The following is a 144,179-nucleotide window of genomic DNA, read 5'->3' on the forward strand; positions in this document are numbered from 1 at the left end:
TTCTTTTTCTTTTGACATCAGATTTATTGGTGGATTGTAAATTGCTGTAAGACATGATTTAGATACAAATGGAGTGGTAATCGAGCTCAATTTCTTTTGTTGACTGTGTCTTCACTATAATCGTTAGTCTGGAGATTCTGTACAATCTTTGGTTAGCTGTTTAACCTTTTTTTTATTTTCTTATTTTTATTTTAATACCTTACACCCATTAGCGGGTTGCAGGTGCTGTCACCTCTATATTACTTATCATTCAAGACTATTTTATGGATAGCTCTTGTAGAAGCTAAGCGGATTTTTTTTGCAGGATATTGCAATCCGCAATCTTGATTACATATTTACAGTCTCAGGCCATGCAGTTGCAAATACTTCACTTGACGTATTGGTTATGCTCGAGAAAGTGTGGGATATGAAGTCATCTGAACCCTGGAGTTATCGTCGGCTTCCAACTCCTACTGCCCCCTTCCCTGCCATAGTAGATAGTGAAGAAGATAATGATGATATTGAGTCTCTTAGGACGCGTGACCATTGTACAAACAGGCCAATGTGGAGACAAGAGAGAGACCAGAGATTAGATAACTTTCTACAGTCTGATGAAGTGAAAGACGGGGTTTTGAAACAGGTACGAGTTTTGAGGAAAAAGTTGCAGCAGATTGAGATGCTTGAAGATAAGCAATTCAAGGGGCAGACTCTTGATGACCAGCAAATCGCTAAGCTTCAGACAAGGTCAGAATTGGAGAAGTCACTTGCTGAGCTTGGTGTCCCAGTAGAAACGCTCCAATCAACAGTATCATCCTCTGTTCTTGCTGATGGAAAAGGGAGTAAAAAAGTGGACGTACCTAAGAAGCAAAGGAGAAAGAGCAAACAAAAGGCTGTACCAGTGGAGGTGGCGTCCAGTAAATGTGAAAGTGCAGAATCCAGTCCCAGAATGGGTGCCTTGGGTGTTCAAATTCCTGAAGTCCAGTACGAGGTGAGGTTTTTAGCCATTTCTATTTGTTCAATTCTTGGTGATCTGAAGACAGTAAACTAGATTCCATGCCTATTTGTACTGATTTAAACATATCATCCATTCGTTAAGGTTTTTCGTTTTAAGGTGATAGAGAGTAATGATCTACGAGGAGAGTGAGAAGTGAGAAATATCTTTTGATAGCTTAAGGTGATCAGGTTGATTAGTGTCAGATTATTGGTTACAGGAGTGCCTGGTTTGTTTCTGTACCTCTTAATTTTATATTGAGTAGTGTGTTGATGAAAATGTCAGAGCTGCTATATGGCTACTTTTAGGAGTCTTCTTAGCCCTATTAGGGGTTTCTATGCCAGTAGTAAATATAGAGAACTTCTAGTACCTTTCATTTCTATTTTGTTTTGTAAAATGTTGGCCTGAGATGAATTTAAATGGGGAACATTGTCAGTGACGATTCACATAGCCAACCCCTACTGGTTTCGAACTGAGGTGTAGTAGTTGTTGTTGCTGCTATATGGCTACTTTCTAAATACTTCACATGTATTACCACTAGTTTAAGGATGTATTTTTACAAGTCTTTGTGGTTTCCTCTAACAAGTCATTTCAGCAAAACCCCACTGCTGTTTATACATGGAAGCTGCTTGGATCATCGAACTACCGCATACTGATTTTCTTTATGATGTTGACTGGGGAAATGGTTTTGTTTCTTAATAGTTTCTCTTCCAATTGTAGGATGACCACAAAGGTTTGGAAGGAGCTGCAGCCAATCAAGATGCAAAAGATTCTCCCATTGTCATCAAGAGAGACCTTGGAAACAGCCTGAATAGTAAAGGTTCGTCAGCTGTAGCATCAAAGAAGAAAAATAGGAAAGGTGGACTTTCCATGTTTCTAAGTGGTGCTCTTGATGATGTTCCCAAAGCTGTAGTTCCACCACCAGTTGTGCAAAAAAGTGAAGGCCCTGCTTGGGGTGGTGCTAAGGTTACGAAAACCTCTGCATCCCTTCGAGAAATACAGGATGAGCAAAGCAAAGTAATAGATACAAAGCCCTTGAAGCCCAGGGACCTGGTAGAAGATCCCTCTGGTGATAGTAGTGGTGGTAAATTACGGTTGAGTTCATTTTTACAGTCGAATCCGATACCCATGTCACGTACAGCACCTGTCTCTGATGTGGAAAAGAACACCCCTCCTTGGGCTGCCTCCGGTACGCCTCCTCTTTTACGTCCATCTCTCAGGGACATCCAACTGCAGCAGGTTGGTTATTCTCTACCCTGCCTTGCCTCCTTGTGCCAAATCTAGACTGTCATGGGTTCACAAAAAGAAAATTTGCCCTTCTGAACATTCATTTTGTTTGTTTGCGTGCTTGGTCCATTGTGCTGTCTGTTTATCTATACAGTTAACAAAGGCCCAACAGTTTAGAGTAACTACTCTCAGCTGGAAATTGTTCGTGTTCCTAATAGGAATGCTAAAATCCTTGTCCTAAGTTTTGTGTCCACTTTTGTCTCTACAATACCTTCTATCGCTCCACCTTTTAGCCTATAATCTCTCGATGTTTGTTCAGAATTTCACTTGATTTGAGGTTTAGAACCCATGTTTAAGTTAACTATTAAAAGATTTCATAGGAATATGCACATGCAGTCACACTTTCTTGCTAATTATAAGTTTAAGCTTGCTGGTCAATGTATACAGTACACTGCATTTGATTTCAGAATCCTCCAATCCGGCATGTCTTTTGTTCCTGACACAAGACTATATTGACTTTTATCTGCTGAATATTTTGCTGTAGGTAAAGCAACCGTTGGCCCTCTCTCATAGCCCAAAGACGAGAACTACTGGCTTCTCAGTGATGACGGGTCAAGGCTCACCATCAGAATCTAGTTGTCCGAGTCGCTGGTTCAAACCAGAAGTTGAAACACCTTCGTCTATCCGTTCAATACAGATAGAGGAGAGGGCTATCAAGGACCTAAAACGGTTTTATAGCAATGTTAGGGTAGTTAAAAACCAGTCCTAATACTGTTTGGCATTCTTCATGTAATGCCTAATCAGAACAAGTTTCTAAGAATGCCAAGACAGTTTGGCATTCTATCTATAATTCCTACTCTGCTCTCTTTGTTCCGCTCGGCTAAGCTTTGCCCGTAAATAGGTGTACATTATGCCCTAAGTTGTTAGTGTTTGGAAGATTAGGTTTCTTGTTATTTCTCTTCTTTTGGGTTAATTGGAACTCTAGCTGATTTTGGTTGGCTGGTGTTCTGTTCACCCCATTTTGAATAAGGAGCCAATAAAGGGCAGTGTAAATATATGTATTTGTCCATGTCTTTATCTTGGATAAGTAGAAAAAGTTATTGGTCAATTATCATTTTTTTTTTGTCCCAATTATTTTGGGTATGGGGTCTAGGGGTAGGGGAAGAACTTGACAGGATGAATGTCGCACCTCTTGGATGAGATGTACCAGGTTTACTGGTCTAGCTGATTTTATTGCCTTTTTCTTGTTGGGTTAAAACAAGCTGCCTTTACTTCACAGTTGAGTTATTTTATGGAGACATGTTGGACAGTGTACATTTCAAATGGTAGACGCCTAAAACTTGCACTGTTGATTCCAGAATTCACGTGCTTCAAATGCTCAGTTCAATTTCAGAATTACGTTTGAAGTGGTCGATTGTAATATGCGATACTATGACTTTTTGCCTGCTTCAAGTTTATGAGGGAGTAACACAAGTAATTCACTTAAAAGTAACAGGCCTGGCCGGAGTCACACACGGCTTAGAGTGGAACGTCTATGCCAAATTTCTTTGGTCCGTAGTGGACTGGATAATCTATTTTCCTAATTACATATTCAATAAAAACCTTATTGAACACACCCTCTGCCATGCTGAAAAATCCTTATTAATTAAGAAAAATTGCTTTTCTACTAGCTCTGAAAGTTTGAGAAGATATCGAATCTTTATATTTTGGCTTGACGTGGATACAATAATTCCTACTAGATGTAAAGATCTGATGATAATAGCTGATGCAAGCTGCTTTCCGAATTGATGGCATAAGCAGTAGCACATTGGTATACTAACTATTTTATGTAGGTATCTTTCAGACTTCTCAATTTCATTCTTGAAATGTCGAAGAAAACCACAATTTGATCCCAATTTGATCTGGGAATTGAATGCCGTATATATACTACAAGTCTAAGCACAGACGCGGATCTAGAATTTTAAGTTTATGGGTTCCTATAACAATCTCAAGTTAATCTACATGATAACTGGACCAACGAACTGGGTTCCAAACTAAATATTCTTATACTTTTAATGATTTTTTTTAGTACAAATACTAGGTCTATGCAAATATTACTGGGTTCACAGGAACCCGTAATGTTTGCTCTAGATCCGCCTGTCTTGGGATACAGGTGCTGCGGTATACCCTATCTCAATGAATTCATAATTTTAAAAAATAATATATATATATATATATATATATATATATATATATATATATATATATATATATATATATATATATATTGTATTTGAGTTACACAATAAAAGTTTTAAAAAGTGTAAGTTTCGAAAAATATGATTGTTGACCCCATTTAATAAACTCAATTCTCTATTCCACATAAATCCTTAATCATTTCATTTCACTCATAAAAGACAATCTTGTTTTGTTCTCACAAACAAAATACAATTGTTCTATTATTTTTAAACAACAAGAAGTACCATATGAATTATTTCTAACAAATTAGAAAGAATAAATCACTATCTCAAAAGTATTATTCAGCCATTTCTACGCGTTGGAGTGAACTTTCTTTCTCTATCCAATTACATAACTATGCATCCGAATATTTCATAAAAATGAAAGTAAGCGTATAAGAATACAATGAAATTACTGATAATTAGTAAATTCTAAGAGGAGTATGTTAATCTATGAACAAAACTATTTTATGTTTAAAAATCCTTAAATTCATAGCCTTACAAGTTACTCCTCTGAACTTGGCCATTTTGATAGTTGTTACCTCTTCGATGTTGATGTGACAAAGAACATTGATACATTCTTTTATGCGCGTAGGAGTGAAGAAAAATAAAAAAAATTAACTTCGGAATGAGATATTTTTCAATCGTTAGTTGTCACATTTTATTTGTTAAAATTATATATTTTCTTCTTGATTCATCTTTAGTATACAATACATACTTACCCAAGTTTATATTTTTAATTTCTTTTAGATATACTACCTATTTGATCCAATTGTGTATTTTTCTTTCGGGCCAAATTTTGTATTAAAAGATTAGCTGAAACTCCATTATTTTACCAAATAAAAAAGTTTTAGCTAAAATCATGGAGTACCAACTATTAATTTCTTGTTATTTTCCCTTAGATGGAAATGACTATTTATTTTAATTATATATTTTTATTTTCGGGTTAAATCAATAAAACAAACTTTGCTAAAGCTTCATTATTTATTTTGCCTTATAAAAAAGGTTAGCCAAAATAATGGAGTCGCCATTATGTAGTTTTTTTATTGCTCTTTCGATACAATGACTATTTATTTCAATAATGTAGTTTTTTCTGGGCAAATCTATAAATGTACTTGCTTAGAGCTCTATTATTTTTAGTCAAATAATTTTTTTTAACCAAAATAATTAAATTCAAACTATGTATTTAGTTTATATCTTTTTAGATGCAATAATTATTATTTCAACCATATGTCTTATTTTTGAGGTCAACTTTTAAACTAATACTTCATTATTTTTAGCCAAATAAAAAAATATAGCGTAAATAATGGAGCTCTATAACTTATTGACAAATTTGACTAGAAAAAGATGACCTAAAAATTAATGAATTTATAATACAGATCTTTTATTTTTTAAAATGCCACGTCGACAAAAAAAAAAACCACGATGCTGGCGAGTATATGCCACTTCTCTGAGATGCGATCGTCCCGGGGTAATAGCTATCAAATACCCTATGCAAAGGGATAACTAAGACTACAAATATTAGAATTGCAATTAATAATTTGTGCTAAACTTAGGGGGTCATTTTTAATATTACGCCTTTGTTCTTAACTCTCACGGATATAATGCTTTATCTTTTTGTGTGTCTTATACCCAGCTTCCATATTGATTGGGACTTTTAAAAGTCTGATTTGGTTCCCAAAAAAAAATAAAATTAGAAAATAAAATTTATCTTAAGAAATTCATACAAATATGCTAAAAGAATAAGATATTGTAGTCTCGAACAACAAATTTGTTATTTGCTATCATTATGTAGCTCAAACCCAATATTGCCAGCTAACCTATAGCAGGACAAACCTGGACAAATCAAAAATTGAAATTTCACTAAACCTTACAAATATAGATATTGTCATAATATAAAAGTATTAGAAACGCAATAAAAAAATGTAAACTATTGGTATTTCCAATGTTTTTCTTCTTCTGGGAGATAAGTGAGTCTTTCTCTTGATTACCAAGTTAAATGAACATGATATCGTCGCACATTAATAAAATTATGCAAATATTTTAGTTGATCTCAATACTGAAAGGTAATGTGCTGGAAAAGCTATTCGAATCCTAACCGGACTAATCAGAAGATTCTTTTTTAATCTTACTTTACGGATTGATCAAATTATAATAATTTTGTACAATTTAAATAACGAAATAATTTATACAAATAAATCCTACTCAGTTTTAGATTTCTAAATATTATGAATTCATACATAGTTCAATAAGAAAAGATTTAATAACAAAAACTTACTAATTTCAAAATGGGAAAATTTCACATAAGAACCCTACTTTTCAATTTTATAGCCCACATTTCAATTTACAACCAATTAGCCCAAAAATAATAGGCTAAGATTCAACATCCAACTCCAATAGGTTCTCGAAATTACTATTTAATTTTTAAAAAAGATTGCTCAAGCTTTTAAGTTAATTTTCGAACAGTAACTGTAACTCAAATATTAGTTCAACAAACCAAATCCATTTGGGTGGTAAAAATTAGATTTTTAACAAGTTTAAATATGTGGGTTTAAATTCCGAATTTGATTTTGTGAGAAATTTGGAGTGGGTGTCATTTAGACTTGTTAGAAATAGTATAAGGAGGTTGTATATAAAATTTGAAGTCATTTAATGGAGATTTGGTCTGATTTTGAACAAGAATTGCAACTGAAAATCGTGGAAGAAGTTCGTCTACGAACGCCTATATAAAGGTGTATAAAAGTGTATAATAGTGTATAAGATGTGTTTATACACTCATATACACTATTATACAAGATTATACATACTTATACAAAAAACTGACTTCGTCTTCTTCCTTGCGTCTTTTCTGAAATTTAACTCAAATCTTGCTCAAATCTACTCCAAATCACTTCAAATTTAAATTTTGAACTCATTTTGATATTTTCAATCAGTTGGAACAACACCCAATCCAAACAACTAACAAACTCAAAAAATTCTATTTTCGAAAGCAAAGCTTTGAATGGCCTTCAATGGTGGACTTCTACTCTTCAATTTTCTTACATTGCAACATGTTGACATGTTGTGTGGATTGATTGTTGTTGTGCGGAGTATAAGGGTGACATTTCAATGTTGTTGATTGTATGGAGCAATACGGGTGGCTATTGTAATATTGTCAAAGCGGAGTGACACATGTGGCTATTATGATATTATTAGGGCGGAGTGACACGGGTGGCTATTGTGACTTTGTCGGGGCAGAGTGATACGTGTGGCTATTATGATATTGTCAGGGCGGAGTGACATGTTGGTTATTGTGTTATTGTCAGGGCGGAGCGATACGGGTAGCTATTGTGTTATTGTCAGGGCGGAGTGATATGGGTGACTATTGTGACTTTATCGAGGCGGAGTGATACGAGTGGCTATTGTTGTTGTGATAAAAATGTGGGCACAAGGTGCTATTTGTGTGAGTTTCTCTGTGATGACTTGTTAAAACCAAGCCTTTACTTGTATTGAACTGTTATCACTTATTTTGATGAAGTTATTGTTATCGATTTTCTGCTATGCTTTTGTTGCTAGTCTTTGATCTATTGCACTGATTATTTTGACTAGTGAGTATCACATGACTTGAGCCTCGTCACTACTTCACCGAGGTTAGTCTTGATACTTACTGGGTACCAACCGTAGTGTACTCATACTACATTTCTGCACATTTTTGTGCAGATCCAAGTGTTGGAGGTAGCAGACCCAAGCAGTGAGAGCTTCTTTGATCGCGATGATTCAAGGTAGAGTTGCTTTGATTGTCACAGCCCCTTAGAGTCCTTTCTTATATTTATACTGTCAATTCACTATGCGAACGGTATTGCATTTTGAGATATTTCTATGTATTCAGTTAGAGTTCGTGACTCGGTACTACCTAGTTCTGGGGATATGTTTGTGGTTATCGCCGGTTTGGCTTGTATTACCTTTATTTCCGTAGTTATGATAAACTCTGTTTCATTATACCATGTCTTTATTGATTTAACTGTTGTAAATGATCGGCCTACTAGTTATAGAGACTAGGTGCCATCACGACCCCTATGGTGCGATTTGGGTCGTGACAAGCATCCTCAATGTAGGTATATGCAAACTATTACACAGTTATGTGATTAATATGCAATTAGTCCTAGTCCCACATGAAATATGAGTATGATAATATTTTGTATATTTTGCGTTCTCTCCTTTTTCCTTGGTGTTGTGCAAAATCCAACACCACTACAACGCTCCCGGGGCAGAGGCGACCAATTCCCAGAAAACCTTGCCGGCAAAACCTAGCCACGCGCCTCAACGCGCCAGCCTGAATATTTGACGCTGGCGACGCGTCAGATCCACCCGCCGACGCCTGACCCTTTTTATGGTCGTTTTTTCCCACAATATTTCTTCAGGATAGCTTGTTCCCCCTTCAATTCCGAGCCTACCCATCCAATTTAAACTAAATTCCGACCACTTTTCTATTTTTTTGCCGATTGTATTTCCAGATTTTGATGATTTTCAGATTCCGGCATTTTCTCTTCACTTTTCTGGTGAGATTATTGATGTTCGTACTTGTCTTTGGTACAACCATGTCTCTCAGATTTAATGTATTTGGTTCTAAAAATACGGGTTCTGAAAATTCAAGCTTCATGATTACTTCATAGCCCTTAATGGGAAGTTCAAACTATTTAGCTTAGGTTTCTTCTTTTGGATTGCGGTGCAAGGGACAAGGTGTTTAAGATCACTAAACCAAAAAGACTAACGAGGGAGATGAAAAGGCCAAATCACTTTGGGAAAAGATCAATGCTCAATTATATAGTATCTTGTGGTGCTCTATTGATCCCAAGCTGATGCCCTTGTTTCGTTCCAGACATGTCATTTAGTTTGAAGAAAATGCTCGCACTTTTTACAGTAATAACATATCTCGTTTCTATGATGTGATATCGCAAATGACAAATTTGAAGAACCAAGAATTGACTTGGGACAAGTACAAGCAGTCATGGAGGAATTTGAGAAGTTGATATCAGTTTCTGCTAGTATTGAAAAGCAACAAGAGCAATGATAGAAGTTGTTTCTAGTTCTTACACTTGCTGGACATCCTAATGACCTTGATTCACGTGAACAAATTTTGGCTAGTCCGGCTGTCCCTACAGTTGATGAATTATTCTCTCTGTTGAAATGTGTGACTATCTCATCTAAAAGAGCTTAAGCTGTTAGAGAGAACACATTTTTATTTACTTAATTATGTCTTCAACACGCCCCTTCACGTGCGCGCTTGATTTTTTTTATGAGCCAAGCACGGGAAAAATTATTTTTGATATTAGGTGATGGTGAGACTCGAACTCAGGACCTCTGCCTGCTCTAATACCATGTTGAAATGTGTGACCATCTCATCTAAGAGCTTAAGCTGTTAGAGAGAACACACTTTTATTTACTTAATTATGTCTTCAACATTACTTCGTCTTGCTGCAGCACATAGTGTCATCACAGACAATTGACTATTCTGTTCTCACATCCCAAATAGTGGAAAATCGGGCATCTCAAACTATTGAGAATAGACGAGGAGGAGGTCGTTTTGGAAGATCTCGACCCAAATGTTCTTATTGTAATAAACTTGGACACACTCGTGAAGTGTGTTATTCTTAACATGGTCGACCACCCAGAAATGCTCATGTTGCTCACACCAAGACTACAGTTAACCAATGATTTACTTTATTTGAAGGGGAATATAATGAGTTCCTTCAATATCAAGCAAGTAAGTAGAAATCTCCACAAATAGCCTCGGTTGCTGAGATACTTCTGTTGTTGGTAATTCTTTTGCTTGTGTTTCCAATCTAGTACTCTTGGATCGTGGGTCATAGATTCAAGCGCTTCTGATCATATCTCTGGTAATAAATCACTTTTGTCGAATATTATGTATTCACAGTCTCTTCTCGCGGTTACTTTAGCCAATAGGTTCCAGACTAATGCAAAAGGAGTTGGACAAGTTAATCCCGGGATCTTCTGTCACTCTAGATTTCGTTCTTTATGTCCCTGGTTGTCCTTTTAGCCTGACATCTGTTAGTCATTTGATTAGTGCCCTCCATTGTGGTATATATTTTATTAATGATTCTTTTATTATGTAGAACCGCAGTACGGGATAGATGATTGGCACAACGCATGAATTACAAGGCCTTTACTATCTTAATTCACTCAATCAATCTATAACATGTCCAGTTATAGATCCTCCAGACCTAGTTCACAGACGTTTAGGACATCCGAGTTTATCCAAGCTTTAGAAAATGGTGCCTAGTTTGTCTAGTTTGTCTACATTAGATTGTGAGTCGTGTCAGGTTGAAAAACATACCCGAACCACGTTTCTACATAGCATTGAGAGTTATGCAGAGTCTAATTTCTCTTTAGTTCATTCTGATATATAGGGCCCTAGTAGAGTCAGTTCAACCTTGGAATTTCGTTATTTTGTTAGTTTCATTGATGATTATTCAAGATGTACTTGGCTTTTCTTAATGAAAGATCATTCTGAGTTAATTTCTATATTCCATAGTTTTTGAGCTGAAATAAAAATTAATTTAGAGTTTCTATTCGTATTTTTCGCAGTGATAATACCTAAGAATATTTATCCTCTCAGTCTCATCAGTTTATGACTTCTCAAAGAATTATTCATCAGTCATCATGTCATCATACCCCTCATCAGAATGGGGTTGCAGAGAGAATGAATATGCATCTCATTGAGACTGCTCGTACACTTCTCATTGAGTCTCATGTTCCGTTACGTTTTTTGGGTGATGCAATTCTCACAGCTTTTTATTTGATTAATCGAATGCCTTCATCTCCCATCCAGGATTAGATTTCACATTCAGTATTATTTCCCCAGTCACCCTTATACTCTCTTCTCCCTCGTATTTTTGGGCGCATATGTTTTGTTCATAACTTAGCCCCTGGGAAAGATAAGTTAGCTCATCGTAATCTCAAGTGTCTTCCTTAGTTATTCTCGTGTTCAAAAGGAATATCTTTGCTACTCACCTGATCTTCGTAGGTACCTCATGTCAGCTGATATTACATTTTTTGAGTCTAGACCTACTTTACCGCTTCTGGCCAAAGGTCTTACCTATACCGACTTTTGAGGAGATTACTATAGCTACGCCTACAGTCTCAGCCATAGAAGTCTTACCCATACCAATCATTGAAGAATCTAGTGTTGCTCCTCCTAGATTCCCGGCCACAAGAACACCACTCTTGACTTATCATCGTTGTTAGCGCCCACCATCGGTCCCAACTGATTCACGTCCTGCACCTGACCCCTGCTCCTACTGCGGACTTGTTTCCTCCTAGTCCACCGATTGCACTTTGGAAAGGTATACGGTCCACACTTAATCCTAATCCCCATTATGCCGGTTTAAGTTATCATTGTCTGTCATCACCCCATTACGCGTATGTATCATTTTTGTCCTATGTTTCCATCCCTAAGTCTACAAGTGAAGAACTGTCTCATCCAGGATGACGACAAGCTATGATATACGAGATGTCTGCCTTACATACATTGGTTACTTGGGAGCTTGTTCCTCTTCTTTAAGGTAAATCTATTATTGGTTGTCGCTGGGTGTATGTAGTTAAAGTTAGTCCAGATGGCCAAGTTGATTGACTTAAGGCTCGTTTTCTTGCCAAAGGGTATAGTCAAATATTTGGGCTCGATTACAATGATACTTTCTCTCCCGTGGCTAATATAACATTAGTCCACATTTTTCTATCCATGGTTGTTCACCATTAGCCTCTCTATTAGTTGGACATTAAAAATGCTTTTCTTCACGGTGACCTTGAGGATGAAATTTATATGAAGCAACTACCTGATTTTGTTGCTCAATGGGAGTGTAGTGGCCTTGTATGTTGGTTGCGCCAGTCACTCTATGGTTTAAAGCAGTCTCCTTGAACATGGCATAAGTTCAACACAATTATTTAGGAGTTTGGCATGAATCATAGTGAAACAAATAACTCCGTGTTTTATCAGCATTATGTTGAGGATATTGTTATTACCAACAATGATCAGGATGGTATTACTATGTTGAAGCAACATCTCTTTAAACACTTTTAGACCAAGGATCTGGGTAGATTAAAGTATTTTCTAGGTATTGATATTGCTCAATCTAGCTCAGGTATTGTGATCTCACAATGGAAGTATGCCTCAGACATTCTTGAGGAGACATGAATGACAGGCTGTAGACCCGTTGACACTCCTATGGATCCGAATTCTAAACTTTTGTCAGGACAGAGTGAGTCGCTTAGCGATCCTGCAAAATATAGGAGGCTGGTTGGTAAATTAAATTACCTCACAATGACTAGATCTGACATTTCCTTTCACGTTAGTGTTGTGAGTCAGTTTATGGATTCTCCTTGTGATAGTCATTAAGATGCAGTTGTCCGCAATCTTCAGTATATAAAATAAGCTCCAGACAAAGGATTATTGTTTGAGGATCGATGACATTAGCAAATCGTTGGATACTCAGATCCTGATTGGGCATGATGACCTTCTAATAGACGTTCTACATCTAGATATTGCGTTTTAGTATGAGGTAATTTGATATCTTGGAAGAGCAAGAAACATAATGTAGTTGCTCGATCTAGTGCAGAAGCAGAATATCAAGCAATGGCTATGACAACATGTGAGCTAGTTTGGATCAAACAGTTGCCCAAGGAGTTGAAATTTGTGATAATTAAGCTGGCGTTCATATTGCATCAAATCAGGTATTCCATGAGAGACCTAAACACATTGAGATTGACTATCACTTCGTTAGAGAAAAGATACTCTCAGGAGATATTGCTACAAAGTTTATGAAGTCGAATGATCAGCTTGCAGATATTTTCACCAAGTCTCTCACTAGTCCTCATATTAGTTACATATGTAACAAGCTCGGCACATATGATTTGTATGCATCGACTTGAAAGGGAGTGTTAGATAGTTATGTAATTAATATGTAATTAGTCCTAGTCCCACATGGAATAGGAGTAGGATATGTATTGTTTATAGTTATAAATATGGCTCATTGTATTATAATTAATTAATCAATAATAATATTTCCTGTGCTAATTCTCACATGAACTGCGTTTGATGTTATGTTCCTATGAAGGTTCTATATTTTTGAGACCAATAGAGATTTGAATAGTATGAATTTGGGTGTGACGTCTTAAAGTTCAATATTGCCTACAATTCAATGTAGATTCTGGGGATGGTGTCCATGGAGAATTTGTATGTCCATGAACTAAATATTACCCTCTTATTAAATGTAGAATCAACAAATAATTTAGTTTTGCAAAGGTAATAATTACAATTTTGTATAAGGTAAATTAAAGTTAATAATTTAGTGTCATAAATATTAGGATTTTCTACGGAGTTCAAATAAGGAAGATTTAATAACCAAAATTTTAGTTGATTTGAAAGTCTTAAATATTAGGAAATTAAGTGAATGACATTTTTGTCCAATATGAAATTTATTTTTAAAGGGTAAAAAAGGCAAACGACATTTTGCTAAGAACTTTTAATATAGATATAGATAGATATAGATATAGAAAGATATAGAAAATTGGGAAAAACCTGAAGATATCTAGCTAGATTTCATCAAGATTCTGATGTTCTGATCCCTCTTCCAAACAATCTCCAAAATGAGGAACTCTGTCATGTCTTAACCTGTTCATCACGGCGAGACCTGAACCAAAACAGAAGGCAAATTTCATCATGCTAAACTTTGATTTAGTTTTGGTCTTTTCGGAGCCACCAGTTAATGAGAATAAACACCAAATGCAGTTGGAGCAGTAATCAAGTATGATGTCTAATGTTCTTATGTTATGTACTTTCGACCTGTCTCCAAATGGAGGGACGAAGACTTGTGATTAATGGAATACTAAATGAGTGGTTACTAAAGAAGATTGGAAACATGAAATTTGAAATAAAAGATTTGTGGAATATTACATAACCAGTTGCACTCAGGTAATACCATAGGGGAATAGGCATATCATCAGTCAATCTTGAAACTACATTGCTAACGTGGACAGAATTAGCCTAGCTGCACATTGATTTTTTTGGAAAAGCATATGAGGGTGCACAACAAAGACGAGCAGTAACTTCAATTGAGGGTGTGGAATCATGATCTTGCATTTCTCTATCACTCCAATTGACGGTGTGCAATCATGATCTTGCATTTCTGTATCACTCCAATTGAGGGTATGGTATGCATGCCCAGCAAGATTAGCGGTAACCACGATCTTGCATTTGCTTTTCGTTTTCCAAGTGTCAAAATTCTTTTGTAATAGAAGGTTGTATCTCAGAAATAGAAAACCTCATCTCAAGTCACACATGGTTTCTTACAATTACTGGCTAGGGGCTCATTATGTTTTTGCAAAATGTGAGGAACCTACTAAGTTAGGAGCAATATGGTGAAAAAGGGGAAAATAAGAAGTGTTGAAGCAAAAGAAAACTCGTACCTTCAATAACACTAAGGAAAGATGACCACCATCTTTCTCTAGGCACCTTAGAGCAACTTAGTTTCTCTTCAATAACTTCATCATGGTTGCCCTCCAAAACATCCTTCAGAGTTACAACCGCGTCCTTTGCTGCACGCAGAATGTTGTTTTGATCTTGACATTCCGTCACTTGAAAATCGTTCAGTGAAGCTGAAATATTTGTAGCAAGAGCATACTGTGCAGCAGCATTCCACTGGGAAGATACCTTCCATCTTCTCTTCCTATTTATAGGCATGACTTCTTCTTTCATGAACTTGTGCTCTTTCTCCTCATTAAGTACTAAGTTACGTAAATACTGGGCATTTGCGGCCCCTGTGCTCTGAACGATCCTAGAGAAAACACTTCTTTCACTAAGCAGGAGGTTCTGTGGAGTATCATACTCAACAACCTAATATAAGCAAGTAGCAAACTTTTGACAGGAGGAAAAAAAGAAAGGGAAATAAGGAAAAAACAAGAACAGTGAAAGAACAAAAATTGTAAGCACATACCTGTCCAGCATCAAGCACTAGGATACGATTAGTATCAATTATGGTATTTAGACGGTGAGCAATAATGAGCATTGTGCATGCTTTGAATTCTTCTCGTATGGTTTTCTGAATAAGAGCATCAGTTCTAACATCAACAGCTGCTGTGGCTTCATCAAGAACAAGGATCTTTGACCTTCGCAGTATTGCTCGAGAAAGACTTAAAAGTTGTCTCTGTCCAACACTGAAATTTTCGCCACCTTCTGAAACCTTGATATAGCCCAAAACAACATTATGTTAGACCATAGCAACATTTTTTCAGGGGAAAAGGGTAAAAAATATCCCTCTACTATGCAAAAAGGATCATATATGTCCTCTGTTATACTTTCGACCCATTGTTACCCCCAACGTTATAAAATTGGTGCAAAAATACCCCTCATCCGTTAAGTCTCTCCTTCATGGCCAACACCATCCAATGTGGCCCGACATTTCAGTGATATAAACACAATGTGGCATGCCACATCACTGACTCAATCCTATTTTAACCCCCTCACCCATTTCTTCCACCACTACCTCCCCTTCACCCAACCACTCACAACACTAATCAATTTTTTTCCCCCCACAATAATTTTTATTGGAGATAGAGAAGTATAAGAATGTATCAAACTGTGTAAGATTACGAAACTAAAGATATAATGCATGAGCGTACAGGAAATAAAATCTCATTGTTCTCGAAAACAAAGATAATGCCTCAAGACATGATTGGTTTTGGATAGAATGCTTTTGCTCCAAGTATTCAGAAAAAAGGAAGCCCCGATGTTATAATCATTGTTTCTAGTTTCTTCTTTGTCAATTGGTGAAAGATATAACTTTTGTTTATTGATTTCTCTGAGGCCATCTTCAAACTTAACCATTTACGCAGGTTATGAAACAGAGCAAAATTAAGGAAGAACAAGGTTACTAATGTATCAAATCTTGAGTACACCAAGTTTCTTCACTTCAATTTTACAAATACAAGAAGAGAACATTCCAATTAATTGAACCACAGTAGTATTTCCTTTGCTTGACTGCTGGATCATAGCTTTTCTAGTTCTACAATCAAAAAAGGTTAAAACTTGGACCAACATTTGTGCAAACCCACTGTCAAAATGAGCAAAATCAGATTTTTGTTCTGAAGACTTTAGCAACAAACTACCAAATTTTCACAAACCATAGAGTAGAATTACAAATAAAAATCAAGAACTATTAGTTTATAAGAACTAAAAAGAAGAACAAAAATTATCATGGAAAGAGGAGGAAGAATTAGACATCCATTGGCAACGGACCTCAGGCAGAGGTGATGTGGACGGTGGTGGTTAGGTGAAGGGGAGGTAGTGGTGGAAGAAGTGGGTAAGGGGGTTAAAATAAGATTGGGTCAGTGATGTGGCATGCCACATGGCATTTACATCACTGAAATGTTAGGCCACGTCAGATGGTGTTGGCCATGGAGGAGGGACTTAACGGATGAGGGGTATTTTTGCACCAATTTTATAACGTTGGGGGTAATAATGGACCGAAAGTATAACGGAGGACATAGATGATCCTTTTTGTATAGTAGAGGGGTATTTTTGACCTTTTTCCCTTTTTTCAGTCACTCCTTCCATCTTAATATGTTATACCTTTTTTCACTCTGAAGCATCTTAAAAGTTTTGACATAGTCGTAGAAATTCTATCCACATTCAATAATTCAAATGCATTAAACTGAAATATAATCTACAGCGTGATGTTTTTCTACCAAACAAACTTGACCCAAACTTGCCTAGTTACCATAACATTTTCTTCTACAACTACATATGTAACACGTAAGTCAAATAAATTTCTTTATTCCCGTCTAACCAGATGGTGTCGTATATAATTGGATTAATGCACTTCCATAAACACGATCATTTTTCTACTAAATTTCTGACGAACAAAACTATGTGTTATTCCACCAGCTGAGCATATGATATGAGTTTGTTTGGATAAAATTATCCTTGTGAGAAACCAAATGCAGAGCAATCATCAGGTACCAGCATATTAAACTACCGGGGAAGAATTAACCAATTCATTTGCACCGTCATGATACAAATATGTTTTCATCGGTCATGAAGAAGTTCAATATTTTGCTTTTCTGTCATTTGATTTGCAAAGAGTCACATTAAGCATTCTGAACAACAACAACAGCTATGCCTCAGTTTCAAACAAGTTGAGACGACTAAATGAATTCTCAGTGACCATGTTTCACCATTTAAAATCATCTCAGGCCAAACCGTTTCTCCAACATTAAGCGTTCTGAATAAGACAAATATTAGAACAATATACATTGATAAATAACATATAGAAACAAATACATACACGATAGTTCTACAAGTATACCTTACATATGTTCGTGCACGTCTCTGAATGTGTGTTTTTCATTCTTTTCAATCCAATTTGTGTTACTCTAAGTCACTACCTAATGTTGAATTATGGTATTTTAAGATCAACAAAATTCTTAGGTGGTGCCAAAAAAAGGGAAAAAGGAAAAAAATTCTTAGGTCGTCAAACTGGTCTTGAACATGAACGAATGATCATCTTGTCAGACATAAATCACAAATTACCATAACTTTCTGGCAAATGGTCCAAGACTTCTTTATCATCCTAAATTGCATTTCTGTCCGAACAACCTTTTTGAGAACAGAATGACCGTTGCTCCGCAATTCAAAGTTCTCCCATAGGCTAACCTCCCTCATAATTCTCGAAAGCAGCAATTCCTAGACCTACCGATACTTAAAACACTAACGACTTTAACTTGAAGCAGATTGAAAGGAGAAGAGCTCACCTCAGCATCCAGACCAAAAGCATTCCTCCTTATGACATCCTTCAAGTGTGCCCGCTCTAATGCCTCCCATAGGTCAGCATCATTGTGTTCGCTAAAAGGATCAAGGTTAAACCGTACAGTACCTAACGAAAATGAAAAACTGATAATGAGAACAACATGCATACCAGTAAATACATTTTATAGGGCTAATTTGTAATCCTGCAACAATAACTTCAGCAGGTATTTGAGTATTATACACACTTGGTCTGTGAACAAAATTTGGTATTATAGTTGCAGATTATAGCAAGGGTAAGCAAGATCAGGACCCATCTATGTTTACTTTTTCATGGTAGCTAAAGAAATGGGAATGAATGTAGAAGGAACGGAAAGAAGAGAAGAAAGAAAAGAAATGAAAGGAAACCTAAACTTGGAAACTAGAAAATTCAAAGGCTTACCTAGTCCCGGATACAATATCACCCCTACCCCCCAGGATAGATTAATTCCCCAAAACCAGATAAAGGATCACTATCTGAATAATACTTTGTGCTACCAAATGCAGGATAAACCCAGATAAAATTATATGGTTAGGTGGGGGAAGACTTCATTTCATATGTGAATTTGTGCCTCAAAGCTTGGTTTTCAGGGAGAAGATTGCAACACACAAAAGTTTCACTTAACAAGGTATAGGTATCTGCATAAACCTATCCATATATGTATTAATTACCACAGCATGTGAATTTGTATGAAAAAGAACATCGGGTACACATTCATCAGCACAGCTAGCATAAACGCATATGATTGCTCATAAAATAATTCCAAATCGATTGACTAGACAAATTCAAAATTGATGTATGCATGCATCAATTAAAAGGGCTTATTAGATTCTTTTCAACTCGTGCCAATCGTGCGGTCCGGAAGAGTGAAGTAGTACCAGAAACAACTGAAGAGAGTTATGTACCAGAGAAAAGAACTGGTGATTGGGGTATGATACTAAGAGCACTTCGAAGATCTGTCAGTCCGATAGTAGCAACATCACAACCATCGATCAATATTCTCCCTCTTTCAAGTTCCACAATTCGAAATAAGGCATTAAGCATGCTCGATTTTCCAGCACCAGTTCTTCCAACAATGCCAACTTTCTGACCTGAGGAAATTGTAAATGACAAACCATGCAAGACTGGAGGAAGTCCAGGTCTGTAACGTAGGACAACATCTTCAAATTTGATGAACCCTGATGATGGCCAGCCTGGAGGAGGCCGGCTGCTAATGACATTTTGAGCCTCTGATGGCAAATCTATATATGTGCCAACACGCTCAACAGCATTAAAACTATTTTCAGCTCTACTTGCTTGTCTCAGAGTATTGCTGAGTAAAGTAGTAATATTTAAAGAATAACTTAGGAGCAGACCCATAGCACCAGCAACCGCAACCTTGTCGTCTGCTCTCCCATTCTGTATAACGGCAAATGTTGCAGTCAACCAGATCATTATGCCTCCTAGTGTTTCAAGCCTTATGGTCAGCCAGCGGTTTGTACTTGTGTTGGCAAGAGTGAATCTGACATTGTTGTCCATAGACTTCCCATTAGTGGCAGCTAACTGGTCATGTGCTTTATATGCACGGATGGTTGATAAACCATTTATAGCTTCTCCAAACTGTGCATACACAGGGGACCTGGTAATGGAATCTAGACGTTTCACTTCACGGGATGTATTCTGTGAAACATATATAATAGCATTGTATCATCTGATCCTCATTATATAATATTGTAAAACCAACAGTTGATAGATTATCATGGATGGTGCATATGATTGCGATGAATCTGGCTCTAATACCACGATAAGAAATGGAACTTGGGCCTAACTCAAACCTAAGAGTTTGCTCATGAGGTGAGGATTGCCCAAGACCATATAAGGAGCCTAAATGTGGGAAACTCAACAAAACATTACTCAAACAGGATGCCAGATATTTAAAAACTTAAGGAACTCATAGGAAGTGTTGCTTCTCTAAATGGTGGAACTTTCAGCCCTCGTTGGGTTTCTGAAAGTTCCAGAAAGTAAAACCAAAATGGAGGTCAAGACAAGCAGAGAAAACTATATGCAGAGGGAGAGAGAAAAATAAAGGGCAACTAAACATATGGAGTTTAGCAAACCTGATAATACAAATAGGCTGTATAAAATAGGACTAGAAGTGGCATTATGGCCCACAGAGATATTGTGCTGACGACTCCAATGAGAACAAAGGTTGAGAGAAGCTGCCACAGTTGGCTGAGACATGTATTAGCAATATTTGCAACATTGCGATCAATATCACCAAGATCCTTTGCAAATCTGTTGATTATGCGTCCAGATGGATTAGTGTGGAAGAATACCATTGGTGCTCGAAGTATAGAATGTAGCATGGAATCATGAAGCCTTTTAGCTGCATTTAGGCTTGAGATAATCAACCAGAAGGAATTGGCCAGTGTTACTATCACCTACACAAAGTGAATCCAGAATGAGCCTCGTTTAATTTTACATTCATGGACTTGGAGTTAAACACTCCTCTGAAGAAACATAATGAAATATTTACAAAAAATTTCTGTTATTTTCATCTTTAGTCTTCTTTTTTAACAGATACAGCTAATGTACTGTAGCTAATGGAGGAGCTCCCTGATACACAAATATATTGTTGGGCTTCATGCTTATTGAAAAAAATTCTGTAGCAGGAAAATTTCTCCTTTAGATAGGGCTAGGTGGCCATCTTTAGATGTTAAGGAATAGAGGGAAAAGAAAGTAGATGCAGCACAGCAACTTGAATAATTAAGGATGATCACCAATGATTGCAATTAATAAAGGTGGAAGTGCACTCACACCTGACTGAATGACAGAAAAGCATAGACCAAAATATAGAATCCAGATCCATTGCTCTTTGAGGAGCTTGCTTTTGTCCAGACACTTAGCCAGGTGCTACTCAGAGCTCGAAGGATTTCAGTCAATGTGTAGCAAGCAAACAGTATCAGGACAACCCACAAGCCTCCCAAAGCATCTTTATACCTGAAAAGGAAAATTGAAGAAACGCACATTTGAAACCATAAGCTAAGGGCTTCTATTAAACAAACATAGTTAAATAAGAATCTTTTCTTGAGCCTATGATGATGAATGAATCATCGAAGAGTTTATCCGTTACTCTTATATCATCTAAACAAGTGCAATATAAACTTTACACGGGTGACTTGGTGAAAACTTCCTTAAATCCATTATAAACATAGTCATGTTCGACTCTTTGTTCTAAGTAGAATGGTATTGTTCGAATTTTAGGTTACATATGGTTGCTATTTGAAAAAAAAGAAAAGGAATGTTGATATTTGTAAAAGAGAAAAGGAAAACGAACTGGTTTGCCAATGTTTGGCTCTAATGCCGCAAGAAAATATCTATGCATCCAACTCAAAATTTTAAGGCAATGTCTGGAGTAGCACAGTATTTGTATAAATCATTTTATGAACTTTTATTTAATCAATGTGGAACTATTGTCCTTGGCAGAGCATGAGGTTCCAATAAGGATGCAATTTGATTGTTCTTGTTAGTTTACAGATATGTACATAATGTAGTCTTGTCCCACATTGGAATAGGAGTAATATGTCCTTGTAGAGTATAGCTATAAATAAGGACCTCTTGTATTGTATTGAGTATCTAATATCAATAATATATTTTCTCCCGTGCTTTCTCACATGGTATCAGAGCAATCGTAAGAGATTTATCGCTGTGCATAAATTCCAGCGACTCCGGGAAGAGAAATCAGTCACCGGAAGTCTTTTTCCGGCAACTTTTTTTTTCAAGGCTGTTTGCGTCTTCTTTGTCTCCGTCAGTGTTGCGTAAAATCCAACATTACCACAAGAGTCGTCATTTTCCGGCGACCAAACCCCAGTGAAAATCTCCGGCAGCAGCCTCCTCACGCGTACCCACGCGCCACCAGAAGCTCACGCGCTGGCGCGTACGACCACTTCCGACCATTTTTTGAAAAAAATCCTTCAAAACAGTTGGGTCGCCTGGTAATTCCGATCATACCCTTATTGTTTTCGTTTCATTCCAACCACTTTGAGTTTTTTCCGGCAGCTGCAGTAAGATTCCGACGACTACAATATTCCCTTATTTTGTTTAAGTGTTTCCTTACTCCGTTTAAGTGGATTACAGTTGATTCTTTCTCTTATTTGGTAATAATTTGCAACGATGTCTTTGGGATTTGATGTTTTTGGGTCTAGAAACATGAGTTCTGGAAGCTCTAGTGTTATGATTACCTCGGAACCTTTAATGGGAAGTTCAAACTACTTAGCTTGGGCTTCATCTGTCGAGTTGTGGTGTAAAGGTCAAGGTGTTCAAGATCATCTAATCAAACAGTCTAGCGAAGGAGATGAAAAGGCGATAGCACTTTGGGCAAAGATCGATGCTCAGTTATGTAGCATCTTGTGGCGATCTATTGATTCCAAGTTGATGCCCTTGTTTCGTCCATTCCAGACATGTTATTTGGTTTGGGCAAAGGCTCGTACCTTATACACTAATGACATATCTCGCTTCTATGATATGATATCGTGGATGACAAACTTAAAGAAGCAGGAATTAGATATGTCTACTTACTTGGGTCAAGTACAGGCAGTCATGGAAGAATTTGAGAAGTTGATGTCAGTTTCTGCTAGTGTTGAAAAACAACAAGAGCAGCAACAGAAGATGTTTCTAGTTCTTACCCTCGCTGGACTTCCTAATGATCTTGATTCAGTACGCGACCAGATTTTGGCTAGTCCGACTGTCCCCACAGTTGATGAATTATTCTCTCGATTACTCCGCCATGTGTGCACCAAGTCACCCAGTGATCTCATCACAGTTACTTGATTCCTCTGTTCTTGCATCCCAGACAGTGGATGTTCGGGCATCTCAAACTATGGAGAATAGACGAGGAGGAGGTCGTTTTGGAAGATCTAGACCCAAGTGTTCTTATTGTCACAAACTTGGACACACTCGTGAAATGTGCTATTCCTTACCTGGTCGTCCACCCAAAAATGTTTACATTGCTCAGACCGAGACTACAGGTAACTAGGGATTTTCTTTATCTAAGAAGAATATAATAAGCTCCTTCAGTATTGAGCAAGTAAGCAAACATCTCCACAAGTAGCTTCGGTTGCTTAGACTGATACTTCTATTGCTGGTAATTCTTTTGCTTGTGTTTCCCAGTCTAGTACTCTTGGACCATGGGTCATGGACTCAGGCGCTTCTGATCACATATCTGGTAATATATCACTTTTGTCGAATATTGTATATTTACAATCTCTTCCCACTGTTACTTTAGCCAATGGATGTCAAACTAAGGCAAAAGGAGTTAGATAAGCTAATCCCTTGTCTTCTATCACCCTAGATTCCGTTCTTTATGTCCCTGGCTGTCCTTTTAGTCTTGCATCTGTTAGTCGTTTGACTCGTGCCCTCCATTGTGGTATATATTTTATTGACGATTCTTTTATTATGCAGGACCGCAGTACGGGACAGACAATTGGTACATGACGTGAATCAGAAGGCCTTTACTACCTTAACTCACTCAGTCCTTCCACAACATGTCTAGTTACAGATCCTCCAGACCTAATCCACAGACGTTTAGGACATCCGAGTTTATCCAAACTTCAGAAGATGGTGCCTAGTTTATCTAGTTTGTCTACATTAGATTGTGAGTCGTGTCAGCTTGGGAAATATACCCGAGCCTCCTTTCCGCGTAGTGTTGAGAGTAATGCAGAGTTTGTTTTCTCCTTAATTCGTTATGATATATGGGGTCCTAGTAGAGTCAGCTCAACCTTGGGATTTCGTTATTTTGTTAGTTTATTGATGATTATTCAAGATGTACTTGGTTTTTCTTAATGAAAGATTGTTCTGAGATATTTTCTATATTCCAGAGTTTCTGTGCTGAAATCAAAAACCAATTTGGTGTTTCTATTCGCATTGTTCGCAGTGATAATGCCTTAGAATATTTATCTTCTCAGTTTCAGCAGTTTATAACTTCTCAAGGAATTATTCATCAGACATCTTGTCCTTATACCCCTCAGCAAAATGGGGTTGCAGAGAGAAAGAATAGGCACCTTATTGAGACTTCTCGCACACTTCTAATTGAATCTCGTGTTTCGTTGCGCTTTAGGGGCGATGCAGTTCTCACAGCTTGTTATTTGATTAATCGGATGCCTTCATCTCCCATCAAGGATCAGATTTCGCATTCAGTATTGTTTCCCCAGTCACCCTTATACTCTCTTCCACCTCGTATTTTCGGGAGCACGTGTTTTGTTCATAACTTAGCCCCTAGGAAAGATAAGTTAGCTCCTCATGCTCTCAAGTGTGTCTTCCTTGGTTATTCTCGTGTTCAGAAGGGATATCGATGTTATTCCCCTGATCTTCGTAGGTACATTATGTCAGCTGACGTCACATTTTTTGAGTCTAAACCTTTCTTTACCTCTGCTGACCACCATGATATATCTGAGGTCTTACCTATACCGACCTTTGAGGAGTTTACTATAGCTCCTCCTCCACCTTCGACCACAGAGGTTTCATCCATACCAACCGTTGAGGAGTCTAGTGTTGTTCCCCCTAGTTCCCCAGCCACAGGAACACCACTCTTGACTTATCATCGTCGTCCACGCCCTACATCAGGCCCAACTGGTTCTCGTCCTGCACCTGACCCTGCTCCTACTTCGGACTTGTCTCTTCCTAGTACACTGATTGCACTTCGGAAAGGTATACGGACCACACTTAATCCTAATCCCCATTATGTCGGTTTAAGTTATTATCGTGTGTCATCTCCCCATTATGCTTTTATATCTTCTTTGTCCTCGGTTTCCATCCCTAAGTCTACAGGTGAAGCGTTGTCTCATCCAGGATGGCGACAGGCTATGAGTGACGAGATGTCTGCTTTACATACAAGTGGTACTTGGGAGCTTGTTCCTCTTCCCTCAGGTAAATCTACTGTTGGTTGTCGTTGGGTTTATGCAGTCAAAGTTGGTCCCGATGGACAGATTGATCGACTTAAGGCCCGTCTTGTTGCCAAAGGATATACTCAGATATTTGGGCTCGATTACAGTGATACCTTCTCTCCCGTGGCTAAAGTCGCATCAGTCCGCCTTTTTCTATCCATGGTTGTTGTTCGTCATTGGCCTCTCTATTAGCTGGACATTAAGAATGCCTTTCTTCACGGTGATCTTGAGGATGAGATTTATATTGAGCAACCACTTGGTTTTGTTGCTCATGGGGAGTCTCGTGACCTTGTATGTCGCTTGCGTCGGTCACTTTATGGTCTAAAGTAGTCTCCTCGAGCCTGGTTTGGTAAGTTCATCACGGTTATCCAGATGTTTGCCATGACTCGTAGTAAAGCTGATCACTCTGTGTTTTATCGGCAATCTGCTTCAAGTCTCTGTATTTATCTAGTAGTCTATGTTGATGATATTGTTATTACTGGCAATGATCAGGATGGTATTACCAATCTCAAGCAGCATCTCTTCCAGCACTTCCAAACTAAGGATCTAGGCAGATTGAAGTACTTTCTAGGTATTGAGGTTGCTCAGTCTAGCTCAAGTATTGTTATTTCTCAAAGAAAATATGCTTTAGACATTCTTGAGGAGACAGGGATGATAGGTTGCAGACTTGTTGACACTCCGATGGATCCGAATTCTAAACTTCTGCCAGGACAGGGGGAGCCGCTTAGCGATCCTGCAAGCTATATGTGGCTGGTTGGTAAATTAAATTATCTCATAGTGACTAGACATGACATTTCTTATCCTGTGAGTGTTGTAAATCAGTTTATGAATTCTCCCTGTGATAGTCATTGGGATGCAGTTGTCCGTTAAATTATCTCATAGTTACTGTTTGAGGATCGAGGTCATGAGCAGATCGTTGGATACTCAGATGCTGATTGGGCAGGATCACCTTCTGATAGACGTTCTACGTCTGGATATTGTGTTTTAGTAGGAGAAAATTTGGTGTCTTGGAAGAGCAAGAAACAGAATGTAGTTGCTCGGTCTAGTGCAGAAGCAGAATATCGAACAATGGCTATGGCAACATGTGAGCTAGTCTGGACCAAACAACTACTCAAGGAGTTGAAATTTGGTGAAATCAGTCTGATGGAACTTGTGTGTGATAATCAAGTTGCCTTTCATATAGCATCAAATCCGGTGTTCCATGAGAGAACTAAACACATTGAGATTGATTGTCACTTCGTCAGAGAAAAGATACTTTCAGGAGAGATTGCTACAAAGTTTGTGAGGTCGAATGATCAGCTTGCAGATATTTTCACCAAGTCTCTCACTGGTTCTCGTATTGGTTATATATGTAACAAGCTCGGTACATATGATTTGTATGCACCGGCTTGAGGGGGAGTGGTAGTTTACAGATATGTACATAATGTAGTCTTGTCCCACATTGAAATAGGAGTAATATGTCCTTGTAGAGTATAGCTATAAATAAGGACCTCTTGTATTGTATTGAGTATCTAATATCAATAATATATTTTCTCCCGTGCTTTCTCACAGTTCTGTTAGATATGAATTGCCTAGCCTTAAGGTGGTGTTTGCTTATGCGGAGCACTGACAAAACCAACAAGAAAGTAAACCACTAGAAATGAAATGCAATATTCTTTTCCTAGATGTTAGAAGCGATTGCACCACAAGAAAATAAAATTTTCTCCCCACCAGTATCTACATATCATAGGAGAAGCAAGAGAACAACGTAGGGGATGCGTGAGAAAATTTTGTGCCTAGAATTCTTCTATAGATATGTGAACAAGTATTTTATAAGTGTAGTAAATTTTTCTTGTTAAGTTCTGCAAAAGTTAATAGGACTCTTAACTTGTGGAATGACCAGTATATTCATGCATGAATGACTTGATTAAAAATAACAAGGGTAAATTTCTCGAAGCATATACTTTGAATATTACCTCATCAAGACATTCCAGTTGATAATACCAGTTTCCCGCTCTTCCTGCCTGATAAGAACAGATTTACCAGCTCTCCTTTTGGTTACGGAGGTTTCATTCTTTTGGAGCTCATGCCCTATGTTTAAAGAAGATTGTGAACTCTCATAGTCAAAGTTTGGGTCGTCAGTTTCAACACCATAACTTTCCATTTTCCCAGCATTTTCCATTAGCTTTCGAAAAAGTGCGCCATTTTTGGAGAGATCCTCGAAACTCCCATCCTCTTTCACCATTCCTTCAGAGACCAAAATGATCCGATCCACCTGAGGTAGAAAATGCAGCTGATTTGTCACAAGCACCCTAGTCTTTCCTTGCAATTCTTCCTTTATACATTTCTTAAAAACCTGAAAGACCCCATTGTACAGCAAGTTAGATACAAATTGCGTCTAGCGTATGCTTTCAAACTGCAAAGAGAAGGATGGAATAATTGCAACCAGTGAATTCTACTAAGCAATCAAGTTACTGCAAATTAGTCCTGTATATAGGGGAAAAAAGGATAGTCAATTTGGAAAAATCCATGGGTGTGGAAGAAGAACACCACCCATGGATTTTTCTTTGGCAGGGAAATACTGAAAGAAGAACATTTCACTTGGTCAAGAGGAGCACATTAAAAATAATCAAGAAGGAAGCGGGCCTTGGGATTAGAAACTTAAGGCAGCACAATCACAGTTTACTGATGAAATGCCTATTGAGGTTTCCCTCAGAAGAATAGGCACTTTGGAAAGCAGTTAGTTATCAGTGAAAAATTTGGGTTGCAAGGGTGTTGGACTACTAAAGTTGTGACCATTCCCTATGGGTCTGGTTTGTGGAAAGCATCAGAACTCTATGGCAAAAATGTTCAAGTAACATTGGGTTTAAGGTGGAAGATGGAAGAAGGATCACCTTTTGGGAAAATTGGATTGGACATGGACCATTGAAAGATCAGTTTCCAGATTTATTTAGACTTGCATTACTACCTGATTCCACTTTGGCTACTAACAGAAAACAAGATGGTTGGAATTTCAATTTCAGAAGACATTTGAATGATTGGAATTGGAAAGACTAGCTGAAATTTTTGGGTACATGGGAATCTTTTCATGGATTGGTACAGAATCCGGACAAGCTCATACGGAATGCCCAAAGCAAAGGAATCTTTACAGTAAACTCTTGTTATTCACAGTTGGGTTATGGTAGAATGCAAGATATTTTTTGGCATGCAAACAAATATGGAAAACAAATGCTCTTTACCAGGTGGCTTCTTTCACTTGGTTGGTTGCTCGAAATGTTTGTTTAACACAGAAAATAATAAATATTCAAAGAAGAGGTTTTCAGCTGTGCTCTAAATGCTATCTTTATAGAGACAAGCTAGAGAGTTTAATCACCTATTTCTACACTTCGCATTACTGATCAAGTTTGGCAGTTTTTCTCAATATGGTAGGACTTAAATGGATTATGCTAAGACAGCCATGTGAGTTATTGAAGTGCTGGACTGGAGGAAGGAACTCCAAGCAAAAGAAATGGTGGCAGACTATTCCAGACTATAATCTAAGGAAATTTACGCTAGAACTGGCGCTCAAACAGGCAAAGGATTTGCATATGGTGTTCATTGACCTAGAAAAAGCTTATGATAAAGTCCCGAGAGAGGTGCTTTGGAGATGTTTGGAGGGTAAATGGGTCCCAGTAACCTATATTAGGGTGATTAAGGACATGTATGATGGAGCCAAGACTCAGGTTAGGACAGCGGGGAGGAGACTCCGAACACTTTCCGGTTGTGATGGGGTTGCACCAGGGATCAGCTCTTAGCCCATTTCTATTTTCCATGGCGATTGACGCATTGACGCGACACATTCAAGGAAAGGTGTCATGGTGTATGTTATTTGCTGATGACATTGTTCTTATTGACGAGACGCGGGTTGGTGTTAACGAGAGACTGGAGGTCTGGAGGTAGACCCTTGAGTCTAAGGGTTTCAAGTTGAGCAGGACCAAGATGAAATACTTGGAGTGTAAGTTCAACAACGTTACCCAGGAAGCTGATATGGAGGTGAGGCTTGATACACAAGTCATCCCCAAGAGAGGTAGTTTCAAGTACCTTGGATCTATAATACAAGGTAACGGGGAGATTGATGAGGATGTCACGCACCGTATCAGAGCAGGATGGATGAAGTAGAGGCTCGTTTCTGGTGTCTTGTGTGATAAGAATGTGCCGCTGAGACTTAAAGGCAAGTTCTACGAGATTGTAGTTAGACCGACTATGCTGTATGGAGCAGAGTGCTGGCCTATTAAGAATCCTCATGTTCAAAAGATAAAAGTAGCTGAGATGAGGATGTTAAGGTGGATGTGTGGGCATACCAGGTTGGATAAGATTAGGAATGAAGTTATTCAGGATAAGGTGAGAGTAGTTCCTGTGCAGGATAAGATGCGGGAAGCGAGGTTGAGATGGTTCAGCCATGTTAAGAGGAGATGTATAGAAGCCCCAGTTAGAAGGTGCGAGAGGTTAGCCTCAGTGGGTATTAGGAGGGGTAGAGGTAGGCCTAAGAAGTCTTGGGAAGAGGTTATTAGACGGGACATGGCCCTAGATAGGAGGGTGTGGAGGTCGAAGTGTAGGGTAGAAGGCTAGTAGGTAGTCGAGCGTTTCTCTTTGTTTTACTCAGTTCGCTAGCATTAGTGTTAGTATGATATCCTTCTATTCATTGGCTTTTACTACCTAGAGTTTAACTGCTTTCTCGACTTCGGTCTTTTTTATCTTGTTGTTATTCCTACTTGTTGACACCACGATTTTTTTAGAAAAAAAATTTTCATCCGTTCTCCGGTCGAGGGTCTATCGGAAACAACCTCTTTGCCCTTCCACGGTAGGGGTAAGGCTGCGTACATCTTACCCTCTCCAGACCCCACTTGTGGGAAATTACTGGGCTTGTTGTTGTTGTATATGGTGGACAGAATGAAGGGAGAGAAACGCTAGATGCTTTGAAGACAAAGGAGAACCCATCGAGATGATCAAAATGAACTTTTTACTTTTGCTTTGTTTTTGGTTTAAACAGAGTTATGTTAATGATGTTGAAGCAGTGATAGAACTTATAGAATCCCTTTAAGAATAGAAGGGATGCACTTCTGGTAGTTTGTAAATACTTTTTACAGCACCTTCTTGGTGCTAAATTTATAATACACTTTCCTTGTCTCAATTAAAAAAAAAAAAAAAAAAATCCTTGGGTGGTGGAAAAGAAAAATTGGAAATTGACAGGAAGGTTTTCTCAGATAATGCAGTGACATTCGTTTTGAGTTGAGTAGAGGGTGTAGTCTGGTGAGTCACAAAGATGTACTAGCTAGTAGATAAGATGATGCAGTAATACCAGTGTTGATGATGCATACACAGAATAGTACCTAGTAAGTATCGTATCTTGGTAATGTCAATAACACTATGCTAGGGCAGTGCTAGTAATACTTCAGTAACATCCTTGAGTTGCATGCCCTGTCTAAGCAATTTATAATCTTTCCAAAGCGTTCACTACAAGTGTGTATCATGCCAACAAAAATGGTTTTTTTGTTACGTCTAACATTCAAAACCTTTTATGAACTTCGCAAACTCAGATGGCTATGCACTATGTCATCATTTCCACCCATTTTCTTATTTTCCTCTTTTGCTTCCAAATCCTCATCCTATATCTGTTGATCAATATGGACCAATTAAGTGCTTAGTAATTGGACAAAGCCCAGAGAATGGCATGGTTAATATGCTCAAATGAGAAAAAAATCATTCAGCTAACAGAAGAGGATAATGACAATAACTACATTTATACGGAAACCGTGTGTTGAGATCTCCTTTCCGTTTCCAAAATGGTGTTGCACAGTCATTAATACAAGATAATTACCTGCTGGCCCACATGTGCATCAAGAGCACTTAGGGGATCATCAAAAATATAGACATCGGAATTTTTGTAGACAGCCCTAGCCATTGACACTCTTTGTCTTTGTCCTCCGCTAATATTCACCCCTCTTTCGCCGATTTCTGTAAGGTCTCGACCCTGAATGTTTTAGATATGCGCACATGTCATTTCATCTAGACTTACTACTAATAGAGAATTACACACAACAAAAAGATATATTGACACAAACATACTACCATCAATGTACTTAACTGGAAGTAACTCCAGATCATGGTCCAATGCACTGACATCTATTGCCTTCGAATATCTTGTTGGTTCAAAGTTGGAACCAAATAATATATTTCCACGTACCTGAAAACCAGTAAGGTAAAAGTAACTGCATTCTTTCATATACATACACAAACACGATTTATATCCAAAAAATATATAAAGATTGTTTGAATAGCATGTTCAGGTAAACAGTGTTTTACAGGCATAACAAGGAATTTGGATGAATTGAAGCTCACAGTTGCATTGAAGATCCAAGAAACTTGAGGAACATATGCAATAGTTCCTCTGGTAGTGACACTTGCATTGCCTAAGGGAGGAAGCTCCCCAAGAATTGCTGAAATCAGAGATGTCTTTCCTTCTCCAGTCCCACCCACAATTGCAACTAGCTCACCAACTGGTATATCCAAATTAATATTTGACAAAGTGGGACGCTCAGGCTGTAAAGTAGGATGTTAAAATTGAATGTATAAAAATGGTAAAAAGAAAAATAAAGAACTCCAACTTCATGACAGTTATCAAGGGAACTGAAAATCTCAGTGTGAATGAAAAGGCTCTATTTGAGGAATTCAGATCAATGTGATAAAAGAAATAGACCTTAGGCCTAACTCAATCCCAAAAGCTAGCTCATGAGCTGAGGATTGACCAAGACCATATAAAGAGTCCAATTGCCCAACCCACAAAGGATGTGGGACAACTAACACCCCCGCACGCCTGCTAATTGGAGCGTAGACAACATAATATGGGGGCCCAACATCGGATTAAACAAGAACTGGAACGGGCCTGGCTCTAATACCATGTCGAATGGTGTGACCATCTCATCTAAAAGCTTAGGTTGTCAGAGGGAGCATACTTTTAATTACTTAATTATGTCTTCAACACAATGTTTTCCTAGTAAGTAATCATATTCAAGCTTTCACAAGGCAATAATATTTATCATATTGTAAGGTATCAGCATCTAAATCCAGCTTCATATAGTTCTCTGTACCTCACAAGAGAGCACAGAGTTACTTCAATCTTTCCTCATTTTATGGATATATTTGACCTTCTTATCACTTAGATGCCCTATAAAATTGGCTAAACAAAAAGATTCGCTTGTAAATGCGGAAGGAAAGGCCGAGTGACAATATGTGAAAGAGCACTCGAGATACTGATAGCTGAATTCTGTATTTGCTCACTTTTAGCTTTATTGGTAGGATTGGAACTTGCTTTCACAAAAAATCCGTTCCCTATAATAGTGGAAACAGATTCCCAGGTATTATGCATTTCTTACAGAAACCACTAGCTACTCACAACTTGTTAATGATAGCAACTTTCTTCTTGATGTTGTGGGACTGGACGAGATATGTCACATATTCAGGTAGGGCAATACTGTGGCTGACAAGCTGGCTGGATACGGAAGAAGTTCGATTCCTCTCACTTCAGTAGCAGAAGACGCAGTGTTCTGGGACACACCTCCCCCTCTTGTTTTACATGCTTTCAATAAGGATCAAGCTCTATGTGATCCATTATGCAATCCATTCCCTTGTTTGTAATGACTAAACTCTTTATCTTTCAGTAATGGAGTATCTTCCATTTTCTAAGGAAATTTACATATATATATATATATATATATATATATATATATATATATTATTTTTTATTTTTTTATTTTTTTTATTTGTCAAGCAGCTGTAAAACTATGCCTAGTTGGATTTGGTCACTTTTCAATTTTACAGCTAACAAGCAGCACAAAATTCTTATTTCATCCACTGAATGTTAGCTGGAAATCCAAAACTAGAAAATTCATGCAAGGAATACTTAATTGACTAATTACATCCTCAGTCTTATTCAGTGCAAGTCTAGAAAATTGCAATGAGGTGGAAGATGAAATAAAGGACTGGAACCTTTTGCATAGGCAAAGCTCTTCCCACAAGATGCCATTGATTTGTTCATGAGTTTCTGCCTAAGAAAAATGCACAGAGCTCATTTGGTTCATAAAGGGATTTAGGTGAAATTATAAAACCCCAGCAAACAAGATTACCAGTGCGAGAACAGAAAGTTTAGGTGAAATTATAAACCCCTCTTCCAAACAAGACTACCAGCGAGGGAACAAACTGCAAACATATTTCTCTGTCGAAACAAATGACTAAATCTAATTTGGAAGAGTAAGATTGTCCTAGAATCCAATCAAATGAGAAATAATCAAAACAACCGATGTCCGTTCCCTTGTCCATGAACTTGCTTAATCTTGTTTCACACATTTCTTCACATTATTCACACACATTTGAGAATGTTTACGTAAAAGAACTTGTGCTGTGTTTTTTTTTTTTTAAATCTTACTGCATAAATTGTAAAAGGCAATAACTAATGAGAAAATGGATCATAGAAAAATCAAGAATGCCTTCTCTTCTCCCAGCCATCAAGGTTCGGGGACATCTTTCAAATTCACATACTTTTAGTGCTCCGGTATTCTAAATCAAACAATTGAATTATAGATATCAAGCTTTTCAAATTATACTAATAGGATTCTCGCGCGTTTGCTACACTAGAGAGATTCTGCACGGCAAGGATCTTGATAATTTAATGATTTTTAAAAGTTTTATAATAATCATCGACAAGCATACAATTGAAATGCATTTCAAAGAAAGCATTAGAGATATGCTAGCAAGTAGTTTCCAGGTCCTTCTGTGCATTAACACAATATTCTAGATCAGCATAGTCTTGAGCTACAAGAGACACTCTGGTTAGGAAAAATCAAATGATGATAATTAGCTGCTTATAACTAGTGCAATCACAGTTAAGTAATAAGTAAAAGACTACTTGTCCGAAAGCTTAGTGCAGCATTACAGAGAGATAAAGAAGAGGTCGACCTTAAAATCCCATGAAAAGTATCCGTCCCTGATTGAGATGGCAGGAAGACAAGGTTCAAGTGGTGGATTAGGTAAGAGAATTCTCTCTTCAGCAAAGAACAATTCCTCCATTCGTTGCAATGATACGTTTGAATTTACAACCTGTATGTAAAACAGAAGAAATAATATCAAGTGTGTGAATACTTGGAGTGTAAGTTCAGTGATGGGACGCACGAAGCAGAAGTGAAAATTGATACACAAGTCATCCCCAAGAGAGATAGTTTCAAATACCTTGGGTCTGTAATACAAGGCAACAGGGAGATTGACGAGGATGTTACTCACCGAATTGGAGCGGGGTGGATGAAATGGAGGCTTGCATCTGGGGTTTTGTGTGATAAAAATGTGCCACCTAGACTTAAAGGCAAGTTCTACGGAGTGGTCGTTAGGCCGACTATGTTGTATGGGGCTGAGTGTTAGCCCGTCAAGAAGTCCCATGTCCAGAAGATGAAAGTAGCTGAAATGAAAATGTTGAGATGGATGTGTGGACATACCAGAAAAGACAAGCTTAGGAACGAAGTTATTAGGGACATGGTGGGAGTAGCCCCTGTAGAGGACAACTTGCGAGAATCAAGGTTGAGATGGTTCGGACAACTGAAGAGGCGAGATATAGCTGCCCGGTTAGGAGGTGTGAGAGGTTAACCATGGCGGGTCTGAGGAAGGGTAGGGGTAGGCCTAAGAAGTACTGGGATGAGGTGATTAGGAAGGACATTTCACTGCTTCAGCTTACCGAGGACATGACCCTCGATAGGAAGATGTGGAGGATGGGTATTAGGGTGGAAGGTTGACAGATAGTCGTGAGTCTCTCCTAGGCTTGCCTGTATTACTAGTTCTATTGTTGTGTTTTCTTATTCCTGTTTCGTATTCGTACATGCTGTGTTATTCGCTTTCATTACCCTGCTACCTTGTTGTCACAATTGTTTGTAACAGCCAAGCCCGTTAGTGATATTGTCCGCTCTGGGCCTAGGCCCTCACGGGTTTAAAACGCGTCACTAGGGTTATAAGGCTTGTTAACTTATATACCCAGCATCCCTCTTGTGTTTTTGCCGATGTGGGACTCTGTCTAAAGTTTCGGGTGTTACATTGTTTGTGCTTTAGTTTCACTGTTCTTTGAGTCGAAGGTTTAACAGATACAACCTATCTATCTTCATAAGGTAGGGGTAAGGTCTGCGTATGTGAATCGGCCTGCAGACTCTATTTGGAGTGATGATTAGTGTACAAAGGAAAATTGAATATGGCAGAAAGGAGTGTGTTTGAAATGAATAGAGGCGTGAAGATCTGATTATCGTGTCAGGTGCAATATGACTTGAGTTCGGAAGGTAGTGTTGACGTACAGTTGATGTCAATAGGGAAAGTGCAGACTTATACAAATGGTGGGCGAGCATGAACTCAGGAGAATTTACGGATTTAGTGGTCGTTGCACTCAGTGCAGTGTCATTGGAAGATGTCGGTAAGGAATTCCACATGTGGGTTATCTCCTGTGTGCAGCTAGCGGAGGCGTGATGTTGATGAAGCTTTGCGAGGAATATTACTTGCTACCCGGTAGGAGGCCGCGTGTGTGATTTTGGCTGGAGATTCAGAATGTTCATGAAAGGCTTAATAAAAGACTTCGAGAAGTCTGGCAGGTTAACGTGCGAGACCTTGGTAATTGAGAAGGAGAAATCCTTACGGGTTCTAATTTTATATAATTGCAGCTTAAGGCTAAGTGGGGGAGTCTGCTATCAAAGAGTTGATTGCACGGTTATGGGTCGTATTAGTTTCGGTTCGGGGTATACCGATGAATCAGTTATGACTTGCAGAGGTCGAGGTCGAGGTCGAGGTCGAGGATGACTCGGGTAAAGGAATATCTGGACACAAGTTGTATTACACTCTATGGTTATAGGAGGACCATAAAATAATTGAATGGTTATTCACAGAGAATGTAGTGTACATGGAGCGGGAATTTGCTCGGTTGCGTAGAAGTGTGGGTTACTCTTTATTCCCTTGGGTGTTGGTGTGCTAATGGGGCACAGGTCGTTTTGGTCCGTTTGGTCGGTTAATTCGAGAATGGTTACAATGGATTCAAGATTTATAAATATGGCTAGAAAACTGTGAGTTGCATTGAACGGTGTTGAGACTCGTGGCATCTTATATCATTGTGAATTATGCATTTCAGTATCAAGAAGGTGAAGGAAACAGTTTTAGGTTCACATAAAGTCACTTCGGAGTAGGCATTTTTGGTTGTGGAACCTTTGGAATACATAAAAAGGGAATTCGGCGGCTTATAAGCCTTAGGGCGGCGTGATTCTATGCTAGAGTTCGTGGGGTAAGTTTTAGTTAAGGATAGTAGTGTTCTAACAAGGAAAAAGTAGCAATTTGAAGGCAATTTAGAAAGAACTTGGAGAAATAGGACAGCTTGGTAGTAGGTTGGGTTAGCATAGTAATGGGTATGATCGGTTCTTTGGGTACTTATGATGTGGCTAGTATCTACAGGTGTTTCGTGGCAATGCTCTCGAATTTGGCAACCTGTGTGACTTGGTGGAGTTAGAGGAATTCAGTTCAGATAGCTTGGTTATGTGCGAATGGATTTCAAAGTGTTCAGGATGGGTTCTACCATGGTTTGAACCAGATATTTTCTACCGATGTACGGAACGTGTTGTGTGTTATGATTTCCTCCTTGAAAGAAGCAAGAAAGAGGTTTCTGACTAATAAGGTATGTAATTTGCTAGTGACTCAGAGTTGATAATGGAATTCTTATGCTTGTCACACGATGGCATAATAGATGTGGTATGTTGTGCGGGAATAGGATTTACATGTACAAGGTCACAGTTCAGTTTTGAAGGGAAGGACATAAATTCTTAGGCAGCATGAACGGTTTCCGATGACTAGGTAAATAATATTACTATCTGGTATAGCTTGATGAGAGTATACATTTCAGAAGGGGCAGTGTGTTTTGATTTATGGGTACTTTGCTGGTATTGCGGCACTCTCCTGGTTGATCGACTGTTGATATTCAAATTTTTGCAAGGTGGCACTGAAGAATTTTAAGTATTTCTCGTGGGATGATTGTGTATGAGAGAGGTGTTAGGCATTCGGGCGGTGGAGGTGGAATCAAATATGGTGATTCATGTGTTCTATGGAATTGGAGATTGGGAGTTCTCAGGAGTAGATTGTTTCATGGTTGTGGACGGTGAAGTTGTGGCCGGAGCTAGCCAGATGATAGAAGGTATTATGATTCCGTCATTGTGGACTTTCGGAGGTTGTTTATCTATTGGTGGCTGACCATAGTTGATTTAGGGGCCCATTGGTACGCCCAATTAGGATGTGTATTCTACACCAAGCCGGATTGATTGGCTCCATACTGCTATTGTTGAAGGATGTGCCCTTCGGTTGATGTGAAGTTTATTCGTGTTCTGAAATGATCTATGAGTTACTTTTCTATGCTACGAGGAGTTGTGATTCGTGGTTATATGCACATATGGTGCGGTTCTATTGTGGCCTTATAGCGGAATTTGAGCGAGAATAGTATTGGATATTGCTTGGTTGATAACGTATTAGTTATGTTCTTTCGGGTTTTATGTGGCATGGTGTCGTTTGCTTCTCCGTGGTTATGGTAATGTACTTTGGATACTTGATGTCGAATTGCGCATGGTTATTGATTTTAGCAGGGTGGCTTGAGGTGTTTTCATATGGACCAGTATTTGGATAGGGTCGCGTATTGCAGCAGAGTTATGTGGAAATATGATCCCTCGTGTAAGATTCGTGTGTTATGGTTCTGCGGTGTGTGATGGGTTCTTAGCATTGCGTCGGGGTGGTACTCGTCGAGCTTGCGGAACGGTTCTCCTGTTTGGGTCATTGTTACGATTGGGTACATTTGGAATGTTGCTATCTGGTGCACGGATTGCACAGATTGTGGCTTTAGATTGTATTGATGTGTCATGTCATTTGAGTGGTCGTGTTGAATGAGAGGAGGTCATTGGGCCTAGAATGAATGCTATCAGATTTGATTGTGGTATAATTGGGAGGATAATATCGGAAGTCGGCTTTGAAATTGGCTATAGTTCTTGTAGAAGGAACGGGAGCTCCATAACCTGTTGGCCTAATGAATGGTTATGAATTCGGTATGTTTCTTTCATCATCGGCAGTGTATGAAGGTTTTAGAACGAGGTTTTGTCTGATATGATGCTTATTACCAGCACTAGGTTGATTTGAATCGATACTGTGATTTGAAATCATTGCTTCGAGCATCCGAGCTATGCGGTATTTGAATTTGAGAATTTGAGTTATGGGTACGGCTTTTGGTACAGCTTGTTTAGACTTATACGGTATGTAGATGCGAACTTCTGATCTTATAAGAAATTTCGGATGTCGGAAATTTGATTCGAAGGCTTGTGAGCTAGGTTGAATTGAGGAATTTCAGTTATGCTGTGCTATCAGACCTGTATGGGATAGGGTGACGTGGGATCACCCCTGGGTATGTGCATGGGAAAGTTACACAGCCATTTCTTGGCTTTTTGAACAACTCTTGACACGTTCGAGGACGAACGTATGTTTAAGTGGGGGAGGATGTAACGACCCGGCCGGCCGTTTCAGGAGTTATAGCCCCGTTTCCACCATTTCTGTTTCCTTTATGCTCTTAAGCTATATTATGATATACCGGGTTAGTTGGTTCGGGCCCGGAGTAGTTTCGGAGTGAAATGAGACACTTAGTCTCTTATTTAGAACCTTAAGTTGGAAAAGTCAACCGGATGTCGACCTATGTGTAAACGATCTCGGATTTGAATTCTGATGGTTCCGTTAGCTCCGTTAGGTAATTTTGGACTTAGGAGTGCATCCGGAATGTGATTTGGAGGTCCGTGGTAGAATTAGGCTTGAATTGGAAAAATTGAAAATTTGGCGATTTCGGTCGGCAGTGGAAAATTTGATATCGGGGTCGGAATGGAATCCCGGAGATTGGAGTAGGTTCGCAGTGTCATTTGTGATGTGTGTGCAAAATTTGAGGTCATTCGGACGTGGTTTGGTTGGTTTCGGCATCGGTTGCCGAATTTGGAAATTTAGAAGTTCTTAGGCTTGAATCCGAGGGTAATTTGGTGATTTGATGTTGTTTTGAGTGATTCGAAGGTTCGACTAAGTTGGTATGTTAATATATGACTTGTTGGTATTTTTGGTTGAGGTCCCGAGGGCCTCGGGGTGATTCCAGGTGATTAACGGATTTGTTGAAGTTGGAAATTACAGTTGGAGCTGTTGCTTCTGCTATTTCCGCACCTGCAGAAGAAAGGGTCGCAGGTGCGAGGCCGCTGGTGTGCATGGGGAGTGCGCAGGTGCGGGCGACGCTGGGCCAAGGCTGGGAACGCAAGTGCGAAGAATTGGCCGCATCTGCGAGCCCGCAGGTGCGAAGCCTTGAGCGTAGATGCGGAGATGAGGAGTTTGGATTGGTTTCGCAGATGCGCACCTGGGACCGCAGATGCGAGTCCGCAGGTGCGAGGAAGGGGTCCGCAGGTGCGGAAGCTGGGTGATTAAGTGAGTTGCGCAGGTGCGGCTTCTTGGACCGCAGGTGCGGTCGCGCGGGTGCGAGTAAATGGCCGCAGGTGCGAAAAACTTGGGCAGAAACCATAAATAGAACCCTTCGCGATTTTGGTGCATTCTTCACCATTTCTATTCGGTTTTTGGAGCTTTGGGGAGCTTTTGGGAAAGATTTGAAGAGGGAATCAAGGGGATTTCGTTGATGTAAGTTACTTGAGCCCTAATACTTGTATATATGGTGATTTTCCGTTGTTTAGTCATTGTAATTAGTGAAAATGAGGGGTTAGGGCTTGGGATTTTTGGAGAAGTAATTTAAGGATTTGAAGGACCAAACGATGTCGGATTTTGATGAATTTGGTATGGTTAGATTCGTGAGTAAATGAGCTTTCCAGTTTTGTGAATTTTGTCGGATTTCGAGACGTGGGCCCGGGGGCCGGGCTTGAGCCAATTTCGGGTTTTGGTCTAATTTTGTAGCTTTTCTTGTGGAATTCATTCCATTGGCGTATATTGATGGTATTGTACTGATTGTGAATAGATTTGGAGCATTTAGAGGCCGAGTTCAGAGGCAAGAGCATTGCGGGGTAGAAATCTGACCGGTTTGAGGTAAGTAACGATTGTAAATCTGGTCCTGAGGGTATGAAACCCCAGATTTTGTATCATTCTACTATTTTTAGTGACGCACATGCTAGGTGACGGGCGTGTGGGCGTGCACTGTTGGGGATTTGTGACTTGGTCCGCCCCGTAGCAACTGTAAAGTTGCATACTTTGTTGGAACCATATGATACTTATATGTTTTAGAAAGAATTTCTGTAAATTGGGCTGAATGCTATGTTTGGGCCTTGCGCCAAAGCTATTTGGACCCTTAGGGGCTGTTTGTTACCATCCTCTCACTATTTTTGATTGAAAATCTATACTCAGTCATGTTTATACTTATTTACCGCATAACTCAGTTTTATAACTCTATTTTGATGCATATAAATGTTTTGGGCATTACTGAAATGCCCGAGTGACTTGAGAGGTTTATGACTGAGTGAGGCCGAGGGCCTGATTTGTGAGGATGAGTGTGGATCGGGGCTGCCCGCCTGCAGCATATTTATGACTGAGTGAGGCCGAGGGCCTGATTTGTGAGGATGAGTGTGGATCGGGGCAGCCCGCCTGCAGCATATTTATGTTTGATATCGGCCGAGGGCCTGATTGTGAGGATGAGTGTGGATCGGGGCTGCCCGCCTGCAGCATACTTTATTATTATAGCACGTGAGTTGTCTGTGCAGATTATAGCGCTTGGGCTGAAGGAGCCCCTCCGGAGTCTGTACATACCCCCAGTGAGCGCAGGTACCTACTGAGTGCGAGTGCCGAGTGCTGAGTGACTGGGAGGCAAGAGTGATTGTGAGGTATGCCCGAGTGGCAAGAGTGATTGTGAGGTATGCCCGAGTGGCACGAGTGACTATGAGGTTTGCCCGAGGGACTGTTTATGAGTGATGTTTTTGCCCGAGGGGCTGTTTATGATTTCATCATTTTTGCTCACCTTTGCATTGAGCCTTCGTTTGAAAAACTGTTGGAAAAATATCTTTAAATGATTTTTACTGGAACTGGGTTTAAACGAGATGTTTGATTCAAATCCTGATTTTAAAAGCATGTGGTATTTTACTGAGATTTCCTGATATGAACGTTATATGCTTTATTGCTCGTCACTACTGCTCAGTCTTTATTTATTGTTGTTACTTGCTGAGTTGGCGTACTCACGTTACTCCCTGCACCTTGTGTGCAGATTCAGGTGTAGCTGGACACGGTAACGGTTATTGAGTGTTCTGGTTGCAGATTTTCTTGAAGATAGCAAGGTAGTTGTTTGGCGATCGCAGCCCCTGCTCTTCTCTCTCTTATCTTCCTCTAGTTGTATTTAGATATTTTCCGGGCTGAGTTAGCCTTGATATTGTTAGACATATTGTAGTAGATGCTCATGACTAGTGACACCCCGATGTCGGGCTTTTCTTTTTCGCACTTCTGTTTTTCTTTGATTTGAACTCTTTAAATGGAGGTTTTATGTTAAATAACCTTGAAATTATATTTAAAATGAAAATATCAATTTGTTTTGGAAATGAGTCAGCTTGCCTAGTTCCACGATAGGCGCCATCACGACAAGGGTTAGTTTTGGGTCGTGACAGTACACATTACCCTCCCCAGACCCCACTTGTGTGATTACACTAGGTTGTTGTTATTGTGTGATAAAATAAGTTAGAGAAGAGATATTTTGGTTACTTGATGACTTTGATTAATACAAGAGTCACCTATTTTAAGGTGTCGGCCACAATACACACATGATAGTTGTCTAGGCCCCGCGACACCGATTCATTCAATTGTTTGTTATATAAAGAAAGGGGGAAAGAGGGCTCTAGAGAGTCTTGGTAGGATACTTTACCAAATTGTCATATGTTATCCCATAAGTGTGTATTATGACGAGACAGCCCACTATAATCCCTAGATGGTCAGCCACATTCGCATATGATCATTAGCAGTTTTTATCGAAACCTTTCAGATGGAGTTTTCACAGCGACAGGAAAACTTTTCCCAAAGTTAAAGAAGAACTTTTGGAGAATGCTTGAATCGGGGAAGGAATGTACAGAGTGGAGTTAAAATGAAAGAAGACGGACAATATAAAGCACCTAATCTTCAAATAGAACTAAAATATGCAACTTGTTAGCATGCATTTGTTCTTCAAATGTCAGCAACTTGAAATGTCAATTTACACACAACATTTAGACAAGTATGATAAAGCAGTCAAAAATTTGTGATCTTAAGTTAGGAAACCTAGATTGACTAAATTGATGTATTTGAAAAGAGTCATATTAGCGTAAATTGTCTAATGGATGAGCCATCCGGCTTCAAGGATTGAAGCCTTAACAAGGAATGCAATAGGTAGAAAATGATAATACTTTGTGAGGCTTGAAATTGTGTCTATTCAATTATAATATTGTCTTCCACGTCTGCAGAAGTACATAGCAAGTCAGTCAACAGACACTTGCACACATTCTTCAAGAATATTTTCCTCATTGTTTATATGACATTGATATCAAAGAAGCAGTTTAGATGATATAGGAGTTCCATGTAGAAGGCTGCGCTACTGATGTCTATTTACCTATGTGGTGTATTTCTCAATAAAGATGAGTATTGTTGTTCGTAATCTTCTTCACGGTGGGTAATGTTAGCAAATAGACAAAGCACAGAGGGAATAACTTGAAGTGATGTTTAGGCTGATTCACGAGAGAGATGGGAGAATATAGTGCATCCAGAATTAAACAGACGTATGAAGAATACTGTATTAAGGGAAAGAACCCAATGTAGCTATTTTGACAAGAGTGGGTTACTCTAGTGGTAAGCACCCTCCACTTCCAACCAAGAGGTTGTGAGTTCGAGTCACCCCAAGAGCAAGGTGGGGAGTTCTTGGAGGGAGGGAGTCGAGGGTCTATCGGAAACAGCCTCTCTACCCCAGGGTAGGGGTAAGGTCTGCGTACACACTACCCTCCCCAGACCCCACTAATGGTATTATGCTGGGTTGTTGTTGTTGTTGTTATAAGAAAGGTCAAAAACAGTAAGCTAAGAATAAGAACCTGAGTTATTATGTTCGGAAGCATGTTCAACGGGAACCTCAGAATTGCAAAGAGGGAAAGTGATGTAAAAGCTCTGGCAGCTGTCAAATTTCCACCAAGCAAAGTGAAAGCTCCAAATGAAATCACTGTTACGAGAACTGGGATGCTGTTCAGCATGAAATTGTTGAACTGTTGATAAAGGGAAGAAAAAAAAAACAATGAGCAAAAAGTGATCTGATTCTTGCATCTCAAGCAAAATATGCAATGTCATTTGAGTCATGGTTTCCTATCATTACGCAGAAAACATGTCACGCCATCATTATGAAAAACCTAATCCCACTAAGAGATAATTCTGGTTCACTGTTCCTCTACCACGTCCTATTTTTCACATGCTAACCCACTAGTTGATTCCAGTTTTGGTTTGTGCTGATTCTGTGGCCTGTGGATATAGCTCCAGAAGTGTCTAATTAAACTGACCTAGACAAGAAAACTTTATATAAAAATCTTCAAAGTTAGAATTCTTTTAAAGCTTGATCAGGCTTTCTGGAAAAGCTTGGCAATGACTGGATCATATTATTCCAACGAAAACATGAGGTATGTAAGGGACCAAATACTGAGGTGTCACTGTAATAGAAAAAGACTTTGTTGAGACCAAGATTAGTTTATTCTATGCACAAGCGATAGCATACCGCTGCCAATAGTTGTGCTTTCCTGAACCAAGATAGTTCATCATTCCTCATTCCCTGGACTTTAGATTGGAAGCTCTTCTCCCATGCATAACATCTATATCGATCAGCACAAAATCAAATCCATTCTCAAATTTTCTGAAAAAAGAAGGAATACAGATAAAGTGGAAAGAATCATACTTTACTACATCCATTGCAGCAAGTAATTCATTAGTTAGACCAACCCTTTTGTCAGTATGTTGCAATCCTTCTTTAGATAGTTTTCGCATATTGCTTACAATAATCGTCTGCGCCAAAAGGATAAACACATATGTTTTAGAGATTAGGTGAACAAGGAAATTGCATAGCGCTGTAATGCTTGATAACAATTTGAAATGACTAAGATTGAGTAATAAAAATCAAGTTTCTGATCTATAATTTAGTAGTGCTGTGTGAACTTTTTTCATGAAGTAATCAAATTTATTGATTGAAAAGGAAATTCATGCATAAAAGATGTATAAAGAAGAATAGTATCTCATACAAAAAACATGATTTGCAATGAAAAACACCCTATAATTTACACTTATAGGGTGTTCCAAAAATGTAATTAGAAAAAAGTAAAGCTCTACTTCTATGCTCCACTTCCCAGCCTCTACTTTCTCCAAGATAGCATGTCTTTAACAACAAAGTATTACCCAGTCAACTTTGAGCATATGCCACATCATACGCCATAATTGTTGTATTTATTCTACTCTTAGAAGCTCATAATTTGGCTTCCATGTTGTAATATGATTTAACAGATTCTATATTTATGTGTATGACATTTCATTAGACTTGGTGTCATTTTGGGTTGCGAATAGTGTTGTTTATTTTGTGGTTTGCTCGACATGGGGATGCTTGAGTGCTAGTCATGCAGGTTGGATTTTGGGTCATGAAAGTTTTGGTATCTTTAGTTTGTGAATGAAGATGCTTGCAATATTATAAGAGTTGGGATGTTTGGTTGGTTGATAAAGGAATTTTTGGAGTGCTCCCGATACAGAGGACACTCAGCCGGATTCTCATCATGGAAATGCGTAGACTTTCTAGGTGAGCCAAGCTTCACTTAGCGCCGGTCAATGGTTATGGCCCAAAATTGGGTCGTGATACTGCTGCTTGGAGTGTAGCAGCATAAATCATAAAGGTGAGCAATTCACAAAAGTCTGCCATCTCGAAGACTGAAACGTTTGGAGTAGGAGAAGAAATTTAAGCTAATGCAAATTTACAAGTGTGAGAATAAACATGCCAAAAATTGGGGAGCCAGCGGTACTAGATGATTTCCCTCTCATGGCTGAAAAAGTGGTTAAGTATCTCGAAAAAATCAATGTAGTCCATCCGAAAAACGTGTCTCAATTACAACCAACTCCCTCGCCCCTGTCTCTTTCCCTATTGAAAAACCAATCCTCTCCGATATGAACCTGGTGAAATTGAATATTCCTGCTAGATACAGAGTACCAAAAGCCAAATGATAAGACCTCGTGAACCTCAACTATAGCTTTGTTGATACCATGTTAAAGAATTTAAGCATCAAACTCAGAACCTTAAGTAATGAGTGGAGTAACTGAAGACATGTATGAACCCCCTTAGGCGCCCTTGTATACCCAATGTAGGACTTTACATAACTCAATATTACTTTTTATAACACTCATTTTATCACCGTTTAGAGTCTCCTTTATCTAGTTGTATACAAGGTGGCAAGCCATTGGTGACTATGCTTGTAATTTGGAACATTCACTATCCAAAAAGAACAAATAGGCTACAACAAAATAAGCATAGAAATTAAGAGAATTGTCCATCTAATGATATCCCTTTGACGTATTTCCAACAAGATCAGAAAAATATGATCCATTCAGTGGAATCTTGGTTTAGAGAGATGAAGCTGTCCTCTTCTTATCAGTACTACTTTCTTCTAGCACGATCTTTCATCAAATTTTGCCAATGTGCAAACAAAAGACGACTTTTGGTTTCAATATTAAATAATGCAAGAAGGTAGTGGCAAGACTATAGCAGGAAAATAGTATTAATAAGCACCACTGCGAAAAGCCATTTTAAGTAAAGATTAGATAATGAAGCCACTTATTGCCAAAAATAATTCAGACTTGGAGGACGAATAGATCTTTATTTACCTGCATTGGGATCATCAATACTAGCATAAGAGCACCAAGAAGTGAAGCCAGACCTAGTTGCTGGTAAAGTAAAACCATGGCGATGACAATACGAAATGGAGCTGACCATAAAACATGAAGCTGTTGACATACTTGCTGAACAAATTAAGAATCATATTAGCCGTTGTCAACACAAAGTGATAACCACTATCAAAAAGCCACCGATTTTGCTAGTCATATATACAGAATTTGAAATAAGTAGTCATACAATCTTGTCTAAGATCCTACATTAGATAGTGAAAAGCTACAAGTGTTACTGCTGATAAACCATTTGAAGAATGCTTTTACTCAAAAGTTGCAAATTTAGTGTACTGCATCTAAGACACTTGGGTTTCATTATTTGCTAATAAATCATTTGGAGGAGGCATCTCTTCCATATTATAATCCATCATTCCAGATGTTATATAAAGCTTGTGAGAAAGCACGGGAGAAAATATATTATTGATATTAGATACACAATACAATACAAGAGGTCCTTATTTATAGCTATACTCTATATGGACATATTACTCCTATTCCAATGTGGGACAAGACTACATTATGTATGTTAATTTACAGCATGTATATAGTGTAGTATTGTCCCACATTGGTAGAGGAGTAGTATATCCTTGTATAGTATAGCTATAAATAAGGACCTCTTGTGTAGTATTATTCATTCATTCAATATATCAATAACATATTTTCTCCCGTGCCTTCTCACATGGTATCAGAGCAATTGTGAGAGACTTATCGCTGTGCATAAATTCCAGCGATTCCGGGAAAGAGAAATCAGTATTTTTTTAAGGTTGTTTTCTATCTGCTTCATTTCTGTCAGTGTTGTGCAAAATCCAACACTACCACAAGAGTCGTCACTGTCCGGCGACCAAACCCCAGTGAACAACTCCGGCAGAAGCAGCCTCACGCGCCTCCACGCGCCACCAGAAGCTCACGCGCGTGAGCTCATGCGCCGGCGCGTACGACCACTTCCGGCCATTTTTTGAAAATCTTCCTTCAGAACAGTTGGGTCGCCTGGTAATTCCGATCCTACCCCTACTGTTTTCATTTCATTCCGACAACTTTGAGTTTTTTCCGGTAGCTACAGTACTATTCCGGCAGCTACAGTAGATTCCGGCAGCTACAGTATTTCAGTATTCTGTTTCTGTGTTTCCGTACACTGTCTCAGTGGATTACAGTTGATTCTTTCTCCTATTTGGTAATAATTTGTAACAATGTCTTTGGGATTTGATGCTTTTGGGTCTAGAAACATGAGTTCTGGAAACTCTAGTGCTATTATTACCTCGGAACCTTTAATGGGAGGTTCAAACTACTTAGCTTGGGCTTCATCTGTCGAGTTATGGTGTAGAGGTCAAGGTGTTCAAGATCATCTAATCAAACAGTCTAGCGATGGAGATGAAAAGGCAATAGCACTTTGGGCAAAAATCGATGCTCAGTTATGTAGCATCTTGTGGCGATCTATTGATTCCAAGTTGATGCCCTTGTTTCGTCCATTCCAGACATGTTATTTGGTTTGGGCAAAGGCACGCACCTTATACACTAATGACATATCTCGCTTCTATGATGTGATATCACGGATGACAAACTTAAAGAAGCAGGAATTGGATATGTCTACTTACTTGGGTCAAGTACAGGCAGTCATGGAGGAATTTGAGAAGTTGATGCCAGTTTCGGCTAGTGTGGAAAAACAACAAGAGCAGCGACAGAAGATGTTTCTCGTTCTTACCCTCGCTGGACTTCCTAATGATCTTGATTCAGTACGCGACCAGATTTTGGCTAGTCCGTCTGTCCCGACAGTTGATGAATTATTCTCTCGATTACTCCGCCTTGCTGCAGCACCAAGTCCACCAGTGAGCTCATCACAGATACTTGATTCCTCTGTTCTTGCATCCCAGACAATGGATGTTCGGGCATCTCAAACTATGGAGCATAGACGAGGAGGAGGTCGTTTTGGAAGATCTAGACCCAAGTGTTCTTATTGTCACAAACTTGGACACACTCGTGAAATGTGTTATTCCTTACATGGTCGTCCACCCAAAAATGCTTACATTGCTCAGACCGAGACTCCAGGTAACCAAGGATTTTCTTTATCTAAAGAAGAATATAATGAGCTCCTTCAGTATCGAGCAAGTAAGCAGACATCTCCACAAGTAGCCTCAGTTGCTCAGACTGATACTTCTGGTAATTCTTTTGCTTGTGTTTCCCAGTCTAGCACTCTTGGCCCATGGGTCATGGACTCCGGCGCTTCTGATTATATCTCTGGTAATATATCACTTTTGTCAAATATTGTATATTCACAGTCTCTTCCCACTGTTACTTTAGCCAATGGATGTCAAACTAAGGCAAAAGGAGTTGTACAAGCTAATCCCTTGTCTTCTATCACCCTAGATTCCGTTCTTTATGTCCCTGGCTGTCCTTTTAGTCTTGCATCTGTTAGTCGTTTGACTCGTGCCCTCCATTGTGGTATATACTTTATTGACGATTCTTTTATTATGCAGGACCGCAGTACGGGACAGACAATTGGTACAGGACGTGAATCAGAAGGCCTTTACTACCTTAACTCACTCAGTCCTTCCACAACATGTCTAGTTACAGATCCTCCAGATCTAATCCACAGACGTTTAGGACATCCGAGTTTATCCAAACTTCAGAAGATGGTGCCTAGTTTATCTAGTTTGTCTACATTAGATTGTGAGTCGTGTCAACTTGGGAAACATACCCGAGCCTCCTTTTCGCGTAGTGTTGAGAGTCATGCAGAGTCTGTCTTCTCCTTAGTTCATTCTGATATATGGGGTCCTAGTAGAGTCAGTTAATCCTTGGGATTTCGTTACTTTGTCAGTTTCATTGATGATTATTCAAGATGTACTTGGTTTTTCTTAATGAAAGATCGTTCTGAGTTATTTTCTATATTCCAGAGTTTCTGTGCTGAAATCAAAAACCAATTTGGTGTTTCTATTCGCATTTTTCGCAGTGATAATGCCTTAGAATATTTATCTTCTCAATTTCAGCAATTTATGACTTCTCAGGGAATTATTCATCAGACATCTTGTCCTTATACCCCTCAGCAAAATGGGGTTGCTGAGAGAAAGAATAGGCACCTTATTGAGACTGCTCGCACACTTCTAATTGAATCTCGTGTTCCGTTGCGTTTTTGGGGCGATGCAGTTCTCACAGCTTGTTATTTGATTAATCGGATGCCTTCATCTCCCATCAAGAATCAGATTCCGCATTCAGTATTGTTTCCCCAGTCACCCTTATACTCTCTTCCACCTCGTGTTTTTGGGAGCACGTGTTTTGTTCATAACTTAGCCCCTGGGAAAGATAAGTTAGCTCCCCGTGCTCTCAAGTGTGTCTTCCTTGGTTATTCTCGTGTTCAGAAGGGATATCGTTGTTATTCTCCAGATCTTCGTAGGTACCTTATGTCAGCTGACGTCACATTTTTTGAGTCTAAACCTTTCTTTACCTCTGCTGACCACCATGATATATCTGAGGTCTTACCTATACCGACCTTTGAGGAGTTTACTATAGCTCCTCCTCCACTTTCGACCACAGAGTTTTCATCCATACCAACCGTTGAGGAGTCTAGTGTTGTTCCCCTAGTTCCCCGGCCACAGGAACACCACTCTTGACTTATCATCGTCGTTTGCGTCCTCCATCAGGCCCAACTGGTTCTCGTCCTGCACCTGACCCTGCTCCTAGTACACCGATTGCACTTCGGAAAGGTATAAGGACCAAACTTAACCCTAATCCTCATTATGTCGGTTTGAGCTATCATCGTCTGTCATCTCCCCATTATGCTTTTATATCTTCTTTGTCCTCAGTTTCCATCCCTAAGTCTACAGGTGAAGCGTTGTCTCATCCAGGATGGCGCCAGGCTATGAGTGACGAGATGTCTGCTTTACATACAAGTGGTACTTGGGAGCTTGTTCCTCTTCCCTCAGGTAAATCTACTGTTGGTTGTCGTTGGGTTTATGCAGTCAAAGTTGGTCCCGATGGACAGATTGATCGACTTAAGGCCCGTCTTGTTGCCAAAGGATATACTCAGATATTTGGGCTCGATTACAGTGATACCTTCTCTCCCGTGGCTAAAGTGGCTTCAGTCCGCCTTTTTCTATCCATGGCTGCGGTTCGTCATTGGCCCCTCTATCAGCTGGACATTAAAAATGCCTTTCTTCACGGTGATCTTGAGGATGAGGTTTATATGGAGCAACCACCTGGTTTTGTTGCTCAGGGGGAGTCTCGTGGCCTTGTATGTCGCTTGCGTCGGTCACTTTATGGTCTAAAGCAGTCTCCTCGAGCCTGGTTTGGTAAGTTCAGCACGGTTATCCAGGAGTTTGGCATGATTCGTAGTGAAGCTGATCACTCTGTGTTTTATCGGCACTCTGCTTCAAGTCTCTGTATTTATCTGGTAGTCTATGTTGATGATATTGTTATTACTGGCAATGATCAGGATGGTATTACCAACCTGAAACAGCATCTCTTCCAGCACTTCCAAACTAAGGATCTAGGCAGATTGAAGTACTTTCTGGGTATTGAGGTTGCCCAGTCTAGCTCAGGTATTGTTATTTCTCAAAGAAAATATGCTTTAGACATTCTTGAGGAGACGGGGATGATAGGTTGCAGACCTGTTGAGACTCCGATGGATCCGAATTCTAAACTTCTGCCAGGACAGGGGGAGCCATTTAGCGATCCTGCAAGCTATAAGCGGCTGGTTGGTAAATTAAATTATCTCACAGTGACTAGACACGACATTTCTTATCCTGTGAGTGTTGTAAGTCAGTTTATGAATTCTCCCTGTGATAGTCATTCGGATGCAGTTGTCCGCATTATTCGGTATATAAAATCGGCTCCAGGCAAAGGGTTACTGTTTGAGGATCGAGGTCATAAGCAGATCGTTGGATACTCAAGCCGGTGCATACAAATCATATGTACCGAGCTTGTTACATATATAACTAATACGAGGACCAGTGAAAGACTTGGTGAAGATATCTGCAAGTTAATCATTTGACCTCACAAACTTTGTAGCAATCTCTCCTGAAAGTATCTTTTCTCTGACGAAGTGACAATCAATCTCAATGTGTTTAGTTCTCTCATGGAACACCGGATTTGATGCAATATGAAGGGCAGCTTAATTATCGCACACAAGTTCCATCCGACTGATTTCACCAAATTTCAACTCCTTGAGCAATTGTTTGGTCCAGACTAGCTCACATGTTGCCATAGCCATTGCTCGATATTCTGCTTCTGCACTAGACCGAGCAACTACATTCTGTTTCTTGCTCTTCCAGGACACCAAATTTCCGCCTACTAAAACACAATATCCAGACGTAGAACGTCTATCAGAAGGTGATCCTGCCCAATCAGCATCTGAGTATCCAATGATCTGCTCATGACCTCGATCCTCAAAGAGTAACCCTTTGCCTGGAGCCGATTTTATATACCGAATAATGCGGACAACTGCATCCTAATGACTATCACAGGGAGAATTCATAAACTGACTTACAACACTCACAGGATAAGAAATGTCGTGTCTAGTCACTGTGAGATAATTTAATTTACCAACCAGCCGCTTATAGCTTGCAGGATCGCTAAGCGGCTCCCCCTGTCCTGGCAGAAGTTTAGAATTCGGATCCACCGGAGTGTCAACAGGTCTGCAACCTATCATCCCTGTCTCCTCAAGAATGTCTAAAGCATATTTTCTTTGAGAAATAACAATACTTGAGCTAGACTGAGCAACCTCAATACCTAGAAATTACTTCAATCTGCCTAGATCCTTAGTTTGGAAGTGTTGGAAGAGATGCTGCTTCAGATTGGTAATACCATCCTGATCATTGCCAGTAATAACAATATCATCAACATAGACTACTAGATAAATACAGAGACTTGAAGCAGAGTGCCGATAAAACACAGAGTGATCAGCTTTACTACGAGTCATGCCAAACTCCTGGATAATCGTGCTGAACTTACCAAACCAGGCTCGAGGAGACTGCTTTAGACCATAAAGTGACCGACGCAAGCGACATACAAGGTCACGAGACTCCCCATGAGCAAAAAACTCAGGTGGTTGCTCAATATAAACCTCATCCTCAAGATCACCGTGAAGAAAGGCATTCTTAATGTCCAACTGATAGAGAGGCCAATGACGAACAACAACCATGGATAGAAAAATGCGGACTGATGCGACTTTAGCCACGGGAGAGAAGGTATCACTGTAATCGAGCCCAAATATCTAAGTATATCCTTTGGCAACAAGACGGGCCTAAGTCGATCAACCTAGCCATCAGGACCAACCTTGACTGCATAAACCCAACGACAACCAATAGTCGATTTACCTGAGGGAAGAGGAACAAGCTCCCAAGTACCACTTGTATGTAAAGCAGACATCTCGTCACTCATAGCCTGTCGCCATCCTGGATGAGACAACGCTTAACCTGTAGACTTAGGGATGGAAACCGAGGACAAAAAAGATATAAAAGCATAATGGGGAGATGACAGACGATGATAACTTAAACCGACGTAATGGGGATTAGGATTAAGTGTGGTCAGTATACCTTTCCAAAGTGCAATCGGTGTACTAGGAAGAGACAAGTCCGAAGTAGGAGCAGGGTCGGGTGCAGGACGAGAACCAATTGGGCCTGATGTAGGGCGCGGACGACGATGATAAGTCAAGAGTGGTGTTCCTGTGGCTAAGGATCTAGGAGGAACAACACTAGACTCCTCAACGGTTGGTATGGGTGAAACTTCTATGGTAGAAGGTGGAGGAGGAGCTATAGTAAACTCCTCAAAGGTCGGTATAGGTAAGACCTCAGATATATCATGGTGGTCAGCAGAGGTAAAGAAAGGTTTAGACTCAAAAAATGTGACGTCAGCTGACATAAGGTACCTACGAAGATCAGGGGAATAACATCGATATCCCTTCTGAACACGAGAATAACCAAGGAAGACACACTTGAGAGCACGAGGAGCTAACTTATCTTTCCCAGGGGATAAGTTATGAACAAAACACGTGCTCCCAAAAACACGAGGTGGAAGAGAGTATAAGGGTGACTGGGGAAACAATACTGAATGCTGAATCTTATCCTTGATGGGAGATGAAGGCATCCGATTATTCAAATAACAAGTTGTGAGAACTGCATCGCCCCAAAAACGCAACGGAACACGAGATTCAATTAGAAGTGTGCGAGCAGTCTCAATAAGGTGCCTATTCTTTCTCTCTGCAACCCCATTTTGCTGAGCGGTATAAGGACAAGATGTCTGATGAATAATTCCTTGAGAAGTCATAAACTGTTAAAACTGAGAAAGATAAATATTCTAAGGCATTATCACTGCGAAAAATGCGAATAGAAACACCGAATTGGTTTTTGATTTCAGCACAGAAACTCTGGAATATAGAAAATAACTCAGAACGATCTTTCATTAAGAAAAGTCAAGTACATCTTGAATAATCATCAATAAAACTAACAAAATAACGAAATCCCAAAGTTGAACTGACTCTACTAGGACCCCATATATCAGAATGAACTAAGGAGAAAACAGACTCTGCATGACTCTCAACACTACGCGGAAAGGAGACTCGGGTATGTTTCCCAAGCTGACACGACTCACAATCTAATGTAGACAAACTAGGCACCATCTTCTGAAGTTTGGATAAACTCGGATGTCCTAAACGTCTGTGGATTAGGTCTAAAGGATCTGTAACTAGACATGTTGTGGAAGGACTGAGTGAGTTAAGGTAGTAAAGGCCTTCTGATTCACGTCTTGTACCAATTGTCTGTCACGTACTGCGGTCCTGCATAATAAAAGAATCGTCAATAAAATATATATCACAATGGAGGGCACGAGTCAAACGACTAACAGATGCAAGACTAAAAGGACAGTCAGGGACATAAAGATCGGAATCTAGGGTGATAGAAGACAAGGGATTAGCTTGTCCAACTACTTTTGCCTTAGTTTGACATCCATTGGCTAAAGTAACAGTGGGAAGAGACCGTGAATATACAATATTTGACAAAAGTGATATATTACCAGAGATGTGATCAGAAGCGCCTGAGTCCATGACCCATGGTCTAAGAGTATGGTCTAAGAGTACTAGACTGGAAAACACAAGCAAAAGAATTACCAGCAACAGAAGTATCAGTCTGAGCAACCGAGGCTACTTGTGGAGATGTCTGCTTACTTGCTCGATACTGAAGAGCTCATTATATTCTTCTTTAGATAAAGAAAATCCCCGGTTACCTGTAGTCTCGGTCTGAGCAATGTAAGCATTTTTGGGTGGACGACCAGGTAAGGAATAGCACATTTCACGAGTGTGTCCAAGATTGTGACAATAAGAACACTTGGGTCTAGATCTTCCAAAACGACCTCCTCCTCGTCTATTCTCCATAGTTTGAGACGCCCGAACATCCACTGTCTGGGATGCGAGAACAGAGGAATCAAGTATCTGTGATGAGATCACTGGGTGACTTGGTGCTGTAGCAAGGCGGAGTAATCGAGAGAATAATTCATCAACTGTGGGGACAGTCGGACTAGCCAAAATCTGGTCGCGTACTGAATCAAGATCATTAGGAAGTCCAGCGAGGGTAAGAACTAGAAACATCTTCTGTTGCTGCTCTTGTTGTTTTTCAACACTAGCAGAAACTGGCATCAACTTCTCAAATTCCTCCGTGACTGTCTGTACTTGACCCAAGTAAGTAGACATATCTAATTCCTGCTTCTTTAAGTTTGTCATCCACGATATCACATCATAGAAGCGAGATATGTCATTAGTGTATAAGGTACGAGCCTTTGCCCAAACCAAATAACATGTCTGGAATAGACGAAACAAGGGTATCAACTTGAAATCAATAGATCGCCACAAGATGCTACATAAATGAGCATTGATCTTTGCCCAAAGTGCTATCGCCTTTTCATCTCCTTCGCTAGACTGTTTGATTAGATGATCTTGAACACCTTGACCTTTACACCACAACTCGACAGATGAAGCCCAAACTAAGTAGTTTGAACTTCCCATTAAAGGTTCTGAGGTATTCATAACACTAGAGCTTCCAGAACTGATGTTTCTAGACCCAAAAACATCAAATCCCAAAGACATCGTTACAAATTATTACCAAATAAGAGAGAATCAACTGTAATCCACTGAAACAGAGTAAGGAAACACTGAAACATAATAAGGGAATACTGTAGTCGTCGGAATCTTACTGCAGCTGCCGGAAAAAACTCAAAGTGGTTGGAATGAAACGAAAACAGTAAGGGTAGGATCGGAATTACCAGGCGACCCAACTGTTATGAAGGAATGTTTTCAAAAAATGGCCGGAAGTGGTCTAAGACACTTGGGTTTCATTATTTTCTAATAAACCATTTGGAGGAGGCATCTCTTCCATATTATAATCCATCATTCCAGATGTTATATAAAGCTAATCTATCATTTAATGGATTCCTCTCAACACAGTCTAGTGAAACTTGATAGAAGATATTATAGCATCGATCATTGTAAGAGTAAGTTTAAACATTGGAGAGGTGTGAGCATCCAAACATTAAATCATTGACTGGTTGCTGAGACTAATGGACACTTTGACCTGTGTAAGGAACAATAGTAAATTGGCTGTTGAAAAATATATGTGATAGAGAAAACGTAAATCATATATAATACTGAATTGCTATTTGCTAAATGAATTTCAATTCTTGAAACTTGTGAAACTTGCACGGAATGCTTGTACTTTAGAAGTGTTGGACATTTGTGATGTTCCCAAATAGAAAGCCTAACATAAAATGGTATATAGGGAGCACTCGTTCAATTTCAACATAGAAAATTTAGTCGAATATGTAATTGTGAACTTATCTCTGCTGCCAATCATATTTTTCACTGTATGGTCTCACACGTAATTACTAGTAAACGAATCTTACTTTCATGCCTTATCTAAATGTTTCTATCATGTTGCACCACTATACACTTTAAAAGGCAGGGATCAAGACATAAGATATTGTTGCTCCAAGCATACCTGAAGCACATTAGCATCAGTTGTGATCATATTTGTAATTTTGCCAGATGGAAACTGCTTACGGCCCTCAAGTGTTAATCTTACAGATTTGCGGAATATGGCAGCTACCTAAATGCAAAAAAATACACGACTTCCGTTAAGTCAACTTGCAAGACTTCCAAAACAGATTATGATGCCATCCTCTACACAATTAAGATAGATAGCTGAATATTTTATGGGTAGTTTCTTCAAAGTCAGAAACGGCTTCTAATTGTCATAGTGGATGTTCATTCACCATATAAGATGAAAAAGAATAACAGGCGAATAAGGACATCAACTGGTAATTTGTTTGCAGAAAAGGTGAAAGGTGAATGACATATCTTTTGTCTCCACAAAAAGTATGATTTCGAACTAAGAATACTAAAGTTTCGTCTTTTGCTATATTTTTTACTCTACGTTCACCAAAGAGCAAAATTTTGTGTTGTATAGTGTTTAAAGCCATAACCGCAAAGTTGTGGAAACGTGCAAAAACTTTCTATATCTAGAAAAAGTTTAACTTTAAACTTCTCATTTTACTCGATGCGATGATGTACCAACAAATATCTAGCCTTGGTTTAGACCACAACTTTCAAAAGTCTTTCTTTCTTTCAAAACTCCGTGCTCATTCACATAAAATGGATGGAGGGAGCATGTGATCATCAAAACTATTGTACAAAAAAGAAGGAAAAAAAAAATTGGTTTTATCACAATTTACCTTTGAACTAAAGTAAAGAACAAGGTAAAAGCAAACATTATAGGGAATTAATCATGTGAGGCAGTGCGCTTAAGTTGTATCGCATTCATTAAAAGCAGAAGCGACTGGAGGAGAAATCCAAAAATAACAATAGGACATGCACTGTAGTTTTGAGAAAGATCATACCAGAGTCGATCTCATCCTGAAACCAACACGCGTGACATTCTGAAAGTACTGAGCTTCACATAGTACTCCAAATGACTGGACCAAGTAAAAAATACAAGTCAGAAAGTGTGTATGTATAAATATATATATATATATATATGTGTGTGTGTATGTGCGCGCGCGAGCGCACGCGCGTGTGTGTGAGAGAGAGAGAAAGCATCGGAAAAAATATATTATTGATGTCTTAATTATAATACAGTGAGCCCTATTTATAACTATACATAATCTACTCCTATTCAATGTGCGACTCGGACTAATTATATAATTATCTAACGCTCCCCCTCAAGCAGTGCATACAAATCATATGTACCGAGCTTGTTACATATGTAACTAATACGAGGACTAGTGAGGGACTTGGTGAAAATATCTGCAAGCTGATCAATTATAGCAATATCTCCTGGGAGTATCTTTTCTCTGACGAAGTGACAGTCAATCTCAATGTGTTTAGTTCTCTCATGGAACACCGGATTCGATGCAATATGAAAAACAGCTTGATTATCACACACAAGTTCCATCTGGTCGATCTCACCAAATTTCAACTCCTTGAGCAACTGTTTGATTCAAACTAGCTTACATGTTGCCATAGTCATTGCTCGATATTCTGCTTCTGCACTAGACCGAGCAACCACATTCTGTTTCTTGCTCTTCCAAGACACCAAATTACCTTCAACTAAAACACAATATCCAGACATAGAACGTCTATTAGAAGGTGATCCTGTCCAATCAGCATCTGAGTATCCAACGATTTGCCCATGGCCTCGATCCTCAAACAATAATCCTTTGTCTAGATCTGATTTTATATACCGAAGAATGCGACCAACTACATCCCAATGACTATCACATGGAGAATCTATAAACTGACTCATAACACTCACAGGAAAAGAAATATCAGGTCTAGTCACTGTGAGGTAATTTAATTTACCAACCAACTACCTATATCTTGCAGGATCGCTAAGCGGCTCCCCCTGACCTGGCAGAAGTTTAGAATTCGGATCCATAGGAGTGTCAACGGGTCTACAGCCTATCATTCATGTCTCCTCAAGAATGTCTAAGGCATACTTCCGTTGTGAGATCACAAAACCTGAGCTAGACTAAGCGACCTCAATACCCAGAAAGTGTTTTAATCTGCCCAGATCCTTAGTCTGAAAGTGTTGAAAGAGATGCTGCTTCAACTTATTAATACCATCATGATCATTGCCGGTAATAATAATATCGTCAACATAAACCACTAAATAAATACAGAGATTTGAAGCAGAATACCGATAAAACACAGAGTAATCAGTTTCACTATGAGTCATGCCAAACTCCTGAATAACTATGCTGAACTTACCAAACCAGGCTCGAGGAGACTGCTTTAGACCATAGAGGGACCGACACAACCGACATACAAGGCCACTAGACTCCCCCTGAGCAGCAAAACCAGGTGGTTGCTCTATATAAACTTCATCCTCAAGGTTACCGTGAAGAAAAGCATTCTTAATGTCCAACTGATAGAGAGGCCAATGGCGAACAGCAGCCATGGATAGAAAAAGGCGGACTAGTGCTATTTTAGCCACGGGAGAGAAAGTATCACTATAATCGAGACCAAATATCTGAGTATATCCTTTGGCAACAAGAAGAGCCTTAAGTCGATCAACCTGGCCATCTAGACCAACTTTGACTACACACACCCAGCGACAACCAATAGTAGATTTACCTGAAGGAAGAGGAACAAGCTCCCAAGTACCACTCGTATGTAAAACAGACATCTCGTCAATCATAGCAGGTCGTCATCCTGGATGAGATAGTGTTTCGCCTGTAGACTTAGGGATAGAAACAGAGGACAAAGATAATACAAACGCATAATGGGGTGATGGCAGACGATGATAACTTAAACCGACATAATGGGGATTAGAATTAAGTGTGGACCGTATACCTTTCCGAAGTGCAATTGGTGAACCAGGAGGAGGCAAACCCGAAGTAGAAGCTGGTCAGGTGCAGGAAGTGAATCAGCTAGGCCTGATGCTGGCGCGGACAATGACGATAAGTCAAGAGTGGTCTTCTTGTGGCTGGGGACCTAGGAGGAGCAACACTAGATTCCTAAATGGTTGGCATAGGTAAGACTTCTGTGGTTGAGGATGTAGGAAGAGCTATGGGTGGTGGAGCTAGAGCTAAAGTTGGAGCAGTAGGTGATGGAGCCGTGGAGGAAGGTGAAGGGAAATAGTGACTGAATCTCCAAAAGATGGAACTAGTAGCACCTCATAAATATCTAAGTGATCACCTAGGCCTGTGAAGTATGGCTGAGTTTCAAAGAAAGTAACATCAGCAGACATTAGGCACCATTGAAGGTCAAGTGAGTATCATCGATATCCCTTTTGCATTCTCGAGTAACCTAGAATACATACTTAAGAGCACGGGGAGCTAACTTATCTTTTCCTGGAGTAAGGTTATTAATAAAACATGTGCTCCCAAAGACACGAGGTGGAAGAGAGAGCAAGGGTGAGTGAGGAAACAACACAGAGAATGGAACTTGATTCTGGACAGCTGAGGATGCCATACGATTAATAAGATAACAAGATGTGAGAACTGCATCCCCCAAAAAACGCAACGGAATATGAGATTGTATGAGTAAGGTACGAGTAGTCTCAATGAGATGCCTATTCTTCCTTTCTGCTGACCCCTTTTGTTGAGATGTGTATGAACAATATGTTTGATGAATGATCCCATGAGAGTTCAAAAACTGCTGAAATGGAGAAGACAGATACTCTGAGGCATTATCACTATAAAATGTGCGGATAGAAACCCCAAATTGATTTTGGATTTCAGCGTGGAAGGTCTGAAAAATGGAAAACAACTCAGATCGATTTTTCATCAAGAATATCCAAGTGCACCTGGAATAATCATCAATGTAACTGACAAGGTAGCAGAATCCCAAGGTAGAACTGAACCGACTAGGACCCGAAACATCTTAATGGACTAAAGTGAAAGGTAACTCTACCCGAACTGACATGACTCACACTTTAGAGTGGACAAATGAGATAAACCAGGTATTATTTTCTGAAGTTTTGATAAACTAGGATGTCCCAATCGTTAATGCAATAAATCTGGTGAACCAGTAACAGAATAAGCCGTTGATGTAGGTTCATGTGATTTAGCAAGGATAAGGTAATAAAGTCCATTTGATTCACGCCCGGTACCAATGATCCGCCCCGTACTACGTTCCTGTATAAAAACAAGGTCATCAAGAAATAAAACAGAGGCAATTAAGTGATTTGGCTAAGCTGCTAACGGCTAAGAGATTAAAAGGACTATCGTGGACATAAAGAACTGAATTCAAAGACAAGGAAGGAAGCGGACTAGCTTGACCTATTCCAGTTGCCATGGTTTGAGACCCATTGACCGTTGTGACCGTTGGAACAAATTGAGAATGGGAAATAGTATTGATCGGAATTTGGTTTAAATTGGATTGGTAGGCTCTAAATTAAAGGGTGAGCAAGCTGTCCTGAAGAAGCTTTGCGAAAAATGAACGGAAAGTGGCTCACGCACAGCGCATGAGTCGGAACCCTCGCCGGAAAATTCTCTGTTGTTGGTGCTTGGCAGCTTTTCTGCCGGAAAAATTTTCTAGGGTTGATCGCCGGAGGGTGATCTACCTCGTGGTGGTGGTGTTTTTTGTAACAGAAAATGACTTTCACGTGGACAACCCTTAGGTCACCAGAAAAATTGCACAATGACTAAGTTCTTTCTTCCCGGTTACGATGGAATGACGCACCGAGATCTTTTCTCACCAATGCTCTGATACCATGTGAGAAAGCACGGAAAAAAATAATATTATAGATGTGTTAATTACAATACAATGAGCCCTATTTATAACTATACATAATACATATTCTATTCCTATTCAATGTGGGAGTCGGACTAATTACATAACTATCTAACATATATATATATATATATATATGTATATATGCATATATATGTATATATATGTACGTATATGCGGCTGGATTGAATAAAATTATTTAAATAAGACAAGCTAATCGAATGCCCAGAGAATCAAGCTTCTGAACTATCCAGCCGCGAGCAAGAAGAAAACTACGTGCTATTTGAATGAAAGCAACGAATTATAAGCTTTTAATATGATGAAGATTGAATCTTACCACCCCAACAAAAATCAGAAAAGCATATAGGTGGCCGACCCAAGTTGGTTCGCCTCGTTCCAGAGACTGTAAGCAATATCAAGTTAATAATGAAGAGATATAATATTAGTGAACCCAGAAGAGTGCATTACTTCCATGCATAATATGAAAATCAAAACAGCTACGGCATACAAGGTAACAGCTCAAAGAGGAGGAAACACAGAATGGGATTAGTCCTCCTAAAGACTCTCTTTCACAATTTACTACATATTCAATCTTGTTAACATCGCATATGCTTATGGATATATCTAGTGAAGGCACAATAGACTAATCTCTATATTAAGGTAAGATGGATCACAAACACTTCTGCCATTAAACAAAGTGCACTCTCTACCAAATTATGTTCTTTAACTTGTAATTACACCATTGTCCCATTTGACATAATTTGATTGAGCTTCAATTAACTAGTTAATTTGACTTACATATTGTATTAGCAGTGGTTGAAGAAGGTTTGGAAGTAAAGATTGATAAGCCGATGGATGTGACATTGTTAGACTAGTTAGATTCCCTGATTCCCTCAATGAGAATGTATCACAAGTGTAGACTTTGTATTCCTTATTAATTAGTCATTGGCAAATCAATGTTTACAAAATAAAAAGACCTTTCTCATATGTGTTGAGTGTGTACTAACTACGAGAAAATTACAGGTAAGTTTAAATGCATAAAACACTGAATTAGAGGAGATCAAAGTAAACAAAAGCCCAACAACCAAAAGTTACCTTTAAAAGACGATTAAGCAGTAGTGGTCCCACAAACTGGCAAAGATCACTACCAACCTAAGAATTGGCACAAAAAAAAGAATATTCACAAAGAACTTAAAAATCAGAAATGGCAGAAAGTTAAAAGATGACCCAAATAAGTTTCAGTTCCAGACGGGAAAGTGTAAGCCAAAAATATATTGCCATGGTGATAGAAAATTATAGGTAACCACAGAGAAGATTCCAGCATGAATTCTTTTAGATGGAATGATGGATAGGAGCCTGAATATCAGGATGAAGTTGAAAACTAGTAAGAAAGAAAATCAGTTCAGAGATAAAATTTTCTTCCCTATTAGTAAGCAAAAAGGTTACTCAATTTGCACTGCTGAGAATCCAGAATCTATACAAGAGGGAGGGATGAGCAAAAACGATCTCTTCTACACTCAACTTATATAAAATCAGCAAAAGCAAAGTTCTAGCACCCCCAAATTGACCTACAACAAAAATATGCATGACCACACATTTTTCCTTCTGTTTGATCTAAATCGCATGGGTGGAAGATCTGCCTTGTGTCCCATCTTTCTCTCCTCCATTCACCCTTCATGCATCACAAGCTGCAGATACCTGCTTGCCACTGCTTCTCCAGCCCAACAAGCATTACAACCATTTGGTTAGTTCTGCTATCACATTTTATCTTTACCGTTAATATTGTCCATTGTCTCCCTCAATACACAACACTTAATCTTGTCAGTCTTCTTTATAGCTACCCTGTCGTTTTCAACTCTGAAAAGGGTTTATTCTCTAAAAAGTTTCTAACCACACACCTAAGCCAAAAAGAAACAAAGATAAAAGAAAAGGAAACTCCTCCTGCACATTCACACAACAAGAAAAGGGATGTGTGGCTTGTGGAACCGATTTCCACAGATCTCTGCTAGCAGGTTATACATTTCCCTCCATTCCCCTCACTGAACTACAAATATCTTGCTCTGTGCAAATTTCCTCTTCCTCCATTAATCTTTTCGTCTTGCAAGCATCAACGTCCTTGTCCTCTTCCCATTTCAATTTTTGCTGAATAAAACAAGTCCAGCATCCTTACCTCCTTGTAGCATTCTTAAGCCTTCTTTAAACCAGAAAAGTCAATTTCCAAATACTGGCATGTGGATGCACTTAGGCAAAACATGACAGGCGGAGATAAAACTTAATGGCAGAGAGATTCACTTTGTCAAATGGTTTGAACTTTACTAAAAAACAAATTTATAAGGAACATAATCAAAGTGACAATTATCATCGCAGAAGACAAGTCAGCACCTTATATCATATGCAAAGTGATGATATGAAGAAAGACTTGTGAATAGTTAACTACACTAAGAGCAGTTAGAAGAACCCAAAAGACATATTGCCAACATTATTGGAACCTGTAGAAAACTGCAGAAAGCTATAAAACAACTCTTAACATCTAGTAGAAAAACTAAACTTTAAGGAAAAGATAACTAGATTTTATGACAAACTCCAAGGACTAAGCACATTACTTTGAAGAGGCCTCCATACCAGAACCTGTAGAAAATTGCAGAAAGATATAAGAGTAAGACTCATCTGCATAGCGGTGGAAGAAGAAGCACAAATATGGTTGCTTTCTCAATACTTAGGCAAAAGAAGACTGTTGTGAATAGAATGTAGCAAAAATCATACCTGCCTCCAAGACTGCAATTCAAAGCACGAAGAAGCCATGGTTTTTTCCTCTGAGATTCTTCAGCCCAACATTTTTGGAATCTGAAGAGTTGAAATGGATAATGTGTAACAACACTGTCTTACAGCTGATTATGCCAATATTGAGGGAAAAAGATACACCGATTACAAACCTTGCACTCAATGTCTCAGACTGATCCCATGTATCCAACTTCCAGACATCCTTTTCAGTGATTGGTCTGTTACAGCCTTGTTGCAAGAGGGGAGTTATCCATCCAAAAGAAATCCCTACCAGAGTTAAGGAACTCCAATTATCATTTAGCCATTGATAGAAGATAGTTCGATTCCCATAGGACCTACCATTTTTCGGTTATGAAAACTCATAAGAAAATTAGATTCAAGTTCATTAAATACAAAAGGCATAAAGTCATTGTAGTTTGAAAGAATTAACAAGAGATGAATGCAAAATCCGCAAGTGCAAATCAGTGCAATAGTTTTTACCAACTTTCTTATAGTATAACCCAAATGAAACCACTTCAGGATTAACTGGCCAGGGTTAAAACTAAAAGGCAGAACCCACTGACTTGACAGAATGCTTGCATATCTCTCAGGGCAAATACGGTCTGCTCCAACTGTTTCATCATTATTGTAATCAATGGACTCACTCCTTAGTGGAACATAGCCCGAGAAAGGATCCAAATTAGGAAGATGAACAAGAAGCAGAGCCCCAAATAAAATCTGCATCACAGACATTTCAGATTTAGTAATCCAATCTCTAGTGGAACAAAATGTAGGTAATTAAGGTATAATATTTGGTCTTGTACTATTAAGAACTAGTGAAACTACAACATACATCTGTTAGTTGCCTATTCATTTCAGAACAAGAGATAAACTTAAGTACCAGAATGCAGCCTGTATCACAATTTCCTCCAGCTAAATATGGTCAAGATTTTCTTTGTTCCTTTGCATATGTAAATACATTTCATGACTGATCTGTTGAAGACATAATTAAGTAAATAAAAGTATGTTCTCTCTAACAGCTTAAGCTTCTAGATGAGGTGGTTACACACTTCAACATGGTATCAGAGCAGGCTGAGGTCCTGGGTTCGAGTCTCACCGCCGCCCAATATCAAAAAGAATTTCCACGTGCTTGGCTCATCAAAAAGAATCAAGCCTGCACGTGCGGGGGCGTGTTGAAGACATAATTAAGTAAATAGAAGTGTGTTCTCTCTAACAGTTTAAGCTTTTAGATGAGATGGTTACACACCTCAACATGATCGAACTACTTGAATGTAGTTTTACGTAGTCTGATATTCAGGACACTACATATTACAGAAAAGAAATACTTCTAGACTCCATTCAAAATCAATATATCTTTTCGACAAGGTAAATCAATTCTAATCCTGGGCAAATCCCCTTGAAAGATTATATGACTGATTAATTTTGAAAGCTGGAAAAGGTGCAAAAATGCAACCAGTAAAAGCTAATAGATGATAAGGACATCACAAGTACCTGACAGATGACTGAACTGTAATAGATGTACAGTGTAAACCTGCACAATTTAGTAAAAGCTATGAGTACGCCGTGCCGATTTAGATAGCATAAGTTTACATACAGATAAGCATCTTGCAATGCAATCAGATAGGGTTGCTTATTAAGGTATTGAACGAATGAAGACAAGTTGTGAGTCGAGAATCAAAATCCTACTGTACAGAAAACAACAGTCTAGTTCTTGCAATCCATCTCTTTCAAGTTACATGCACTCCTCTTCACTCCTCTTTTGAACAGAATATGTTCAGTTATTCCTGTTCTCATAGAAAAGCTTGCAACTTCACTTCTTTGTTTAGAAAAAATAAGCACCAGACCTTAAAGCCTACATATTCTTTGAAGAGGTAAAAACTTAAATGCGTTTAAGAAGGTACCAGCTTACAAAAGTGAATAACTCTGTCCACCACAGAAGCGGAATACATTACTATAACTGAAGGATCCAAGAAATTGTTGTAAATGAAAAAGTTTACTTGATCTGGCTTTTAGCAATCGTAGTATGCTCTATTTTGGGACAATCAGAGTGTTAACTGCCTCACCAAACACTCCACTTTTCATTCTAAAATGAAATATATCAATAGAAAGTATCATTGGGTCAGAATGCCTGTGGAAGAAAATTGTTTGAGGTTACGAAGATTCACTGATGATAATCCTTCTGATATGCTAGCAAAGGTGGTGACTGCAAATAAGAATCAGTTTGCAGACAACTAGCAGGCGTGAAGCCTGTCTAACACTTCTTATGCTTGAAGACTTATTGATCTCCTTTGACTGGAGGGGAAGTTTGTTGGGCCCACGCCCACTTTTCCAACCAAGTGGCCTAATTGTCATTCTCAAATTTTGTGTGGGTTTGGGTTTGGTCTAAATTCCTTTTTGTTTGGATTTGGTTTCTTCTTAAACTTTTATAAAAGGCTCCTTAGTGGCAAAGAGAGAGATTAGAGCAGCCGTTTTTCAAGAAAAGAGAGGAAAAAAAAATTCTCTTTGCTGCAGAATTTTTATGTGACCTGCCAGCTTGAAATTGTGTTTTCTTATTCGTTCAACGGTAGAACGAGCTAAAATTTTGTGGGATATCCTAACATCCTATATTTCGGATCTGAATGGTGGAGATTGTGTTTAAAGATCTTTAGCTGTAGACTTGAGCCACAAACAGTTGCTTGTTTCTGTGTGATTCTTTCTCATTCTTCACTTATTTTCTTGTTACTCCTGTTGCTATTGTTTCTCCCGATTCGGCACCGGTGTTGTGACCATTTTGGAGGACTTTTGTGAATCTACTATGGTCAAGTGGAGCTTTTGATGGACCGAAGTTTTGTGGGTTTTACTCTTAGCTTTGGAGAGGTTTTTCACGAAATTGGTCTCTCATTCTATCGTTATTCTCTAGAGTTATCTTTTGGCTTTACACTAACTATGAAAACCATCCTGCTCAAGTCTTATTGATTCGTCATAGCCAGCTTGCGTTAGTTTATTTTTCTCACATGTTGGGATGAAATAATCCCTAGCTTCATTCAAAAAGAATTACTGCCTTTGACCAATTTTATGTGACAAACTTTCCTTTTTAGTTTGTCCCAAAAAACGAATGATACATTTCTATATTTAGAAACAATTTAACTTTAAACTTACCTATTTTTCCTTTAATGAGATGATTTATAGTCACAAAAATGTTTGTGCCACAAGTTTCAAAAGTCTTTCTTTCGTTCTTAAACTCCGTGCCAGTTGCACCCAAGGGTATGGCCTAGTGGTCAACGAAGTGGGTTGAGAACCATGAGCTCTCAGGTTCAAATACCAGCGGAGGAAAAGAAAATACTAGGTAATTTCTTCCCATCTGTCCAAGCCTTGGAGGACATAGTTACCTAGTATCTGTTACTGGTGGGAGGTAGTAAGTATCTCGTGGAACTAGTCGAGGTGCACACAAGTCAACGGTTATACAAAAAAAAAAAATTGGGCCAGTCAAACACCATCACATAAATTGGGATGGAGGAAATATATAAGATGTGTAATTGTAGTATTTGGGAACTTTTGGTAGTAGCATTGGACTCATAGTCGTAAAGTTTCCTAATACAGTAGTCTATACTAAGTTTGTGATTCCGGGACACATGATTTATATCTACTCAAATTCACATCGTTTCCTCTACCTTGTTTTCCTATTGAGTTGGCTACAGGACCACAAAATATAATTCCTATCTGGTTCCCATTTATCTTGCTCAATATGTACAAAGTGTTTTTCATTTGTTCTTGCATCTACTACTACCAATTCACCGTGCTAGTTGCAAGTTTTATCCTACTTGACTATTAAACCACTACTCTCCTTGAACGTTGCATACTCTCCTCTACTAGCCCCCACTATGGAAAGTTAAAAGGCTTGATATATTTTAAGACAAAGGCCTTCTATTAATCATATATGACATGTTAGTTTACAGATATGTATAGTGTAGTCTTGTCCCACATTGGAAGAGGAGTAATATCTCCTTGTAGTGTATAGCTATAAATAGGGACCTCTTGTATTGTATTTATCATCCAATATCAATAACATATTTTCTCCCGTGCCTTCTCACATGGTATCAGAGCATTAGTGAGAAAAGATCGTTGTGCGCCATTCCAGCGTTAACCGGGGAGAAAGAACTTAGTCATTGTGCAATTTTTCCGGTGACCTAAGGCTTGTCTAAGTGAAAGTCACTTTCTGTCGGTGTTGTGCTAAAACCAACACCACCACGAGGTAGATCACCCTCCGACGACCAACCCCTGAAATTTTATCCAGCAGAAAAGCCGCCACGCTCCTCCACGCGCCGGCAACAACTTTTCCGACGAGGGTTCCGGCCATTATTTCGCGAAACTTCTTCAGGACAGTGTGCTCTCCTCAAAATTCCGAGCCTTTCCCATCTAATTCAAATCAAATTCCGACCACTTTTATATTTTTCGGGCATGAACAGTGACCTTTCCGGCCATTTTTTGAAAACATTTCTTCAGGACAGCTTGCTCGCAAAAGAATTCCGAGTCTATCCATCCTGGTTACGACAAATTCTGACAGGTTTGGAATTTTCCGGCGAGCTACAGTGTTTCCGGCGTGAACAATGTTTCCGACGCAGAACAGTGTTCTGTTTTCCTGCTGTAAACAGTGTTTTTCAAGCTATTTCTTCAGTTTTCTCACAGGAGTTGCTTATTTTCACTATTTCAAGTTAACCCTACTACTACAAATTGTAGCGACATGGGAACCGATGCTTTGAATAGTCGGATGGTTTCTTTAGCAGATTATATTGAGTTCCTTCAGTATAAAGCATGTAAGCAGACATCTTCTGAGATAGCTTCTGTTGTTCAAACAGGTAATAGCGCGACTTCTTTCTCCAAATCTTCATCCTCTGAGTCTTGGGTCATTGATTCAGGTGCATCAGATCATATTTCTGGCAACAAATCTCTTTTCACTACTATTTCATATTCTCAATCTCTTCCAAAAGTCACAATGGCCAATGGGTCTCAAACCATGGCAACTGCAATAGGTCAAGCAAGTCCACTTCCGTCCTTACCTTTAGATTCAGTCATTTATGTTCCCAATAGTCCTTTTAATCTCATAGATGTTAGTCGCTTAGCCAAATCACTTAAATGCGCTGTTTTATTTCTTGATGACCATGTTTTTATACAGGAACGCAGTACGGGGCGGATCATTGGTACCGGGCGTGAATCAAACAGACTTTATTACCTTATCCTTGCTAAATCACATGGACTCACATCTTGTCTTTCTTCTACAACTTGTCCTGTTACTGATTCACCAGATTTATTACATAAACGGTTGGGACATCCCAGTTTGTCAAAACTTCAGAAAATGGTATCTGGTTTATCTCACTTGTTAGCTCTAAAGTGTGAGTCATGTCAGCTCGGTAAGCATACTCGCTCCCATTTCCCTCGGCGTCTTGATAATCGAGCAGAGTTACCTTTTACTTTAGTCCATTCAGATGTTTGGGGTCCTAGTCGGGTCAGTTCCACCTTGGGATTCCGCTACTTTGTCAGTTTCATTGATGATTATTCCAGGCGCACTTGGATATTTTTGATAAAAAATCGATCTGAGCTGTTTTCTATTTTCCCGACCTTCCACGCTGAAATTCAAAATCAATTTGGGGTTTCTATTCGCACATTTCGTAGTGATAATGCCCGAAAATATTTGTCTTCCCCATTTCAGCGGTTTATGAAATCTCATGGGATTATTCATTAAACATCTTGTCCGTACACATCTTTACAAAATGGGGTAGCTGAAAGAAAGAATAGACATCTTATTGAAACTGCTCGTACCCTACTCATACAATCCCATGCTCCGTTGCGTTTTTGGGGGGATGCAGTTCTTACATCTTGCTATCTTATTAATCGTATGCCATCTTCTGCTATCCAGAACCAAGTTCCATTCTCTGTCATGTTTCCCCACTTACCTTTGTTCTCTCTTCCACTTCGTATCTTTGGAAGCACTTGTTTTGTCCATAACCTTATTCCAGGAACAGATAAGTTAGCTCCTCGTGCTCTTAAGTGCGCATTTCTGAGTTTCTCGAGAACACAAAAGGGGTATCGATGCTACTCTCCTGACCTCTAGCGGTACCTTATGTCCGCTGATGTTACCTTCTTTGAAACCCAATCATACTTCACAGGTTCAGGTCATCACTTAGATATTTCTGAGGTACTACCAGTTTCATCTTTTGGAGATTCAGTCACTCCAACTCCACCACCTACAGCTCCAGTTGTAGCTCCACCACCTATAGCTCCAGTTCCACCACCTATAGCTCCAGTTCCTCCGCATAATCCAGTTCAACCTTCTGCAGCTCCACCACTCTTGACTTATCATCGTCGTCCACATCCAGCATCAGGCCCAGGTGATTCACGCCCCGCATCAGATTCTGCACCTACTGCGGACTTGTCTCCTCTTAATCAACCAATTGCACTCCGCAAACACTTAATCATAATCCTCACTATGTCGGTTTAAGTTATCATCGTCTGTCGCCACCTCATTATGCCTTTATATCTTCTTTGTCCACTGTTTCTATCCCTAAGTCTACAGGTGAGGCATTATCTCATCCAGGATGGCGACATGCTATGATTGACGAGATGTCTGCTTTACATGCGAGTGGCACTTGGGAGCTTGTTCCTCTTCCTGCAGGTAAGTCTATTGTTGGTTGTCGTTGGGTTTATGTAGTCAAAGTCGGCCCGGATGGCCAGGTTGATCGGCTTAAGGCTCGTCTTGTTGCAAAAGGATATACTCAGATTTTTGGGCTTGATTATAGTGATACTCTCTCTCCCGTGGCTAAAGTAGCATCTATTCGTTTCTTTTTGTCCATGGTTGTTATACGTCATTGGCCTCTTTATCAGTTAGCCATTAAGAATGCTTTTCTCCACGGTGATCTTGAGGAAGAAGTTTATATGGAGCAACCACCTGGTTTTGTTGCTCAGGGGAGTTTAATGGTTGTGTGTGCAGATTGCGCAGGTCACTAACAGTCCCCTCGAGCTTGGTTTGGTAAGTTCAGCATAATTATTCAGGAGTTCGGCATGACTCGTAGTGAGGCTGATCACTCTGTGTTTTATCGGCATTCTGCTCCTAATTTGTATATTTATCTAGTGGTTTATGTTGATGATATTGTTATTACTGGTAATGATCAGGATGGTATTACTAATCTGAAGCAACATCTCTTTCAGCACTTCCAGACTAAGGATCTGGGCAGATTGAAGTATTTTCTAGGTATTGAGGTCGCTCAGTCTAGCTCAGGTATTGTTATTTCACAGCGAAAGTATGCCTTAAACATTCTTGAGGAGACTGGAATGATGGGTTGTAGACCTATTGACTCTCCTATGGATGCGAATGCTAAGCTTCTGCCTGGACAGGGGGAGCCTCTTAGAGACCCTACGAGATATAGAAGGTTGGTTGGCAAATTGAATTACCTCACAGTGACTAGACCTGACATTTCTTTTCCGGTGAGTGTTGTAAGTCAGTTTATGGATTCTCCCTATGATAGTCACTGGGATGCAGTTGTTCGCATTCTTCGGTATATAAAGTCAGCTCCAGGCAAAGGATTACTATTTGAGGATCGAGGCCACGCGCAGATTGTTGGGTACACAAATGCTGATTGGGCAGGATCACCTTTTGATAGACGTTCTACGTCTGGATATTGTGTTCTAGTAGGAGGTAATTTGGTCTCGTGGAAGAGCAAGAAACAGAATGTAGTTGCTCGATCTAGCGCCGAAGCCGAATATTGGGCCATGGCTATGGCGACGTGTGAGTTAGTTTGGGTCAAGCAGTTGCTCAAGGAGTTAAAGTTCGGAGAAATCAGCAAGATGGAACTAGTGTGTGATAACCAAGTTGCTCTTCATATTGCATCAAATCCGGTGTTCCATGAGAGGATTAAACTCATTGAGATCGACTATCACTTTGTCAGAGAAAAAATACTTTCAGGAGATATTGTTACAAAGTTTGTAAAGTCGAATGATCAACTAGCAGATATTTTCACTAAGTCTCTTACTGGTTCTCGTATTAGTTACATGTGTAACAAGCTCGGTACATATGATGTGTATGCACCGGCTTGAGGGGAGTGTTAGTTTACAGATATGTATAGTGTAGTCTTGTCCCACATTGGAAGATTGAGTAATATCTCCTTGTAGTGTATAGCTATAAATAGGGACCTCTTGTATTGTATTTATCATCCAATATCAATAACATATTTTCTCTTGTCCCTTCTCACATGACAAAAATCAGCTTCTGAAATTCAGCAAAGCAAATCTGAAAATCACCAAGTTATTATTTACTGATTTGGCGATATGGTAGCTGGATCTTTTATTTTCCAGCATCCTTAAACAACAAAAAGAATAATAAAACCCACCTTTGATCTCCACTTGCTAAGGCTCCAAATCTAATACACCAGGTTTATTTTAGTGTTTTCTTACCATATGAGTTCTCAATGTTTCTTACCGAGCATATAATGCTAAGGATGACACATGTTTCAGCTCTTTCTGTTTTTTTCTTGACGAGAACTATCTGACTAGATGCAAAGTTCTCTTGCATATACAGGAGCTATTTTTCATACATTCATGTCAGAGTAGCTTTTTTTCTTTTTAAAATTCCGTGTGCAATCCTTGTTTTCTCTTTGGAGAAGATAGGTGGAGAATTTTGTTGATTGCTCAAACTCATTTCGAGTGGGTTGCTCTAGTGGACAAGAGTGGGTTGCTCTAGTGGTGAGCACCCTCCACTTCCAACCAAGAGGTTGTGAGTTCGAGTCACCCCAAGAGCAAGGTGGGGAGTTCTTGGAGGGAGGGAGTCGAGGGTCTATCGGAAACAGCCTCTCTACCCCAGGATAGGGGTAAGGTCTGCGTACAAACTACCCTCCCCAGACCCCACTAGTGGGATTATACTGGGTTGTTGTTGTTGTTGTTGTTGTTGCTCAAACTCATTTCGCTTTTGAATTGTACGGATTCCTTCGTATTTTATTTCTTACAGCCACTTCCATTAATCAAATTCTCATAATTAATGGGGAGTATATTAATATCCAACTGCACTTCTTTTTCTCTGACAAATTCATATTTAATTTCTTTTTCCTGAATAGGAAAGCCCTTGCAGCTGTCGTCCAACACTCATGAAATTGACCAGAGCACTTGAACAAATTAATAAGCCCTGAGAAGGGAAGTTACCTCAAAGAGCTAATTTGACAAAAATAATAACATCACACTCACCTTGAGTAGAAACTCCGCATTGAAAGAATGAAGGTGAGGATCACAAGTTCACCTACCAAAACATAGATTACTCCAAATCTGACATACCATCTGAACTCTCTAATGTAGACTTTAGTTTCCACTACATTCATAATAACAATGGAAATCCAAGCAAGTGCCTGAATGCTCAAATAAACCATCTGGAAGAAAAGAGTACATATATCAGTTGGCTAGATATATGAAGAAAGAACTTTCACTAGACTGGTGTACAAGTAAGGTTATCAAAATTGCACAGGTCTGTATAACTAAAGGTAAAGAGCTGATCAGATCTATGAGCATGCAAGCTCTCATGCAACTTTTTTTTCTTCTCCACAGTCAGACCTACTAATCATATTGCAGACTATTAACTATCCGGCTGTTTGATATTTCAAAGAGGCATGAGCACCAATACTTGAATAACCAGCAAAGGATGTTCCAAATATCATTTGTATCAAAATCATCAAAAGAATGTGTATAATATATAACTTTGTTTTGAATTTCTTATATTGTTACATGTATAATCAAATGACAAAATCAGTGTCTACATTTTTGTCCATTATATACAGTGCATTATCCATATGCTGTTTTTGCTTCTCTTACTGTTTATAGCTCCTCCTTGGTGCTTGTACTCCATATCTGATAAAACTACAGTTCCTTTGCATATCTATAAGATATGCTCCGTCAGATCCTATTTAATGACACTTCCATTTGATACATAATGATAGAGTCCATCTGTTCCTTGAATTTATAAAAAGAACTACATCTGTACTTTGCTATATATACTTGGCAGCAGCTTAGTGCTGTCATCAATAAAATTTTAATTACTGATAAGAAATATGACACTTTCTCTTTTGGAACGTTTAAAAACATTTGATATCATTCTATTAAACAATATTGCTCTATATGTTTAGAATTTCAAGGATTCAAATTCATATAATTATTCAAATTTTTAACTTTGACGTGACATTTGGTCTATCAAGCAAATTTTCAACCTTTACTCTAATAGTTTTTCCACTACAGAACACACAAGTTTAATTAACATCTTAAACTCCATAGACTTTCAAACAAAGAAGGCAATTTAAGTGACATGAAGTTTTTCCTTAAAACTGAGAACTTAGAGATTAATCTGTTTCATTTTGGTTACTTAAGGAAAACGCAGTGTTGAGGTTACTTAAGGAACACATTGTGTTGACTGTATGTTGAATATTCAGAAAATAGAGATGTGAGCAAAGAAGCTTGAAAACATGACCTCGTTCAAGATATTGCATAGAAAGAGAATGGCAAAGAAAAGAATAAAAAAAAGATTCTGCTGTAATTTTGCCTCAACTACAGCTGAGGATACAATAGAGGAGGCATGGGCTTCTCAAGGATGGAAACCTCTCCCTCAGAAGACCGTTAAATGACTGGGAGATTGGAAGGGTGGCTAAAATGCTGAAGACTTTGGAGGCTCTGCATACGTCTTGCTTTTCAGATTGGCCATGGAAACTTATCAGGAAAACAAGAGCCTCCTTCAAGGTGACATGTTTCACTTGGCTTGTTGTCAGAAAAGCTTGCTTGACTCATGAAGTATTACAAAAAAGGGGGATTCAGCTGAGCTCCAGTATGTGTTTTTTTTATTAGCTCCAGTATGTTTTTTGTGCCAAGAAAAGGAAGAGAGTAATAACCATCTCTTCCTACATTGCAGGATAACTGATGTATACGATGGCAGTTGTTTCTTGCCTTAGTTGAGACCCAATGGATGATGCCAAGAATCACAAAGGACCTACTATGATGTTGGAACAACATTAAAACAAAGAACACACAGAAGAAATGGTGGAGAATGGCTCCAGTATGCATAAGGTGGACTGTGTGGAAAGAAAGGAATAATAGATGTTTTGAGAATAGAACTAGTTCCATTACCATACAAAGAATTAAGTTGAATTGTTTTTTGTCTTTCTAATTCTCGTGTAAAGAGAACTATGTTTTAGATGCAGAATCACTTTTAGATTATTTGATTCCTTGTAAGACACAGGGTTCCCTGTAATATGTAATTATTTGACTGCCAGTACCATCTTAGTGCTGATGAATATACTGTTACCTTACCTTAAAAAAATAATTCAAATTTTGTATTGCTATAATATTTGTTATTTTAGGATTGATATAATCCACTTGATTTATTTCAACGCCTTCAACACGGGTGCAAGAACACCTAGTAGCCTTCCAGCAGGCAGAAAATTAGGGAAAGCTATTATTTCAAGACTACAATCGTAATATATAAACCCAGTGTGAGATAAATATCAGTCCTCCAGACTATTACTTTAAAAATGTCATTGTTAACAGCTAACTCATTATAGGTGAATATATCTTAGTTCTGTCATAAACTTAAATAATAACCGATTAAGTAGATCAATTTTGTTCTTTCATGTATCTATCTAAATTCTGAAGATTCAGTAGCTAGCAAGTTCTAAAATCCTGAAACATTTTTTTTTTAAGATGAGGCTGAACAGGTTTACGAACTTACCTCAGGACAATGACTATGGAGCATCATCTGAAGAAGTAGATGATTTGGCTACCTGTGGTGAATAGTTGTAAAGTACCAACTACCACACTGCCCGTAACTGCAGCCCCTTAAAGGCCTTATATGGCTACGCTACCCCACATGTCTCATTTGGGCTTTTACCTCTCATTCTTGTCCATTTAGTAGATGAATTACTCAGGCACAGGAACTAGAGACCGTAAAAACCTACATTTCAGAAGGAACTTTTCTTTCCAAATTTTGCAACCAAAAAAAAGACAAAAAGATGCAGCTGGATTCTAGATTGAACAAAGCAAGAGAAGATTTGCAAAGTAAAGACTTAAGCCTTCCATTGAGCAAGCTATAGTATTAGGAGATGTAGACAACTTAAAGTTGTCAAGCAAATCTAAGAGGATAGCAAGATCAGATGCCTCTCTAAACATTAAGGTTATGCAAAAGATGGAACATTTCAAGAAAATGATATGCCTTCTGAGATACAAAATGAAGAGATTGGACAAATCATGTAAATAACACATACGCAGCAAAGAGAGGAATGTCACCTATCTACCTATCGTCCATAAACCCAACATGGCTACCCTAGAGGATATAAAAAAAAACAGGATAGTGAAATTGCGAGATGAACTTCCTAAGACTGACAATACATATGCCTGTGTATGCGGTTAAAAAAGCAATTCAGAACTGAGTAAATCATGGTGACTTTATTGACACTCTCCAGTGTGTAATGAATATGGAAAATTCAGCTACCTCTCAGAGTTGTCTGGTAAACAAAGTGAACTACCGAACAAACCATATGGGAATTAGAGAACCTCTAGTTTTCTAGCACTGTTAGCCTGCTTTAAAAAACAAATGACTTACCACTTTGGAATGGAAAGGGCCCAATTAGAGCAGCATAAACAGAGGACTCATATCCTGTAACCCAACTAGTTTGGGATTGGCACAAAGTGAATTGATTGATTGTTCATGTAGTTTTGATTCCCATTATTAGTCCTTTGGGGTGATTCTTATCTATAAAGAATTCACTAGGACTAGTACCTTAAAGTAAATTTTTTACCAACTTAAGGCAGTTAAATTACATAGCACGCAATAAGTCACCTACCAAATACCTAAGAAATTGAAAGAGGAAGATGATTTAATTTCTTTGAAAGGAAATTTGTGCATAGTTATACATGCCAACTGCAGGTTTTTCTAATTCTGATAGGTACACGCAATTGCAGATATGCATAAACAAGTCGGTAAGAGAAGGAAAACAAGCATGAGTTTTGCATGAACAAAAGGAAAATCGCGATGTCAGAAGGGCATGAGAAAAATATGAAAACCCATAAACCACACTAAGAAGTAGATATAACCTCATAAGGAGCAAGGCCAGTTTCTGCATCCAGATTGAAGATTGAGATGCCCATAAAAAATCTGAGCAAGGTTTCAGCAGCACAACAACTTCCCAGGAGGATCAATATGTAATTGTAGTATTTCGACCTCAACTGGAATCTCCGAATTTTGTGGTCCATCCTGACCAGCCATAACCGATACGCACACAACACAAAGAGAACCAAATAAGATATGCAATCAGCTGTTTCAATAGCACAAGGTGTATATGCACCAAAACCGCTATTAGTTTCTTTGGCCCATATCCCATTCGCCACCGGCTTGCAATACCAAACAAATGCATGAAAACTCATTTTCTGTTACTACTTAACTAAACATTCACCACAATAACGGTCCTCTATAATATACAACAAAAACAACAATTACGCCTCAATCCCAAGCAAGTAAGAGTTAGCTACAAATAGCGGTCTTCTGTATGCCAATGAAATAGTCTGGTGTGCACTAAAGCCTATGCGTATTCAGACCTTCATCTCTTTCAATCAACCATCCATCGCCATAGCTGTATTTAACAAATTACTGCAATTAAGGAAAAAGACATACGCAGACATTAGTTAGATGAGGAGAAATGGTGAACAAGGTGTCGAAACTCACACCAATGCTTATGACAGAAAGACTACGATTTCCTACAGGAAAACATAGGCTCCATATTCAAGTGATTTAGTAATGAGAGGAAGAATATATTTATTGATCTAACAAAATTCGACTTATTTAAACTGAATATTTAAAGTGAAAATCCGTAGGCTAAGCGGGAAAAGGCGAGAGTGGAGTAAAATACCATGACATTGAAACATGGGTATTGACACTAACCATTTACCAGCTTAGATAGATCCCTTAGCCCCAAAATTGTACAAATTATACAATAAATTTGAGTAGTTAACTTCAAATTGAGATAATTAAGCAATGGCATACATAAAAGTAGTGTCAAAATCCTGAACAATGAGATGACGGAGTTTTGCAAGAGTACCTTTTCAACTGAAGGACTGAACTCAGCTGCATAGAAAAATGACAATCTGCAGCGGGAACTATTGAGTGGCAATATATGATGACAAAAATAGTGGAAATATTTACCAAAAAAAAAATAGTGGAAATTAAGAAATGGATAAAAAGAGAAAAGTAGAGACGAAAGGAGAATCTGAAAAGGGTCAAAAGAACAATGTTGGAACTGCTAGCGTCATGGCTTACGGAGAAGAACATGCTACTTTATACATTTTTTAGAACTAATAAGGTCAGGAGCAAAAATATGAGCGTCTACAATTTTGGAAGCATCTGATAGAGGCTGACGTTGAACCGGGAAATTGAAAGAAACAAAGTACAAGAGAAGTTGGTATTTTCTAGTTTATGGTTTCCTGTATTCTAGTGTATCCTGCTACAAAATCTTATCACACTTTTTATGTATTTCAATTTGTATATGCTGTATGTTAGGTTTAAAATTTTAATGATTGACTAAAATCAAAAAAACTGGATTAATGTGAATCTACTATGTGTGCAGATTAACTAATCAAAGCTATGGAAGAAAAGTGCATCCGAGAGGGAGAAGCAATCAAAGAGCTAACGGCTATGACATTCAAATATGTCCACCAAAGAAATACAAGAAAGGAAAGGAAATCGTCAAACGGGCAAAAGACTTTCAAGGATACAAGGAAGGCAAGGGAATCAATCAAGTACGAGAAATCAGCGAAAGACTCAAGAGCAAATGATTGGGAAGATAAAGGATCTACTCAGCACATCAAGAATGAATTTGGTTGTACTTAACACGTTGGATTCATGAGGCTACCCTTGGGTCCTTCTCTTAGAGAATACTGCATCAAAAGAAAAGTCGCACTATCAATGATTTTCCAAAATCTCAGAAAAAGGAATCAGGGACTTCATCGAGCACTATTAAAGAAGAGGAGAAAGGACGTGGAAGATTACACAGCTTTCATCCAAGTTTTCAGTCTTTCTACTTCTTACTAAACACGGTATTCCAAAGCTTACTAGTGTATCAAAAGATAGAGAGAAAAAGAAAGCTATTGAAGATTGTGTCAAGTAATCAGTTGTAACTCGTTGGTGGTAAATATAAAAAAATCACTTTTATTGTAACTATGATAACGTGATAGGTTATTTTGAGTTTTAGCCTTTATTTTTGAGTTCCAAAATTCGATTAGCTCTGTTTAGCATTTTTCGATTTGCGTGCATAGTCTGTGTCTTGTTCCGAAAAGTCTTTATATGAAAATTGAAGAAAGTGTGAATTTTTGTCTTAAAATAATTTGAGTTGACTACGGTCAATATTTTGTGTAAACGGAGCCAGATCAGTATTTTGACCGCCCCAATGGGTCCGTATTATGATTTGAGACTTGGCGTATGCCCGGAATTGAATTCGGAAGTCCCTAACTTGATTTAACGTGATTTGATGAAAACTAGTAATTTGAAGGTTTAAAGAATTCCGAAGTTTGACCGTAGGTTGACTTTATAGCTACCGGATTCGGATTTCAGTTCTGGGACTTGGTATAGGTTCATTTTACTATTATTGACTTGTCTGCAAAATTTGGTTCAAAACGGAGCTGATTTGACATGATTCGGACGCTCGGTTGTAAACTTGAAAGTTCTTAAGTTTCTTTGAAAATTTCATGTATTTTGATATCTGATTCGTAGTTCTAGGTGTTATTTTGGTATTTCGATCGTGCGAGCGAGTTCGAATGATGTTATTACACTCGTGTGCATGTGTTCATTTGGAGCCCGAACGGCTCAGGTGAGTTTTGGATAGGCTACGGATTGATTTTGGACTTAGAAGGTTACTGGTTTTCACTGTTGCTAATGTCTGGTGCGTTGTTCTTCGTGATCGTGAAGGGTAACTTGGTACTGGGGAGGTTTTCTTCTACACGAACGTGGAGAAGAGGTCGCGAACGTGAAGAAGAGGTCGCGAACGTGAAGCATCAGAGGGATTACCCTTCGCGAACGCGGCCCTTCACTCGCGAACGCGATGGGTAAGGGATTCTGGGGGAGGCTAGGGTTTGTTCTACGCAAACGCGAGGCCAGGCTCGCGAACACAAAGACCATTTTGGCCGCTGCTCTTCGCGATCGCGTCAGGACCTTCGCGAATGTGAAGAAGGTCTGACGCCCTATCACGCCCCAAATCTGCGAAGGCGTGGCTGGCACCCGGTGCCATACTGGCCCGAGCGAACCACTCTGTAACTCACTTTTTTCTTGTGCAACTATCATGTGCCAACATGGCCACAACTCGTAATGTATAACTATAAGTGGGCAAACATTGTATCAATGAACCATCGTTCTTAAAACATACATACGGGCCGTCAAGGCCTCTGACATACTGTACAAAATGAACCTCTGTCTATAAAGCCTCTAAGATTATTCGACATCAAATGGGACAGGGCCCCTGCCTAACTATAAGTCTGTAGCAAAACTCTGACACGATGACTTATAGACTCGGTTGCACTCCGAATGAAGTAGAGTCTTACCGATCCTTCGCTGAATGCTAACCTCGTCTACTATGAGGGCTCGTCAAACTGATTACCTATACCTGCAGGCATGAATGCAGCGTCCACAACAAAAGGATGTCAGTACGAATAATGTACCGAGTATGTAAGGAGGAACTGAAACATAACAATAAGTCAACATTAATTAAAGACATATAAGAATCAACCTGAATCTCTGAGGTGCCACCATATATACATACTAATTATACTTATATATATAATGCTTCTCTTTGAGACTATTATCCATATCGTAACATGACTGCCCAACTGATCAGTGGTAATTGCCGACCGGCCGTAGCTCGGTGGTAAATGTATAACTGCCCAACTGGTGATAACTGCCCGACCGGCCGTAGCAGAGTGGTAAATTCATGACTGCCTGATCGGCCGTAGCATGGTGGTAAATGCATGACTGCCCAACCGGCCGTAGCACGGTAGTAAATGAAGATGCATGACTGCCCAATCGGCCGTAGCAAGGTGGTAAATGAAGATGCATGACTGCCCAACCGGCCGTAGCAAGGTGGTAAATGAAGATGCATGACTTTCCAACCGGCCGTAGCTTAGTGGTAAAATGAAGATACATGTAACACTACATTATGAACATTAATATCTTTATCGTATGCCTCAATAGATACTTAGAAACATACTTAGACATGCTTTTGTATTACATTTCATAGGAATGAATAACGCATATCCTTAACTACTAATAGTAGAACTGTAACACCCCGAAAAATTTTGAAGTACTTAAGTGTAAAGCCCGATAAAGTTTGCAAAGAAAATAATGTTTCATGGTGCCGGACTAGGCTTACGTGTTTTGGGGATTGTAGAAATTCTTCCCAGCAAGCTTGCGAGCCGCTACTCGAACTTTTTGGGTTGAACAATGCACCGGAAAGTAAAGAAAATTTTTTGGCGGAAAAGTGCATTTCTGCGGTCCATTATGCGACCGCAGAACCACTCTGTGGACCGCATAATGGCCGCAGAGTGAGGCAGTTAATTGGGTTAGTTGGAAGCAAAATATGCGGTCGACTATGCAACCTCATAACTGTTATGTGGTGCATTATGCGACCGCATAATAGCTATGCAGGCTGCATAGTGACCACATACACAGGCAGTTCTTTTGGCTATTTTGTAACCAATTATGTGATCAATATGCGGTCCGCATATCGGTTATGCGGTCACATACCTTGTTCCGGAGCTCCATTTTTGGATTTTTAAAACCCGACCCTATTTCGTTAAATACACTCTTTGGGCTATTTTTGAGACATAATCTGATATTTTAGAGTGAGAGAGAGTGCCATAGAGTGAGAAGGTGTTCTTCAATAATTTTTCTTCAATTCTTGCTCAAGTTTTGGAAGATTAAGAAGGGAAGCTCACTAGGTCTTCATCCTAGAGGTAAGATTCTACACCCTAAACCCTAATTTCGAAATCATCTGAAAATGGGTAATTAGCAAGATAATTTTTGGGCATGAGAGTTGATTATTTTACATGTTTGGATATCAAGGGGTGTAGGAGGATTGTTGAACTAAGCATGGTAAAGATTGGGTTGTGGGATGATGGAATCCTCCATAAAAAGACCTTGAAACCTTGTGCACACCTAGTGTTTGATAAAATGCTAAAATGAGCTAGAACCATGATCATCTTTCTAATTTTGATTCAATTTATTATATTTCTAAAATAGATTGAAGTTGCTAAGAATTTCGAAACGTTTTAGAGTTTAAGAAAGCTCAATTGAGGTTTGTTGGCTAAACGCTTCTCTTAGAATTGAATCCCACGATATTCATGTAAATTATGTAAGTCCCGAGTGATTCATTATGAAATTGGCAATTCCGAGTAAGATTGGGTTGAAAGATATATGTTCAACAAGCATCCCAAATGCTTTATTCATGTTATGTTACCAATTCAGAATGTGTTAAAATATGGGTTGTGCATTAATAATATTTCGACTTTAAGTCAAGTTTAAATGAAGGCTATTATATCAAATTTTGTGAAATATCTCTATGTGCCTTAAACTCTAAATTTTTCACATGTGTACTACACACCTTGATTTGAATTGTACTTGTTGTTGATGATGATAATGATGTTTGAAATTGATAAGGTGAGCATGAAATACTGAATATGGCCAACGTGCCAAGAATGATCTTATAATTATGGCCACTAGTGCCAATGAAATGAAAAGATATGAAAGTATTATGAAATGCGATAATTGATATAAAAAGGTTAATGTCTCAAATGAGATGACCTAGCCGATCGGGTTGTGATCGGACACCATGCCGCACACATGGTGGTGATTATGCTGGAAATTGGTAATGATAGTAATTGTGGTTGATGTCTCTAATGAAATGGCCTAGCCGATCGGGTCGTGATCGGACTCCGTACTAAATTTACGGTGGTATTGATATTGACAGAAATTGTGGTTGATTCTCTAATGAAATAGTCTAGCCGATCGGGTCGTGATCAGACTCCGTACTAAATAATGGTGGTATTGGTATTGATAGTAATTGTGGTTGATTCTCTAATGAGATAGCCTAGCCGATCGGGTCGTGATCGGACTCCGTGCTAAAAGTACGGTGGCATTGGTATTATGAACACTAGTATTGCGGACAATGGTATATCGATACCAGAAATCTCCCAATGTGAGATATGAAAATTAATTTGAACACTGTCTTGATCCTAAATTGAGGTTTGATGTTGATTAAGGCTTTTATTAATATTATGATAATCTTGTTTGTATTAATTGTAATTCTATTAAAAGGGTGTTTAGTTATACATACTAGTACTATTCGACGGTACTAACGTCCCTTTTGCCGGGGCACTGCATCTTTTAATGGATGCAGGTGGTTTCACAGCAGGAGATATTGATCAGTGATAGCGGTGCACCTTCTTCCCAGCTGACTTGGTGAGCCCCACTTCATTCCGGGGTCATGAATCTTTTGTACTTGTGTATTCTGTTTGAGGTATAGCCGGGGCATTATTGTCGGCATTATCATTGTGCTTTTCTTTATCTATAGAGGCTCCGTAGACATAGTGTGGGTTGTGTATTAGTGCTGGGAAAGACAAACTATGCTATGTTGTGGTTGTATTACTTGTCCATTTGAGACTTTAAAAATCGTAAAACTTATGGTAAGAAATTGATAATTGGAGACATGACCACTTTATTGTTTAATTAAGGAAAACATATATTTTCTTCATTCATGAATGAGTTTGGGTAGAAGGAATCTAGTAGTGTTGCTCGGTCGGGTTCACTCGGTTGAGCACCGGTCGCGCTCCTCAGTTTTGGGGCGTGACAAACTTAGTATCAGAGCCTAAGGTTTTAAAGTGTCCTAGGATGTATTGGAGCCGTGTCTAGTAGAGTCCTTATTATCGGTGTGTTGTCGATCACATCTATAATTAGGATGCTACATGGGCATTTAGGAATATTATCCTTCTTGGATATTCTGAATCGTGCGATGAAACTGATTGTGGAACTGTTCTTCCTCCAACTCGTGCGTTGAGGTTCAAGGTAAGTTAAAATGCTCTTTTGGTTTATTCCAAGTAATGTTGTCATGTGACATGACGAAAGGGTAAAGGCTTGAATATTAAACAGATGGCACATGTATCATGTTGAATGAATAGTATGACATATGAGACAAGTATATCGTACCATGAGCATACTTTATATGAGAAGAGTTCTAGAAGTGATTACTCACCTCGAAAGAGGCAGTGACGTGATAAATGAGACATAAGCTTAACTAGTACATGTGGATAGTGTTGGAACCATGTATATGATTCTAAGATGTAAACATGTTACATAAGCACATGATATATGAAAGGCATGGACTGAAGAGTAATGATAAATATGTAGATCTCTCACGGGAGATAAGAAGTTATGAAAGGGGAGTTGATTGAACCCACAATGAGAAGACCCTAGCACTATGAACGTTATAAGAATCCTAGAAATGTGTGAAGTGGTGTTACACTCCAAAAAGGATATTGACATGAAGGAGTTGGATCCCAAGCCTATGTGGCTGAATGAGAGTAGAGAACGTATGAGGTTAATACCATGGTGACTTAAATCTCCCTAATAGTCGAACATATATATGAGGAATAGAGACATGAGACATATGTCCCTGAAGTTGCTAAATTCAATACTTGTGTCAAAATGTGAATCATTCACCCTAAGTAGGGGAGGAAGGGTCATAGAGAGGCCACTTAAATACAATGAAACAAGAGTAATACCATGCAGCTATGATGTTTGAATATTTTGTTGAAGACAGGTGTAATCTAGAAAAGAGATAATGGGTAGCATGATTCTCCGAAAGGATATGCTAATGCTAGACCACTAGTACCTCAAAAAGGTGGAAGGTTAAGGAAGGTAAATTCTTCATACATGGCAATGTGAATGACAGGGTCAACGATCCTAAAAACTAAGAGTATGTTTACAAAGGGATTTTATACTTGTTAGGGGGTCAGTAACAATGGAACCCAAGGAAGTAATATAGGTCAAATGTGAAAGGTTGCAAGTTTTTAGAATGAGTTAATCACGGATTTGTGATTTAGCTAAACCTCTAAGGCTTTAAAAAAGATAGAACGAGTGGGAAAGATAAATGTGATGTTATAATAACCCAAGAGTGCATCGGTACTTGATGGAGAGTCTCTTAAGAATCTTACAAGCAAGGAAGTGTTAAGTGATACACGGATGAACACACTTTCCCACAGATATCCCAACAAGTGTCGAGAGGCGAGCAGGATGAATTTCCAACTAAGGGAAAAGACCACGTACCGTATGGAAGGGCGCATAGCTATTCAATAACTAGGGAGAATGAGGCGAGCAAAATTGGAAGAAAATCTATAAATTGAGATGGTCATGGTTATCGTAAAATAGTTCGTATCAGAATGGTGGACTCGCCTAGAGCACAAGTGTTAATAGAAGATATAAAGAATCAACTGTAATGCAGCCGACTTAAGTGACGCCGAATATCAACTAAAAGATATAGAGGGAGTTCATGTCTACATATTACATTGGAAAGTGAGACTATTGGTGATGAAGTGGTGGCGTGATAAACTCAACAAACCAGACACAATGATACTACGAGTTCATGGGAGGCAAACAAGTGTGCGGCATAATAAGGTTGTCAACTATGAATTAAGGGCAAAATGGGATGGGAGTAAATGCTCTAGTCACAAAGGAAATATAGTATCAACATATTGTCTAGACCAAAGGGGAAATGTTTGAAACAGATTAAGAGAGGATGAACACTTGTTACGAACCAAACATGTTTAACATGATAGCTCTTAGGCTGCACTATCAGGAAACACTATTGGTAACTACAATATGGGGAATAAGGTGAGTTACTCATCGAGGATGGAATCAGGTGGACTAAGTCCTACACTTATAAGGAAAACAAGAACTCGTCGATGAAGTATTTAGGAGGATCTCAAGTTTCAGAAAAGGCCCTGTTCGGGCTAATGACTGTTGTTGAATTGAATATATATTAAGGGTGGTGATAAGTGTTTTGGGAAGTGCTTAGCAGTAAAGAGGGACCGTGAGAATTTTCACAAGGGAAGTAAAGTGGTTTCTTAAAATCCTATAAGACTTATAAGGAGGAAAGAGGGCGGCTAAAAAGGGTCTGACCACAATGTTACTATATATTTGATGCAATGTCGTTCAAGTTGATGTTATCAAGGTGTGTGCGCAAGCTAGCAGATGCTATTCAATTGAAACAGAAGGTCCCATGAGAAAACTGATCAAGTAATGTCTTTTGTTGAGAATTTAGAAGAGCAAGTTGCAAGTGTTAACATAAGAAATTAACTATATCAAGGAAGCTATTGTAGAACTCAATTCCTATGAGGTCATATGTAAGGGAAATGTGATAAAGATGTTCCACTAATGATGCAACATGGTAAGATGATCGCTTATGCCTCTAGGCAACTCAAGAATCATGAAAAGAACTATCCAACACATAATTTAGAATTTGCAGTAGTGGTATTTGCATTAAAAATTTGGCGTCATTATTTGTATGGGGTCCATGTGGATATATTCACGGACCATAAGAGCCTTAAATATATTTTCAAACAGAAGGAATTGAATTTGAGGTAGAGAAGATGGCTTGAATTACTCAAGGATTGTGACATTGATATTTTATACCATCCGGGGAAAGCTAATGCTGTGGAAGATGCTCTTAGCCGAAAATCTATGGGTAGCTTAGTACACTTGGAGGCATACCAAAGGCCATTGTCCAAGGAAGTTCACCGATTGGCTAGTTTAAGAGTTCGTCTTGCGTACTCTAGTAAAGGAGGGGCAATTGTGCAAAATAGGGCTGAATCATCACTTGTAGTGGAAGTCAAAGAAAAACAATACAATGACGCATTGTTGGTACAGTTGAAAGAGGAAATTCATAAACATAAGACCATGACCTTTTCTCTTGGCATGGATGATGGTACACTAAGGTACCAAGGGCAACTTATGTGTTCCAAATGTTGATGGTCTCAGTGGAAGAATTTTGACTGAAGCTCACACTTCTAGGTATTCCGTGCACCCATGTTCTACAAAAATCTATCATGATCTTAAGGAAGTCTATTGGTGGAATGATATGAAGAGGAATGTGGCAGACTTTGTGGCAAGATGTCCGAATTGTCAGCAAGTGAAAGCCGAACACCAAAGGCCTGGTGGGTTGGCACAAAACATAGAAATTCCAATGTGGAAGTGGGAAATGATTAATATGGACTTTGTGGTAGGATTACCGCGCACTTCGCGCAAGTTTGACTCAATTTGGGTGACTGTGGATCGACTGACGAAATCATCACACTTTTTGCCGGTTAAGTCTACCGACACAGTGGAGCAGTATGCTCAGCTGTATATCAAAGAAATATTCAGGTTGCATGGCACCCCAGTTTCCATCATTTCTGATCGGGGGGCACAATTCACTGCTAATTTTTGGAAGCAATTTTAGCAAGGTTTGGGTACTCAGGTGAATCTTAGTATAACTTTTTACCCGCAGACTGACAGGCAGGCAGAGCGGACTATTCAGACGCTTGAGGATATGTTGCGTGCTTGCATTCTAGACTTCAAAGGTAGTTGGGATGATCATTTACCACTCATAGAATTTGCCTACAACAATAGCTATCACGTTAGCATTCAAATGGCACCGTTTGAGGCTTTATATGGTAGGAGATGTAGGTCTCCCATTGGGTGGTTCGAAATTGGGGAAGCAGAGTTGATAGGGCCAGACCTCGTGCATCAGGCCATGGAAAAAGTTAAAATCATTAAGGAGCAGTTGAAGACTGCTTAGAGTCGTCAGAAATCCTATTCGGATGTTCGTCATAGGGATTTGTATTCTTGAAAGTTTCCCCCATGAAAGGGGTAATGCGATTTGGTAAGAAAGGGAAATTGAGTCCGAGGTATGTCAGACCGTACAAAATTATTCAGAGGATCAGTGAGGTGGCGTACAAGCTTGAGCTACCACCTGAGATGTCATTAGTACACCTGGTGTTTCATGTGTCTATGTTGAAGAAAGTAGTTGGAGATCCGACACTCATTGTTCCGGTTGAGACTATTGAGGTAAATGAGAAATTGACTTACGAAGAGATTCCTGTTTCTATTATTGATCGGCAAGTCCGAAAATTGAGAAATAAAGAAATTGCCTCCGTGAAAGTGTTGTGGCGAAACCAACAGATTGAAGAGGCTACTTGGGAGGCCGAGGAAGAAATGAAGAAAAAGTATCCTTATTTGTTTGAATGACCATGTATTTAAAGTTGTGATCTAGGAAAGAATTATAAGACTTACTTTTTATAAATTTTGTATCATGTGAACAATTGGCATTAAAGGTGTTCCTTTCTGGATATATATTGCTTATGCGACCACATTTGGTGTTGTCTTGTATTATGTTATGTCATTGGAATACGTATATGTTGTTAGGATGTGTTTCTTGGGCTCTGTGACAGGTGGATAGGCCTAGTTACAAGGGAAACTCTGGAGAAAGTTTTGGAAATTTTGGGAGTTAGTCAAATTTGGGGCTGCTCGAAAGTGGTATGAAACAAACTGAGTTGCATAAGATGCTAATGACAGATTTATACCCTCATTCGAGGACGAATGATCCTAAGCGGGGGAGAATGTAACACCCCAATTTTTTTTGAATTACTTAAGTGTAAAGCCCGGTAAAGTTTGCAAAGAAAATAATGTTTCATGGTGCCGGACTAGGCTTATGTGTTTTGAGGATTGAGCTCGCCGCGGCTTGGACTTTTTGGGTTGAACAATGCACCGGAAAGTAAAGAAATATTTTTGGCAGAAAAGTGCATTTCTGCGGTCCATTATGCGACCGCAGAACTACTCTACGGACCGCATAATAGCCGCAGAGTAAGGCAGTTAATTGGGTCAGTTGGAAGCAAATATGCGGTCGACTATGCGACCTCTTAACTGTTATGCGGTGCAATATGCGACCGCATAACAGCTATGCGGACCACATATTGACCACATATACAGGCAGTTCTTTTGGCAATTTTGTAACCAATTATGCGACCGATATACGGTCCGCATATCGATTATACGATCGTATACCTTGTTCCGGAGCTCCATTTTTGGGTTTTTAAAACCCGACCCTATTTCGTTAAATACACTCTTTGGGCCATTTTTGAGACATAATCTGATATTTTAGAGTGAGAGAGAGTGCCATAGAGTGAGAAGGTATTCTTCAATTCTTGCTCAAGTTTTGGAAGATTAAGAAGGGAAGCTCACTAGGTCTTCATCCTAGAGGTAAGATTCTACACCCTAAATCCTAATTTCGAAATCATCTAAAAATGGGTAATTAGCAAGATAATTTTTGGGCATGAAAGTTGATTATTTTACATGTATGTGATATCAAGGGGCGTAGGAGGATTGTTGAACTAAGCATGATAAAGATTGGGTTGTGGGATGATGGAATCCTCCATAAAAAGACCTTGAAACCTTGTGCACACCTAGTGTTTGATAAAATGCTAAAATGAGCTATAACCATGATCATCTTCCTAATTTTGATTCAATTTATTATATTTCTAAAATAGATTGAAGTTGCTAAGAATTCCGAAACGTTTTAGAGTTTAAGGAAGCTCAATTGAGGTATGTTGGCTAAACGCTTCTCTTAGAATTGAATCCCACGATATTCATGTAAATTATGTAAGTCCCAAGTGATTCATTATGAAATTGGCAATTCCGAGTAAGATTGGGTTGAAAGATATATGTTCAACAAGCATCCCAAATGTTTTATTCATGTTATGCTACCAATTGAGAATGTGTTAAAATATGGGTTGTACATTAATAATATTTCGATTTTAAGTCAAGTTTAAATGAAGGCTATTATGCCAAATTTTGTAAAATATCTCTATGTGCCTTAAACTCTAAATTTCTCACATGTGTACAACACACCTTGATTTGAATTGTACTTGTTATTGATGATGATAATGATGTTTGAAATTGATAAGGTGAGCATAAAATACTGAATATGGCCAACGTGCCAAGAATGATCTTATAATTATGGCCACTAGTGCCAATAAAATGAAAAGATGTGAAAGTATTATGAAATGCGATGATTGATATAAAAAGGTTGATGTCTCAAATTTGATGGCCTAGCCGATCGGGTCGTGATCGGATACCATGTCACACACATGGTGGTGATTGTGCTGGAAATTGGTAATGATAGTAATTATGGTTGATGTCTCTAATGAGATGGCCTAGCCGATCGGGTCGTGATTGGACTCCGTACTAAATAATGGTTGTATTGGTATTGATAGTAATTGTGGTTGATTCTCTAATGAGATATCTTAGTCTATCGGGTCGTGATCGGACTCTGTGCTAAAAGTATGGTGGCATTGGTATTGTGAACACTGGTATTGCGGACAATGGTATATCGATACTAAAAATCTCCCAATGTGAGATATGAAAATTAATTTGAACACTGTCTTGATCCTAAATTGAGGTTTGATGTTGATTAAGGCTTTCATTGATATTATGATAATCTTGTTTGTATTAATTATAATTCTATTTAGAGGGTGTTTAGTTATACATACTAGTACTATTCGACGGTACTAACGTCCCTTTTGCTGGGGGCGCTGCATCTTTCAATGGATGCAGGTGGTTCCACAGCAGGAGATATTTATCAGTGATAGCAGTGCAACTTCTTCCCAGCTGACTTGGTGAGCCCCACTTCATTCCGGGATCATGAATCTTTTGTACTTGTGTATTCTGTTTGAGGTATAGCGGGGGCCTTGTTGCCGGCATTATCATTGTGCTCTTCTTTATCTATAGAGGCTCCGTAGACATAGTGTGGGTTGTGTATTGGTGCTGGGAAAGACAAACTATGCTATGTTGTGGTTGTATTACTTGTCCATTTGAGACTTTAAAAATCGTGAAACTTATGGTAAGAAATTGGTAATTGCAGACATGACCACTTTATTATTTAATTAAGGAAAACATATATTCTCTTCATTCATAAATGAGTTTGGGTAGAAGGAATCTAATAGGCTTGCTTGGTCCGGTTCACTCGGTTGAGTGCCGGTCGCGCTCCTCGATTTTGGGGCGTGACTAGAACCATTATGGAATACTATTACATTTACATTTCGTTGCTTGGATCATGCCAAAAGAAGAAAGGGGTTTGCCTTAACATACCTTTAATGTCAACTTCTTACTTGTATATGTGAACAATCTCCTCAATCTTATATGCCAACACTAGTCTTCTTCCACCTTACTTCATTACGAAGAAATCTCCAATTTTTTATCATCCGGAGGAAACCGATGTCGGTATAACATCTATGTTGTTCATCACGTTTTGCTTCAGTGCAAGGAGATATATCTACCTCCGCACGCTGTAGCTCAAATTTCTCAAGAAGACCCGTTTTAATCTATGTTGAGAAGAAGCAAAATATGTATTTTCTCCCTACTTGCTAAATCGTTGCTTGTGATATCTATACATATATATTTCAAGACATAAGTGTATCCACCAAAAAGTGAAGGTAATAGTTGTAGTTAGTGGATAGTGGGGTCCACCTCATTTGCCACCACTTTGAAAATCATGACTTGTTGTATAGATGTCACCCTCTAATACATATTAGTCACTTAGTGCTTATGTTACCATGTCCACGTTAGGAACTAACACATTATGAATCATCATCTATTCCTTTAAGTAGGTCCCACACGAACATAAGACTAATCTCTATTTGTAATTAGACACACTCCCTCCCGTACAAGTATTGATAATTAATTCCTTGTCCCTACATTATTTGAATATTAATAATTTTTAATACACCTCCTACACAAATTATCACCATCATCTGGTATAACATTAGTCCGTAAGCTCTGCACACCCAAGAATATTATTTTCAACCATCAATCGTCCCACTTTTAAGTCTAAAATTATTTCGGGGCTTCATTTTTTTATACACCGTGCTCTTTATTTACATACATGAATATGACCAAAACATGTGGAAGTAAGGCATGAATAGTGATAATTACTATCTATCATGCTACAACATTTGTTCCCAATTCCTAAACACATGACTCGTAGTCCACATCTCTAATTTATATTATACTACTATTGTAACCAAGTGTTGTACAAAAATTGGACAAACTACTATTAATAAGTCATGGATATTTTATAAAATTAAGACATATACTAATACTTCAAAAGCTATATTTTATCAAATTGTAAATTTTCCAACTTAATATATAGGATGCATATTTTTGTACTATTGATCCTCAAAGTGGTAAAAAGATAACTCTCTTACCCATTGATTTCTAACCTTTAATATATGCTTTTTCATAGTAGAAATTAGGGATTTAGGTAGAAATTGAGGATTTTGAGAATTTGAGATTTAGACCTCAAATTGAGGTCGGATTTCAAAAACAAATCACATAATCGGGCTCGGGGGTGAATGGGTAATTGGGTTTTGGTCCGAATCCCGAGTTTTGACCAAGTAGGCCCTGGGTTTACTTTTGTTGGCTTTTTTCAAAATCATTAAATATTGAATCTTTTGCACTCGTGAGTAGTTTCTAAAGCTTATTTTGAATTGTTTGAACTATATTTGGTTAGTTTGATTGGATTGAGGCAAATTTTAGAGGAAAGGCCCCGGTTGAGCTTTAATTTGATTGCGGAGTGAGGTAAGTATTGGATCTAACCTTGACTTGAGGGAATTAAGAATTTTTGAACTATTTGTCATGTGGATTATGTGAGAAAACGACGTATATGCGAGGTGACGAGTGTATACACACCGTCAAGATATTTGTTTCCATGTTTTCTTGTTATTTCATGAATTATCTTATTTTATGCCTTAATTGTTACATGCTTTATTTTACTTATATGCCATAATTATTATTTGTAATTTAATTATTCTTGTATTAAATTGTTCGTCCCTTTCATGACTTCGTGTTTATTTGCTACTAGCCTTAAATTTTTACTTGTACACCTTAATTGTCACATGATTTACTTGTCCTATTATTTTTGTAATATTTGTTGCATTCTTAGATGTAGTTTTAATTGCGTGAGTCGTTGAGTGTGTTAGACACCGATAAACTTGCAAAGCAGAAACTTTGAGTTTTAAGGATTCTTGATTGTTACATGGTCCTTTATTCCCTTGCACTTTTACTCTTTGATGTAGAAATTCTTGTAAATTGAGTTATTGGATTGTATGTTAATTAAAATTATTTGGGGATCGGGTTGCACGCCGCAACGGAAATTGAAAGATGATGAATTGATATGGTGGAATAAGGGAGGATACTTGATGTTGATAAATGATGATATGGTGGGATCGGGTTGCACGCTGCAACGGATTGTATACGAATACTTGATATTGATAAATGATGATATGGTGGGATCGGGTTGCACGCCGTAACGGATTGTATACATGGTACTTGATTGTCATGACCCAATTTAGGATCATGGCCGGCACTTAGGAGCAAGTGCTCCCAAGAAAGCCTTATTGGTATTTTACAGAAAAACGAACAGAGTTTCCCCTGTTGTTTGAACTATCTAAAAAAATTCTTGTCTTAAAATCAACAACCAACCATCCTAATATCAAACCAACCAATCAACAACTCATCAATTAACCAAACAAGTTTCCACCATTAATAATCAACCCACTAACAATCAGAAATACTAATTTATCTCCAAATCAGATAAGAAAGTGCAATACTTATCATAAGTGTGATGACCCGATAGGTTATCTTATATTTTAAAACCTAATTCTGTGATCCGAAGCCTTAAAAATCTCATTTTTCCCTCCTCGATTAGCGTGTGAGGTCCGGGCATGTTTCCGAAAAGCTTTTATGTTAAAAAACTATGAAAAATATGAAATTTTGCTTTGAAAACTATTTGAGTTGACTTTGGTCAATGTTTTGAGTAAACGGACCTGGATCTGTATTTTGACAGTCCCGATAGGTCCGTATCGTAATTTGGGACCTGGGCGTATATCCGAAATTGAATTCCGAGATCCTTAGCCCGAGATATGAAATTTTGATGAAAAATTAAAAGTTTGAAAGTTTAATGATTTTAAGAATTGACTGATGTTTGGTTTTGTTGATACCAGGTCCGTATTTTGGTTCCGGAGCCCGGTACAAGTCCATTATTATATTTATGGCTTGTCTGTCTAATTTGGTGAGAAACAAAGTTGATTTGACGTGATTCAGACGTTCGGTTGTGCAAATAGAAGTTTTAAAGTTTTCTTAAAAATTCCATTTGCTTTGGTGTCCGATTCGTAGTTCTAAGTGTTATTTTGGCGATTTGATCACGCGAGCAAGTTCGTATGATATTCTAGGACTGGTGTGCATATTTGGTTTGGAGCTCCGAAGGCTCAGGTGAGTTTCGGATAGGCTATGATATGATTTGAACTTAGAAAATCTGGTGTTTTGCTTCAGCTGGTGTAGGCTTCTATGCGATCGTGTATGTCCAACTGCGATCGCGAAAGGAAAATTGGGACTGGGGAAAAACTACCTTACGCGAACGCGAGGTAAAGGATGCGAACGCGGAGCAGTGGGGGGGACTACCCGGACCACTTCGCGAACGTGTCAAACCTACACGAATGCGTAGCAGTAGATGGGATGGACTGGGGGAACTTGAGGTTACACTATGCGAATGCGGGTCTTGTCCCGCGAACACGAAGGTCAGGGGGGCTAAATCTTCGTGGACGCGTGTATCCTCTCATGACCGCATAAGTCATTAAGGCGCAGCTCTTCGCGAATGAACGCGATGAATACTGTCGCCTAGTTATTCAAAACAGAACCTAAAAGGAGATTTTGCTATTCTTTCAAAAATTTCAAAACTAGAAGACCTAGAGGCAATTTTTCTAAAAGATTTTCTTCCCCAATTTGTTGGTAAGCGATTCTAACCTACCTTCTTTTAATTACCCATCACATTTCATGAGTTTTCAACTTAAAATCTAGGGTTTTCATGGTGGAAATTGGGGGTTTGGGTAGAATTAGGAATTTTTGCATTATTAGAATTTAGACCTCGAATTGAGGTCGGATTTCAAAATAAATTATATAATCAGGCTCGGGGGTTAATGGATTTTGGTCCGAACCTCAGGTTTTGACCAAGCGGGCCCGGGGTCGATTTTTGACTTTTTGGGGGAAAGTTTGGAGAATCTAAATTTATGCATTGTAATTGATTCTTTAACAATATTTGATATTATTAAGTCGTTTGTGGATAGATAGGAGTGGTTTGGAGGTGGATTCTAGAGGAAAAGCGGTAATTGAGCATTGAGTGGCCTTTGGAGCGAGGTAAGTATTGTGTCTAACCTTGACTTGAGGAAATAAGTCTTGTTTGTCTATTTTCTACATGTTTAAATGTTGGGGAACAACGTATATGTGAGGTGACAAGTACTTATGCGTTGTAGTCGGATTAAAGCATGTGGGCGGGGCTTGGTTTCTTGCAATTATAGCTTCCTTTGTTCATGTTATCCATGTTTAGACTAGTATTGTTAAATTGATCGTTCTTATCATGTTTATGGACCTTCTGGTGATAATTGAGTATTGATTCCGAAGTTGAGGTTAATATTGCGGAACCAAATATTGAAGTAAGGCTTGTACTTGTTATTCTATCTCCCTGTTGTTATTTGTTCATTGCATTATGGTAAGGGAGAGTGTTAATGCACGAAGGGTGATGCCGTGCCATATTATGAGTGTTAATGCACGAAGGGTGATGCCGTGCCATATTGTGAGTTTTAATGTATGAAGGGTGATGCCGTGCCATGTTATGAGAGTTAATGCACGAAGGGTGATGCCGTGCCGTTTCTATTGATTTTATGGTGAGATTGAGAGTAAAAGCATGAAGGGTGATACTGTGCATTTTTCCTTTTAATATGTTTAATGTTACTTATTGATTCATAATACATTGACTGTTCAAGTTACCATTCTGCTACCATTCTCTATCTCGTATTTCCCTCAGCATGTTTCCCTTCCAATAGTACATGTTTAGCTGTTATTGTTGTTTTCTTGAACATATATTGTTATCTGCACAGGTTTATTATGCGAGTGTCTTGTCATAGCCTCGTCACTACTTCGTCGAGGTTAGGCTCGACACTTACCAGTATATGGGTTCGGTTGTACTGATACTGCTCTCTGCACTTCTTGTGCAGATTTTGGTATCGGTCCTAGCTGATCGTGAGATTTAGCAGCTTGGATTTGCTGTCAGGAGACCCAAGGTAGATCTGCTGGCATCCGCAGACTCTGGAGTCTCTTCCTACTTTTATCATTTACTGTTTCCTTACTTCAAAACAATGTATTTTTCCTTTTCAGACTCTGTTTGTAGTAAATCATAGTAGCTCGTGAGTTGTGACTCCAGATCCGGGTGATAGTAATTAATGAAGTTTTTATATTATTCCGCTCTCGCTGCATTCCATTTTAGCTTATTTGTTGTTATTTACTGAATTGAATAAGGATTGGCTTAATAATTCTCTAATGTCAGCTTGCCTAGCAAGTGGAATGTTAGGCGTCATCACGGTCCCGACGTGGAAATTCTGGGTCGTGACATGTTGGTATCAGAGCACTAGGTTGCCTAGGTCTCACAATTCATGAGCGAGCTTAGTAGAGTCTGGGGGATCGGTACAGAGACATCTGTACTTATCTCCCAGAGGCTATGAAGTTTAGGAACATATTTCACTTCTATTCTTCTCTATCGTGTGATTTTGTTCTCACAATGCTAATTGGACTCTTCTACTCTTATTCTCTCGCAGATGGCGAGAACACGCACCGCATCTTCAGCAGAGAAGCAGCTAGAGCCTCCAGTGGCAGCTCCTACGAGGGGCAGAGGTCTAGGCCGAGGCCATTCCAGAGGCCGAGGCAGGGGTAGGGCTCAGCCCAGAGCCCGAGCAGCGGCACCAGCGGTAGAGCCTCAGGTAGAGTTTAATGAGGAGGTTCCAGCCCAGGTTGTGCCTGTCGGACCAGCTCAAGTTCTAGAGAGGTTCATTGCCACCCTAGTGCTTCAGGATGCTTTGGTCCGTTTGGTGGGCCTTATGGAGAGTGTGGCCCAGACTAGCATATTTCCCGTGGTACCAGCCATCTTTCAGGCTGGAGGAGGAGCCCAGACTCCTGCTACTCACACTCCGGAGCAGATGGCTCCCCAGTTTCAGACTCCAGCCGCTCATCCAGTCGGAGTAGTTCAGCTAGTTGTTGCGGCACAGACCGGTGATGGGTCAGTTATGTCTTCTGAGGCTTTGTGGAGATCGGATAGGTTTACCAAGCTCTTTCCAGTTCACTTCAGTGGTGCATCTTCAGAGGATCCCCAGGAGTATCTTGACAGCTATCATGCGGTGCTACGGAACATGGTATAGTGGAGACCAATGGGGTCGATTTTGCTGCATTTCAGATGACTGGTTCCACCAACAAATGGTGGGGAGATTATTTGTTGACCAGACCAGCGGGGTCGCCTGCTCTTACTTGGGACCAGTTCTCTCAGCTCTTTCTAGAGAAGTTTCTCCTTATCACACTAAGAGAGGAGCACCGTCGTTAGTTCGAGCGTCTCTAGCAGGGCAGTATGACTGTTACTCAGTATGAGATCCGTTTTGTGGATTTGGCCCATCATGCTCTTCTTCTACTTTCTACTGAGAGAGAGAGAGAGAGGGTGAGGAGGTTTATTGACGGACTTACTTAGCCTATCAGATTGTAGATGGCTAAGGAGACTGGGAGTGAGATTTCTTTTCAGGCGGCTGCCAATGTCGCCAGGCGAGTCGAGATGGTTCTTGCTCAAGGAGGTCAGGGGTCTGACAAGAGACCACGTCATTCCGGGGGGTTCAGCGGTGCCTCATTTGGAGGCAGGGGTACTTTTGGTAGAGGCCATCCTCCTAGGCCATTTCATTCAGCACTCAGGCATCCCACGGTGCCTTAGGTGGTCGTGGCCCTCATATGCCTTATTCCGACCAGCTAGCCTACAGTGCATCACCAACTCCTATTAGCGCACCTCCACTCCAGCGTTTTTAGGGTGGTTACTCAGGTTGACTGGGTCAGTTTCAGGGTCAGCAGTCACAACAGCCGAGGTCCTGTTATACTTGTGGTGATCCGAGGCACATTGCTAGATTTTGCCCTCAGGCATCGGGCATCTCACAACATCAGGGTTCTCGTGCCATGGTTCCGGCACTAGTTGCTACACCACCTACTCAGCCAACCAGAGGCAAGGGTGAGGTAGCCAGAGGAAGAGGCCAGACTTTTAGAGGTGGAGATCATGCTGTTAGAGGTGGAGGCCAGCCAGTTAGAGGCCGTCCCAGGGACGTAGTTCAGGGTGATGGGGCCCAGCCAGGTCCGTCCTGAGTCTGAATCATCTGACGCTGTTATCACGGGTACTGTTTCAGTTTGCAGTAGAGATGCTTCAGTTCTATTTGATCCGGGTTCTACTTATTTCTATATGTCATCCTATTTTGTTTCATATTTGGTTGTGCCTCGTGATTCTTTGAGTGCTCCTATGTACGTGTCCACACATGTGGGGGATGCTATCATTGTAGACCACATTTATCATTCATGTGTAGTCACCATTGGGAGTCTTGAGACTAGTGTAGATCTTCTACTTCTCGATATGGTTTATTTCGATGTCATTTTGGGTATGGATTAGCTATCACGTTATCATGCTATATTGGATTGTCACGCCAAGACAGTGACCTTAGCCTTGCCGGGGTTGCCTTGATTAGAGTGGAGAGGGACTTTTGGCCATTCTACCAGCAAGGTTATCTCTTATATGGAGGCTCGACGTATGGTCGAGAAGGGGTATCTAGCTTATTTGGCTTATGTTCGCAATTCTAGTGCGGAGGTTCCTTCCATGGATTTAGTACCCGTTGTTCGTGAGTTTCCAGAGGTGATTCTTGCAAACCTTCCGGGGATGCCACCCGACAGGTATATTGTTTTCTGTATTGATTTGGCTCCGGGCACTCAGCCCATCTCTATTCCGCTATACCGTATGGTCCCGCTAGAGTTGAAAGAATTGAAGGAACAGTTGCAAGATTTGCTTGATAAGGGCTTCATTAGACCTAGTGTCTCGCCCTGGGATGCACCTGTGTTGTTTGTGAAGAAGAAGGATGGATCGATGAGGATGTGCATAGATTATCGGCAGTTGAACAAAGTCACCATCTAGAACAAGTATCCATTGCCGAGGATTGACGATTTATTTGATCAGCTTCAGGGTGCCAAGGTGTTTTCGTAGATTGATTTGAGATCTGGCTACCATCAATTGAGGATTAGGGCATCTGATGTCCCTAAGACAACTTTTCAAACTTGTTACGGGCATTATGAGTTTCTGGTGATGTCCTTTGGATTGACAAATGCCCCAGCAGCATTCATGGATTTGATGAACCGGGTGTTCAAGACTTATTTGGACTCCTTTGTGATCGTGTTTATTGATAATATCTTGATCTACTCCCGTATTCGAGAGGAGCATGAGCAGCATCTCAGGATTGTACTTCAGACTCTGGGAGCCAGCCAATTGTATGCTAAATTTTCAAAGTGTGGGTTTTGGTTGGATTTAGTCGCTTTCTTGGGGCACGTTGTATAAGCAGAGGGCATTCAAGTAGATCCTAAGAAGATTGAGGCATTTTATAACTGGCCTAGACCCACTTCAGCTACAGAGATCTGGAGTTTTTTGGGTTTGACGGGCTATTATCGTCGATTTGTGGAGGGGTTTTCATCTATAGCAGCCCCATTGACCAGGTTGACCCAGAAGGGTGCCCCGTTCAGATGGTCAGACGAGTGCGAGGCAAGCTTTTAGAAGCTCAAGACTGCTTTGACTACAATGCCGGTGTTGGTGTTGCCTACAGGTTCAAGATCTTATACGGTATATGTTGATGCGTCTGGTATTGGGATCGGTGCAGTATTGATGCAGGAGGGCAGGGTGATTGCGTATGCGTCACGGCAGTTGAAGGTTCATGAGAAGAATTACCATGTCCATGACTTAAAGTTGGCAACCATTATTCATACGTTGAAGATTTGGAGGCAGTATCTTTACGGTGTGTCGTGTGAGGTTTTCACGGATCATCGGAGCCTTCAGTATTTGTTCAAGCAAAAAGATCTCAATTTGAGGCAGAGGAGGTGGTTGGAGTTATTGAAAGACTATGATATCACCATCTTGTATCATCCCGGGAAGGCCAATGTGGTGGCCGAAGCATTGAGTAGAAAGGCAGCGAGTATGGGCAGTCTTGCATTCATTCCAGTCGGTGAGAGGCCGCTTGCATCAGATGTTCAGACTTTAGCCAACCAGTTTGTGCGGTTGGATATTTCAGAGCCCAGCTGTGTTCTAGCTTGTACAATCGCTCGGTCTTCTTTGTTTGAGCGTATGAGAGATCGGTAGTATGATGACCCTCATTTATTAGTCCTTAGGGACACAGTGCGGCATGGTGGTTCCAAGCAGGTTACTTTCGGAGATGACGGAGTTTTAAGGATGCAGGGTCATGCTTGTGTGCCTAATGTGGATGGACTTCGTGAGTTGATTCTTAAGGAGGCTCACAGTTCCCAGAATTCTATTCATCCGGGCGCCACCAAGATGTATCAGGACTTGCGGCAACATTATTGGTGGAGGAGGATGAAGAAGGACATAGTTGCTTATGTAGCTCGGTGTCCAAATTGTCTACAAGTAAAGTATGAGCATCAGAGACATGTTGGTTTGCTTCAGAAGATAGAGATTCATGAATGGAAGTGGGAGCATATCACTATGGATTTCGTTGTTGGACTCCCACAGACTCAGATGAAGTTCGACACAGTTTGGGTCATTGTGGATAGGCTGATTAAGTCAGCGCATTTCATTCCTGTGGCAGTTACTTATTCTTTAGAGCGATTGGCAGAGATTTACATCCGCGAGATTGTCCGTCTCCACGGTGTGCCCGTGTCCATAATTTCTGATCGAGGTACGCAGTTCACCTCGCACTTTTGGAGAGCAGTACAACATGAGTTAGGCACGCGGGTTGAGTTGAGCACAACGTTTCATCCTCAGACGGACGGGAAATCTGAGCGCACTATTCAGATCTTGGAGGATATGCTCCGCGCATGTGTTATAGACTTCAAAGGATCGTGGGATCAGTTCTTGCCCCTTGCAGAGTTCGCCTACAACAATAGCTACCAGTCGAGCATTCAGATAGCTCCCTATGAGGCATTATACGGTAGGCGGTGCCAGTCGCCAGTTGGGTGGTTCGAGCGGGGGAGGCTTGGTTGTTGGGTACAAATCTAGTACAAGATGCTTTGGATAAGGTCAAAATTATTCAGGATCGACTTCGCACAGCTCATTCCAGGCATAAGAGTTATGCCGACCGTAGAGTTCGTGATGTTGCATTCATGGTCGGAGAGAGAGTGTTGCTTCGGGTATCATCCATGAAGGGTGTAATAAGATTCGGAAAAAAGGGCAAGTTGAGCCCTAGGTATATCGGGCCCTTTGAGATTCTGGAGAGAGTGGGCGAGGTGGCTTACAAGCACCCATTTCCACCTAGTTTAGCAGCTGTTCATCCGGTATTCCATGTGTCCATGCTCTGGAAGTATCACGACGATCCGTCCCATGTGTTAGATTTCAGCTCTGTCCAGTTGGACAAGGATTTGACTTACGAGGAGGAGCCAGTGGCTATTCTAGCCCAGCAGGTTCGGTAACTGAGGTCTAAGAGTTATCCTTCAGTTTGAGTGCAGTAGAGAGGTCAGTCCGCTGAGGTAACTACTTGGGAGTCCGAGTCAGATATGCAGAGTAGATATCCACATCTTTTCACCAGCCCAGGTACTTTTCTATGTCCGTTCGAGGACGAACAGTTATTTTAGAGGTGGAGAATGTGATGATCCGATAGGTCATCTTATGTTTTAAAACCTAATTCTGTGATCCAAAGCCTTAAAAATCTTAGTCTTACCTTTCTCGAGTCGCGTGCGCGGTCCGGGCGTGTTTCAGAAAGCTTTTATGTTAAACAACTGTGAAAAATATAAAATTTTGCTTTGAAAACTATTTGAGTTGACTTTGGTCAACACTTTGAGTAAACGGACACGGATCCGTATTTTGACGGTCCAGGCAGGTCCGTATCATAATTTGGGACCTGGGCGTATGCCCGGAATTGAATTCCAAGGTCCCTAGCTCGAGATATGGAATTTTGATGAAAAATTAAAAGTTTGAAAGTTTAATGATTTTAAGAATTGACTGATGTTTGGTTTTGTTGATACCAGGTCCGTATTTCAGTTTCGAAACCCGGTACAGGTCCACTATAATATTTATGGCTTGTTTATCGAATTTGGTGAGAAACATAGTTGATTTGACGTGGTTTAGACATTCGGTTGTGAAAATAGAAGTTTTAAAGTTTTCTTGAAAATTCCATTTGATTTGGTGTCCGATTCGTAGTTCTAGGTGTTATTTTGGCGATTTGATTACGCGAGCAAGTTCGTATGATATTCTAGGACTAGTGTGCATGTTTGGTTTGGAGCTCCGAGGGCTCGGGTAAGTTTCGGATAGGCTACGGGAAGATATGAACTTAGAAAATCTGGTGTTTTGCTTCAGCTTGTGTCTGGTGTAGGCTTCTATACGATCGCGTATGTCCAACTGCGATCGCGAAAGGGAAATTGGGACTAGGGGAAAAATACCCTACGCGAACTCGAGGTAAAGGACGCAAATGCGGAGCAGTGGGGGGAATACCCTTCGCGAACGCGTCAAACCTATGCGAACGCATAACAGTAGATGGGCTGGACTGGACTGGACAGGACTGGGGGAACTTGATGTTACATTACGCGAACGCGGGTCTTGTCCCGCGAATGTGAAGGTCAGGGGGGCTAAACTTTCGCGAACGCATATAGCCTCTCGCGACAGCGTAAGTCATTAAGGAGCAGCTCTTCGCGAACACGATGAACACTGTCGCCTAGTTATTCAAAATAGAACCTAAAACGAGATTTTGCCATTCTTTCAAAAATTTCAAAACTAGAAGACCTAGAGGGGATTTTCCTAAAAGCCTTTCTTCCCCAGTTTGTTGGTAAGTGATTCTAACCTACCTTCTTTCAATTACCCATTACATTTCATGAGTTTTCAACCTAAAATCTAGGGTTTTCATGGTGGAAATTGGGAGTTTGGGTAGAATTAGGGATTTTTGCATAATTGGAATTTAGACCTCGAATTGAGGTCGGATTTCGAAATAAATTATATAATCGGGCTCGGGGGTGAATGGATTTTGGTCCGAACCTCGGGTTTTGACCAAGTGGGCCCGGGGTCAATTTTTGACTTTTTGGGGGAAAGTTTGGGGAATCTAAATTTATGAATTGTAATTGATTTCGTTAGTAATATTTGATATTATTGAGTCGTTTGTGGATAGATACGAGTGGTTTGGAGGTGGATTCTAGAAGAAAAGCGATAATTGAGCATTGAGTGGCCTTTGGAGCGAGGTAAGTGTTGTGTCTAACCTTGACTTGAGGGAATATGACTTGTTTGTCTATTTGCTACATGTTTAAATGTTGGGGAACAACGTATATGTGAAGTGACGAGTACTTATGCGTTGTATTCGGGTTAAAGCATGCGGGCAGGGCTTGGTTTCTTGCAATTATAGCTTCCTTTGTTCATGTTATCCATGTTTAGACTAGTATTGTTAAATTATCGTTCTTATCATGTTTATGGACCTTTTGGTGATAATTGAGTATTGATTCCAAAGTTGAGGTTGATATTGCGGAACCAAATGTTGAAGTAAGGCTTGTACTTGTTATTCTATCTCCCCGTTGTTATTTGTTCATTGTATTATGGTAAGGGAGAGTGTTAATGCACGAAGAGTGATGCCGTGCCATATTATGAGTGTTAATGCACGAAGGGTGATGTTGTGCCATGTTATGAGAGTTAATGCATGAAGGATGATACCGTGCCGTTTCTATTGATTTTATGGTGAGGTTGAGAGTAAAAGCACGAAGGGTGATGCCGTGCATTTTTCCTTTACTGTGTTTAATGGTTCTTATTGATTCATAGTACATTGACTGTTCAAGTTACCATTCTGATGCAGTTCTTTATCTCGTATTTTCCCTAGCATGTTTCCCCTCCCAATAGTATATGTTTAGCTGTTATTGTAATTTTCTTGAACATATACTGTTATCTGCATAGGTTTATTATGTTAGTGTCTTGTCATAGCCTCGTCACTACTTCATCGAGGTTAGGCTCGACACTTACCACTACATGGGGTCGGTTGTACTGATACTGCACTCTGCACTTCTTGTGCAGATTTTGGTACCGGTCCTAGCTGATCGTGAGGCTTAGTAGCTTGGATTTGCTGTCAGGAGACCCAAGGTAGATCTGCTGGAGTCCGCAGACTCTGGAGTCTCTTCCTAGTTTTATCATTTACTGTTTCCTTACTTCAAAATAGTGTATTTTTCCTTTTCAGATTCTGTTTGTAGTAAATCATAGTAGCTCGTGAGTTGTGACTCCAGATCTGGGTGGTAGTAATTAATGAAGTTTTTATATTATTCCGCACTCGCTGTATTCCATTTTAGCTTATTTGTTGTTATTTACTGAATTGAATAAGGACTGGCTTAATAATTCTCTAATGTCGGCTTGCCTAGCAAGTGGAATGTTAGGCGCCATCACGGTCCCGACGTTGGGAATTCCGGGCCGTGACAATAAGTCTATAATAATGAAAAACTACTCATCACTAAAAGAATGACTATGGAGCGACTCGAATAGTTTAAAGAAAAGACCATAACAATAAATAAAATCTTCGCCCACGCGAACAAGTGCGAGGCTCACCAAGAACTATCAACTTATGCACTCTAATTAACGAAATCCTCGCCTGCGTCAACTGCCGTCTCTGTAAAAAAATAGTGGGGAGTGAGTCGCTAGCTCAACGAGTAATAATACTTAACCACAACCGTTTTATTTGGGGACAAGTTAGAAAACATGCTTGTATAATAATAATCTAAACTATCATAAAAATAAAATGCCCCCTCAAAAACGGTAAATATAATCAGTCTATTCATGTGCTTCCTATAACAGAAATCAATTTAACAAATCGATAATAAACTCGGTAAATACTGTATCATAGCAAATCTTTATATTTGGGAGGTTTCCAAGAAAGGTTCATGTAATCTGTATAACTGTGTTGACCCCTTCGTAAAAAGAGTCAAATATAACTTGTATGTCACGCCCCAAAACCGAGGAGCGCGACCGACACTCAACCGAGTGAACTCGACCGAGCAAGCCTATTAGATTCCTTCTACCCAAACTCATTCATGAATAAAGAGAATATATGTTTTCCTTAATTAAACCATAAAGTGGTCATGTCTGCAATTACCAATAGTTTCATCATTTTTAAAGTCTCAAATGGACAAGTAATACAACCACAACATAACATAGTTTATCTTTCCCCAACACAAATACATAACCCACACTATGTCTACGGAGCCTCTATAGATAAAGATGAGTACAATGATAATGCCGGCAATAAGGCCCCGACTATATCTCAAACAGAATACACAAAGAACAAAAGATACATGACCCCGGCATGAAGTGGGGATAATCAAGTCAGCTGGGAAGTAGGTGTACCACTATCACTGATCAATATCTCCTGCTGTGGAACCACCTGCATCCATTTAAAGATGCAGAGCCCCCCGGCAAAAGGGACGTTAGTACCGTCGAATAGTACTAGTATGAAAACTAAATACCAATTTAAGAATTCAGAAATACAAGATGAATATGATGAACCAGTGCGGCAATAGTATAATATAGATAACCGTCTCAACCATAGCAAGCTTATTAAAAGCTATCAACAACATTTATAGGATTTAAGATGAGATCCTCTATAACCATCTTCACACAAAGCGGCCCCGCCGCCTCACCTCAATGTATGCAGGTGGAGGTGTACGTACAATACCACAACTCAAATCAAGCGGCCCTGCTGCCTCACCTCAATGTATGCGGGTGGATGTATAACTATAGTACCAAGAACCTACACAAAGCGGCTATGCCACCTCACCCCAATGTATGCGGGTGGTTGTGCCACGGCAATACCAAAACTATACACAAAGCGGTCGTACCGCCTCACCCCAATGTAAGCGGGAGGAGGTGTAGTCCCACAATACCATAATTCATACACAAAGCGGTCATGCCGCCTCACCCCAATATATATGCGGGTAGAGGGTATCACAATCACAATCTCTATACCATAATCCCCACACTAAGCGGTCATTCCGCCTCACCCCAATGTATGTGGGTGGAGGTGTATCACAATCATAATCTCTACACAACTTGGCATAATAACTTTCACATAAATCACGACTAGAAATTATAACATGTGGATACATAATCCATAGTTTGGGACACATCCTCAATTTATAATGCAATATGATAAGAGCATTTGAAACACGGATTGAACATATATCTTCATCACAGAACTTATCGGAATACTCGATTTATAATCAACATCTCGGAACTTACAAGGATAATGGGAATTCCAATTCTCAAAGAAGAGTTTAGCCAACATATCTCAATTGAGCTTCCTTAAACTCTAAAGCGTTCCGGAATTCTTAGCAACTTCAATCTCTAGGATGAAGACCTAGTGAGTTTCCCTTCTCAATCTTCCAAAACTTGGGCAAGAATTGAAGAACAATTATTGGAGAACACCTTCTCACTCTAGGGCACCCTCTCTCACTCTAAAATGTCAGATTCTCTCTAAAAAATAGACCAAAACGTGTATTAACGAAGTAGGGTCGGGTTTTAAAAACCCAAAAATGAAGCTCCAGAACAGGTTCTGTGGTCGCATATGCGACCGCATAATGGTTATGCGAACCGCGTATCGGTCGCATAATTGGTTACAAAATAGCCAAAAGAACTGCCTGTGTATGCGGTCACTATGCAGTCCGCATAACTGTTATACGGTCGCATAATGCACCGCATAACAGTTATGCAGTCGCATAGTCGACCGCATAGCCGCTTCTAGAATAGCCCTCTCCTGCTCACTTCTGCGGCCATTATGCAGCCCGCAGAGTGATTATGCGGTCGCATAATGGACCGCATAAACGCACTTTTCCGGCAAAAATTTTCCTTTACTTTCATGTGCATTGTTCAACCCAAAAGGTCCGAGCTGCGAAGAATTTCTATAATCCTCAAACACGTAAGCATAGTCCGGCACCATGAAACATTATTTTCTTTGCAAATTTTACCAGGCCTTACACTTTAGTACTTTGAAATTTTCCGGGGTGTTACATTGTAGGTCCCTAATCGAGAGAAAACTGTAACTGTATGCTAGTTCTACCTTACCACTAGCGAGGGCTATAACTGTACTCGATAATTGGTAAATACAAGGTGCACCAGGTCTAACGAACCCGCCGTTAGCTACGGGATCCTTCAAAATCTCCTCCAATTAATACTCTTTCTTGTAAATGGTCAATACTCGTATGAAAGCATTTTCAAAAAAATAAGGGCATATCATTTCTTATCAAATCATATAATTTTATTTCAGTAATGGTAAAAATATCTAGTAACAACGAGAATATTTAAAACAATAATAATCATCTCAAATAACCATTTCGGTATCATATCTAGTAAAGGGCTTGTCCCACATACAAATTTCAAAGCAACAGTAATACATTTATTTTCAAAATCATATATAAACCATGAAGGTTAAGAAAATACAAATTGCGGAAGGGTTACTAATCACAGTACTCGTGCAATACCAAATGCTTCACCTCGAGCAATTCGTACAACTTCCTCCAATCAATCTATAATTGCATAATATCGATCTCATGTTAATTTTCTTGTTTAGGCTAATTCATAGCTAATTTAGAATGCCCAACCCTCGAGGTTTCATATTTAGCTCTTAATTCGCCGAATTATATTTACCCACGCGATGAGTTATTACTAAACTATCAACTCCAACCTATTCATATAATTTATTACTCCAATTTCATAAAGTTCTATGGATTCTTCTGGAAGAAAATTCTCAATTACGTGAATGAACTAGTGTAATTTTTATTACTCTGCAGTATCTTCTGTCATGACCCAAAATCCTAACATGTCGTGATGGCGCCTATCGTGGTATTAGGCAAGCCTACATTATGGAATAATCCCAAACCTTTTAACAAAAGTTAAATTAAAGCATTCTAAATAACAAAGATTCTCATAAACAGGGATAGAAACCCAAAACTCAATGCGGAATTCCCAACTATCGGGGTGTCACAGAGTGCATGAGCTTCTATACATCACAATTCTGGAAACAAAGCACAGTCTATAATAGTTTGAGATGAAATACAATAAACAAGAAGATAGAGAAGGAGAGACTAGGTCTGCAAAACACCGGCAGCTATAGAGAAGGAGAGACTAGGTCTGCAAAACACCGGCAGCTACTTAGGAATCTCCGAAAAATCAACTGCGCGAAGAAAATCAACACCCACTGTGTCCGGGAACACCAGGATCTGCACACGAAGTGTAGGGTGTAGTATGAGTACAACCAACTCAGTAAGTAACAATACTAAATAAAGAACAGAAAGTAGTGACGAGCTTCACAACTAAGTCCAGTTACATTAATTTACAACATAAGAAAGTAGGCATGCTTTCAAGTTCAACAATTAAGGCCCAAACAATAATTTCATATCAAGTTCAACTGAAACAGAAGATAATATCTTTAAGAATTTTCCAAAAATAGTGATATATGATAGCTGAAGAGCAACAACAATGAAATAAATGCATCCTCTCAGAGCAACAATCACTCAGTCCTCCCATTCACTCAGCACTCGACACTTGCACTCAGTAGGTACCTGCGCTCACTGGGGGTGTGTACAGACTCTGGAGGGGCTCCTTCATCCCAAGCTCTATAATCCGCACGGACAACTCACGTGCTAGTATAATATCTAGATCCGCACAGACAACTCACGTGCTAGTATAATATCTGGATCTGCTCGGACAACTCACGTGCTGCATGGACAACTCGCGTGCTATAGTATAAATATCTCACAATCAGGCCTTTGGCCTCACTCAGTCATAAATCTCTCCAGTCTCTCGGGCTCTCAGAAATCATGAAAATCAGCCCCAACAGAAATGATATAATGCATCAATAATGAACAATAGAGACTGAGATGTAATATGCAAGTAAAACTGTGACTAAGTACAAAACAACGATTTAACAGATAATTCAGCATGTATACGACCTCTGTGGGTCCCTACAGTGTCAACACATGGTTTAAACATGATTTCTAATATGAGTTTTAGTTCGATTTCTCTAATACGTGGAAAATGTACGGATAACAACATATTATTCAACTACACAGTTTCATGGAATTTACCAAGTCATAATTACTATGATACACACCCACACGCCCATCACCTAGCATGTGCGTCACCTCAAAACCAATCACATCACACATAATCCTGGGTTTCATACCCTCAAAACTAAATTTAGAACTGTTACTTACCTCAAGCCTGTAATTCTTTATTCTACTATGCCTTTGCCTCGCGAATCGGCCTCCAAACACCTCGAATCTAGTCACAATTAATTCGATTCAGTCAATACAAACTATAGGAATTAATTCCATATAAAAATACTAATTTTCCAACAAAATCCAAAATTTCACTCAAAATTTACCAGTGGTGCCCACGTCTCGGAATCCAATATAACTCATAAAATCTGACAACTCATTCAATTACGAGTCCAACCATACTAGTTTCACTCAAATCCGACTCCGTATCGACATTCAAATCCCAAAAATTTGTTTTGTGAAATTTCTACAATTTTCTCCAAATTTCCATCTCAAATAATTAAATAAATGATGAAAGCAATGATATATTCATGTATATTAATCAAATCCGAGTTAGAATCACTTACCCCGATGAATTTTTTGAAAATCCCACAAACAATCGCCGCAAACCGAGCTCCCTAAGTCCAAATATGAAATAATACTCTAACCCTCGTTCATATAGTACAAAAATTTGATCCTCCATTTTGCTGATCGCAAAATTTTTGTGCGGTCCGCACATTCCGGGTTCTGCGGCCGCAATTCAAATTGTGCGGTCGCAGTTCAGCAGTGACTACACTACCAGGCTTCAGTACATTGACCATAACGTTTTGTACAAATATCCAAATGATGATTGGGCGTGACGAGCTAACTCAGAAAACCTCATCTCATATTGGGTCACAGACATGCCATCCTGCCGAAGCTGCTCAAACTGTCTGCGCAGCTCCTCCTTAAGAGACTGCAGCACGAACTTCTCCTAGAAGAGAACAGAGGACTCCTGCAATGTAAGTGGTACTGCACCGACCGACCTGCGCCTCTCATAAGCCTCCCACCATGTGATGGCTGCCACAGAAAATAGAAAAGTAGTAAACGAGACCCCACTGGTCTCCAGAATACCCGCTGTCCGAAGCCTCCGCTGGCACTTATCTAGGAAACCCTGAGCATCCTCTGACTCAGCACCGCTAAATGATGGAGGCCGAAGCCTCCCGAATCTCTCAAGTCTCCTCTGCTCATTATCGGTCATAACGGGGACCACCTGGGCCTGAGCAGCTGCAACCCGCTGTGTTGGTAGTGCCCCCAGTATCTGAAGTCCCTGCTCTATCTGCTCTGGAGTACGGGCAATAGGGGTCTGAGTACCTCCCCCGACCTGAGAAGTGGCTAGTGCGGCCTGAGCCGAAACCACCTGAGCAAGGCCAGTGCAAACTGTCAATATCTGGGCCAAAGCCTCCTGAAGGCCTGGAATCAGAATGGGCAGAGCTGGTGCCTGAGTTGGTCCCGCTGGCTCAACTATATCTGGAATCTTCTCTTGAGATAGAGCAACTGGTGGTGCTATAGGTGCTGCTCCAACTGCTGTACGAGCTATACCTCGACCTCTACTTCGGCTCCGGCCTCTACCACGGCCCCGGCCTCTCGCGGCCCTAACTGGTGGAACTGGTGGCTGACCATCCAATCCGGTAGTACGTGTCCTCACCATCTGTGAGAGGATAGAATAACAGAAATTTAGTTTCCGCAATCAACAAATTCTCACGACAAAATACAAAAAAGTGAAATTTTCCTAAGGGTTCGATAGTCTCTCGAAGATAAGTATAGACGTCTCCGTATCAATCCAAATGACTCTACTAAACCTACTCATGACTCGTGAGACCTATGTAACCTAGGTTGTGATACCAACTTATCACGACCCAAAATCCTAACATGTCGGGATGGCGCCTATCGTGGTACTAGGCAAGCCGACATTACAGAATAATCCCAACCCTTTTACCAAAAGTTGAATTAAATCATTCTGAATAACAAAGATTATCATAAACAAGGATAGAAACCCAAAACTCAACGCGGAATTCCCAACTATCGGGGTGTCACAGAGTGCATGAGCATCTATACATCACAAGTCTGAAAAAAAAATACGGTCTATAATAGTCTGAGATTAAATACAATAAACAAAAAGATAAAGAATGAGAAACAAGGTCTGCGAAACACCGGCAGCTACTTCTGAATCTCCAAAAAATTAACTGCGCGAAAAAAATCAACACCCACTGTGTTCGGGAACACCTAGATCTGCACACGAAGTGCAGGGTGTAGTATGAGTACAACCAACTCAGTAAGTAACAATACTAAATAAAGAACTGAATGTAGTGATGAGCTTCACAACTAATTCCAGTTACAGTAATTTACAACATAAGAAGGTAGGCATGCTTTCAAGTTCAACAATTAAGGCCCAAACAGTAATTTCATATCAAGTTCAACTGAAACAAAAGATAATATCTTTCAGAATTTTCCAAAAACAGTGATATATGACAGCTGAAGTGCAACAACAATGAAATAAATGCATCCTCTCAGAGCAACAGTCATTCAATCCTCCTATTCACTCAGCACTCAGCACTCGCACTTAGTAGGTACCAACGCTCACTGGGGGTGTGTACAGACTCCGGAGGGGCTCCTTCAGCCCAGGCGCTATAATCCGCACGAATAACTCATGTGCTAGTATAATATCTGGATCCGCACGGACAACTCACGTGATGCACGGACAACTCACGTGCTATAGTATAAATATCTCACAATCAGGTCCTCGACCTCACTCAGTCATAAATCTCTCCAGTCTCTCGGGCTCTCAGAAATCATGAAAATCAGCCCCAACAGAAATGATATAATGCATCAATAATGAATAATAAAGACTGAGATGTAATATGCAAGTAAAACTGTGACCGAGCACAAAACTTCGATTTAGCAGATAATTCAGCATGTATACGACCTCTGTGGGTCCCTACAGTGTCAACACATGGTGTAAACATGATTTCTGACATGATTTGTAGTTCAATTTCTCAATTCCTATGGTACATGCCCACACGCCTATCACCTAGCATGTGCGTCACCTCAAAACCAATCATATCACACATAATCCGGGGTTTCATACCCTCAGAACAAAATTTAGAACTGTTACTTACCTCAAGCCGTGTAATTCTTTATTCTGCTATACCTTTGCCTCACGAATCGGCCTCTAAATGACTCAAATCTAGTCACAATTAATTCGATTTAGTCAATACAAATTATAGGAATTTATTCCATATGAAAATACTAATTTTCCAACAAAATCCGAAATTTTACTGAAAAATTACGAGTGGGGCCCACATCTCAGAATTCGATGAAACTAACAAAATTTGACAACCCATTCAATTACGAGTCTAACCATACTAGTTCACTCAAATCCGACTCCGAATCGACATTCAAATCCCAAAAAATTGTTTTATGAAATTTCTATAATTTTTCCCAAATTTTCATCTCAAAATAGTAATTAAATGATGAAAGCAATGATATATTCATGTATATTAACCAAATCCGAGTTAGAATCACTTACCCCAATGAATTTCTTGAAAATCCCACAAAATATAGCCACAAACCGAGCTCCCAAAGTCCAAATATGAAATAATATTCTAACCCTCGTTCATATAGTACAAAAATCTGATCCTCCATTTTGCTGACCGCAAAACTTTTGTGCGGTTCGCACCGTCCTGATTCTGCGGTCGCATTCCAAATTGTGCGGTAGCAGTTCAGCAGTGACTGCACTACCAGGCTTCAGTAAATATACCATAACCTTCTGTACAAATATCCAAATGATGATTGGTTTACCTTTCTGAAAACTAGACTCAAAGGGCTACAACGTTCATTTTTGGATCATCTCCAAATTCCTTGTAGATTAAATATATAAGATTCCGAAGTTAGACCATCGAACTTGCAGATTCCCCTTTCTGCGGTCGGAAGAGGATTTCTTTGGTCCGCAATTCACCTCTGCGGTCCGCAATTTTCGTTCTGCGGTCCGCACATGAGGCTTTGCCTCAGCACTCCAAAATGTGCCCCCGCACTCCTACTGTTCCGAGAACATCATTAGTGTGCCGAAATGCCCAAACTCATTCAAGATTCACCCGAATCATACCCGAGGCCCCCAGGACCTCAACCATATACACCAACAAGTCCTAAAACATCATACAAAGTTAGTCAAAGCCTCAAATTGCATCAAATAACGCTAAAACATGAACCATACCTCAATTCAAGCTTTATAAAAACTAACAATTTCCGACTTCTACATTCAATGTCGAAACCTATCAAATCAAGTCCGATTGACCTCAAATTTCGCACACAAGTCATAAATTACATAATGGACCCATGAAAATTTTCACAACTGGATTCTGACCCCGATATCAAAAAGTCAACTCCCCAGTCAAACTTCCAACTTATTCCTATCTTCGCCATTTCAAACCTAATTTAATTACGGACTTCCAAATAATTTTTCGGACACACTCCTATGTCCAAAATCATCATACAGAGTTATTGGAATCATCAAAACTCTATTCCGGGGTCATTTACATATAAGTCAACATCCGGTCAACCTTTTCAAATTAAGCTTTCATTCTTGAGACTAAGTGTCTCAATTCATTCCGAAAACTCATTGGACCCGAACCAATTACCCTGGTAAGTCACATAACAACTGTAAATCACAAATTGAGCAGTAAATGGGGGAACAGGGCTATAATACTTAAAACGACTAGCCGGGTCGTTACACTTTCAATTATGGGAAACGAAATTAAAATCTACCAGAACAAGAAGCTCAAGTATTACCTGTAAGTCTCAATTAGTGATTATTATTCCTCAACAGTTATAGCTATGGATCCAATACATTGCATCAACTTCTTCCTCCTTCTTTTCTCTTTTCCTTCTTTCTTTCTCTGCTCGTTTTTGTTTTTCGATTCTCCTGAAGCTTTTGTTTCTTTCCCTTTCCACTAACCCTTTTTAATTTGGCAGATAGGGTTCTAATGGGCTTCGACCCTTTTGTTTCAATTCCTTATCCTTTTTCCTCTTTTTTTTGTTTGTTTTGTTTTATTAGTTAGTTCCCTTTTTTTTTCTTTTCCTTTGGACTTAATTATTTTTTACTAAATATCCAATATGTCCTTATTTAAAATATTGGGGTATTACATCCTCCCCACCTTATGAAATTTGGTCCCCGAATTTAACTTAAGTATGTACCTATAGACTGAAATAAATGGGGATACTTGACTCGCATAACATCTTCCACTTCCCATGTAGCTTCTTCAACTGTATGGTGTGTCCATAAGACTTTCACGAACACAATTTCTTTTAATTGTAGCTTTCTTACTTGTCTATCAACAGTAGCCATCGTCTCCTTCTCGTAAGACAACTTCTCATCAAGCGGTATAGTCGGTGCTTCAAGCATATGAGAGGAGTCCGATATACATTTTCTTAGCATTGAGATGTGAAACACTGGATGAATAAAAGACAACTCAGGAGGAAGTTCCAAATGATAAGCCACAACTCTCACTCGGTCTAGTATCTCATACGGTCCTATAAACCTAGGACTTAACTTGCCTCTTTTCCCAAACCGCATCACACCTTTCATAAGGGAGACTCGTGTAAACACTTTGTACCCAATTGTGAATACTAAATCTCTTCTTTTCTTATCTGCATAAGACTTTTGTCTACTTTGAGCTGTGAGTAATCTCCGTCTGATCAACTGGACCTTGTTAATAGCTTCTTGTACTAAGTCGGGTCCCAATAAGTTAGTCTCACCAACTTCAAACCATCCGATAGGAGAACTATATTTTCTAACATACAATGCTTCGTACAATGCCATTTGAATACTGGACTGGAAGCTATTGTTGTAAGCAAATTCAACTAAAGGCAAATAAACGTCCCAACTACCTCCAAACTCAAGAATGCAAGCTCTCAACATATCCTCCAAGATCTATATAGTACGTTCTGACTGCCGGTCTGTCTATGGATGAAATTCAGTACTAAGATCTACTCGTATACCTAATGCTTCTTGAAAAGATTTCCAAAAGCGTGAAGTAAATTCTGATCCTGTATCAGAGACGATGGATACTAGAACTCCCTGAAGTCGGACAATTTCGTTCATAAATAGTTGTGCATACCTCACTCCACCATATGTAGTCTTTACTGGGAAAAAATATATTGATTTTGTCAATCGATCTACAATTACCCGTATAGAGTCATAACCTTTAAGGGTTCATGGTAGTCCGGTGATAAAATCTATAGTAATTCTTTCCCATTTCCACTCTGGAATCTCTATTTGTTGTAGTAGTCCTGTGGGTCACTGATGGTCAGCCATGACCTGCTGGCAAGTCAAACAGCTAGAAACAAAGTTAGCAACATCTTTCTTCATACCTTCCCACCAATAAAACTTCTTGAAGTCATGGTACGTTTTAGTAGATCTAGGATGTATAGTGTATTTAGAGTTGTGAGATTATTTAAGAATAACACGCTTCAACCCATCTATGTCTACGACACATATCCTGTCACCCATTCGAAGAACATCATTTTCAACAATCCTATCCTTACTTTTACCAGCTAAGGCCCCATCTCTCTATTTGCATAATTGCTCATCCTTATATTGGGTGGCCTTTATGCACTCAACTAATGAATACTTAGCCCGAGCACAAGCCAACAATGCCTCTGAATGTTCGATACTAAATCTGATACCTATACCTTCTAGTCTGTGAATATCTTTGGCCAAAAATCTCTTTGTAGGAGCTATATGTTCCAAACTCCCCATAGATTTTTTGCTCAATGCAGCAGGCACCATATTGGCTTTTCCTGGATGGTACAAAATAGATCAGTCATAGTATTTGAGTAGTTCCATCTACCGACGCTGCCGAAGATTCAGATCTCTCTACTGAAAGATATACTTCAAACTTTTATGGTGAGTATATATCTCACAAGTTTCGCCGTATAGGTAATGCCTCCAAATTTTTAGAGCAAATTCCACTGCATCCATCTCTAAATCATGTGTAGGATAGTTTTGCTCGTGCGTTTTCAATTGTCTCGAAGCATAAGCTATAACGCGACCATTTTGCATGAGAATACATCCTAATCCCACTCTCGAGGCATCACAGAACACCGTAGATCCTCCAGAACCTGATGGTAAGGCTAATATTGGTACTGTTGTCAAACATGTTTTGAGTGTTTGAAAGCTCTACTCACATTCCTCCGTCCACTCATTTTTGTGTGTTAGCTTGGTCAGTGGCGCAGCTATTATGGAGAAATCCTGCACAAAACGCTTGTAATAACCTACTAAGCCTAAAAAATTGCGAATCTCTATAGGAGAAGTAGGTCTGGGCCATTTCTGCACAATTTTGTCTTCTTAGGATCTACCATAATTTCATCTTTGGATACAACATGCCCCAAAAATGATACTGAGTCTAGCCAAAATTCACACTTTGAGAACTTAGCATAAAGCCGATGTTCTCGCAATGTCTGCAACACATTCCTCATATGATTCTCGTGTTCTCCTTGGCTACGAGAATATATCAGTATATCATCAATAAATACTATTACAAATCTATCCATAAATGGCTTGAACACCCTATTCATTAAATCTATGAATGCAGCTAGAGCGTTAGTCAGTCCGAAAGGAATCACCAGAAACTCATAGTGCCCGTACCGAGTCTTGAAAGCAGTCTTAGAAATATCTTCATCTTTGATTCTAAGCTGATGATAACTAGATCAGAGGTCAATCTTTGAATAGTAGACAACTCCTTGTAATTGATCAAACATGTCATCTATACGAGGCAAAGGATATTTATTGCATATTGTTATCTTGTTCATCTGCCTGTAGTTAATGCACATTCCTAGAGATCCGTTTTTCTTCTTTATGAACAATTCTAATAAAATCCGTTATCTAACAAATCCTACAACTGTTGCTTTATCTCCCTATCTGTTAGTGCCATCCGATATGTGGGTATCGATATGGACTGTGTATCAGGTGGCAAATCAATACCAAAGTCTATTTCTCGTACTGGAGGCAATCCTGGTAAATCCTCAGGAAATACATCAGAAAATTCTCTCACTATTGGTACATTTTCTATACTAATTGTTTCCTCTCTTGTGTCATTTACAATAGCTAAGAGACCCAAGTAACCTTTCTTCAGAAGCTGTTGAGCCTTCATAAAAGATACAACTTTGCAAATCTTTAGAACCTGACCCCTTTTTAAAATTAAACCGGATTTGTTTGGTATCTCAAACTTAACTATCTTTCCATGAAAATCGACGATAGCATAGCAAGAAGATAACCAATCCATTCCCATCAGCATGTCAAAGTCAATCATATCAAGTACAATAAGGTCAGCTAGAGTATCTCTACCCTTAACCCGAATCTGACAAGCACGATAGATGTATTCAGCTAATAGGGACTCTCCAACAGGAGTAGCAACTAGAAAAGATCATTCAATAGCTCAGGTTGTCTACCAAACCTCAAAGCAAAGTACGAGGACATAGGAGTGAGTAGATTCCGGATCAATCAACGCAAGTGCATCAAATGTACATACAGAAAGAATACCTATAACCATAACATTCGAGGCCTGAGCATCCTGTCTAGTAAATGCAAAAACACTCGCCTGACCTCTACCAATATTCCCTTATCCTTGATTCATATTAGCACGATCTCCAGCAGCACCTGAAGTATTACGAGTAGTCTGAGTAGGTGCAACTGACTGAATAGAAGCCTGGTTGAAATTCTTCGAAGGTTGAGGGCAATCCCTCAAGTGATGTCTCAACTTGCCACACCGAAAGCACTCTCTAATCAGAAAATAACACTGACCCAAATGTGATCTACCACAGGTCTGGCATACTGGAGTAGTGGTGTATATCTACCCAGAATTATGATATCCAGATGATGATGGTCCTCTGGTACCCTGTCTGTAATATGGTCTATATGCGAACTGTGAAGACAAGTGTGACCTTGTCTGAGAACCCTATTGCTGTTGTCCCTAACTTCCTGCTCTGCGATTTTCACTAAAACCGCCACTGAAATATCCCCATGTCTTGGCCTTCTTACGTAAATCACTGGATGCACGCTCATCATGTCCCTTGTTTTCATTCTTTCTAGCGAGATCGACTGCATCAGAGTAGGATAAAGTCTTCATCTATGGGGCTACTGCAGTGTATAGACGACCAACCAACCCATCAACAAACCTCTGAACTTGAGCTTCTTGGGTAGTCACTAAGTAATGAGCATATCTAGCCAGATTACAAAACTTGGTGTTTTATGTTGACACATCCATATCTGAAGTCTGAACCAATCTCTAAATGTCTCTAGCATATTTTTGCCTCAGGCTGTCTGGAAGAAAATGATCCATGAACAACTTACTGAACTCATCCCATGTCAGTGGTGCTGCTCTCGCTGGCCTTCCTAATAACACAATTTCATACCATGTATTGGCCATATCCTCTAGTTTGTATGCTGCGAGCTCCACGACTCTCTCTAGAACATCTTAGAGCACGTAATGCCTTGAGTGTGCCATCCAAGAAACTTTGAGGATCTGCTGAATTATCAGAACCTGTGAATTTTGGTGATTTCAATTTCAGGAACTCTTATAGGGATACCTCCTTATTAGGCACTAATGCCTGAGTAGGCACTAATGCCTCTAACACATTCAATAACCTTTCCACTGCATTTGCAGGTAAGGTAACGGTAGGTACAACAGTTGGCACTAGTGATGGAGCGTCCTGAACCCACTGTTCTTGCACTTGATCTAGCATAACAGCTTGGGGTTGACCCATGTTCCTAACTTCAGGTTGAGGAGCAGCCTGTCTTCTAGTTTGATGAACCCTAATTTGATTGCCACCTCAAGTGGTACCATGTCCAGCAGATGTGCGTGTCCTATCCATATGCGAAAGAAATACTCCAGAGTCAATCTCAAGTTATCTCAACGCATGATCAAAGAATGAAAGAACGTAAAACATTCCTAGATATTCAATAGCCTCAAGATCATAAGTATGAGCACCTACATACCCATGAACCAGACTCTACTAAACATTGCTCCATGACTCAGGACTTAAAGCCTAAGCTCTTATACCAACTTTGTCACGACCCAATTTAGGATCATGACCGGTACTTAGGAGCAAGTGCTCCCAAGAAAGCCTTATTGGTATTTATAGAAAAACGGACAGAGTTTCCTCTGTTTTTGGACTATCCAAAAATATTCTTGTCTCAAAATTAACAACCAACCATCCTAATATCAAACCAACCAATCAACAACTCAGCAATTAACCAAACAAGTCTCTACCATTAATAATATACCCACTAACAATTAGAAATACTAGTTTATCTCCAAATCAGATAAGAAAGTGCAATACTTATCATAAGTCTATAATAGTGAAACAATACTCATGACACTAAAAGAATGACTATGTAGCGACTCTAAGAGTTCAAAGAAAAGACCATAACAATAAATAAAATCTTTGCCCATGCAAACAAGTGCGAGGCTCACCAAGAACTATCAACCTGTGTGCTCTAATTAATGAAATCCTCACTTGCGTAAACTGCTGTCTCTGTAAAAGAATAGTGTGGAATAAGTCGCTAGCTCAGTGAGTAATAACACTTAACCTCAACCATTTTTATTTGGGGACAATTAGAAAATATGCTTGTATAATAATAATCTGAACTATCATAAGAATAAAATGTTCCCTCAAAAATGGTAAATATAATCAGTTTATTCATGTGCTTCATGTAACAGAAATCAATTTAACAAATTGATAATAAACTCGATAAATACTATATCATAGAATTTTTTTATATTTGGGAGGTTTCTAAGAAAGGGTCGTGTAATCTGTATCACTGTGTTGAACCCTTCGTAAAAGGAGTCAAATATAACCTGTAGGTCCCTACTCGAGGAAAAACTATAACTGTATGTTAGTTCTACCTTCCCACTAGCGAGTGCTATAACTATACTCAGTAATCGGTAAATACAAGGTGCACCAGGTCTAACGAACCCGTCGTTAGCTACGGGATCCTTCAAAATCTCCTCCCTTTAATACTCTTTCTTGTAATGGTCAATACTCGTATGAAAGCATTTTCAAAATAATAAGGGCATATCATTTCTTATCAAATCATGTAGTTTTATTTCGGTAACAGTAAAAATATCTAGTAACAACGAGAATATTTAAAACAACAATAATCATCTCAAATAACCATTTCAGTATCATATCGAGTAAAAAGCTTGTCCCACATGCAAATTTCAAAGCATCAATAACACATTTATTTTCAAAATCATATATAAACCATGCAGGTTATGAAAATACAAATTGCGGAAGGGTTACTACTTACAATACTCGTGCTGAAATAATAAATTCTTCACCTCGAGCAATTCGTACAACTTCCTCCAATCAATCTATAATTACATAATATCGATCTCTTGTTAATTTTCTTGTTTAGGCTAATTCATAGCTAATTTAGAATTCCTAACCCTCGAGATTTCATATTTGACTCTTAATTCGCTGAGTTATATTTACCCATGCGATGAGTAATTACTAAACTATCAACTCCAACCTATTCATATAATTTATTACTCCAATTTCATAAAGTTCTATGGATTCTTCAAGAAGAAAATTCTCAATTATATGAATGAACTAGTGTAATTTCTATTACTCTGTAGAATCTTTCAATCATGGGAAATGAAATTAAAATCTACCAGAAGAAGATGCTCAAGTATTACCCGTAAGACTCAATTAGTGCTTAAGATTCCTCAACAATTATAGCTATGGCTCCAACGCACTGCATCAACTTCTTCCTCCTTCTTTTCTCTTTTCCTTCTTTCTTTCTTTGCTCATTTTTGTTTTTCATTTCTCCTGAAGCTTTTGCTTCTTTCCTTTTCACCTAACCCTTTTTAATTTGGTAGATAGGGTTCTAATGGGTTTCGGCCCTTTTGTTTCAATTCCTTATCCTTTTTCCTCATTTTTTTGTTTGTTTTGTTTTATTAGTTAGTTCCTTTTATTTCTTTTCCTTTGGACTTAATCTTTTTTAATAAATATCCGATCCGTCCTTATTTAAAGTACTGGGATATTACATTGATATTGATAAAAGATTAAACGATGGGATCGGGACGCGCGCCGTAATGGATTGTGTTTGTTGTACTTGTTATTAGTGTTGTGTTGGTTTCGACATTATTATATAAGATTACGAGACTTGTTATTCTGGGTTCTTTGATAGTGAGGTTTGAGTTTATTTTCACAAGTTAATTTCTTTACTTCCATTTCCTGTTTTTCTTTTCCTGTTATTATTATTACTATTGCGTACATGTTATTATAAGTGACCCGTTTTAGTCTCGTCACTACTTTATCGAGGTTTGGATCAAAACTTACATAGTACATGGGGTCGGTTGTACTCATACTACACTCTGCACTTCTTGTGCATATACTGGAGTTGGTCCTAGCAGCGTTCAATAGCCTTTGCTCAGATTCAGTCGCTGACGGAGACTTGAGGTATAACTGCACGACGTTCGCAGCCTTAAAGTTCCCTTCCTCCATTTCTTCATTGTTTTATTGAGTTTCAAAACAGTTTAATTTGTTCACTCTAGATATTCATATACTTGTGACACCGGCTTCTGGGTTATGTTTAGACTTCAATGTTCAGTATTATTTTACTATACTTCAGATTTATATCGTTTTTATTGTTAATATCTTGTTGTAAATTGTTAATATCAATTAATTTTCTGTTATACCTCGGCTTGCCGAACAAGTAGATGTTATGCGCCATCATGACCCGAGATTGGGATTCCGGGTCATGACAAGTTGGTATCAAAGCATTAGGTTGCCTAGTTCTCACGAGTTATGAGAAAGCTTAGTAGAGTCTGGAGGATTGGTACAAAGACGTCTGTACTTATATTCCAGACCGTACCCATCGGACCAGCTCAGGTACTAGAGGGATTCATAGCCACTCCAGTGCTTTAAGACACTCTAGTTTGCTTGGTTGGCCTTATGGAGAGTGTGGCCTAGACCGATGCATTTTCGGTGGCACCAATCGTATCTCAGGCTGGGGGAGGAGCACAGACGCTCGCTACTCATACTCTGTAGTAGATGGCTCCTCTATATTAGACTCTAGTAGCCCAGCCAGTTGGGGTAGTTCAGCCGATTGTTGCGGCACAGGCCGGAGATAGGCCCGCTATGTCTTCTGAGGCCTTGATGAGGCTGGATAAGTTTACCAAGCTCTTTCCTGTTCATTTTAGTGGTGCACATTTTGAAGACCCACAGGATTACTTGGACCGTTGCCACGAGGGATCAATTACCTAGGATTAGTTTTCACAGCTATTTCTAGAGAAGTTCATTCCTTTCACTCTGAGAGAGGAGTATTGCACGTAGTTTGAGCGCCTTCAACAATGTGGCATGACCGTTACCCAGTATGAGACTCGATTTGTGGACCTAGCTTGCCATGCCATTGTCTTGATCCCTACTGAGAGGGAAAGAGTGAGATGGGCTCACAGTTAGTATCAGGCTACATATGGCCAAGGAGACTAGAGATGATATTTCTTTTCAGATGGCCGTAGATATTGCTAGACGGATTAAGATGGTTTGTGGTCAGAAGATGGGGGTGGTATCAGATAAGAGGCCTCGTTGTTTTGGAGGTTTCAGTGGTGCCTCATCTGGAGGCAGGTGTACTTTGGGTAGAGGCCATCCTCCCAAGCTGTTTTAGTCAGCACTTCAGGTATCCCACGGTTCTTTGGGTAGTCATGGTCCTTATGTATCTCGTCCTGGGTAGTTATCCTATAATGCACCATCAGCTCCTATTAGTGAGCCTCCGATCCAGAGCTACCACAGTGGTTATAGGCCCATTTGGGTTAGTCTCAGTTTCAGCAGCCGGGAGGGTGTTTTGAGTGTAGGGGTACAAGTCACATCACGAGGTACTGTCCTAGATTGTTGAGCAGCATGCCACAACAGAGTTCTCGTGCGATGGTTCCAGCACCAGTTGCTTCACCCCCCGCTCAGCCAACTAGAGGCGGGTGTCAAGGTGCCAGAGCTGGAGGTCATCCATTAGAGGTAGAGGTCCGGCCGTTAGAGGTGGAGGCCAGCCAGCTAGAGGGCGTCCGATAGGTAGAGGTCAGGGTGGTGGGGCCCAGCCCCATTTTTATGCATTCCCAACTAGACTTGAGGCAGAGTCATATGACGCCATTATCACAAGTATTGTTCCAATTTGCCATAGAGATGCTTCAGTTCTATTTGATCTGGGCTCTACTTATTTCTACGTGTCATCCTATTTTGCTTCATATATAGTTATGCCTCGTGATTCTTTGATTGCTCCTGTGTATGTGTCCACGTCTATAGTAGATTCTATTGTTGTAGACCGTGTCTATCACTCGTGTGTGATTATTACTGGGAGTCTTCAGACTAGTGTACATGTCATGCCCCAAAACCGAAGAGCGCGACCGGCGCTCTACCGAGTGAACCCGACCGAGTGAGCCTGTTAGATTCCTTCTACCCAAACTCATTCATGAATAAAGAGAATATATATTTTCCTTAATTAAACAATAAAGTGGTCATGTCTGTAATTACCAATTTCTTACCATAAGTTTCACCATTTTTAAAGTCTCAAATGGACAAGTAATACAACCACAACATAGCATAGTTTGTCTCTCCCAGCACCAATACACAATCCACACTATGTTTACGGAGCCTCTATAGATAAAGAAGAGTATAATGATAATATCGTCAGCAAGGCCCCGGCTATACCTCAAACAGAATACACAAAGTACAAAAGATTCATGACCTCGGAATGAAGTGGGGCTTACCAAGTCAGCTGGGAAGAAGGTGCACTGCTATCACTGACCAATATCTCCTATTGTGGAACCACCTGCATCCATTGAAAGATGCAGTGCCCCCCGGCAAAAGAGACGTTAGTACTGTCGAATAGCTCTAGTATGTATAACTAAACACTCTCTCAATAGAATGACAAATAATACATACAAGATTATCATAATATCAAAGGAAGCTTTAATCAACATCAAACCTCAATTTAGGATCAAGACATTGTTCAAATTAATTTCCATATCTCACATTGTGAGATTTTTAGTATCGATATGCCTTTATTCAGCATACAATTATTCCCTATACCAATACCACCGTACTCTCAGTACAGAGTCCGATCACGACCCGATCGACTAGGCTATCTCATTAGAGACATCAACCACAATTACTTTCAATATCAATACCAGCGTCTTTAACATAGAGTCCGATCACGACCCGATCGGCTAGGCTATCCATTAGGGATAACAACCACAATTACCATTTCAATTATAATTTCCAGCACAATCACCACCATGTGTGCGGCATGGTGTCCGATCACGACCCAACTGGCTAGGCTGTCTTATTTGAGACATCAACCTTTTTATATCAATCATCGCATTTCATATTACTTTCACATCTTTTAATTTCATTGGCACTAATGGCCATAATTATAAGATCATTCTTGGCACGTTGGCCATATTCAGTATTTCATGCTCACCTTATCAATTTCAAATATCATTATCATCATCAACAACAAATACAATTCAAATCAAGGTATGTAGTGCACATGTGAGCAATTTAGAGTCTACGGCACATACAGATATTTCACAAAATTTGGCATAATAGCCTTCATTTGAACTTGACTTAAAGTCGAAACATTATTAATGCACAGCCCATATTTTAACACATCCTCAATTGGTAACATAACATGAATAAAGCATTTGGGATGCTTGTTGAACATATATCTTTCAACCCAATCTTACTCGGAATAGCCAGTTTCATAATGAATCACTCAAGACTTACATCATTTACATGAATATCGTGGGATTCAATTCTAAGAGAAGATTTTAGCCAACATACCTCAATTGAGCTTCCTTAAACTCTAAAATATTCCGGAATTCTTAGCAACTTCAATCTATTGTAGAAATATAACAAATTGAATCAAAATTAGGAAGATGATCATGGTCCTAACTCATTTGAGCATTTTATCAAACACTAAGTGTGCATTAAGGTTCCAAGGTCCTTTTATGGATAATTCCATCATCCCACAACCCAATCTTTACCATTTTTAGTTCAACAATTTTCCTACACCCTTTTATAGCACATGCATGTAAATAAGCAACCCTCCTGCCTAGATATTATCTTGCTAGTTGTCCATTTCTACATAAAATTCGAAAGTGTGGGTTAGGGTGTAGAATCTTACCTCTAGGATGAAGACCTAGTGAGTTTCCCTTCTTAATCTTCCAAAACTTGGGCAAGAATTGAAGAACAATTATTGAAGTACGCCTTCTCACTCTAGGGCACTCTCTCTCACTCTAAAATATCAGATTATAGCTCAAAAATGACCCAAAGAGTGTATTTAACGAAATAAGGTCGGGTTTTAAAAACCCAAAAATAGAGCTCCGAAACGGTTCTGCGGTCGCATATGCGATCGCATAGTGGTTATGCGGACCGCATATCGGTCGCATAATTGCTGACAAAATGATCAAAAATATGTCTGTGTATGCGGTCACTATGCAGTCCGCATAACTGTTATGCAGTCGCATAATGCACTGCATAACATTTATGCGGTCGCATAATGCACCGCATAACAGTTATGCGGTCGCATAGTCGACCGCATAGCTGCTGCCAGATTTGGCCCTCTCCTGCTCACTTCTACGACCATTATGCGGCCCGCAGAGTGATTATGTGGTCGCATAATGGGCCGCATAAATGCGCTTTTCCGCCAAAAATTTTCCTTTACTTTCCGATACATTATTCAACCCAAACTTTTCCTTTACTAGTCCGGCACCATGAAACATTATTTTCTTTGCAAATTTTACCGGGCTTTACACTTAAGTACTCCAAAATTTTCTGGGGTGTTACAGTACATCTCCTACTTCTTGATATGGTAGACTTTGATGTTATTTTGTGCATGGATTGGTTGTCACCTTATCATGCTATATTGGATTATCACGCCAAGACGGTGACTTTAGCCATGTCAGGGTTCCCTCAATTAGAGTGGAGAGGGTCTCCTAGCCATTCTACTAGCAAGGTTATTTCTTATGTGAAGGCCTGGCGTATGGTCGAGAATGAATATCTAGCTTATTTGCCTATATTCGCGATTCTAGTGTGTAGGTTTCTTCCATGGATTCGGTACCTATTGTACGTGAGTTCCTAGAGGTATTTCCTATAGATCTGTCGGGGATGCCACCCGACAGAGATATTGACTTCTGTATTGATTTGGCTCCAGGCACTCAGCCCATTTCTATTCCACGATACCGTATGGCCCCCCTGAGTTGAAGGAACTAAAGGAGCAGTTGCAAGATTTACTTGATAAGGGGTTCATTAGAGCTAGTGTCTCGCTTTGGGGTGCGCCTGTGTTGTTCATGAAGAAGAAGGGTGGTTCGATGAGGATGTGTATAGACTATCAGTAGTTGAATAAAAGTCACTATCAAGAACAAGTATTCGTTGCCAAGGATTGATGACTTATTTGATCACCTTCAGGGTGCCAAAGTGTTTTCGAAGATTGATTTGAGGTCTGGCTACAATCAGTTGAAGATTAGGGCATCAGATGTCCCTAAGACAGCTTTTCGAACTCGGTATGGGCATTATAAGTTGCTAGTGATGTCATTTGGGTTGACAAATGCCCCAACAACATTTATGGATTTGATGAACTGGGTATTTAAGCCCTATTTGGATTCTTTTTTGTTCGTATTCATTGATGATATCTTGATTTACTCCCGCAATCTAGAGGAGCATGAGCAGCATCTTCGAGTTGTACTTCAGACGCTGAGAGATAGTCAGTTATATGCTAAGTTTTCAAAGTGTGAGTTTTGGTTGGACTCGGTTGCCTTTTTGGTGCATGTTGTATCGGCCGAGGCCCGTGGGCATAAAAGTGGATCCTAAGAATATTGAGGCAGTTCAGAACTATCCTAGACCTGCTTCAGCTATAGACATTTAGAGTTTCCTGGGTTTGGCAGGTTACTATCGCTGGTTCGTGGAGGGGTTTTCATCCATAACAGCCCCATTGACTAGATTGACCCAGCAGGGTGCTCCATTCAGGTGGTCTAATGAGTGTGAGTTGATCTTTCAGAAGCTCAACACTTCCTTGACTACAACCCCAGTATTGGTGTTGCCCACAGGTTCAGGATCCTACACGGTGTATTGTGATGCATCGCTTGTTGGTGTCGGTGCGGTATTGATGCAGGATGGCAGGGTGATTGCATACGCGTCGTGGCAGTTGAAGGCTCATGAGATGAATTACCTTGTTCATGACTTAAGGTGATTGCATACGTATTTCGTTCACTTACATGGGGTCTATTTTCACAGCTATTTCTAGAGAAGTTCATTCCTTTCACTCTGAGAGAGGACTATCGCATGCAGTTTAAGCGCCTTCAACAAGGTGGCATGATCGTTACCCAGTATGAGACTTGATTTATGGACCTAGTTCACCATGCCATTGTCTCGATCCATATTGAGAGGGAGAGAGTGAGGAGATTCATTGATGGGCTCACGTTTAATATCAGGCTACAGATGGCCAAGGAGACTAGAGATGATATTTCTTTTCAGAGGGCTGTAAAGATTACTAGATGGATCGAGATGGTTTGTGGTTAGGAGAGGGGGGTAGTATTAGATAAGAGGACTCATTATTTTGGAGGTTTCAATGGCGTCTTATCTGGAGGCAGGTGTACTTTGGGTAGAGTCCATCCTCCCAAGCCGTTTCAGTCAGCACTTCAGGCATCCTACGGTTCTTTGGGTAGTCGTGGTCCTTATGTATCTCGTTCTGGGTAGTTAGCCTATAGTGCACCATCAACTCCTATTAGTGCGCCTCCGATCCAAAGCTACCATAGTGGTTATTGGCCCGTTCGGGTCAGTCTCAGCTTTAGCAGCCACGACAGCCATGAGGGTGTTTTGAGTGTGGGGGTACAAGTCACATTAGGAGGTACTGTCCTAGAATGTTGAGCAGCATGCCACAACAGATTTCTCGTGCCATGATTTCATCACCGGTTGGTTCATCGCTCGCTAAGCCAGCTAGAGGCGGGTGTCAGGCTGCCAGAGGTGGAGGCCAGACATTAGAGGTAGAGATGCGGCCGTTAGAGGTGGAGGCCAGCCAGCTAGAGGTTGTTCGATAGGAAGAGGTTAGGGTGGTGGGGCCCAACCCCATTTTTATGCATTCCCAACTAGACATGAGTCCGAGTCATCTAACGGCGTTATCACAGGTATTGTTCCATTTTGTCATAGAGATGTTTCAGTTCTATTTGATCCGAGCTCTACTTATTCCTATGTGTCATCCTATTTTTCTTCATATCTTGTTGTGCCTCGTGATTCTTTGAGTGCTCCTGTGTATGTGTCCACGCCTATGGGAGATTCTATTTTTATAGACCGTGTCTATCACTCGTGTGTGATTATTATTGGGAGTCTTTAGACTAGTGTAGATCTCCTACTTCTTGATATGGTAGACTTTAATGTTATTTTGTGCATGGATTGGTTGTCACCTTATCATGCTATATTGGACTGTCACGCCAAGATGGTGACCTTAGCCATGCCGGGATTGCCTCGATTAGAGTGGAGAGGGACTCCTGGCCATTCTACCAGCAAGGTTGTTTCTTATGTGAAGGCTCAACGTATGGTCGAGAATGAATGTCTAGCTTATTTGGCCTATATTCGTGATTCTAGTGTGTAGGTTTCTTCCATGGATTCGGTACCTATTATGCGCGAGTTCCTAGAGGTATTTCCTATAGATCTGTCGGGGATGCCACCCAACAGAGATATTGACTTCTGTATTGATTTGGCTCCGGGCACTCAGCCCAATTCTATTCCACGATATCGTAGGCCCCCCTGAGTTGAAGGAACTGAAGGAGCAATTATAAGATTTACTTGATAAGGGATTCATTAGAGCTAGTGTCTCGCCTTGGGGTGCGCCCATGTTGTTCGTAAAGAAGAAATATGGTTTGATAAGGACGTGTATAGACTATCGGTAGTTTAATAAAAGTCACTATCTAGAACAAGTATCCGTTACCGAGGATTGATGACTTATTTGATCACCTTCAGGGTGCCAAAGTGTTTTCAAAAATTTATTTGAGGTCTGGCTATGTTCAGTTGAAGATTAGGGCATTGGATGTCCCTAAGACAGTTTTTCGAACTCGGTATGGGCATTATGAGTTTCGAGTGATGTCATTTGGGTTGACAAATGCCCCAGCATCATTTATAGATTTGATGAACTGGGTATTTAAGCCCTATATGGATTCTTTTGTGTTTATATTCATTGATGATATCTTGATCTACTCCCGCAGTCGAGAGGAGCATGAGCAGCATCTTCGAGTTGTACTTCAGACGCCGAGAGATAGTCAGTTATATGCTAAGTTTTTAAAGTGTGAGTTTTGGTTGGACTCGGTCACCATTTTGGTGCATGTTGTATCGGCCGAGGGCATAAAAGTGGATCCTAAGAAGATTAAGGCGATTCAGAACTGTCCTAGATCTACTTCAGCTATAGAGATTCGGAGTTTCCTGGGTTTGGCAGGTTACTATCGCGTGTTCGTGGATGGGTTTTCATCCATAACAACCCCTTTGACTAGATTGACCCAGCAGGGTGCTCCATTTATGTGGTATGATGAGTGTGAGTTGAGCTTTCAGATGCTCAAGACTTCCTAGACTACAACCCTAGTGTTGGTGTTGCCCACAGGTTCAAGATCCTACACGGTGTATTATGATGCATCACTTGTTGGGCTCGGTGCAGTATTGATGCAGGATGGTAGGGTGATTGCATACGCGTCGCGGTAGTTGAAGGTTCATGAGAAGAATTACCTTATTCATGACTTAGAGTTGGCAGCCATTTTTCATGCACTAAATATTTGGATGCATTACCTCTACGGCGTGTCGTGTGAGGTATTCACGGATCATTGGAGTCTACAGTATTTGTTCAAGCAAAAGGATCTCAACTTGAGGTAGCGGAGGTGGTTGGAGCTGTTGAAAGACTATAATTTCACCATTTTGTATCATCCAGGGAAGGCCAATATTGTGGCCGATGCCTTGAGCAGAAAGGCTGTGAGTGTGGGTAGCCTTGCGTATATTCCAGTTGGTGAGAGGCCACTAACATAAGATGTTCATGCTTTGGCCAATTAGTTCATGAGGTTAGATGTTTCGGAGCCTAGTTGGGTTCTAGCTTGCACGGTCTCTCAATCTTCTTTGTATGAGCGCATCAGAGAGCGTCAGTATGATGACCCCTATTTGCTTGTCCTTAAGGACATGATGCGGCATGGTGGTGCCAAGCAGGTTACTATTGTAAATGAGGGTGTGTTGCGGATGTTGGGTTGGATTTGTGTGATCAACATGGATAGGCTTCGTGAGTTGACTTTTGAGGAGGCCCACTGTTCACGGTATTTCATTTATCCGGGTGCCGCCAAGATGTATCAGGATTTGAGGCAGCATTTTTGGTGGAGAAGAATGAAGAAGGATATAGTTTCATATGTGTCTCGGTGTTTGAACTGTCAGCAAGTAAAGTATGAGCATCAGAGGCCTAGCGGTTTGCTTCAGAAGATGGAGATTCCCTAGTGGAAGTGGGAGCGTATTATCATGGATTTTGTTGTTGGGCTCCCACGGACTTCGAAGAAATTTGACGCCGTAAGTGTCATTGCGGACAGGTTGACCAAGTCAGCACATTTCATTCTAGTAGCAGTTACCTATTCTTCTAAGTGGTTGGCTGAGATCTATATCCGCGAGATCGTTCATCTTCACGGTGTGCCGGTGTCCATCATTTCTGATCGGGGTACGTAGTTCACATCGCACTTCTGGAGGGTTGTACAGCGTGAGTTAGTCACACATGTTGATTTGAGTACAACATTTTAGCCCTAGACAGACGGACAGTCCGAGCGCACTATTCAGATATTGGAGAATATGATTCGCGCCTGCGTTATGGATTTTAGGGGTTCTTGGGATCAGTTCTTGCCGCTTGAGTTTTCCTACAACAACAACTATCGATCGAGTGTTCATATGGCTCCGTATGAGGCATTATATGGGAGGCAGTGCCATTTTCCAGTTAGTTGGTTTGAGCCGGGAGAGGCTCAGTTGTTAGGTACCGATTTTGTTCAGGATGCCTTGGAAAAGGTCAAGATGATTCAGGATAGACCTCGCATAGCTCAGTCTAGGCAGAAGAGTTATGCCGATCGTAGAGTTTGTGATGTTGCATTCATGGTTGGAGAGAGGGTTTTGCTTCGGGTTTCACCCATGAAGGGTGTGATGAGGTTCGGAAAGAAGGGCAAGTTGAGCCCTAGGTATATCGGGCCCTTTGAGATTCTTGAGAGGGTTGGTGAGGTGGCCTACAAGCTTGCATTTCCACCTAGCTTATCAGTAGTTCACCCGGTGTTCCATGTCTCCATGCTCCGGAAGTAACATGGTGGTCCGTCCTATGTATTAAATTTCAGCTCAGTCCAATTGGACAAGGATTTGACTTATGAGGAGGAGCCGGTGGCCATTCTAGCAAGGCAGGTCAGAAAGTTGAGGTTTAAGAGTTATCCTTCTATTAGAGTGCAGTGGAGAGATCAGCCGATCGAGGCACCACGTGGGAGTCCGAATCCGACATGCGGAGTAGATATCCATACCTTTTCACCAGTCTAGGTACCTTTCTATATCCGTTTGAGGACGAACGTTTGTATTAAAGGTGGAGAATGTGATGACCCGATAGGTCATTTTGAGTTTTAGCCTTTATTTTTGTGTTCCAAGACCTCGATTAGCTCCGTTTAGCATTCTTCGATTTGTGTGCACAATTCGTGTCTTCTTTCGGAAAGTCTTTATGTGAAAATTGACGAAAGTGTGAACTTTTGCCTTAAAAATGATTTGAGTTGACTATGGTCAACATTTTATGTAAACGAACCCGGATCAATATTTTGACAGTCACAGTGGGTCTATATCGTGATTTGGGACTTGGGTGTATGCTCGTAATTGAATTCGGAAGTCCTTAACTTGATTTAGCGCGATTTGATGAAAACTAATAATTTGAAGATTTACAGAATTCCGAAGTTTGACCGTAGGTTGACTTTATAGCTACCGGGTTCGGATTTCGATTCCAGGAATTGGTGTAGGTTCATTTTACTATGATTGACTTGTCTGTAAAATTTAGTTCAAAACGGAGTTGATTTGACATGATTCAGACGCTCAGTTGTAAATTTGAAAGCTCTTAATTTTCTTTGAAAATTTCATGTATTTTGATGCCCGATTCATAGTTCTAGGTGTTATTTTGGTATTTCGATCGTGCGAGCGATCTCATATGATGTTATTACACTTGTATGCATGTTTGGTTTGGAGCCCGAGGAGCTCGGGTGAGTGTTGGATATGCTACGGATCGATTTTGGACTTATAAGGTTGCTAGTTTTCACAGTTGCTGATGTCTGGTGTGTTGTTCTTCGCGATCCCGAAGCTACTCTCGCGATCGCGAAGGATAACTTGGGACCGGGGAGGTTTTCTTCTACGCGAACATGCAGAAGAGGTCGCGAATTTGGATGTAACGACCCGGCCGATCGTTTGAGAGTTGTAGACCCGTTCCCCCATTTACTGCTCATTTTGTGCTTTATACCTGCTATGTGACTTGCCGAGGTAGTTGGTTCTGGTCAAGAAAGGTTTCAAAATGGATTGAGACACTTAGTCTCAAGGTTGAAAGCTTAAGTTGAAAATGTTGATCGGATGTTGACTTATGTGTAAATGACTCCGGATTTTCCTACCTAGATTGTGTGGTTTTGAGGTATAATTTTGGGAGTTGAGGCTAGGGATTTGGAGAGTTTAAATTGGGAATTTGGGGGTCGATCTGGTGTTAGATTTTGATAAATTTGGTATGGTTGGACTCATGGTTGAATGGGCTTCCGGATTTTTTGACTTTTATCGGATTTCAAGACGTGGGCCCGGGGCCTGACTTTAGATTGACTTTTTGACTTTTGATTAAGAACTTGGTATTTTCTTATGTAATTGATTCCTTTAACTCGTGTTGATTGTATCGAATTATTTATGGCTAGATTTGAGGAGCTCGGAGGCCGATTTGCGAGGCAAGGGCTTGCTAGCGTAGTGATTTGAGTCGCTTGAGGTAAGTATCGTATTTAAACTCGGTTGAGGCACCAGTTTCCTGAATTGTTGTGATAGCCACGTGCTTTTGGGTGTGGGGATGATCCTGTGTGCGGGCATCAGGGTTGTATATTCATGTTTGGGTTGTGCTCGGGCTCCTATAAGCCCAGAAACGACTGTTAAGCTTCGAGCTTCGATATCTAACATGTGGTAACAGTTTATGTGATCTAATTGAGATATGATGAGTCTACTTAGGGGTTTAATACCTGGAAGAACTTGATAAATGCTTTTCATTGATGAAATTTTCGGATTAAGCTACGATAGCACACTTTGCACATGCCTACACTTTAGCATGTTATTTACACCAGTCCAGGGATAGGAGAATCTTGGGGATTATGTTTTTGGCACGTGAGTTGTCCGTGTAGCACGTGAGTTGTTCGTGGGGGATCCATGTATTGATATTTTTGGCACGTGAGTTGTCCGTGGGGATCCATATATTGATATTATTGATACGTGAGTTGTTTGTGTCGCACGTGAGTTGTCAGTGCAGATTTTTTTGTTAGCACATGAGTTGTCCGTGCAATGTGTAAACTTGTATTTTCTTGATCATTTATCTGATTTACTTCTGTTCTTTCCCCTACATGCCATAATACTGTTGAGCAGGGTAGTTGAGGACCAATGCACATGCACACACGTATATTCGTATCACGAAGCCTTATGGGCTAGCTTTAAATCTCATATTATGTTAATAAAAAAGGATAGAATTGTACTGATTTAACTAGTGACTTCAACAAATTAAGCTTCTCTTACCTTTCCCTGTTTATTTGCGATACTTATTGAGTTGGTTGTACTCACACCACACCCTGTACCTCGTGTACAGATTCAGGCATTTCTAGGTACAATGGTTGTTGATCGTGGAGTCTACCTGTTCAGAGATCATCGAGGTAGTTGCTTGGCGTCCGCAGACCTTGATCCTCTTTTCCCTATCTTTCAGTTTTATGTATTTTGTCTTACTTTCGAGACAATGTACCAGACTGTGTTGTTATATATATAGATGCTCATGTACTCCGTGACACCCAGATCTTTTGGGAGGATTCTTGTATTGATTTTGAGGTTCATATCCAGTATTTGTGAAATTCTTATTTTTCTAAACTTACTTTCGCATATTTAAGTTTTAAAAGTGTTGGTATGTGTGAGATGTCAGCTTGCCTAGTACTATGATAGGCGTCATCACGACAGGTCGAGTTTTGGGTCATGACAAGTTGGTATCAGAGTCTAGGTTACATAGGTCTCATGAGTCATGAGCAGGTTTAGTAGTGTCTTGCAGATTGGTACGGAGACGTCTGTACTTATCTTCGAGAGGCTACCAAACCCTTAGGAAACTTCACATTCTTGTATTCTTGTCGTGCCGATTTGTTGATTCCAGTCACTAAATTTCTGTTGTTCTATTCTCTCATAGATGGTGAGGACACGTGTTACCGATCAGGACGGACAGCCACCAGTACCACCAGCTAGGGCCACAAGAAGCCGAGGTCGCGGTAGTGGCCACGGTAGGGGCATAGGTGTAGCTTGTATAGTAGCTATAGCGGCACTTGTAGATCCACCAGTTGCTCCAGCTCAGCAGCAGGTACAAGATATGGTTGAGCCAGTGGGTCCAGCTCAGGCACCAGTAGTGCCCATTGTGATTCTAGGCCTTCAGGAGGCTTTGGCTCAGATTTTGACTATGTGCACCAGCCTTGCTCAGACGGTTTCTATTCCGGCCATAACAGCCACTTCTCAGGCGGAGGGAGGTACTCAAACTCCTGCCGCCCGTACACCAGAGCAGGTGATGCATGGACTTTAGACACGAGGGGTACTACCAGCCTAGCCGGTTCCAGCTGCTCAGGCCCAGGTGGGTCCTGTTATGACTGATGACGAGTAGAGGAGACTAGATAGGTTTGGGAGACTCCAACCTCCATCATTCAGTGGGGTTGAGTCTGAGGATGCCCAGGACTCTTTGGACAGGTGCCGGCGGATTCTTCGCACAACAAGTATTCTGGAGATCAGTGGGGTTTCATTCACTATATTTCAGTTTACTAGGTTTGCCTTCAGATGGTGGGAGGCTTATGAGTGGCGCATGCCAGTTGGTGCAGAACCACTTACATGGCATGAGTTCTCCGTTCTCTTATTGGAGAAGTTCGTGCCACAGTCTCGCAGGGAGGAGCTATGTAGATAGTTCGAGCAATTACGTCAGGATGGCATGTCTGTGACCCAGTATGAGGTGAGATTTTTAGAGTTGGCCCGTCACTCAGTTTGGTTGGTCCCCATTGAGAGGGAGATGATTAGGAGGTTCATTGATGGCCTCACCTATCAGTACCGGTTGCTTACGACTCAGGAGAGGGTATCCAGTGCTACATTCGATGAGGTGATTGATATTGCTCGACAGATAGAGATGGTCCGCAGTCAGGAGCTTGAGGAGAGGGAGGCCAAGAGGCCTCGTAGTTCGGGTGGTTCCAGTGGTGTTCCTTCTAGGGGACAGTCCTACCACAACAGGGGTCGTCCTTATAGGCCCGCTCAGATGACTCGTCCAGCTCATCGTGGTGCATCAGTTAGCCACAGTTCTTATAGTGCTCGCTCATGCTAGTCTTCATTCAGTGAACTACCAGTGCAGAGTTCTCACCATGCCTCGTCTGCTAAGGTTTCTACAAGCAGTTCCTAAGGTTATTAGGAGTAGCATCTCCATCAGAGGAAGGGTTATTTCGAGTGCGGGGACTTAGGTCATATCAAGAGAGATTGCCCTAGATTGTTGAGTGGGGCTCCACAATAGAGTTCTCGGCCGATGGTACCAGCACCAGCAGTTACACCACCCACCCAGCCAGCTCGGGGAGTGGATCAGGCATCTAGGGGGTGTCCAAGAGAGGGAGGCCGATCAGGTGGCCCTCAAGCCTAATTCTATGCTATTCTTGCCAGGCCAGATGCCGTTGCTTCAGATGCAATGATCACAAGTATTGTCTCAGTGTGCCATAGAGATGCTTCCACATTATTTGACCCTAGTTCTACTTATTCCTACGTGTCTTCCTATTTTACCCGTTATTTAGATATTCCCCGTGAGTCCTTAGTTTTACCTGTTCATGTATCTATGTCGGTGGGTGATACTATTATTGTGGACCGTGTATATCGGTCATGTGTAGTGACTATTGGGGGATTGGAGACTATAGTTGATCTTTTATTGCTTAGTATGGTTGATTTTGATGTGATCTTAGGAATGGACTGGTTGTCTCCATGTCATGCTATTCTTGATTGTCAAGCTAAGACCGTGACGTTGGCAATGCCAGGTTTGCCAAGGATCGAGTGGTGAGGTTCTCTAGACTATGTACCCAGCAGAGTGATTTCATAGTTAATGACCCAATGGATGGTCGGGAAGGGGTGCTTATCTTATTTAGCCTTTGTGAGAGATGTTGGTGCTGATACTCCTACTATTGATTCTGTTATGGTGGTGTGAGATTTTTCGGATTTGTTTCCTGTAGACCTGCCGGGCATGCTGCCCGATAAGGATATTGACTTAGTGCCGGGCACTCAGCCCATTTCTATTCCTCTGTATCACATGGCACCATCTAAGTTGAAGGAATTGAAAGAATAATTTCAGGACCTTCTTGATAAGGGGTTTATTAGGCCTAGTGTGTCGCGTTGGGGTGCACCGTTTCTGTTTGTGAAGAAGAAGGATGGCACTATGCGGATGTGCATCGACTATAGGTAGTTGAACAAAGTTAAAATCAAGAACAGGTATCCTTTGCCGCACATTGATGATCTATTTGACCAGCTTCAAGGAGCGAGGTTGTTCTCTAAGATCGATTTGAGGTCTGGATATCACCAGTTGAAGATTCGGGACTCGGATATTCTAAAGACAACATTTAGGACCCGTTATGGTCATTATGAGTTCCTTGTGATGTCTTTTGGGAAGACCAACACCCCAGCATCGTTCATGCACCTGATGAATAGTGTATTTCAGTTTTATCTCGACTCATTTGTCATAATATTCATTGATGATATCTTGGTGTACTCTCATAGCTAGGAGGAGCATGCCCAACATTTGAGGATTATGTTGCAGCGGTTGAGGGAGGAGAAGCTTTATGCCAAGTTCTCCAAGTGTGAGTTTTGGCTTAGTTTGGTGGCGTTCTTGGGGCAGTGGTGTACAATGAGGAGATTCAGGTAGATCCAAAGAAGGTAGAGGCGATTCAGAGTTGTCCCAGACCGTCCTCAGCAACGGAGATTCAGAGCTTTCTCTGCTTGGCCGATTATTATCGTCGCTTCATGGAGGGTTTCTATTCTATTGCCTCGCCTTTGACCAAATTGAACCAAAAGGATACTACTTTCAGGTGGCCGGATGAGTGTGAAGAGAGCTTTCAGAAGCTCAATATTGCCTTAACCACAACGCCAGTTCTAGTTTTGCCTTCAACTTCTGGTTCTTATACAGTGTATTATGATGCTTCTCGGATTGGTATTGGGTGTGTTTTGATGCAGGAGGGTAGAGTGATTGCTTATTCTTCACGTCAGTTGAAGCCCCATGAGAAGAACTACCCTATTCATGATTTGGAGTTGGTTGCCATCGTTCATGCATTGCAGATTTGGAGGCACTATATCTATGGTGTGTCATGTGAGGTATTTACAGATCATTAGAGTCTCCAGTACTTGTTCAAACAAAAGGATCTAAATTTGAGGCAGCGGAGATGGTTGGAGCTGCTAAAAGACTATGATATTACTATTCTGTATCATCCCGAGAAGGCTAATGTGGTGGCCGATGCCTTGAGTAGAAAAGGCAGTGAGTATGGTTAGCCTTGTATTCATTCCTGTTAGTGAGAGACCTCTTGCAGTTGATGTTCAGGCCTTGGCCAACCATTTTGTGATGTTTCGGAGCCAAATCAGGTTTTAGCTTGTGTGGTTTCTCGGTCTTCCTTATATGATCGCATGAGAGAGCGCCAATGTGATGATCCCCATTTGCTTATCCTTAAGGACACGGTTCAGCACGGTGATGCCATGGATGTTACTATTGGGGATGATGGGGGTGTTGAGGATGCAGGGTCGGATTTGTGTGCCTAATGTAGATGGGCTACGTGAGTTGATTCTTGAGGAGGCCCACAATTTGCGGTATTCCATTCATCCAGGTGCTGTGAAGATGTACCAGGACTTGAGGCAACATTATTGGTGGAGGAGAATGAAGAAGGATATAATGGGGTTTGTAGCTCGGTGCCTTAACAGTTAGCAGGTGAAGTATGAACATCAGAGACCAGGTGGATTGCTTCAGAGGTTAGAGATTCCAGAGTAGAAATGGGAACGTATCACCATGGATTTTGTAGTTGGGCTCTCACGGACTTCAAGGAAGTTTGATGCTATTTGGGTGATTATGGATCGGCTGACCAAGTCCGCGCACTTCATTTCAATTGGGACTACCTATTCTTCAGAGCGGTTGACTGAGATTTATATTCGCTTCACGGTGTGCCATTGTTTATCATTTCAAATTGGGACATGCAGTTTACATTGCAGTTTTGGAGAGCCGTGTAGCGAGAGTTGGGCACCTAGGTTAAGTTGAGTACATCATTTCACCCTCAGACAGACGGGCAGTCCGAGCGCGCTATTCCGATATTGGAGGATATGCTACGCGCTTGTGCCATTGATTTTGGGGGTTCTTGGGATCCGTTTTTGCAGCTCACGGAGTTTGCCTGCAATAACAGCTACCAGTCGAGTATTCAGATGGCTCCGTATGAGGCTTTGTATGGGATATGGTGTCAATCTCCGGTGGGTAGGTATGAGCTAGGAGAGTCTAGGCTATTGGGTACTGACTTGGTTCAGGATGCTTTGGAAAAGGTTAAATTGATTTAGGATCGGCTTCGCACGGCTCTGTCCAGACAAAAGAGTTACGCCGATAGGAAGGTTCGTGATGTTTCTTTCATTGTTGGGGAGAAGGTAATGTTAAAGGTTTTACCCATGAAGGGTGTTATGAGATTCAGAAATAAGGGAAAGTTGAGCCCTCGGTATATTAGGTCGTTTGAGGTACTTCGGAGGATTTGAGAGGTGGCTTACAAGTTTGCCTTGCCACCTAGTTTGTCGAGTGTGCGTCCAGTATTTCATGCTTCTATGCTCCGAAAGTATGTCGGTGATCCGTCTCATGTTTTGGATTTCAGCACAGTTCAGTTGGATGGTGATTTAACTTATGGTGTGGAGTCGGTGGCCATTTTGGATCGGCAGGTTCGCAACTTGAGGTCAAAGGACATAGCTTTAGTAAACGTGCAGTGGAGAGGTCAGCCAGTTGAAGAGGCTACTTGGGAGATCGAGCAGGAGATGTGGAGCAGATATCCATGCCTATTTGAGACTCCGGGTATGTTTCTAGGGGAGGAAGTAATGACCCGACCGGTCATTTTGAGAATTGTATCCTTGTTCCCCCATTTACTACTCATTTTGTGCTTTATAGCTACTATGTGACTTGCTAGGGTAGTTGGTTCAGGTCCGAAAAGGTTTCGGAATGGGTTGAGACACTTAGTCTCAAGGTTGAAAGCTTAAGTTGAAAAGGTTGACCAGATGTTGACTTATGTGTAAACGACTGCGGAATGGAGTTTCGATGGTTCCGTTAGCTCCGTTGGGTGATTTTGGACTTAGGAGCGTGTCTGGATTGTGATTTGGAGGTCCGTGGTTGAATTAGGCTTGAAATGACGAAAGTTGGAAATTTATAAGTTTGATCGAGAGTGAACTTTGAGGTTACCGGGCTCAGATTGGGTTTCGAGAGTCGGAGTCGGTCCGTGGTGTCATTTGTAACTTGTGTGCAAAATTTGAGGTCAATCGTACATGATTGGTAGGTTTCGGCGTCGTTGGTAGAAGTTGGAATTCCTTAGTATCAATAGGCTTGAATTGGGGTGCGATTCGTATTTTTGATGTTGTTTGATGCGATTTGAGGGCTCAACTAAGTTCATATCGTGTTTTAGGACTTGTTGGTATGTTTGGTTGAGGTCCCGGGGGCCTCGGGTGAGTTTCAGATGGTTAACAGATCAAATTTGGAGTTTGAAAGGTTACTGTAGCTGAAGTCTTCTGGTGCAATCGTACCTGCGGAACTTTGATCGTAGGTGCGAGCTGGGAAGAACAAAAGTGGAGTTTGGATTGGGGGTTGTGGAGCACGGACGTAGAAGGATTTTCGCAAGTGCGGACTCGCACCTTCGAGTGAAGGATCGCAAAAGCGTAGAGAGGCTTGGAGTCACTAGTCCGCAGAAGCGGATGGTTTTGCGCAGATGCGCACCCACGGGAGCGGGATTTATGACAACAGAAGCGGTTGGTTGGCCCTTAAGTGGACTCCGAAAATGCGAATTGTTGACCGCAAAAGCGGTACCGCAGAAGAGGATTTTTGGACCGCAGAAGCGAGAAGGCCTGGGTAGAATATTAAATCGAGGGTTCCATGGGTTTTCTTCATTTTTGAACATTCCAACTCGGTCCAAGGCGATTTTTGAGAGGACGTTCGAGAGGTTTTTTGAGTTAAGTCACTTGTGGTTAAATTTATTCAATAATTATGTTTCCCCATTGATATTCCCACTAGATTGTGTGGTTTTAAGGTGTAATTTTGGGAGTTGAGGCTAGGGATTTGGAGAGTTTAAATTGGGAATTTAGGGGTCGATCTGGTGTTAAATTTTGGTAAATTTTGTATGGTTGGACTCATGGTTGAATGGGCTTCCGAATTTTGTGGTTTTTATCGAATTTTGAGCCGTGGGCCTGCGGGGCGACTTTAGAGCGACTTTTTGACTTTTGATTAAGAACTTGGTATTTTCTTATGGAATTGATTCCTTTAACTCGTGTTGATTGTATCGAATTGTTTATGGCTAGATTCGAGGCGATCGAAGGCCGATTCGCGAGGCAAGGTCTTGCTAGCAGAGTGATTCGAGTTGCTTGAGGTAAGTATCATATTTAAACTCGGCTGAGGCACCAGTTGCCAGAATTGTTGTGATAGCCATATGCTTTTGGGTGCTCACATGTGTGGGGATGATCCCGTGTGCGGGCACCGGGGTTGTATATTCATGTATGGGTTGTGCTCGGGCTCCTATAAGCCCATAAACAACTTTTAAACTTCGAGCTTCGAAATCTAACATGTGGTAACAATTTATGTGATCTAATTGAGCCATGATGAGTCTACTTAGAGGTTTAATCCCTCGACAAACTTGATAAATTCTTTTCATTGATGAAATTTTCGGATTGAGCTACGATAGCACACTTTGCACATGACTACACTTTAGCATGTTATTTACACCAGTCCAGGGATAGGAAAATCTTATTTCATTCATTATATACGTGTACACTTGCTTTATTGCTTCTATATGATATTTTGGATTGGGGCCTGCAGCTATGCCGGGCGGATTATGTTATTGGCACGTGAGTTGTCCGTGTAGCATGTGAGTTGTCCGTACAGATCCATATATTGATATTTTTGGCATGTGAGTTGTCCGTGCAGATCCATATATTGATCTTATTGATATGTGAGTTGTCTGTGTCGCACGTGAGTTATCCGTGCAGATTTTATTGTTAGCACGTGAGTTGTCCCTGCAGTGTGTGAACTTGTATTTTCTTGATCATTTATCTGATTTACTTGTTTTCTTTCCCCTACATGCCATAATACTGTTGAGCAGGATAGTTGAGGACCAGTGCACATGCACGCACAGATATTCGTATCACGAAGCCTTATGGTCTAGCTTTAAATCTCATATTATGTTAATTAAAGGATAGAATTGTACTGATTTAATTAGTGACTTCAACAAATTAAGCTTCTCTTACCTTGCCCTATTTATTTGCGATACTTATTGAGTTGATTGTACTCACGCTACACCCTGCACCTCATGTGCAGATTCAGGCATTTCCGGGTACGACGGTTGTTGATCGTGGAGTCTACCTGTTCGGAGATCAACGAGGTAGCTGCTTGGCATCCGCAGACCTTGAGACCCCCTTTCCCTATCTTTCAGTTTTATGTATTTTATCTTACTTTCTAGACAATGTACCAGACTATGTTGTTATATATATATAGATGCTCATGTACTCCGTCACACCCAGATCTTTTGATAGGATTCTTGTATTGATTTTGAGGTTCATATACAGTATTTGTGAAATTATTATTTTTCTAAACTTACTTCCTGATATTTGAGTTTTAAAAGTATTGGTATGTGTGAGATGTCGGCTTGTCTAGTACTATGATAGGCGCTATCACGACAGGTCGAGTTTTGGGTCGTGACAGTGAAGCATCAAAGGGATTACCCTTCGCGAACGCGGCCCTTCACTCGCGAACGTGATGGGTAAGGGATTCTGGAGGGGGGGATACTGGGGTTTGTTCTACGGGAACGCGAGCCTAGGCTCGCGAATGCCATGGCCAGAGAGGATAGACCATCGTGAATGCGTATAACCCCTCGCGATTGCGAAGGTCATTTTGGCCACTGCTCTTCGCGATCGCGTCAGGCCCTTTGCGAACGCGAAGAAGGCCTGACGCCCAGTGACTTAAATATCCCAAAGTCGGGATTTAACCCATTTTTCACTATTTCCAAGTTTGAGCTCGGCCAAGAGGCGATTTTGAAGAGAAATTTCATCCCAACTTCATAGGTTAGTAGATTTTAACTTGTTTTCTTCCATTTCCATAAACACCCATTGATTTCTAACCTTTAATTATGCTTTTTCATGGTACAAATTAGGGATTTAGGTAGAAATTGGAAGTTTTGTGAATTTGATATTTCGACCTCAAATTGAGGTAGGATTTCGAAACTAATCACATAATCGGGCTCGGGGGTAAATGGGTATTTGAGTTTTGGTCCGAATGACAATGCGGGCCCGGGTTGACGTTTGTTGACTTTTTCCAAAATCATTAAAGATTGAATCTTTTTCACTCGTGAGTAATTTCTAAAGCTTATTTTGAATTGTTTGAACTATATTTGGTTAGATTTGATTGGTTTGGAGGCGAATTTTAGGGGAAAGGCCCCGGTTGAGATTTGATATGATTGCAGAGTAAGGTAGGTGTTGGATCTAACCTTGACTTGAGGGAATTAGGAATTTTTGAACTATGTGTCGTACGGATTATGTGAGAAAATGGCATATATGCGAGGTGACAAGTGTATACACGCCGTCAAGATATTCATTTCCATGTTTTCTCGTTATTTCATGAATTATCTTATTCCATGCCTTAGTTGTTACATGCTTTATTTGACTTCTATGCCGTAATTGCTAGTTGTCATTTAATTATTCTTGTATTAAATTGTTCATCCCTTTCATGACTCTGTGATTATTTGCTACTTGCCTTAATTGTTTTACTTGCACACCTTAATTGCCACATGCTTTACTTGTCCTATTATTTTTGTAATATTTGTTGCATTCTAAGATGTAGTTTCAATTGCGTGAGTCGTTGAGTGTGTTAGACACCGATAAACTTACAAGGTAGAAACTTCGAAATTTAAGAATTCTTGTTTATTACATGGTCTTTTATTCCCTTGCAATTTTACTCTTTGATTTAGATATTCCTGTAAATTGAGTTATTGGATTGCTTATATTAATTGAAATTGTTTGGGGATCGGGTTGCACGCCGCAACGGAAATTGAAAGATGATGAATTGATACGGTGGAATAAAGGCGGATACTTGATGTTGATAAATGATGATATGGTGGGATCGGGTTACATGACGCAACAGATTGTATATGGATACTTGATGTTGATAAATGATGATATGGTGGGATCGGGTTGCGTACTACAACAGATTGTGTACGTGGTACTTGATATTGATGAAGGATGATATGGTGGGATCGGGTTGCGCGCCGCAATAGATTGTATGTGTTGTACTCCTTGTTATTGTTGAGTTGGCTTCGGCATTGTTTTATGAGATTACGAGACTTGTTATTCTAGGTTCTCTGATAGTAAGGTTTGAGTTTATGTTCACAAGTTAATTGCTTTACTTCCATTTCCTATTTTTTTTCCTGTTATTATTATTACTATTGCGTACATGTTATTGTAAGTAGCCCGCTTTAGCCTCGTCACTACTTCGTTGATATTAGGCTCGGCACTTACAGAGTACATGGGGTCGGTTGTACTCATACTACACTCTGCACTTCTTGTGCAGATACTGGAGTTGGTCCTAGCGGCGTTCAGTAGATTTTGCTCAAATTCAGTCGCTGACGGAGACTTGAGGTACAACTGCACGGCGTTCGCAGCCCTGAAGTCCCCTTCCTCCCTTTCTTTACTGTTTTATTGAGTTTCAAAACAATGTAATTTTTCAGGCCATGTTTGTAGCACTCTAGATGTTCATGTAC

At 40.0% G+C, this 144,179-nt stretch overlaps 2 protein-coding genes across 10 annotated transcripts in view; one reads left to right on the forward strand and one right to left on the reverse strand.

Annotated features, from left to right (window-relative positions):
• The window catches only part of LOC104114501 (uncharacterized), an 8,955-nt gene extending 5,650 nt beyond the window's left edge, over positions 1-3,305 (forward strand). For all 6 annotated transcript variants that reach the window (XM_033660847.2, XM_033660844.2, XM_009624957.4 and 3 more), the window contains 3 exons: positions 305-967; positions 1,691-2,209; positions 2,742-3,305. In XM_033660847.2, the coding sequence (XP_033516738.1) occupies positions 305-967; positions 1,691-2,209; positions 2,742-2,966 (1,407 nt within the window). In that variant the 3' untranslated portion in view covers positions 2,967-3,305. The remainder of the gene's footprint in view (positions 1-304; positions 968-1,690; positions 2,210-2,741) is intronic.
• A 2,777-nt stretch (positions 3,306-6,082) lies between these two features.
• On the reverse strand, positions 6,083-78,024 carry LOC104087051 (ABC transporter C family member 12-like). 4 transcript variants are annotated; one of them, XM_070191486.1, is made up of 29 exons: positions 77,723-78,015; positions 76,722-77,274; positions 72,843-73,021; positions 65,127-65,166; positions 64,199-64,352; positions 63,788-63,902; positions 63,618-63,698; positions 63,458-63,482; positions 61,950-62,006; positions 61,192-61,257; positions 57,017-57,091; positions 56,119-56,226; positions 46,088-46,222; positions 44,127-44,233; positions 43,950-44,043; positions 43,282-43,449; positions 34,139-34,279; positions 31,526-31,726; positions 31,272-31,370; positions 31,005-31,157; positions 27,124-27,503; positions 21,047-21,227; positions 20,345-20,668; positions 19,154-19,907; positions 18,217-18,338; positions 15,402-15,647; positions 14,875-15,301; positions 13,988-14,099; positions 6,083-6,249 (listed from the first exon to the last, which is right to left on the reverse strand). In XM_070191486.1, exons 2-28 carry the CDS (start codon positions 77,049-77,051, stop codon positions 14,002-14,004), a joined length of 4,860 nt encoding a protein of 1,619 aa, XP_070047587.1. In that variant the 5' UTR covers positions 77,052-77,274; positions 77,723-78,015; the 3' UTR covers positions 6,083-6,249; positions 13,988-14,001. The 4 variants fall into 4 exon arrangements, with proteins under 4 accessions (XP_070047587.1, XP_070047591.1, XP_070047588.1 ...); XM_070191490.1 differs by lacking the exon at positions 43,282-43,449 and having other exon boundaries at positions 77,723-78,017; XM_070191487.1 differs by lacking the exon at positions 34,139-34,279 and having other exon boundaries at positions 77,723-78,017.
• Between the last annotated feature and the right edge of the window lie 66,155 nt (positions 78,025-144,179).

Source organism: Nicotiana tomentosiformis, chromosome 1, assembly GCF_000390325.3.
Source record: "Nicotiana tomentosiformis chromosome 1, ASM39032v3, whole genome shotgun sequence".
Taxonomy (NCBI): domain Eukaryota; kingdom Viridiplantae; phylum Streptophyta; class Magnoliopsida; order Solanales; family Solanaceae; genus Nicotiana; species Nicotiana tomentosiformis.

Excerpts from the sequence above, each read along its gene's own strand:
- LOC104087051 (XM_070191486.1), bottom strand. The coding sequence starts at position 77,051 with ATGAGTTTTCATGCATTTGTTTGGTATTGCAAGCCGGTGGCGAATGGG. Across the intron at positions 63,483-63,617 it reads AATTGCAGTCTTGGAGGCAG|GTTCTGGTATGGAGGCCTCT; the intron begins GTATGATTTTTG and ends AATTTTCTACAG. Across the intron at positions 46,223-56,118 it reads CTGATGCTAATGTGCTTCAG|CAAGTATGTCAACAGCTTCA; the intron begins GTATGCTTGGAG and ends TAATTTGTTCAG.